Here is a 144,179-nt window from a genome sequence, read left to right on the forward strand (position 1 = left end):
GGAGCCTGTGCTCCGCAACGGGAGAGGCCACAACAGTGAGAGGCCCGCATACTGCAAAATAATAATAATAATAAAAAAATTTACAAACAATAAATGCTGGAGAGGGTGTGGAGAAAAGGGAATCCTCTTGCACTGTTGGTGGGAATGTACATTGATGCAGCCACTATGGAGAACAGTATGGAGGTTCCTTAAAAAGCTAAAAACACAGCTACCATATGACCCAGCAATCCCATTACTGGGCGTAAACTATGAGAAAACCATAATTCAAAAAGAGTCATGTACCACAATGTTCATTGCAGCACTATTTTCAATAGTCAGGACTTGGAAGCAACCTAAGTTTCCACTTCCAGATGAATGGATAAAGAAGGTGTGGCACATATATACAATGGTATATTACTCAGCCATAAAAAGAAAAAAAATGCATTATTTGTAGTGAGCTGGATAGACCTAGAGTCTGTCATACAGAGTGACGTAAGTCAGAAAGAGAAAAACAAATACCGTATGCTAACACATATATATGGAATCTAAAAAAAAAAAAAGTTTCTGATGAACCTAGGGGCAGGACAGGAATAAAGATGCAGACATAGAGAATGGAGTTGAGGACACGGGGAGGGAGAAGGGTAAGCTGAGATGAAGTGAGAGAGTGGAACTGACATATATACAGCACCAAGTGTAAAATAGATAGCTAGTGGGAAGCAGCTGCATAGCACAGGGAGATCAGCTCGGTGCTTTGTGACCACCTAGAGGGATGGGATAGGGAGGGTGGGAAGGAGACACAAGAGGGAGGGGATATGGGGATATATGTGTAAGTATAGTTGATTCACTTTGTTATATAGCAGCAACTAACAGAACAATGTAAAGCAATTATACTCCAATAAAGATGTTTTAAAAAAAAATTCCAATGCCTTCTGATTTAAATGTGAACTTTTTTCCTTCTTTGGAGGCTATTAGGATCTTTGTCCTTGATGTTTTGACTGTTCATGATAATATGACCAGTTATGATTTCTTCTTTTTTTAATCTATAGTTTTGATCTTTTTCAGTCTGGAATATGAAGTCCTTCATTTAGGAAATATTCTTATATTATTTCTTTGATAATTTCTTTCTGTTTTCTTTTTCTAGAACTCATATTAATTGAACCACCCTAGACTGAACTATTAAATTTCTTAACCTCCTTTTTTCTTCCCCCTGTTGTCTCTTTGTTTTTGGTTTAACTCTGGGATACTTCCTCAACTGCTTCATTCTACCCATACACAAGCTTAAAAATTTCCTGTTATATTTTATTTTCTATGAGGTCTTTCTCATTTTCTGAATGCTCCTTTTTTTAGGAAAATCTTTTCTTATTGTGTGGGCTCATTATCTTCTCATATCCTAGACTTTAAGAGTGCTAATTATAGACTTATTTGATATTTTCTTCTCTTTCCTGTATTGGCTCTATGTTTTTCAAGTTCTTTATTTACGTTTGCTTTAGTCTTCAGCATTATATGAGGCTTATTTCAAATGCCTAACCCCCTTGACTATTATTTGATACTGAAAAATGAAGCATTAGGGGCATTTTTTGGAAGCTTCACATACATAGATAGGGCTTCTGATTGGGTGCTTCATTATTGATGATCTGACAAGAGCAGGGTAATCCATTGAGGGTGGGGAGAAGGGGGAGGGCCCCTAAAAGTTTCACTATGAATTTTTTTTTTCTTGTGGTATTCAGTTACTCTAGAGAACAAACTTCTAATCTTCTGCCTGAGAGGTTACACTTGCTTACCCCTGTTCTTGGGGCTGAGCAGAAGAATAGAGTGGGACCTCACTTTTTAAAATTGTAGAATTTCACTTAACCCTTATGTGTACAGCGGCACTTCCTTCTGGTTTTCTGCTCAGCCCAGACCTCCTGCCTCTGCTGCAGATTTTTCATAGAGAACATCTCTAGCTTCCAATGGGTGGGAAAGAGACTGTTGCCTGGCTATTTGGGGCAGAGGAGAGGGATTTAGGTATCTATCTGCTCCCAAAACTGAATTGGAACAAAACTTGTTTACAGCGCCAACTTCATTCTCACTTCCAGAGCTACTGGTTGTCTCTAATTCCTAGGTCCTCCTGAAATTCCATGGCAAGAACTAGCCTATTTTCCACCATAGAGGGACCCTCTTTACTCAGGTCATTTACAACTTGTCCATCTGCTTTTGATCTACTAAAAGTTTGTTGACATCTTTTCTCCATCATATTATCACCCATTTTCTTTGTCCTTTGTGGTTTATATATTGTTTTATCTTCTTCAGTGGTGTTTTAGGAGGAAGCAGAAATAGAATATGTATTTAATCTACATTGTTTAACCAAAAGTCTTAACTTTGATTTTGACCACCTGCTTTTTAAAAACATTTTAATTTTTTATTCATCTGTTACAAACTTTTATTTATACTGTCTAGTTAAATGTAAAAACATTTTTAAATTGATATGCATATTGAGAATTCTGATATTTAACTTGTATTTTCCCAGTGCGATAAGTTATTGGGGAAAACAAAAACAAAACAACTATTTTGTATTCTCTGTCTACTCATCATCCAGTTGTGTGAGCTTGCTCTAAACAGATAAAAGACATTCAATAATAGAGTTACCAAATGGATAAAAATTAATCTGGGCTAACTGCACCAAAGTCTGGTGTCGGACACTACACAGGAACTCGGAGAAAATAACAAGATCAGGTAACAGAACTAATAATGTTGCTAACATCTGACTTATCCACTGTTCCCCACCATAAACTCCATGGAAAGTAGCCCAATTCCTTACTTAAAAACTTTATTGTCCTTCCCTCCTGACTCACATCAATAGGTTGTTCAGTCTATTGCAAAGTTTTATTTCTTCAGCTGGTAAATGAGTGATTATCCTACTTACTGGAATTTTCTTTCTACTCACTTTGATGCTTTACTATGAAGAACTGCTGTCTTTTCAACCACATAATGTTTTGTGTGAATTCAAGACTGCATACTAATTCCTTTAATGTCAGTGGAAGCAGAGAATTCTCAGTAAAGAAAGTAAAAGAGAGTATTAGTAGTCATAATAACGAGTAGCCACAATGAAGATGCTAATCCAATGTTAAACCCATCGGGATGAATTTTTTTGTAGTTAACTTCTGTGGGTTACACTTTTCTGGGTGTCACAAATCTTGATTGCAAATGTCAGTTCTTTCCATGGTTAGTGACATCAATTAATTGAAAACAAGATACAGGAACATGCAGATGCTTGTTTTAATGAGTAAACACAGCATGACCTGTGGTAGGTCTCACTTTGCAAATATTACATATTTTGGGGAAGCCAGACAGAGAACAAGTTTAGACTTGAGGATAGCAAATGTCAGTGAGGCTGAGGAAAAATGTTTGGGTTTTTTTTTCCCCCTGACCTGAGAAAGAATTTTCCCACATCTGTAGAGTAGAAGGGAATAAATGTATATTGGTCCAGTGATTTAGCATTTCATTATCAGTTTCATTCAATACTTAAAATGTACATGGTGTAAATTCCCCATCAATCCCTTCTATTTCCAGATAGGGATACATTCACTATCTATTGACTGATGACATTCAAATGTGCCAATATTATTCTGACTTCTAAATTTCTAACATATTCCAAAGAATTGCCCTGTGTATCTAAAACACAACAAATCCAAAATTAGTCAAATTACCTATCAATCAAGCTGAATGTTTTTTTTTCTAAATTCCTCAACTCAGTTGGTTTACCATCTGTTCAGTCACCTAAACCAAAATTTTTAGTTATACTCCATATAGAACAAGCACAGTTCTATACCAGCAGCCAATAAATATTTCTCAAATAAATAAATGAATGGCTTTTCAGTGCTTTCTATTCCTTTTCCTCTAACTGATGATTTAGCAAGTTCTGGTTACTCTACTTCGAATCCCCTCTCAAAGCATCCCCTTCCCCTGACTGCACTGTTGTTGCTCTAATATGGGCCCTCAAGTCACTTAATTCTTGTGTCTCTACCATTTAAACCATCTGCATTCCTACAGCATAGATTTGGCTATATATTTACTTGGTTCAAAAATATGTAATTTCTCTCTTTTGTCTGCAAAACAAAATTCCAGCTTCTCCTCCTGACTCTCCATAATTATTTCTCTTGCCACTTCCCAGACTTATAAACCCTCTTCTAGAGCCATCCTTTTCCCTTTTTGTTCACATGGTGCCATTTCCTGCCTCCCTGCCTTTGATGATATTATTTCCTATCTGGAATGTTCCCTCCCTCTGTTGTCAAGCCTGCTCAAATCCTGCTCATCATTTAGCTCCTAATTTAAACATCTCCCAGGCCTCCAATCCGAATGAAATTTTTACTCCTCAAAGCTTTGGTGGTACTCTTAATTCATACTTCTGTTCTAGCTCTCAACACAGTCTGAGCTGATTTTAGTCATCTTTTCAGGTGCCTGCTTCTCTCCGAAGTCTCTCTGAAGTTCCCAGCATGTAGAGAGTGCCTGGCCCACAGCACATGCTACAGAAAGTTTTCAGAATCGGCATCAAATTAAAGCCACGTATGCATTATAATGCGAATTACACATATATTTCAGGCACTAAAGGAACAGAGGTCACTGAAAAATAAGATTTCCACTAGAGAATGAGGCCGCACCCCGAACCTCACCCTCACCACCCCTCTTCGTACCGCCGCTCCTTTCCTTTTCCTTCACCCTCTGCAGACCAAAAGCAGCTTGGGCAGTATTTTACGCCTGTGGTGGCATTCGTTTTCTATTCCTTATTCACTGGGTTTGTGTTTCCCCGTCTCCTCTTTCAGGTGTCTTGAGTGTGGCTCTAAGAGGCCCAGTGCTTAAGATGAGATAAGGTGATGGCTGTGGGCAGGAGGGATTCGGGCTGTGCTTTGGGAGCTTTCATTTCATTCCAGTGCCCCCGAGAGAACATGAGCCTGTCCGGAATGCACGGCCCTCTCCCTCCGGTGCCGTGTTCTCCCTTATGAGAGGAGGGGATTGCAGAGGAAGAAGCAGGCTGCTCTGGGTTCCTCGGCGGACTCCGGGGCTCCGCCCGGTATCAGGTCCTGTGACGCCATGGTGTCATATAAAATGTGCCAACGAAGGGGCCAGCAGCCGTGAGAACGTGCTATGACTATATTTTAATTACACATGGTGAAGATTCCTTGCTAGTTCAGAGAAAGCCACTCTTCAGATTTGCTTTCTGTTCGTGGAGGAGCATTTTACCCAATTAGAGAGAAATGATCAGAGAGGAAAGAGGCCAAGTACCTATCTCGATCTCACTGCAGACCTGCCATAGAAGAAGGTACTGATTAACCTAACAGAGCAGAGTGGTAATAGACGCTGCTCCAGCAGAGTAATATTTTTAAAATTCTTTATTATAAAAATGTTCTATGCTAACTAGAGAGAATTGTAAAGACCCCCACATGTAACCATATCCAGCTTCAACAATTATTAACTTACAGCCAACCTTATTTCATCTATACACTGCTCCCACACTCCCAGCTTCTTTTGAAGCAATTCAGACAACATATTAGTTCATTCATAAGTTTTTTTTTTTTTTTTTTTTTTACGGTACACGGGCCTCTCACTGTTGTGGCTTCTCCCGTTGCAGAGCACAGGCTCTGGATGCACAGGCTCAGCGGCCATGGCTCACGGGCCCAGCCGCTCCGCGGCATGTGGGATCTTCCCGGACCGGGGCACGAACCCGTGTCCCCTGCCTCGGCAGGCGGACTCTCAACCACTGCGCCACCAGGGAAGCCCCATAAGTATTTTTGAGTTTCATATAGTTATTAGCAGTATTATTAAAAGAGTTCACCTTTGATTAATATACTCCTCATCCTACCACAGAATCCATATTTTGTTGCCTCAAAACTTGAAAAGTATATGAGGCTTCCACAGTACATCGAAAGTGTAAAACTTACATGGAAAGTGGGATTGTGTTGAGGTAACTCCATCCCTGTGGTTAATCTATTCTGTACACAGTGGCACCCATGGTGCAGGAACGCCCCTCCTTTGGTCACCTAGTAACTTTTCACTGGTCAACAAGAAGCTGAATAAACTATTATGTTGCAGGAAAGTGCTTGGCTAGCTGACTTGGATCATCTCCTAGATTTTAGAAGAAAAAAAACCACAGCCAAGCTTGAATTTGCTAAACCTTTAGGCTTTGCTGTTAGAAAACATCCCACCTGTGGAGCATAAAATGGATACAGAAGACATAGGCTCAGGTAAACTAGGCCAAATATTGAAGCAGATTTGGAGACAAAACCTGATGCTAAAGCAGGAGCTCCTGGGTGAAGACCATTGTGAAGGGGCTGGCGGGGCCACTTGGATAGCCACAGTGGTCTTTCTGGGTCAAGAACTCAGTGAGGCCCTTCACCAACTCTTGGAACATACTACAGGGACTCTGTGCTCCACCTAACAGCAGCTGTATGTACTGCTTGACAAAGAGAATTATTGTACCTGGAGACAAGGCAAGTATTTCCTTTATTCTTTCTCTAAGAAATATTGATTGAGTAGCCACTGTGAGAGCGCTAAGGAGCGTACAAAAACCAGGATAGAGTCTCTGTCCACAAGGGACTAACAATTTAACATGGGAAATCAGTTAAGGCAATTGCACAATAATGCAAGGGACATTGAAGCTAATTCCATTAGAGACATAAAAATGAAATGCGTTAAGTCTTCAGAAATAGGTGAGATTCCATTTTTAGAGTGGGGAATTTCACTAGCACAAATGCAGTAACTAACCTGAAGCTTAAGGAATGAATTGGATTTATGCAGCCAGAAACTGGGTACCTTAAAGAGCATTCCAGCAGAGATGTTATTAGTAGGACCCAACACTTAGAAGTAGGAAAACATAGGATTAGTGTGAGGCAGGACAAGCAGTTTTTTCATATTGGAGTATGATACTCTATTTTTAGACTTATTTGAACTTGAACCTGTTAATTGAAAAAACACTGGGAAGAATGGGATGGGATGGGATATGAAATTAGACCCCCCCACACACACGAAGTGGGGTGCAGGTTCTTGGGAATAGGGCCAGTTATGGATGCGAAATACAGCATGGCAGGAAGAACATGGTATCTGATGTCTATGATCTCAGACAACAACAAGTTACTCTAGATAAGAAGATAGGTGGCATCATCAAATCTAACTCTAAATAATGTAGTGTCAAGGCAAGCAGGCAGGTCTCATCAATCAGGAATCCAGATAACGTTAAGAAATTCAGTCTAGAGGGCAGACTGTGGACATGAGGGAAATCTGTCCAAAGGCAGCATGACCTAGAGACCATCAGCTGGATCTCATAGCCAGGAATGGAATCTCTGGAGAGAACTGAATGTGGTCCTAGGCAAAACAAATGATCATTCATGGAAAATGATGATGACTCAGCTACCAGAATAGGAGTTCAAAATAAAGCATGAGTCTCAGATACAAGATAAAAAACAAGTTGTCAGAACTGGAGCCCAATGATAAGGCTAGACTAGTTAAAGGATGATTTACTGATGATTTTGAAAACACTGAGCTATAGGGCCTTAAATTACATATTCTTGAGTTCAGAATTGAATTCTAAAGATTGCAGAGTTGCTAAGCCTGTAAGAAGCCATCAAGTGACCCCAGCTGTGAGGAGAGGAGGAATGAACAAACAGGAAAATAATAAGAAATGGGGATGGAGTGAGAGATTATATCAGATCAGATCATGGTGACGGTTTACACCAGAGCAAAGAGGCTTCACTTGGTTTATTAGTCCTTGAGTAGCCAGGTTCTAATCAGAGAATTGATATAATTAGAGCTATTTTTGAAAGATTCATTTGAAAATTTCCAGTCATCACAAGTCCAGCAGAAGAAGTAGTATAAACCTAATCCAATCATAATAGCAAACAAAGTACCCAATAAAATACAGCATCTGCATCAGCAGAAATAATGTAGCTTTGGTATGCCTGCTACCCAAGTCTCATCTGGAGAGCTCTGCTAAACTTTAGGTGAATAATTATATGTGGATCATTGATAAACTGCATAGTACATCCAAAGAAGTAAAACAATTCTCAGAATCATACCAAATGAGGAATGACTGAGGGAGATATTGGCTTCAGTTGAATGGCATCTTATGGATGGGGGTCATGATACCTTTCTGCAAATACTCAAAGCATTTTCACAAGCAAGAGGGATTAGATTTAGTCTTTTCTACTATGTTAAAAAGCAATTTATCCCCAACTTCTAGATGTGTTAAAAGAATTACAGTTGTGCAAATGACTTCTTCAGAAGGGAGGTAGGCTTAAAAGCCTAGTAAGGGTCTTTGTAGATTTCTAGGGTAATTTCTCCATATTTCATTACATATCAGTGGAGAAACATAATTTGGTTTAGTTTTGTATTTACTCTTTTTAATGTGTCTCTGTGTGTATGTAGAAATCATTGCATTCATAGATTGCCTCATGAAAAGAAGTAATATTTGGGGAGCACTGCTACATTTCTAAAGAAAGAAGAAAAGGAGATGTGTAATTTATGCGGCATGCATGATGAATGTACTCCACTGCAGACAATGTCCACCATTCAAGATATCAAAGCAACAGACATTGCTGCAAGAGGGGAACAAAATGTCATAGAAACAGCTTCTTGTTTCTCCCACAAATGGAGAGGAAAGTCATTACACAAACCAGGTTCAGTTAAAAAAAAAAAATACATAGGAGTTCAGAACTAGTGGGAAAATAAAACAATACATCATTGAAGGGAGATGTAACAGGGCAAGAAGAGTCACAGAACAAAATGTTCCCAGATAATGCAGAAAATGAAGATGATAAACAAATAGAACACATGACTGTTGAGAACATAAATAGCAACAGGGAAGAGATGCATGACATAATCCAGACAAGAGAAAGAGAAATTCAAGAGACCTCAGAAAGCCAAAGTAAGAGATTACCACATCCTCAACAACATGTGATATCTCCAGTAAATATGTGAATAGTCCTCTTCCCAGTGATTCAGAGAGTCTAAAGCAAAAGCATAACATCATGGAAAAGGAGTGAGTAAATACAATGTGAGAGGTGCTTGTATATTCCTGCTTATATGTGTTTCTACTTGTATATAAAACAATATTTATACATGAATAAAATTTTATATATACATTTCAGATCACCAAAAGATATTACAAATCAATAATTCAGTTTAAATTACTCCCATAAAAATGTTTATGGCTGCTATTAATAATATTGTTTGTTTCTTATAGTTTCAGGAAAAATATTAAAGGTTTCTTTAAAGAAAGAAAGAATTGACTGTATAAGAAAGTAGTTAAAATGGACAATTGTCGAGAACATGGACACATTCCTAAATCACTACTCTTTAGATTATCATAAGAAAAAACTAGGAGACTGCAGAGTTCAAATATTAGAAGAGAATTTCCAAGCCTCAGATTTATTTTATTTATATCCTCAAATGAATTCTCACATTTATCTGATTTATAAATCATCATAAATTCTTAACCCGTGGGTTAAGAACTCTGGGAGGGCTCATGGATAAGCTTCGGGAGGTTCCTAAAATTGAATGTATATTTTCACACCTATTTTATCTCCTTGGAGATGGTCCAGAGCTTTCACCAGATTCTCAAAGAGCCCATGACTTCGAAAAAATATGTTGAAACTGACTGATCTATTTTGTGAATTATCTCCCCTATACAAGGGGATAATAATCCATAATTGTCCAAATAAAATAAAATATTCACAAGCCATATTTTCACAGTAAAATTAAGACCCTTAGAAGGTAATGGGGAATAAAAAAAAAAATCATTGGTTTGGAAGACAGACTTAAATTTATCTCCTGTTTTATTACTTACTAGTTCTGTGACCCTGGGCAACTTGTTTCATTTCTTAGCCCCATTTTCTTATTTATAGAAATTATTGCTGGGATTATTTGGTAAGGTCAAATGAGAAAATCACCTGAAGGGCCTAGCGCCTTGTTGTTTGGCAGATGTTCACTCTCAGCTAAATATTAGTATGTTGATTTATTTCACCCCCAACAACCCTCACGTTCTCCACTCCCACACACCGCCAAACTTCACTTATCCCATGTCTGCTCTTTCAGAATACAATACCATTTCCAGGACAACAGAATGAATGAGTCTATGATCTCAGGCACGTCATTTTGCACGCTTTGACCTTAGTTGTCTCATCTATAAAATGAAGAGGTTGAGCTGGTTTAGCTGTAAGGTTTCCTGCATGTCTGAAAATCTAATGAATTCTATAGGTGTCACAGGAGTAATATTTAACCCGTGAAAGACCCCCCCCCGGTGTGAAAGGCTTACTGCCCCTGCAAAACAACTATAAAAGTAGTCAATATGCGGTTGCCCATTTCGCTTGAGAAAAACATTAACACTTCATATCCTCACATTCAGAAATGACTCAAAGCATCAACTAATGAGTCATTGCTGAACCACTCCCTCTAACACCTCCTTTAGGTGTTTCCTAGTTAGTGATTTCCTCTTTGTGGCATGAAAACCAATTTTGCTTGGCTTGCATGTTTCAGAAGATGACTACTCATTGCAATTCCTCAGGCTAGGAAGCCATCATGCCACAAGAAAGATGAGAGTCATAAATAAAACCTAGCTCACAATCTGCCGTGATTCCTCCCGGGAGAGTGTTTTGAAAAAAGCCTATCTCTTCCAGGGTAGTTGTCTTAGTGTATACAAAGGGAAACGACACTAGAATAAACCAATGTGATTATTTTAGTGGCTGGACTAGATCTATTTGATTAGGTCTAGGGGAAATGGAAGCATTTACAGGGCCCCTTGCCCTACTTCATCTGTCAGTCTTTTGCAAGAAGAGTGTATTGAGTTGGGTTTCCAGGGCATAAAAGAGAGTCGTTTTTGAAGTTATACAAGACTGGATCTGTAGTATTCCCCCAGCCTGAGAGCAAGAGACCAAGAGAGTGAGAGTAAGACCAAAAGGAAGGAAGGAAGGGAGGGAGAGAGGGAGGGAGGAAGGAGGAAAGGAGGGAGGAAGGAAGGACAGAAGAAATTGAGGGGAAACATATATAATGCAAAAGACGTAAACACACATCCTACTGACTGCAATTTGTGGCTTTTATTTGGATTCAGATAAAAGAAACTAATTAAAAACAACAATGGGAAATTTGAACACTGTCTATTTTATGATATTAAAGATTTAAATTAATTTATGAATAAAGTAATGCTATGATGATTTAGAAAAAGACTGGATCATTGTATCCTATATTAAACAATGTATCTAATTTTCTGAAATACCTTTATCACCATGATCAGAGAAGACTCAAACAGACCCATGTGCTGGATAATTTTCTATTCCTTTTAACTTTATGGGTTCAGAATTGTAAATATAAATAAATAACCCTCCCTGAAATTTCAACATATTTTCTAGATTTCTGCGTTAAGGGGCACTATAGCATTCAATTTACTAATTGAAAAATAATTAAAAGCTGATTATTCTAGAACTTGATATTAATGCTGCATTTTATAAAGATCCTCTTATTTCTCTTTGACATTGTTTATATTTCAATCATTTCACTGGTATGAAATGAGAAATAGCGAGAAGAGAGGAAATGCAAGCTGGTAGTTTTAACATAGAGAGCTAACATTTATTGAACACTCATTTATGTTAACCCACTACTGTAAGAGGTTGAAATATTTTATCTCATTCAATCCTCACATTATTGTGAATCTGGTATTCATTTCAGTTTGTAATGGATAAAGAAACCAGTGTTTTGGAATGATTTGAGGAAGTATGATATTATATTAGAAAGTTTGGGCTTTTGTGTTAAAGATAGATGGACTCATTTATTGATTCTACAACTTACCATCTGTGTGATCCTCAGCAAGTTAAAATTTCTAAACTTCAGTTTCTTTATCTGTAAAATAGTAATGATAGTAGTACCTGCCCATGGGTGAGTAGTACCTCATACCCATGGTGTGAGGATTTGAATGAAATAATGTATAGCCTAAAACCTGGTACATAGAAAGAGCTAAAATATTAGCTATTTTAATAATAATAGTTGATGTTAAAGGTCAAACAAATAGTAAGTGACTGATCTCAAAACTGAATTCAAATCTATAAGACTCTAAAATATTAGGCAAAGGTGATGGTACAAAAAGCAAGAGTAAAACCAATTGTCAAAATCAGTTTTTGGATTCATTCTTTGAAGACTGTAAATATTCTGTTTCTATTTACTTTGATTAAACATACATTCACAGTACTTTTGTACCTTTCTCTATTTTTCTTAAAAATGTAATAAACAATTCCAGTACCATATCTATACCTTTCCTCAAAATTTAGAAGACTATTCAGGCACTAGTACTTGGTTTATCAAGAAGCTTCAGCAATCTTCAGATTTATATTTGAAGTGAACAAAACAGGAATGAATCGTCTGCTTAAATAATAATAGTAGTAACAATAGTAACAATAGCTTAATATATATAGTACTTTCTAAGTGCCAGGCACGGCTTTTTAATTACTTACTGTATAATAGTTCATTTAATTCTCAGTCTTCCTATGAGATAGGTATTATTTTATCATTATTTTACAGTTGAGGAAACTGAGGCATAGAGAGGTTAAGTGTCTTGCCCAAGGTCACAGAGTTACTAAGTGGGAGAGCAGGGATTCATACCATGACAACGTGTCTCTAGAGCTTGTGCTCTTAGGCATTTCACTATACAGTCTATAAATCAAATATTTGAAAAAATGATGTCCTTTTTTTCCCCTGCAGGTATCTTGATGTGCTGAGTGATGATACTGTCACCCAAGTGTCTTGTTATATTACAGCACCATCCTATGTTCTACAACATCTAGAATGCCGGATAATTAATAACATGAGTTCTTTAATAGTGAGTGATAATGAAGAATTGGTCAGCAATGTTATCACTGTAGAGTGCTCAGATATGGAAAAGAGAATTCCATTTCCAATATGCATTGCAATTCCATTTACTGAACATTACAGGGGAAATTACAGAGACATCATGGTGAAAGTGTCTGATGTAGACCTTCAATCAAGTTACCTGACTCCAAATTCACTGGAAGGAATGAGAGGAAGTTACAAGGTTGGTAAATCCTTGACTACACATACATTTGCTGTTTGACTTCTAACTATTACTCAGACTACCAGATCATAGTACAGATACAATTACTCCGTTGGTATAAAATGGAAGGGTTGATAAGATTTATGCCGGTGAATTCATGTGTTTTTGTTTTGTTTTGTTTTGTTTTGCTATCCATAAAGATAAAAGAGCAGAGCTTATTGGTCAAATTTGGGAGTGAAGAACTTGAGTCTAGGACCCAGCAAGTGTCATATTTTTGCCTGGGAAACAAAGCCAACATCATGGTTTAATTAGCTTTACACCTTAGACTAGCTTTAGACTAACATTTCTAATGGGATGGACCTCTGTCTAAATTTAAGAATTCTAGGATCCCCAGATGACGTTAGCTTTATTTTTATCATTCATGGGTTGGAAAAATATGTAAAAACAACAATTTGTGTGTGTGTGTGTGTGTGTGTGTATGCCTTGAGACAGTTATTAAGTCTAGTTATTAGTCTGTACATGGAAAACAGTATATGTGGTAGTTAGGATGTGGGTTGTCGCGGAAGATTGGCTGGGTCTGAAGTTTGGTTCCTACACTTTCCTGATATGTGAACTTGAGTAAATTATGTAACCTTGATATGACTCAATTATTTTCATCTAAAAAATGAATACAATAATAGTGTCTACCTGATAGGGTAATAAGAATTAAATGAGAAAAAACACTTAAGAAGATAAAAGGATGTCTATAAACACATGTTAGTAGTTAATAAATTATCTTTTTCATGGTAAACTTTCTTATAATAACTCTCAAGCCATCCATGGTGACAAGTTCATATGTTTTGAAGAAAGAATATATACATAATTATCAAACTTAGCATAGAGTTGATGGGAGTTAAAGTTTAAGGTTCTTCTGTGGATCACTGAACTTATTTTTAAATAATTAAAATATTTGTCTTTTCAGCTTTATATAAGTTTTCATCTTTATATCATTATTTGAAGAAGAGGGCAGGGAATAAATATTAAAAAAAAAAGCCACACATGCAAACAATTCTTTTTAATTTATCTCTTCTGATTTGGGTCTTTTCTGAGTTACAAACAATGTTATACAGTTGAATATGAAAACTAACCCTGTTCTAATTATGCCAATTCATGCAACGAAAACATTTTATATTTAGTCTAGGAAGTCTGTAAGTATAATAGTCTAGTTATCATTGCCCTTACGTGTGGCTTTTTAATCTTGACCCATCTGTGTGACTATCATAATAAAAACAAAAACAGTTCATAGCACATATGCTTTTCACCAAATGGGTATACAAGATGATTAGCAAATAGAAAATGCAAAAGAAAAAAATAAGAGAGCCAAAGTCTACTGAAAAAAATAAAAGCATATACTTTTCTTTCATAGTTTTCTAATGGTTGTTATCCCTATATTTAGCTCAAGAAAATTTAAACTCTAGGTTCCTTCCAAATTTTTATGTGGTTCATACAACATTTAAGAATTCTAATTCTGGAGTCAGACAAACCATCATCAGAGTTCTGCTCTTGACACTCCCCTGCTTAAAAACCCTTCCATTTCCCCAGAACCTACCAAATGTACTCTAACTGCATGGCAACCATAATGAGTTCCCAGAAAACCTTTCTTTCTTACCTCTCACCATTTTCCCTCTGGCCAATTAAGAACATCCATCATGCCCTGAATTTTCCCAACAATGGATTCATGACAAGATATTGTGAAATCTCTTCCTTAATCAGTTTTCAAATGATAGATTATTTTCCATTGTTACTGTCCCTGAAATGTTTGTGTGTGTGTCTTCATGAATATCCTCTCATGCCTGGGTGGAGCCCAGCTGATGTTTAGGGAAGCATGAATAGACCAGATTACTTCTAAGTCTTCCTCTTCATTTTAAGCTTTGGTGATTATATGAGTAGATAATTTTGTTTTCATTTATGTACTCAATTCCTTTTTTGTGATAAAAAAGCTTGAATATGTCCCTGCATATATGCATTCCAAATTTAAATGTCACTATATAAAAAAGAAACACAAATGTGTCTCTTTGCAATCATCTGCTCCCCCTGCATGGAAGAGAGAAATAGAGAAAATGACTTTATCAAGAGATTGTGAATTGTCAGCAGGAAGAATTTGCTGATACTATAAGTGCTGTAGGATTTGTGTAAACTACCCAAATGATGAAATTTTTCAGTCCTTGGAATTCCTAAAACATTGTTAAATCTTCTGGATAAAGGGCAATATTTAAAGTCCAAGTCCAGGATAGGATTCCAAATATAATTAATATTTGTGAAAACACTAAATGTGATTACCCATTATCCATTTACCTTTTGTGGGGAATAATTTAAATTTAAAAATACATTTATTTCTCTCTTTTCTATCATGTAGTTCAAATTTGAGAAACTCCTAGTATCTACTTCTACTTGATCTCATGAAAGGACCATCCATTTGGGGTTAATGAAGTAATTCTCAAATGTGGGAGATTACAGGGACAGCATATAGTTGTTGTTTTTTCCCATAGCCAGAGAATATGTACAGCATGTACTTCCAGAGCAATGCACTATTAATGTCCTTTAATGTCATTGTCTTAATGTCCTTAAATCCACACAGGTGACCTGTGCTGAAGTGAAAGTTTATAAGTTGGGTATCTTTTCTGTTGTGTCTTGTTTAAAGAAAGAGTCCTTGACAGTAACAAAGAAAGGCCTTACTCTTAAGCCAAGCATGGATTCTCAAATATCCTTAAATTACCCTCCAGGAGTTTTCAGCTCACCAGTACTTGTACAATTAAAGGTAAATATTAAAAACTGGTGAGTTTCTTCTCCTAGATTTTGTGGGTCATCTAACGTCATCCAAACAGGATTGAGAAGATACAAATATTTAATATAACAGTAAATGAATTCTTATACTTTTAATAACCTAACTTACAGTGTCATCATTGATATAGTGATGATTTGGAGCATATTAAATCTCATTCCAAAATAAATCCCTGCCTTATTTTAAAGCTTTTTATAGCTAATTTTTTGTGTTGTTTTATTTATGATATTTGTTGACAAAAACAAATGTTGAGTATCTATGATAGAATTAATGCCAGACATTGGGACTTTCGTATGATTCAAGCTTTCCACCTGAGAGGATGGTTAAAAGAAAGGTTAATCAATTAAAATACTTATGATTGTAAATATTTGGTTATATTTAATTATTAAACAGTACGTTTCTGGGAAGAGAATTTAATACATACAAACATTATTTACAAGGTGTACAATGACATATCAATGTACATTTTAGAAGACATATTTCCTCAATATTTCCTTCTAGCCTAACTCTCCCTCATGCTCTCCTAGTTTCTCCCAGTTGTTACCATAAGTGGTAAGCAAAGAAGAAAAGTTAGGAAGAAATCATATTATGTACAATTTATTCAAGAATATTTTCCATAAACTTTGAAATTTTGGAATCATGTTAGCTATTTTTATCAGCCATTCTTATGTGAGAGGAAACAAATAAATATAGTCTTGTTTTTCTAGTTTCTGAAGATCACTTGATCTAACAATAGTTCTAATTAGAAATTATATAAAATGTCTATTTTGTTTTCTAGGTCATTTTTTTGCCTACAGTTAAGAGTGTTTCTCAGTTATTTATAACATAGAGCAAGGAACCTAGATTTCAGAAAGACTTTGCAAAAAGAAGACCAAATCCTGTGATCTTTTATAAATTAATATAGTGTAGATTCCAGCTAACAATGTAGAGAAAAATGTATAAAAGTATGTTCTATTAAATTTTCAGGAAATTGACTTAGAAATGTGCTGATACTTTGTATCTTCTGCTATTAAAATATAGGAATATATATCTATTTTTTCTTTGTATAGGTCCAACCAATTGACCCATCTCTGGTGGCATATTTAAAAACTCAGCAAGATACTTCCTACTCAGTACTATCCACAAGCCCTCTGATTCATGTTCAGCACCCATCAACACATCTTTTCCAGAAGCCAATCACTGTACTCCTACCTTGCTCTACACACCCTGATAAAAAAAATCTTGGGTCTGAGATAGATCATAAAAGAACAGCTAGTGCCACAACAAACAGAATCATACCTTTATACCTCAACTGGTGAGTTAGACCCTAATGTCTCTAGTTGACTTGATGGTAAACAAAGAAACTTAAATGATTTAAAGTATAATCAGATGTATTTAAATATCGGTATTGAAATATGATGAAATATTTTTAATATGGAAATAAAATGTTGTGTATCCAGAAGGGTAATGATTTTAGCTGTAACAGGTTCACAAGTATGCTATGTGAAAAGACTGACACAAAAGAGATAAAATCAATCCTTATTTTCAAAAAATTTATGATATGGTTAATTACAAAGATGTGATATGATGATTGTAATTTCTATGTTTAAGAGCATTCCGTTGATGTGGGAAAAGATTAACCTGATCTTTTAAAAAATAAATTAAATTTGAGTCTCTCTCTCTCTCTATATATATATATTTATTTATTTATTTATTTATTTATTTATTTACTTTTGGTATGCGGGCCTCTCACTGTTGTGGCCTCTCCCATTGCGGAGCACAGGCTCCAGACGCTCAGGCTCAGGGGCCGTGGCTCATGGGCCCAGCCGCTCCACGCATGTGGGATTTTCCCAGACCGGGGCATGAACCCGTGTCCCCTGCATCGGCAGGCAGTAAATTTGAGTCTATATTTGCCATATAGGCAGTTTCCTTTCTCTCCCAATTTTTATAATTCAAAAAAATCCCCACAAATAAGACTAATATACATATTGAGTTACCAGCCAGAAATGAAATCAGAAATGAGATGTTAACAACAAATAGGATACACTGAATAATAGTAACCCTGATCTTATTTTCTGCCCTTTCATTTAATACTTACTTTTTTTTCCTAATAAGAAATGTAGAAGGGGACCTTTCTATTCTTTGGTACTGAAGGGAATTTTTTTTTCTTTGAAAAAACATCAGAGGGAGAAACAAGTTCAGAAAGAAATAAAAATTATTATTAATTGAGAAGTTACTATTTGCCAGGTTCCTTATGTACATTATCTCATCCAATCTCCCCACCACCCTACCTTCATTTTATCAGTGAGAAGTCTGAAACTCAATGAGATTAAGAACTTGTACAGTTATCCCCAGGTTCCACATCTGAGGATTCAACCTACTGTGGGTTGATAATATTTTTTAAAAATTCTAGCAAGTTCCCGACAGCAAAACTTGAATTTGCCATGCACTGGCAACTATTTACATACCATTTACATTGTATTAAGTATTGTAAGTAATCTTGAGATGATTAAAGTATATGGGAAGATGTGCGTAGGTTATATGCAAAGACTACGCCATTTTACATAAGAGACTTGAGCATCCACAGATTTTGGTACCTCTGGGGGTCCTAGAATCAATCTCTTGCATCTGGATACCAGGGAAGGACTGTACGTGAGAAGTGTGCAAGCTTGGTCTGGACTCAACATATCTCTATTCCTAATCATGACTCTATGTAGCCATCATCTATTTAGTTTGAGGCTGCAAGACTAGAAATAGAGAAGTGGATTATTTGCTCTTTACCACTGTTTCTGATTTAGGAAGCTGACAATAGTAGAACATTGGGTTGTGGCTAGGAGATGAAGTTAAACTTTCCCTAGTATTAGGTAAGTGAGAGAGAACATAGAAATATAGACATGATCCATTTGTACCTGCTTTTGCTACTTGGGATATATATATATATCTCCCAATTGGCACTGAGTTAATCCATGTTCCTGTATATCATGGTAAGGTAAGATTTAAAACCGGAAATATCCTGGAGCTTCCTATTTAAATGTATTAGTCTAACAGATTAAGACATTCTCTTTCAAAAGCCCCTAAAATATATAGAAATATGTACTTCATATACACATACATTTTATATGTATATATACATATATATATTAAAGATGAGAGCTTTACTCTAAAAATTTATTCTGACTGGTCACCTATTGCTAGAATCTAGTATTTCTACTGTCTATAGAGTAGATTGCAAAGGATTAATAAAAATAATTTGTGCCTGACATGTACTTTACATCATAAAACAAATCAGTTCTATTTCACAGAAAGATAATAGAAAACCAATTTGCCTGTCCCTGATTGTTGATCCCATAGTCTATATATACCAATGAGAATAAAAATGTATCCCTGTAATACACAGATATCATTTGTGGAAGTGACTAGATCAGTGTTTCTTTGCCTCTCCTTTGCTGTATTTCCATATCCCTCAGAAACAACAGGGCAGAATGTGGAAAGAAATTAGAGGCAGTGTATTGCATTGTCAAAAATGTAATTGCCAAAAGTATAGGGATAATGATAGAGGCAATAAGATCTCTAAAAGATATGCATGCTGAGTGTGGCACATTTTCATACACTTAGTCGACTCAAAGCATTGTAAATCCAATCAGCACAGATAGGAGAAGGTTACACCTTCATCCAGAGAAATTATACTCAGTAAAAATGACTAGACACTGAAAATTGGTTTAGAAATTATGCACATGGATCTGCCCTCTAGATCTAAGAAAGAGATTCAAACAGCAACCAAATTGAAAGTGGGCAGAAAAATATTTTCAAGGATAAGAAAAAACCCAAGTCCTCCATGATGTCTTAAGGAAAAAAAAAAATCAATACCAATCAGTACCAAGACTTCAAAAGAAGAACAAAAATAACAAAAAACAAACTATAGAAATAAGGAAAGAGAATGTCATCCTGACATTTCACAGTAATTTGAATAATGAGAATTACAGTTACCTGGAGGATTTTATAGAAATCTATTTGTAAGTTTAAGTAGTATTCAATAAGCAAAATTTCTAAGAAACAGAAAGCCATCAGGATAGACCAGGAAAAGAATGAAGAACAACAGGATGAGATACAAAGATAAAAAGCTCAGATGAAAAGTCACCAAGGTATGATAAGGACTCATCTGAAGTGATGTAACCTAATAATTATAAGTACCATTGAAAGAGACCAAAACAATCATACAAGAAGCAACAATCAAAGGCATGAAAATGTGATTTTCTGATGTTGGTTAAAACCTTGAGTTAGAAAGTGTTGATTTCAAAATTTAGGAAAAAAAACCCTATACTTAGATAAAACATGGCAAATTGAAATGTACATTTAATAAAACGTAATTCTATAAGCATCCATTCAGCACAAACAGATTAAGAAGGAATAAAATCAGTCTAGACCTAGGCTCATTCTTTGCAGCATGAAATATCAAGGAAAAATGGACTAAAGCCTTCAAAGATTTGAAGGGAAGATGTTGTGGAATTAGGGTTTTCACCTAACAAACAAGTTTTTTTGTTTTTTAATACAAGGGCTCACAAAATGTACTACTCACTTGTTCTTAATAAAATAAATAAATAGATAAAATTAATGAGCTAAGGATAAAATAAAATTTAAGAAATCAAGAATAGGAGAGTAATTCTTATTTTCAAATATCTGGTATTGAATATAAATAATATAAAAGCAAAAGAAAAAGTAAAAATTCATACGGCAAAGTGGCAACAGAAAGTAAACAAGAAAACAGCATGGTGACATCAAAGAGAAAATACCATATAAATAAAATCATCAGTTATATTAAATAAATATAAATGGGTTAAACAATTTATTCTGTTGTCCATTTTAATGTTAAATATTTTTTAATACTTTATATGTTGTATTTGCAGATTTCCTTAGATTTATTATATATTTTACCAATTTTACTGTCAATTGTTTAAGCTATTCATTTTATTAATTAAAATTCTCATTTCTAAAAGGCTATTGCTATATTTTAAAGGTCTTAAGAAAACTTTTCCCAAGGTACTATGTTTTTACATTATGCTTCCTATTTCTTCTTTTATTCCTTTAATCATTGTAAACACTTTTTTTTTTTAAGTTTCATTCAGATTATTCTATCATCTACGAGCATGATGTTAACTATGTTATCTATTACCATGGTTAATCTAGTAGACTATCATACTAATTCCATTCTATGACTCTTAGCCTTAGAAATTCATTTCTGAGTATTGATTATAATTTTTGATCAGATCAGCTTTTCTTCTCCCCTTCCCTTCCACCCAGAGCAGCTTCTGTGTGCTTCTTTGTTGCTTTCTTGAGCTAGTGTTCAAAGGGATTTTGGTTGTTTTTGTTGTTTCTCATTTCATAGCCAGTGCTGCCCTTTGGGGATTCCAGTTTTTTGACTGAGTTAGTTCCAGCTGACAGCTGGAGGCTGTATCTAATGTGCCTGAGTACATGTTAGACTCTAGACTGCACACATCTGGTGTGTGTGCATGGTTGGTGGCGGGGAGCAGGCTGATGAGGGTGGGAGGATTCATAGATTCAGTCCTTCATGTTCCCAAGAGAGGAAAGAGGATTCTAGCTTTTTGAGATTTTTTTTTCCCAAATCTAGGAGATTTTCTTTCCAGCTTTTGAGTTCCTCCATCTTGTGTGTGTGTGTGTGTGTGTGTGTGTGTGTGTGTGTGTGTGTGACATTTCATCCAGCATTCTAAGATTGCCATTTGTCACCAATTCAACTAGCCAGTGTCAATTTCTTTTTTCTTCTCCATTTCTTTGCCTTAGTACATGATCTCTTCGCTTTTTCTACCATGTTTAGCTGAAGAACTCTCATTTATTCTATAAGCTGAAGCTCAGCTCTTTCCTTGTCTGTCAAGACAGTCTCTGATCTCCAGGAGGGATTGAACACTCCTCTCTTTGTGCCAGCCCTATTCTTTTGTACATCCTAAATCACACCATAGTGTTATTAAATTCCCTTTTCCATTTATCATCCCTCAGCATAATTATAACATAGTCAGTGCTATGTTGAATTAGGTGAATTAAATAAATTAATGAGTAAATTTGTGGAAAAGTAAATTGTGTCATTAATTTTCTATACTTTCTGACAATACTAAATTGATAAGTTATAATATGCTCTGTTGCTATTAGAGCTAGACATGGGTGGTGCATTTTCCCCATCCAGTGTAGCATAAAACAATAAAATGAGAACCTATATGAACTATTTATTTAACATTCTTTCATCAAAGAGTGAAAGCCAGTTGAACATTTTCTGTGGAAGTAGAAACACAATGAAGCAATCCATACCTCAGAAGATAAAAAAGATAAAAACGATTTGAGGCCAAAACATAGTTTGAATATAAAGAATAAAAGGTCTTTGTTGCAGTTCATTCTTTCATGTGTAAATGATTTCTGGGGAAAAGATGAGAGTTATTTAATTATCAGCCAGAAAAGATTTCTTGACAGTAATGAAAGGAGAAATTAATTTCTTAAATGGAAACTTATTCCATATTATTCAAGAAATATTTTAGAGAGTTAGATGGGAAATTTTTTGCATGAAAAATGCCATTTCTATATAATGCTATTGGTTTTAAGATCATCTTATTAAAATGTAATATGTGAGTCATACACAAGAATATTTGTACAATATATGCATCGTATCACAAAAAATAATAAAATGGAGAAACTGGTAAAGCTACCACATAACTTAAGAAATTAGATATTATCAATACAATTACATCTCCTTACTTATCTCTCCCCATCCCATCCCTTACTTCACTACCCTAATTGCTCTTCATCTTCACCAAAGTTAACCACTACTAGGAAATTATGAATCATTCCTTTGCTTTTACTTTTTAGTTTTATCAATATATCTCTCTCTATATATATATATATATATATTTTTTTTTTTTTTTTTTTTGTGGTACGCGGGCCTCTCACTGTTGTGGCCTCTCCCGTTGCGGAGCACAGGCTCCGGACACACAGGCTCAGTGGCCATGGCTCACGGGCCCAGCCACTCTGCGGCATGTGGGATCTTCCCAGACCGGGGCACGAACCCGTGTCCCCTGCATCGGCAGGCAGACTCTCAACCACTGCGCCACCTGGGAAGCCCCAATATATTTGTATTCATCACTATACAATACCTTGTTTGGTTTTGTTTGTGCTTACTGTTTGTAAAAGTGGTACCCTACTGTGTATAGTCTTATAGTCTTGCTTTTCCATTTATAAAAAAGTTCATTTTCACTTCTATATAATATTCTATTGAATAACTTTGTATTTTATTTACCAGTGTTCTTACTGATGGACATTTGGGTAATTTCAACTTTTTTGCTAAAATGAATAGTACTATTATGATTATTCTTCACTCAAAGTGTATTTGTGTAAGCATTTCTTTAGAGTATCTACCTAGAAGTCATGTTCAGTCATAGGGTATGCACATGTACAATTTTACAAGTTTTACGAACTGGTAGAACTAAATTTCATGCTCCCACTATTGCTTTTTATCTTTTCTAGCCTTGCATATTGTCAGATTTTGTAATTTGGAAAATTTAATAGATGTAAAATGGATCTCATGTGGTTTTAATCTGCAATGCTCTGATTACAATGAAGGTGACATCGTTCATAATTGCTTTTGTTAGACATTGTGTTTTCTTATATGTGAGGTATCTTAATTTCTTCGCTCATTTTTGAAGTTTTTACATTGATTTGTAGGATTGTTTATGGTCTCAGTGTTAATCCTTTGCCAGTTTGTGGTCTGTATTTTTATATTTATGTGACAGATTTATCATGTTTTTCTTTTATGATCACTGCTTTTTGCCCGGTCCTAAATACTTATATCTCCTAAATTATAAAAATGGTCCTTTTTTTATCTTATAATTTTAAAGGTTTGAATTTCAAGGAAGTCTTTGATCCATCTGATATTGAATTTTATATACAGTGTGAGGTAGGAATTCTTTTTTTCCATGTGGATAACATTTTACCAGCATGATTTATTGAACGATTCTTTCTTTCCCTAACAATCTGCAAAGCCTCCTCTGTCACACAACAAGTTTTCTTCTTCTGAGCTGTCCCATTGGTCAGTCTTTTTACATAGTTCTGAGCCAATCTAACACCGTCATAGTTATTAAGGCTTTATAATTAAAAAGTCGATATCTGATAGGTAAGCCATATCATATTCTTTTTATTCAGGAGAATTTTTGTTTCTGTTTATCTTGAAACTTTCCCATTCATATAAAATAGAATCAGTTTGTTAAGGTCCGCAAGAACGAACTCTGTTAGGATTTTGCTAGTAATTTCCTCTGACGTATGGGTCAATTTGGAGAAAAATGACATCTTTAGCATATTAAGCCTTTAAATCTGTTACCTATAATATATGCTTCAATTTGTGTAGTTTTATAATGTCTTTCAATGAAGTGTTATCAAAGTCTCACATATGTATTACACACGCTTTGCTAGGCTTATTCCTAGATACCTTATAGTTTTAACTGCTATTATAAATGGTATGCAAAATTTTTGTTTTCTCATAAAATATATATACATATATATATATGTATATATATATATATATATATATATATATGAATGCATTAGATTTTTCTGCAGTAGTATTGAAGCCAGCCGCCTTTCTAAACCTTCTCATTATTTCTAATATTTGTTTTCGAGAATTCCTTCAAGTTTTCTATGTAAACTCTTACATCAACTTTAAGCAATGAAAGTTTTGTTTTTCCTTCCAGTCAGCATGTTTATGTATTTAATCCATTTTGAGTTAATTTTTGCATGTGGTGTGAGATAAGTCCAATTTCATTCTGCATATGAATATCCAGTTTTCCCCAAACCATTTATTGAATAGGGTAGCCTTTCCCCATTGTGTGTTCCTGGTATTCTTGTAGAAGATCAGTTGGCTATAGATGTGTGGATTTATTTCTAGGCTTTCTACTCTGTTCCATTGGTCTTTATGTTTGTTTTTATGCCAGTTCCATACTGTTGTTACTGTAGCTTTGTGATATATTTTGAAATCAGGACATATGATGCCCCCAACTTTGTTCTTACTCAAGATTGCTTACTCAGGGTCTTTTTTGGTCCTATATGAATTTTAGAAAAATTTTTTCTATTTCTATAAAGAGTACCATTGGGATTTTGATAGGGATTGTATTGAATCTATAGATCACCTTGGGTAGTATGGAATATTAATTCTTCCAATCCATGAGCATTTGTTTGTATATTGTTTTTCTTGAAATAGAATTTTGCTGTGTGTTTCAGTTATCTATTTCTTCATATCAAACTATTCCAAACAACAGCCATTTTACTAGTTCTCCTGATTCTGTGGGTTGTTTGGGGTCTCAGTTGGACTGTTCTTTGGTTTATCTTGCCTAGGGTCTGTTATGCATTGCAGTAAGATGGTGCTGAGTCTGGAAAGTCCAAGATGGGTTTATTCACATGTCTGGAGCCCTGGCAGTGGTAGCTGCAAGCCTGGACTCCGCTGGTATGCTGAAATGGCTGGGCCTCGTTCTCTCTCCAGGTGGTCTCAAGGTCTCTTTCTTTCCACCTGACTTCTCCTTATGGCCTCTTTCTGTCGTGGGCTCTTTCCAGAAGAATAGCTGGACTAATGACATGGAGGATCAGGGCTTTCAAAAGTACAAAAGCAGACATTGCCAGACTTTCTTAATTTTTAAGCCCGGAGTTATCAGATCACCATTTCTGAAATATTCTATTGATTGAAGCCAGTCTCGGAACTGTCTCTAGTCCATCGTGGGAGAGTGCTACACAGTGACATGAATATTGAGAGGTATGGTTAGTATCTCTGGAGACCAGCTACTGATCTGGCTTAAGATCCTTGATTTATATTGAGTTTTTCCTCATTTCTTTGGGGATATTATGCCACTGTTCATGGACTTAATTATTGATGCCGGGAAGATCTCAGTGAATTTTATTTTCATAACTTTTTGGGTGATCTGCTTTATCTTGCTGGCTGCTTTTAATATCTTTTCTTTGTACTTGGATTTCTGAATTTTTCTATGATGTATCTAGATGTAAATTTTAAACACTTTTTCTGAATACAATACATTATGCTTTCTGAATAAGTGGATTTACATTTTTTTAGATTTAAAAAATAAATTTTATTGCTTTTAGACCTTCTTGTAACTACTTATTCATTTGTGTTTTTGAAGGACTTTATGTACTTATTTAAATGAAAGATTTTTAAAAATTCTATAGTGCTTTACAATTTTAAAAAGTTTCACACACATGATTTCATATAATCCCATAATTACCCTTTCTTCCCCTACCCCTGCTTTGTCCCTCCCCACTTCCCTCTCCCCACTGGTTTCTTCTCTATATCTGTTAGTCTGCTTCTTTTTTGTTTTATTCACTAGTTTGTTGTATTGTTTAGATTCCACATATAAATGCTATCATACAGCATTTTCACATTTCTGAAAAATTCTTATATGTTTTCTAATCAAATATTGCCTCACCTTCATTTTATGTACTCCATACTTCTGAATTTCCAATGAGATGTATATTAGGCCATATCTTTCTAAATTCCATATTTCTTTTCTTCTCTTTTACATTTTCCAACTTCCTGTCTCTGTATGCTATATTCTGTGTAATTTTTTCACATTTCAGTTCAATTGCCACAAATATTGTATACTTTAAAATATACTTTTAATCTATCATCGACTTTTTGTTTCCAGCAATTATATTTTTTATATCTTAAGGTTCTATTTAGTTCATATTCAGATTTCCCTCATCATTCTCGATAGTCTCTTGCTGACTGCTTATTTTTATGATACTGCCCTTTATCTTATTAAACTTTTCATATATAGTTGTTTTTTCATACTGTAACTAGTAATTCTGATACCTGCAGTTTTTGAGGGTGTTGCCTGTTATTTCTGCTGGCTGTCATTCATGGTATTTATCTCTTTATATGTTTGGGGACTTTTGTTTGTGATTATGTATATATGAGATTTCTGCAGTTGTAAATGGAGCTGCTTTCCTCCAGATGGCATATATTTCTGTCTATGCTGAGAACCAGGTGCTACTTACCTGGGACTACTTCAACCTCTTTGAGAGTCTTGGTCAAGTTCTCAAGTTCACCTTTTATGGTGAAGATCTCAAGGATCACAGCTCCTTGTTTTGCTCACTTGATTATCACTTAAAGCTTTAGTCTCCTGTATCTAAGTTATTGGAAAGGAATTTGTCCTCATAGTAATCCCATAATTCCTGGCTGTTTGCCCCCTGATTTGACCCTGGCTTCATAGATGTTTTGGAGGGGAATTTGGGACATTCCTTTAAGATTCCTTCTGCTTATTGCAAGCCAAAAAAAAACACATTAGAAAGCATATTTATCAGGATTTAGTTGTTTAGCCTTAGGGAGATAGAGAACTTAGATTACTTAGTGTCAATTTGTTATTTATAATCTTGTGTCTTGTATATTTAATTTATAATAGTTAAAAGATTCCACGTAAAAAAGTCATTTTATTTATTTAATTTTTAGTTTTACTGAGGTATAATTAACAAAGAAAATTGTAAAATATTTAAAGCATACATCATGGAGATTTTATATATGGATACACTGTGAAGATTCCTCCCATCTAGCTAATTTACACATTCATCATCTCACATATCAACCTTTTAAAAAAATTTTTGGTGAGAACATTTAAATTCTACTCTCTTCTCTTAGCAAATTTCAACTATATAACAGTGTTATCAACTATAAGCACCATGTTTTACATTAAGAAATGGTAATTTTATAAAAAGTAAAACCACACATGCCATATTTTTCTTTGTACTGATCAGTCAGTACAATGTTGTTGACACAGGTTAATCTCACTTAATAGAATGAAATTATTTCAGCAAAATTTTGAGGTAAGTGCTTACTGAGCAAATATGATTTTTCACATTTATTAAATTTGGAGGTAGTATACTAGAAATATTTTTACTTTATTATATACTTTTATACTTAAGAACGTATAATGTTACCTGTGGATTGGAAAGCGAAGTGAGGAAGAATTTAATTTAATTTCCAAATCAAAAAGAAACTATTACTCAGAATAGCCAACAGAATATTGAAGGAGAAGACCAACATTGGAGGACTACCTGACTTTATGACTTACTATAAAGCTACGGTAATCAAGACAGTGTGGTATTGATGACAAAAGAATAGACACATAGATCAATGGAACAGAATAAATAGTCCATAAATAGATCCACATAATATAGTCAACTGATCTTTGACAAAGGAGAAAAGGCAATACGATGGAGCAAAGACAGTGGAACAAGTGAACATCCACATGCAGAAAAAAAAAAAAAGAATCTATACACAAATCTTATACCCTTCACAAAAGTTGACTCAAAGTAGAATGTAGACATAAATGTAAAACAGAAAACTATAAAACTCCTAGAAGATAACATAGGTGAAAATCTAAATGATCTTGGGTATGGCAATGACTTTTTAGATACAACATCAAAGGTGTAGTCCATGAAATAAATGATTGATATGCTGGACTTCATAAAATTAGAAACTTCTGCTCCGGGGAAGACAATGTCAAGAGAATGAGAAGGTGAGCCACAAACTGGGAGAAAATATTTGCAAAAGACACATCTGATAAAGGACTCTTATCCAAACTTTACAAAGAACTCCTAAGACTTGACAATAAAAAAACAAAGACCTGATTCAAATAGGTCAAAAACCTTAACAGATACCTCACCAAAGAAGATGTACAGTTGGCAGATAAACATCTGAAAAGATGATCCACATCATACGTCATCAGTGAGATGGATTAGTGGTTTAGACTATTTTTAGTGCAGTTTTAGGTTCACAGCAAAATTGAGAGGAAGGTACAGAGATCCTATTTACAAAGCAGAAATAGACACAGATGTAGAGCACAAATGTATGGATACCAAGGGGGAAGGGGGTGTGGGATGAAATGGGAGATTTGGATTGACATGTATACACTACTGATACCATGTATAAAATAGATAACTAATGAGAGCCTACTCTATAGCACAGGGATCTCTACTGAGTGCTCTGTGGTGACCTAAATGGGAAGGAAATCCAAAAAAGAGGGGATATATGTATATGTACAGCTGATTCACTTTGCTGTACAGTAGAAAATAACATAACATTATAAAGCAACTATATACTCCAATAAAAATTTTAATAATATATAGTCTAAAAAACAAGAAAAGAAACTACCCTTGAAAAGTTCCCTGTAATGTCTATTTCTACTTGCAGAGACAAAATATTGAGGTACCTTGGAACAACCTTTTTTATCTCAGGGAAAAATCTTAATTGTGTGGCACTATGGCCTGTACCTGGGAATGATGCATCAGGACACTCTTAGACTTGAAAAAGGCAGCCTGGGGAAGACACTTGATGGTTTGTCTACACTACTATTTTATTTCTGGGTAATTATACCAGAAATTCTGGAAATTATATTTTCTATCCTAGTGTATCTAAAGGAGCTTCCATGTTCTTTAATGTTCCTGTTCATTATATTTGAATATTTGACCCCAAATGGGCCAATCATAATTCCCTTAATGCCTGGAATTTTGGACATTGAAAGAGCCTTGAACTCAAGAAATAGCAAAGTCAGTTATTCTTGAATAAACAAGTTGATTTAATAAAGGTTGATTATGTTTTATGAAACTATTAGTATATCAAACTGTCATCTTTTGTGGAGTATAATCAAGGGCTATTCACTGCCTGGCAATACTAGTTGTCAAAGTTTGCTAATAGTATGTATTAAAAAAAAGTGTTTAGTTGCAGTGCTGTTAAGAACAGCTGGGATAAATAAGGATGCCACCAAATTATTTAATTTCAGTATAAGTTGTATCTATTATCATATTAAAGTCTAAATTTTAGGTGATAGATGTGCTAACTCACCTAACTGTGGTAATAATTTTCAATATATACAAGGATCAAATCATCACATTGTATATACAAGTATCAAATCATCACATTGTACATATTAAACTTGCACAAAGTTACATGTCAATTATATCTCAACTGGAAAAAAAAATAGTTTAAATTTGACCTTAATATCATTAAGGACTTTTTTGATTTTAAGTGACAGAAAAACAAACCCAAAGTGCTTAAGAAAAAAGGAATTCTTTGGTCCACATAAATTACAAATCTGGGGATATTTTTATTTTAATATTTTTCTTGGACCAGGAAAAACCCAGTCTCTCTTCTCTTTCTGCTTCCTCTGTGTCACTTCCATCCTCCAACATGCTTATTCCTCATGCTGGTAATATTACTATGTCTTCAAAACTCCAAGTTCAGCAGAAAAGAGGAAACTTCTTTTCCGCATGAGTATACATAAAAGCCCTGGCTCTTATTCTTACTCCAAATCTGTCACAAACCCATCACTGAACAGATCACTAAAACCAAAAGGAAGATGTGCTGTACAAGGCAGGCTAGCCTAGTTTATGGCATGGTAACACAAACCTGATTCATCAAAGACAGGCTTGGTCGTCTCACTCCTAGACTAAGCTGAAGGGCGGCCACTGTTTGGTTGCTGTCATGGTGGCAGAAGAAAGACCTTTGGATAGACCCACACTAATAATTAAATGCTTAGCCTGGAAATGACAGAATGACATTGTTCACTATTCATTAACCAGAACAAGTCACATGGCCCCACTCAACCATAGGGGACAAGGAAGTGAAACTCTTATCATGAGCTCAGAATGGTAGGGGGAAATTGGGTATTTTGAAAACAACACTGATGAATGCCAAATGTACTAATTGGCTCAGGTCATATACCCACCTAGACCTGGGAGTAGGGTCAGCTCCACTGCAGCTGAAAACATGTAGGTTTTCACAGAAAACAGACTATTATTAGGAAAAAAGTAGGAGTTATTATCAGAAAAAAATATATATTACATATAATTAAGTCAATTTCTAGTAAATGACCAAAGTTCTGGATTCAGTATGAGTATATCTTCCTGTGTTAATAGATTATTACCTTCCAAGTGTTAAAAATTTTACCATATTTGTATAAACCAAAAGCCAAAAACTGTTATATTTTCCCCATCATCTTGATTTTAATCTGGTTGATCAACAGAGTCTAAAGTTTTCAAAGTAGACATTTTAAATCTAGTTCAGTTCCTAATTTACGATTTATAGGACAGCTAAACCTGTGAAACTAAAGTGGTTTTAAACCCGTAACTAACTCTATTCACAAATAAAGATGTGGGATTCACACTTACGTCTTCATTCTTTAGTACCTAGCTAGAAAGGTTCTGTCCCCCTTGTGGGTTTTAGCAGCATTAGACCAGGTTTTGTTTTCCTTTTTCCAGCAAGATGTTCAGTATCAAGTATTTTTCTTTCTGTAGCTTTTAAGTGAATACCCATTTAAGATACCCATTTAAGTGAATTTAAGAAGAGTTTATTGTAAGGCTACAATAGGTACTCTCTGCTTTCTCCATCTCTAAAATTACCCTAATTCTTTCACCTTGTTTTTTTTCCTTTTCTCTCTTAGCATCTGCTCTGTTTTTCCTTTCTTAATAATCTCTCTGCTTATTCATATTCATAGCCCAGGGCACTACAGCCAAAGGACAATAAGTTACAATCTCTGGGCCTTTTTCTTAGTCAAATTTCAAAGAAAGAAATCAAATTGGCTGGGTATTGGAAGTTGATCTAGTGTTAGCGAAATCAGCTCTGGTTGGGAGAAAGTATCACATAGTATATACAGCTGTCTCTTTTAAGGCTTTGGGGTGGGGCAAGTTAGCAAGGAGAATTGTACAGGAAAGCTAATTGGCCATGTCTGCTGTAGGAATTAGGGTGAGACTATCAATACCATTTATCCTTACTACCATTTTAAGTGCTTTACAAATTTTAACTCATTTAATCCCATGAGGTGGATAGTATTATTACACTCATATTACAGATAAGAAGATGGAAATATAGGGAGGTCAAATAACTTGTTCATGGTCATACAGTTAATAAGAGGCAGAGCCACTCAGAATTTGGAAGTAGGCAGTATTGCTCCAGAGTCTATGGTTGCTATACCACAAGACTTGGCTATCCTAAAGCATCAGTTTACATCAGTGAATTTATTGACTTGGGATATTCCCTTAACTCTTTTGCCAGTAGTAAAATGTTTCTCATTCTCCAAAGCTCATCTTCAATACTAGCATTTTCACTTTGCAAGCTTTCCTGAACACCTTCCTTCTGCTGTTAAACCACCCTGTACATTCTCTTCATTACCACACAGATCACCTTGTCCTGTGATTGTTTAATATTGTAATACTGTGAGCTTCTGTCGAGCAAGGGCAATATATACCTTATCTTTATGTTCCTGGTGCACAGCATAATTACTGGCACATAACATATACTTAATGAATTGTCATTGGATTATTCACTTAATGAAAGAATGAATGCATTAAATATGATTTATGCTACACAAATTTTACCAGTTTCTCTTCTGCTTCCGGATTATAGGACAAAAAGCACTTCCATAAGAAAACCTGGGAGCAATGCTTGTGAATCTTTGAAATTATTGGGATTCAGAAGCCAAGACAGTGGTTGGTTTGTGCTTGATGGTTTCGCGGTGAGGACCATGCAAAGTGGCTTGATATCATTTGAATTGTGTGAACATTTAGAGAAGTAATACAACAGTAAACAAAAAATATTGATGATATTATATCCTGATGGTTCGTAATTGATATTTACAGAAGTAGAATCATAGGATTAGACCTTTTATTCCTCAAATAGAAATATGAATAGTCCTTTAGGGGGTGCTTAAAATGCAAACTAGGCCTGACATGAATATACTATCAGTAATTTCACTCACGATAGTTTAATAGGTGCTGTTGGAAACCACTCCTAACTTAAATTTATTTTTACAGCTTTCTTCTAACTCCAAAATAGTTTTAAAATAGCACCTTCATTTCTGAAATTTCATGGAGATAGTAATTAACCATTCATATTATGCTTATCTCCTATGTATATATAAGCTGAATTTGTTATTCCAGTGTCCTCATTTTGCTTTCTCATTTCCATGTTTTCTAGACAGCTCATTATGAGAAGAGTTAGACATGTTAAGGTTCCTGAGAAGTAGACACTCATAAAGAGAGGGCAATCACATGTCCAAAGATAGCCTTTATCTCATAAAGGAAGAACTTACATCTATAATTGTCTTGGGTCAGTTCCCTAGAAAAAGAGTCTAAGATGAGAATGCAAGTGACTCTTTGAGAGAGGGCTCTCAGGAGACTCCTGTAGAGTGATGAAAGAAAGCAGGGAGGATAAGGGAAGAAATGGGAGAAATTATGGCTTGAGCTGAAGTTTTACCTCAGCCTGATACCTCAGGGGAGCTCTGAAGTGTGAGTTCCAAGGAGGCTGGCTTTACACTCTTGCATCAGTTAGTCTTTGTCTGTGGATGTGATGCTGTTCTGGGGGAGGGGGCTCTTATAGAGCAATTTTCTGGAGAACAGTTGGGCAACAGGTGGGCCAGACCAGGAAGAGGGATTTGAATTAGTTTGCTAGGCTGCCATCATAAAGTATCACAAACTCAGTGGCTTAAACAACAGAAATGTATTGTCTTATATTTCTGGATGCTAGAAGTCCAAAATCAAGGTGTTGGCAAGGTTTATTCCTTCTGAGGACTCTGAGGGATCTGTCCCAGGCCTCTTTCCTTGGCTTATAGATGGCTCATTTCATGTTCACATGGCATTCTCTCTGTATGCATATTTGTGTCCAAATTTATTTTTTATGACACCAGTCATACTGGATTAGGGTGTACTCTAATGACCTCACACTGATTTGATTACCTCTGTAAAGACCATATCTTCAAATAAGGTTGCATTCCGAGGTACTGGGAATTTGGCCTCCAACACAGGATTTGGGTGGAGGGGACACAATTCAACTCATACAGGGTCCACCATAACAACTCTTATCACACAGTGACAGAGATGAATATTTCAATCTCCACTTAATAATGACATATATTTTGTGTCCTATTGATAGTAAACAGATTATCTGGATCATCTTTCTCTTTTTGAAGTAATACTCTTTGGTAATGTTAGTTAAAATATAATTTAAAATATGCTGCCATATTTAGAGCTAAGCTGAGGCTGGATGACTTCTTTGTTTATGGGCATCTGTTTTAGAACTTGATTTAAGCTGGTTTCCTGACTGCCAAGAGTTTCATTCAAGTCATTCATGAATTTAATCAATTAGTCATCAGAATGCTTGATTTTTAAAGGAGGTTTGGTTAATAATGGCTTTTTGGGGGTGTTATTAGTTATTCTTGATATTTTTGAAACTGGCTGTTTCCCTCAGGTTACTCCTTCTGTCTTCCATGCAGGTTTATAGTGCTTCACCCGTCTTCCATTGTGGACAATAGCCATTTGGTTTCTTTTGTGAAGTCTTTGGAGGAAGCCACGCTCAGCATCACTGTTTGCATTGTACTTTATCACCAGAAAGACAACCCACATAGAACTGTCATTTTAGTGGTGCCTTCTAAAGATTTACATCAGGTGCTTAGGAACTTGCGCTTGGAAGCGTCTAGTGGTCCTCCAGAGCCATCTCGCCATTTCCAAGTGAAAGAAGGAGAACAACTCCTTTTAAGGTTTACTGGAAACATATTTGCTTCAAGTAAGTATCAAGAAATCTTTTTGCATGTTCTATGGGCTATCAGCCACAAGCTTCAGAAGGAGTCCACTAAACATGTTTTGCTAAGGAAATCTTCAAAGAACTGAGGGGAAGCTTTGGAAAAGTAGGAAGAGAAAAAGGACTTATTTACTTCTTTCTTTCCAGTCTGCTTCTTCTCTTTTTAGAGCATGCACATTCCTTAATGGGAAGACCCTAAGTGACACTTTTAGAAATAATCTTCTCCATAATTTGTATAGCTGCGTTCAAGCTAGGATCATCTCTTTCCTACACCAGTGTCGTTGCCTCGTAAATATTCCTCTGTTTTCACTATTAGCCATGTGAAATGGAATGTATCAATATTTCCATAGAGTAATAACAGTGATCTTTTAAAAATGAGTCATACTTTATTACTTCCCTGATTAAAACTTTGTAATTACCTCCTATTCCACTTTAAATAATGCCCAAACTCTATGTTGTCCTACAAAGAATCTAACGTGAGGTCAGTGGACTCCCAAGAGATGTGTGGATAGACTATATTCCAGCATAACTGTACTATTTATAATTCCAGTTATTGTATTTTATATATTTAAAAGACTATGCCGGGAAGGAATCAATAAGCTTCACCAAAGTCCAAAAGGGACCATGGCACAAAAGTGGTTAAGAACCTCAGATCCAGATGACATACCCCTGCTTACCTCTTATCTTTATATTTATCTAGTGATCTTTTATTTCCATTATAAATCTTACCACAACTTGAAATTACTTTACTTATTTATTTGTTTATATACTTTTCATTCTTATATTTATGTTCTTCACTGGAATGTAAATTCCATTAGGGCAGTGACTGTGTCTTTCTTGCTGTGTACCCTTGAGCCTAGAATAGTGCCTGATATATCAAGGGCTTTCAATAAATATGTAGTGAATCAATGAATATATGATGATGCTGAGGAAGACAAACAGGGTGAGTGACTATGAGAGGTGGAAGGAGATGTGGCAGAAGTGAGGGAATGGGTGAGACAGAAGAGATAAAAGGAGGGAAAGAGAAAAGGAAGAAAAAGAAGAACAGAGAAAACAGCTGTGTGAGAGAAGAGAGAAAAAAAGCTTTGGGGGGGTTGCCCTCACAGCCATTTCTTTTTTATTGATTCAACCCCTTTTCCTTTCTAACTCCTTTCCTTGAGGCAGAATAATATCAAACAGCATGCATGTAAAGATGAGGTGTGGGGGAAATTCAGGAATGGGTTCTGTGGGAATTTCTGGCCCCGGAGTCCTGTGATAGACTTGACTTGAAGTAAGAGTCTCTGTTTACTTATAAATTAATATAGATCTCATTGATTTTTAAATGGTGCCTATTTTCTCTCTAATTCTGGAAATTACTCTAAGCTCCGCTGGCTCTTTGCTCTCTGTGGCTTCAAAAACGATGTGGCTTAAAGCTGAGGCTGCCCTGTTTTTGGTATCTCAGAAATAAGTGAGATTCAAAATGTCCCAATTTGAAGTATGTCTTCCACTTTCGCATGCAGAGTCTCAGCCATCTGAGCCAGCTGATGGGACCTATGGAGTGAGTGACAGAATGTCACAAAAAGGGGAAGGGGGAGGAGAGGAAGGAAGGGTGGAAGATATCCTTTCCTACTTGGCTTCTGGAATAGAAACTATGCTAGGATAATCCCTCTAAGAAGAGAGAGTCAAAACCTGGAAGTGTCCCACCCAAACTAGTGATGCAAATGACTTCCTGTAGTACTTGGGACAGCAGGTGTGTTTACCTCCTGCTCCAAACAGGAGAGAGTTACTGTGCTTCTCATAGGCAACGGTTGAGTGTACTATTGTCTATAATGGGGAATAGGGAGTATATGCTAAAATAAGAGTGCCTGGAGACAGGCAGCATGTGTGCGGTCCCTCCATATAGGAATGAAGAACTCCTCTTCACTCAAAGAAAATGAGTCAGTCAGGATGCCAGGATCCTTTCTCCTTTGCCTTTTCTAGAGACTTATGGCCAGATCTGGAGCTTCACTGGATTTTCTCCATCTAAGAGGAGCAAGACCCTCAGTAAAGAATTGACACCTGATCCTTCCATCAGGGCCTGTGGTAGCCTCTGTGAATCTCAGATACAAACTGCCAGAGGTTGTCTGCCTGGAGGTCCTCCCCTCAATCCATCCCCACCATCTTCTCTAGTCATCTCCTACTGTATTTTCCTATGTCACTTATAATGATCACGTGTGGAGAAGCTTTTTCTATCTTTCCTGATTACCTCTGTTCTTATTTCACTTATTCAGATCCTTATGTAATTCTCTTAGTGGACATGGTCGTAGATATAATCTTCTATTTATTTTTTAATTGTTTGATCAATGTCAGTGTCTCTGACTACAGTGCCATGAAAGGAGGGCCTGTTTTATTGGTGGGCCTGCTTTATTTTAGGGAGGTGCCTAAAAGCTAGAAGAAGTATTTGTTTGAAGAATGAAGACAAAAGCTTTGGAACAACCTTAACATTATAGTATTATGTGATTAAAAGTATTTAAAACTTTAATTAATAAATTTAGATGACTGCCCTCTGAGAAATATCAAAATCTCTATATTCCTTATATAGAATACAGATGGTTCTTTTGACTGAGGACCTTGGGACATAGAGATAATTTCCACTTCTAAGAGAAAATAAGATAGGTGTTCCTTTGGTTTTTATATTGGCCTTTGGCATTCTTCTGGACACAGCTAGAATCTTCTTTCTCTCTCTAGGTTAGAGCTGTTGATTCAGCACTTAAGCTTTCTATTGCATCACATCTAAGCCCCCAGTGCTCAGAAAATTCATAAAGTGCTAGGAAACGGGCAGACAGAATTTTATATAATGACACCTTAGCACCACTCATAACATCGAGTAATGCCCCAAAGAGGTCTGTGTGTGTCCAAGTTGCCCCAAATGCCCTTTGGCCCAGAGAAATAGTTTTCCCAGACACACGTGTTAGAATGTTAGAATGACCTTCCTTTTACTCATTTAACAAAGATTCCCTGTCCTTATGTACATTATATTTTACTGGAGAGACACAGAGAAGAAGCAAATAAATAATAAAATGTACAGCTTAATGAGGTGGAAAATTCCTTACAGAAGAATAAAGGAAAGGGAATAGAAAGTCTCAGAGAGAGTGGCAGATTTGCAATTTTAAATAGACTCGTCAGAGAAAGTGCCATTTCAGCAGAGACTTGAAGATGAGAGAGCAAGCCATAATCCTATCCCAGGAGAATTTGTCCCAGGCAGGGCAAGGAGGCTGGGATGGCTGGATGAGAGGGAGGGAGAGGAGAGTTGGAGGAGATGAGGTAGGTACTGGTCATGCCTTGAAGGCCATTTCAAGGACTTTGCCTTTTATTCTAAATGAAGTGGGAAGCCAAGAAGGGTTTTCAACAGGGCCATCACATGATCTGGGTCAGATTATATCTGTGTTGAGATTAGATGGTATAAGGCAAGTGTAGCAGCAGGGAGACAGGTTAATGAGCCATTGCAATGAATCAAGCAAGGGTTGATGGAGGCTTAGAGGCAAAGGTATTAGAAATTGTTTCTGGTATTTTCGCCATAAGCATCTTTGCCATAGACATCTTTGCCGCAAGTATTTTTACTGCATAACTAATTAGCCATAAGGCAATTTTGCCATAAAAGGTATAATGGCAAAAAATAAAAGGGGGACATTTAAAAGCACATAATGAAACATGAAAAATGAATAACAAAATTATAAAGACTTTACTGCGACACAAAATATTTAAATACAGTTAAAATGTGTGTAGATTCATGACAATGCTGCACAGATAACTGATTTTATTTTGCGGGTTGTACCTAAGCACTTGTCTTCCAAGTCTTTTGTTCATAGTATTTTATACATTTTTTAAAACTTGTTTATTCATCTTTCTGTTTGGCATCGCACATTTTCTTATTCACTAAAACTTCATCCTTCACTGAGAGAGGTATCAGTTTCCATATACCAGGATGCATATTTGTAACTGAGCTTTGTGTCGCATTGCAAAACCTTCTACACTGTTTGTCCTTTGCATATTGTCACATGTCTCTTGACAGATGTTCCAAAGTTCTATGGAAAATGTGAGTTCAACTCTGGGCCTGCCAGGCTCTCAGTCTCAGCCTCTTTCTCCCCCAGTGTAGTGTGTTTCGAAATAAGAAACCAATTCGTGGGGTAAAACATCGTCATCTGTCATGATTTTTTTGTTGTATATGTCAAACCAAACTGTTAACCAGTTATTTTATCTTTTACAGCAAAATTGCCTTATGGCCAGATAGTTATATGGCAAAAATGTGGTGGAAAAAAGGTTTGTGGCAAAGATGTCTACAGCAAAGATGCTTATGGTGAAAGTACCTAGAACTGGTGGAGATGTGTTAGGACACAGAAATATCCTGAGCCAGTGGTTCTCATGAGAGTATTCTGGTTCTCTGTGTTGGTAGCATGTCACTTCTTCATGTGACTTTTCTAAGCAAAAGCATATAGGTCTACGTTTGTACTTCCTATGTCTTCAATGAAAAATATTCCAATATGCATTATTGAGAAGAAAATACATTGCTATAAAAAATATCTAGTAACTCACAAAATATAAATAAGTTATTTAGTTCTTTAAATGACAAATATTTATTGTATAGCTCCTACCCTACTATCCCTGCTAGGAACTATGTACATAATACATTGACGAGAAAGAGGTTTTCAAAATGTCAACTAATGATTGCTTTCGTAATTTTGGTATTTAATGAGTGACTTTTGGTTTTACTTCTCTAAATATGCCAGAGTGGGAGAAAAAAATAAAATAATGCAATTTCTTTGTGCTATTTGTTCTTTTTTTGGTTCTGCTTTTTTCTGTGACAAAGGGTCTTCAAAATATAGTGTTACATCTTAGCAACAATGAAACTCCAACTTAAGTCTACATAATACTTTCTTTGATAACACTAAGATCATGCTATTTATTACTAGTAAATCCTCAATAATTTCATCCTTATTTCATATATAAATGTGATTCTTAGAGATTTACATTACAAATCTTTATTTTTTTAAATTAACTGGCAATTCGAGGTAGATAAGTTCTAGAAATAGGTAGAACCAATGTGACTACGCCTCATCCTCCAATCTTCATATACTTATATACATTATCCTTTATGAGTAATTGTATACCTGGCAGGGAGTATCATTCAAGGGGTGGAAGGAGAAATTTACTAAATTATATTCTGTTGGGACATAAGTAGCAACATTTTTCTTGGTAGTACTCTAGTGGCATAGAAGTAGAAGTTTGCTAAGTATTCCCACAGTGATCTAGAAACTCTAATTCACTATTTACTAGATGCTATTTCAGTGACTCCAAATAATTTATCTTTTTTTTCTTTTTCCCTTTCTTTCTTACCAGAATGAAACTTTTAAAGCAAACCCTGGATAGTCATGCCTGTCCTAGGATGTCCTAGGAATCTGTTTTGTTCAAGGAGCCAGGTCGCCCCTAAAATGTAGACTTAAGCAAAGGGACATACTCCTATACCTTCCATAACCTGGAGTTATTCTAATTCTAGATTTAATTGTGCTTTAGAAATTCACCAAAATGACCTCTAGCAGTCAAAACAAGGAGAAAAGTATTAGTGTCATTTACATCTCTCACAGAATGCAAGAGGGAAAGCTTCCCATAAGAGAAAGAGAGAGAAAGAGAAAGCTCTGGGCAGTCAACTTTCAGGCCTCTGAGAGCAGCAGAAAGTTGCAACTTAGATATAAAAGCTTCATATTGACAGTCTTTTAAAAAATTTAAGTGGGTTGGTTTTTGTCATACAAATTCAAAACAATGTGAGAATCCGTCTTCGTTCTTCTCATTTGCTGTCATTGCTATTATTTACTGAGCCTTTATTATGTGCCAGGCCCTGTGCCAATCATTCTATCCATACTCCCTCATTTCATTCCCAGAACAATCCTAGGACGTTAGTTTTATTTCTCGTTTTAAAGGTAAGGAAGTTAAGGCTCCAAGAAGTTCAGAGATGTGCAAGAACTGGATAAATATTACGGCGTAGGTAAATATTAGAGGCTGAACATGGATCTAGATCTTTATGTCAGAAACATATTATAACTGCTACGTTACAGCTTACTTTTAAATTTTGCTAAGGGTAATGCACACTTGCCTTACGAATACCGCAGTGTCTGTTTTACTGTTGCAATGAGAAGGTGAAATATCCTGACTGTCATGGTAAAACCCCCAAGAGTGAAATGTTATATTCACTAAAGCTCCATTATTTTCAGTGGACAGTTGAGAAGACTTTTACATATGCTTGTTTGGGGAGAATTCACCAGGTTTTAATAGAAATTTTAGTAGCTATTAAATCTAGAAACTATTCCATTTGGAAGTTCTAGAACAGCACTGTATTTCTGCATGGTGAAAATGTTTTATATGTGTACTCTCCCATATGGTAGCTACTAGACAGACGTGGCTATTGAACATTCGAAATGTGGCTAGAGCACCTAAGGAATTGAATTTTTGATCTTAATTAGTTTTAACTTTAATTTTAAAAGCCACATTTTGCTAGTGGCTACCGTATAGGAGAGCACAGTTCTAGAATGTCTGTTGTGAGGTCGTGATAGCGTGCAACGTGATATGAATAGTTAAGTGAAAGGAAAAATATCATTCTTAAAAAGTGAAAATAATTTTCTAAGTAGAGAAAGAGATGAGTATTTCCAATGGCTTCTTGTTGTAGCAAAATGGAATAGAAAAAGAAAATCAGATCAATGATGACTCCCACAAATGCATAAAAAAAGAAAAAGAAAATCAAAGATTATTAGACCTAGAAGCAGCCAGAGAGCACCTGGTCCAAGTATAGATGAGAATCATTTTAGTAATTTATACAGTCTCAGCTTAGTGCTGGTTTATTAGGTTATGTTTTGACAAGAGGTATTGACACAAAAAAGACAAATTTTTTAAAATGAATGATTATTTGGATTTTTAAAAAATAAGTAAAAAAAGTGGTATATATTAATAGTAACAAATGCATTTTACTTCTATTTAGGCAATGGGAAGGATTATGGAAAAGACTACAAGCTTATTTTTCATTTACAAAGGAAACCTAGACTGGAACTCCAAATCAAAGAGGTGGATGAATTGGGAAACTATAGCTGCCCTCATTATAAGGGTACCATTGTAGTTTATAAAGTACCTAAAGAAAAGATAGTCCACAACTTGGATCAATCTCTTATACTTAACGAAAACAATTATCAGTTGCCAATTTGCAAATTACCATTGAAATTGCCAAAGGTGAATCATTTTACTTCCCTAATTACTGTATTTTGTTAATTCTCTATAATTCTCTACCAAATTCAATACTGCATAAATACGGATACTTATGGTTGAAAGGAAAGATAGGAATAATGTTGATAAAGAAGGATAAGCTACAAGAGTGATAGAATGCATGTCAGGATTTCTACTTTCTTCCATATCAACTTTGTAATAGGAACAATTCAAATTGGTCTGGTCCTGACAGTATATTGTTAATGACTATTGAAAAAATGTCATTCATTTTCTGTAACTGATTCTGAGTAACTAAAAAAAATCATTTATAAAAACATAGAATACCGTTCAGAACACAACAATTTTTGAAAAATCATGTGGTGACAAGGAAAATGACATAAAAATATTTTCAGTGAGACTTACCAAATCCTGCACGTTTGTTTTAAGAGTTAATTACTCTTTCATTTCTGATTTTGTTTATTTGAGTTCTTTTTTTTTTCTTTTTGGTTAGTCTAGTTAAAGTTTTGTTAATTTTGTTTATCTTTTCAAAGAACCAACTGTTAGTTTCATTGATCATTTATACTGTCTTTTCAGACTCTATTTCATTTATTTCCATTCTAATCTTTATTATTTCCTTCCTCGATTAAATTTGGACTTTTTTGTTCTTCTTTTTCTAGTTCTTTCAGGTGTAAAGTTAGCTTATTTGCAATTTTTCTTGTTTCTTGAAGTAAGCCTGTATCGTCATGAACTTTCCTCTTAGAACTGCTTTAGCATAGATGTTGGTATGTCCTGTTTCTGTTTTCATTTGTCTATGTAGTTTTTGATTTTGTCTTCAAATTCCTAATGACTCATTGGTTATTCAGTAGCATGTTGATTAATCTCCACATTTTTGTGAATTTCTCAGTTTCTTCTATTAGTTGATTACTAGTTTCATGTCACTGTTGTTTGGAGAAGATGCTTGACAGGATTACAATCTCCTTGAGTTTATGGAGACTTATTTTGTGACCTAACATGTGACCTATTTGGAGAATGGTCCACATGCACTTGAGAAAAATGTGTATTCTGCTGCTTTTAGATGGAATGTTCTTTCTCTATATATGTATCTATTAGGTTCATTTGGTTTAATGTGTTGTTTAAAGTTGATGTTTGCTTATTAATTTTCTGTATGGATGATCTATCTTTGAAATAAGTGGAATATTAAAGTCCCTTATTATTACTGTATTGTTGTCAATTTCTCCCTTTAGGTCAGTTAATATTTGCTTTATTTATTTTGGTGCTCCTATACTGTCTGCATATATATTTATAAATGTTACATCTAGAGGAGAAATTACAACTGATACCACAAAAATAAAAAAAGATAATAAGAAACTACTACAAACAATTATATACCAACAAATTAGGCAACCTACAAGAAATGGATAAATTCCTAGAAACAAAAAAATCTTCTAAGATTCAGTCATGAAGAAATAGAAAATCTGAATAGACTGATTTCTTGTTAGGAGATTGAAACAATGATCAAAAACTTCCCAGCAAACAAAAGTCCAGGACCAGACAGCTTCATGGATGAATTCTAACAAACATTCAAAAGAATATTTACTATCTATCCTCTCAAACTCTTCCAAAATATTGAAAAGGAGGGAATGCTTCCAAAATTTTTTTATGAAGCCAATATTACCCTGATACCAAAACCAAACAAGGATGCCACAAAAAAGAGAAAATTACAGACCAATATCCTTGATGAATGTAGATGCAAAAATCCTCAACAAGATGTTAGCAAAGTGAATCCAACAATACATGAAAAGAATCATACACCGGGATCAAGTGGGATTTATCCCAAGGATGCAAGGATAGTTCAACATCTGCAAATCAATCAATGTGTTATACCACATTAACAAAATAAAGGATGAGTCATATGATCATCTCAATAGAAGCAGAAAAAAATTTTGACAAAATTCAACATCCATTTATAATAAAAATTATCAACAAAGCAGGTATAGAGAAAAGTTACCTCAACATAATAAATGCCATACATGACAAACCTACAGCAAACATCATACTCAATGGTGAAAAGCTGAAAGCATTTACACTAAGATCAGGAACATGACAAGTATGCCCACTCTTGACACCCTTATTTAACTTAGTACTAAAGGTCCTATCTACAGTAGTTAGACAAGAAACATAAGTAAAAGGAATCCAAATTTTAAAATTGTCACTATTTGCAGATGGTATAATAATATATATAGAAAACCCTAAAGACACTACCAAAAGCTGTGGGAACTAATTCATCAATTCAGTAAAGTTGCAGGATACAAAATCAATATATAAATAAACCTGTGGCACTTCTATACACTAATAATGAACTATCAGAAAGAGAATTTAAGAAAACAATGCCATTTACAATTGTATAAAGAAAAGCCAGTAATAAATTTAACCAAGGAGGTGAAAGGCCTATACACTAAAAATTGTAAGACATTGATAAAAGAATTTGGAGAAGATACAAATAAATGGAAAAATACCCTGTGCTCATGGATTGGAAGAATTAATATAGTCAAAATGTTCATACTAACTAAAGCAATCTACAGGTTTAATGCAATCCCTATCAAAATTCCAAAGGCATTTTTCACAGACCTGGAACAAATAATTTTAAAATTTGTGTGGAAACACAAAAGATCCCAAATAGCCAAAGCAATCTTGAGAATGAAAACAAAGCTGGAGGGATCAAGCACTGTGATTCAAACTATATTACAAGGCTATAGTAATCAAAACAGTATGGCATTGGTATAAGGACAGACACACAGATCAATAGAACAGAACTGAGAAGCCAGAAATAAACCCATACATATAGACAATTAAATTATGACATTGGAGCCAAGAACATACTACAAAGAAAGGATAGTCTCCTCCATAAATCATGTTGGGAAAACTGGACATACACATGCAAAAGACCGAAACTAGACCAGTATCTTACACAATGCATAACAATTAACTCACAATGGATTAAAGACTTGTGTGTAAGACCAAGAAAATCCTAGAGGAAAACATAGGCATAACCTCCTTGACATTGGTCTTAGCAATGTCTTTGTAGATCTGACTCCAAAGGCACAGGACACAAAAATGAAAATAAACAAATTCAACACCTCAAACTAATATGCTTCTTCATAGTGAATGAAATCATCATCCAAATAAAAGTTGAACCTACTGAATGAGAAAAAATATTTACAAATCATATATCTGAGAAGGGGTTAATATCCAAAATATATAAAGAATGCATATAATACCACAACAAATACAGAAGCAACTCAATTAGACAGTGGGCAGAGAAACCAGATAGACACTTTTCCAAAAAAGACATACAGGTGGTTGATAGGCATATGAAAAGATATTCAACATCACTAGTTATTAGGGAAATGAGAATCAGCACCAAAATGAGATATCATCTCAAACCTCTTGTATAGAATAGCTATTATCAAAAAGATAAGAAATAGCAAGTATTGGAGAGGATGTGGAGAAAAGGGAACCCTATACACTTTGGGGTTGGTGGGAATGTAAATTGGTGGGAAGGTAAATTGATCCAGCCACTATTAAAAACAGTATGAAGATTCTTCAAAAATTAAAACTACAACTACCATATGATTCAGCTCTTCCCCTTCTGGGTATTTATCCAAAGAATATAAAAATAATAATTTGAAAAGATATATGCACCCTATCTTCATTGCGGTATTATTTACAATAGCCAAGCTATGGAAACAACCTAAGTGTCCATTGATGGACGAATGGATAAGGAAGATATGGTATGTATACACAATGGCATACTATGCAGCAATAGAAAGAATTAAATCTTGCGATGTGCAATAACATGGCTGAACTTTTATGGTACAATGCTAAGTGAAATAAGTCAGACAGAGAAAGACAAACACCATGTGGTTTCACTCATCTGTGGAATCTAAAATACAAAAAAATGATCAAACAAACCAAAACAAAAGCAAACTCATAGATACAGATAACAGATTGGTGATTACCAACCAGAGAGGAGGGGGGTTTGGGGGACAAAATGGTTGAAGATGTCAGTTGTATGGTGATGATTGGTAACTAGGTTTTTGGTGTTGTTCACTTTGTAGTGTATACAGATATCAAATTGTAATGTACACCTGAATCGTATATAATGTATTGATAACATACCAATTTTACCTCAATTTTTAAAAAGAGTTAATTACTTTTTTCTAAAATTCTTATTCTTATCAGGAGTGTAGGAATGAATTCTCTCAACACGTGAAACAAAAAGTAAATAATTTTATTGTTGTATGTACTATTTCTTTCAGTGATCCAGGACTTGTACTTCTAAACTACATTCTAATGAGAAATATAACTGAAAAATTTATCACTCCAGAGGAAGAACAAACTTTTTGTCATTTAAAGAAAGCCAGAAGTAGTTTTACATGGTTTTACTTGTGTTATGAATAGCAGAAACATGTTTTCTATGGGATTAGATCTTGTACTGATTTTGAATAAATTAGTAAAGTAAGTCATTAATTTGACAAATATTAATTGAACTTCTGAAATAGGAAATGTGTTATGCTAAGCATTCTGATAAATACAGAGATATATAGGATAATACATGCCCTAAAGCTATGTTGTCCTGGATGCAGCCACTATCCACATGTGTCTATGGAGCACTTGAAATATGGCTAGTCCAAATTTAGATGTACCGTAAGTGTCAAATACACATTGGATTTCAAAAAGTTAGTACAAAAAGATAGAAAATATTTCGTTATTTTGCTCATAATGATTTCATAGTAAGTTATAATATTTTGGTTATGGAGTTAAACAAAAATATATTATTAAAATTAATCTCATATGCTTTAAAAGTATTTAGATGGCTAACTAGAATAGTTGAAATTATGTGTTTCAAACTATATTTCTATAGGACATCATTGCTCAAAATTGTTTACAATCTAGCAGAGTATGCAAAACATGTATACAAAATCACCTTGTAAGATTGTGAATAATTAGACTAATGGTATAAACAGTGTACAAATAGTTATTCAGAGGAGGGAAATTGTTTTTCTGGAAGCTAAAATCAAGAAGTTTCATGGTGGTTGTGGCATTTTATCTGAGCTTTGTAAGTTTGTAGAAATTTGGCCATTGGGAATGAAGAAAAATATATGTTAGGCTGAGGAAATGGAATGAATTTGACCGGGGATGGTAGGCAGGAATTCAGAATTCGTATAACCACCATTAAAATAATTTCTAATGTGCCAAAGATCTTTCAAATGCTTTCCATGCACTGTATCATTAAATCCTCACAAAAATCATATGAAGCATTATCACTGTTCTCATTTTATAGGAAACTGAGGCATAGAAATTTTAGGCAACTTGCCCATGGACCCATAACTAAGTAAGTGTCAGAAGTGGGATTCATACCCAGAAAATCTGCTTCACACATAGGCAACCACTGTGTGCTATTTCCTCTTTAGCAGATACCACTAGGATTCTTAGTCAAGGATACAGGATGGATTTTAGCACATTCGGGTTCTCCCAGGAAGTTGTATGACAATTTCATGTATACCATGCTTTAGTGTAGAGGTGATATTAAAATTATTTCACAAATGATAGGACATGGGTTCTCGTCATTCACATTGAAAGTAGCCATTTGAGCAGGGTCCTAGAGACATCAACCCTTTACTTGCTGGTTTTGGGGAGATCCTGGAGTTCTTGGGAGGCATGTGTAGGGTAGCATAGTCTAGTAAGCCACTGATAGTGAAAATTATATTTTAAGAATTGTATACCTAGGGCAGTGTATACCCACTATCGGTTTTTTCTCTGAGAGTTTTCACTTCCATTTAGGGCCTTTGCCCTTGCTGTTCCCTATGTTTGGGGGTCTCTTCCCTTAGATAGTCATGTAACTGGTTCTCATTAGTCAGGTCTCAGCTCAACTATCACCTCCTTATCCTTATTCCTCCATCTCCTTATTTCAAGTCACTCTTTAACTCCTGACCCTTTTAAAACTTCATAATGCTTATCATCAATTGAAACTATTAGATTTATTTATTTGTTTATTTAATTTCGACTTGACTTTCCTCCTTGAGAGAGCAAGTCCCATGAGCTAAGGACCTTGTCTACCCTATTCCAGCTCTAGCATCAGTAATTAGAACAGTGTTGGGCATATTGTAGGCACTCTAAATATTTGTGACTGGATGAATGCGGGGAGGACTATAGAGTTCATTAGATTCTAAAAGTTTAGGAACTGTTGACTTAAAGGAATACTTGAGTTCTCTCACATCAGTGGTTTAGAGCCTGGCTATTCAAACACTTAGCTGGCAGGCCAAGGAGCTGATTTGGATCAACATGAATATTTGAGAGCAGAGAAAGGATACATCAGGGGTGACCTCTTGGTAACTTGATTTAGCACTTTACTTCCTAAGATCGCTGTGTTGTTCTGATGTATGGGGTGAGCAGAGGGAAACAAGTAAGGGGGGCTGTTGGAACTCTCTGGCAGGAAGTGGTGAAAGTCTAACTGTGATGATGGTGGATGATGGAAAGGAAGACTCCTATGTGAGAGAGGACACACTTGAGGTATAAAATGTGACCCAAATTCAACTTTCAGTTTACAGTGTTTCTTCTGTGGCCTATCTGACATTGTGAGTTAATTAGCCAACTTAGCCAAGCTATATAATTAAGGGGTCTATATAGATTTTCCTCAAGGAAAGTCTGTGCTAGTGATCGTCCATATCTTTTGCATGAGCTCTTCCTCTGCTTTGATTCTAGAACAACACTCTCCACCTGCTTGCCTGAGCAGTCCCTACTGGTCATCCCATACAGCTCTGCTGAAGTGTGACTTCTCCCTGGAAGCCTTTCCCGACCTCCCCTTCAAACCAAGTTAGGTGTTCCTGGTGTGTGTTTCCACAACATTCTACACTTTTCCTACCAGTGCAGTTATCTTATTTTATCATAATCCCTAGCTTTCCAATAGACAAGTGTTTCTCAACCTTTTTTTGTTTGTTTTTGGCTTCCGAAGGGATCTTTAGACTGTATGTCTGTTTATGCATTGTATGTATATCTATGTTTTATATGTTAAAAGTTTAAACTTTTTTGTCTTGCCCAAGAGCAAATTTTCTCTCCTTGAGAGTGATGTTACCTTGGTTGGGGATTAGTGCAATCAACCATACAAACGCATCCACTGTTGTGCTCAATTTGTATTGTCGGTGCCAAGCATAGTACACGTTGGATAATTATTTGTAAATTATGAGATAAATGAGACAATTTTTCAAACCTTAAAATTGTCCAACCTTGAAATTTATCATCTTGGAACTATACTGGCATTTTTAAAAAACATTACATTTTAAATGTAAGCTGCCTTTCATATATTAATCTATAGCCAGTATGCCACCTGTTTTTTTTTTTTTTTTTTCCTCCAAATTGGTTTGTATGGGGATTTCCGGATTCACTCTTTTGGCCCTTTCTCATGCCTAAAGTAAGTTTTCACAAGTAACATTTTGGCATTGAGAAAGAATCTGTGGCTGGAGAAATTTTTTTCCTCATTTAAAACTAACTTACCTAAATGGGAATTGAAACCATGAAACATGGTTTCAATTGAAACCATGACCTCTGTTTTTATGAGAACAGACTTCTTCCATAATTAAAAAAAAAAGCATCTCAGCTAGGCAGTATTAGAATGTGTTATTTTTCAGGAAATGGAAGTAGTCACATTATATGGAGCTTGGCATTACTGAAAAATACATTATGCGTACATTTATGGACGTGGCATAAATTAGGTGAAGGCATCTGTCAAAACTCAAAGTGTTTTCCACAGAGAAGGCAAGCAGTACATATTCATATATATGTATATAGATATAAACACGCACATATTCACATACAAATAATTATAAGATGTGACCTTAATGTACTATGTCTGTTTCCCAAAGATGTGAAGATATCGCCCATTACTTCATGCTTGTGAGGATCTCTTATTTTTCAGCCTCCATATTCCATTCATTCATATATTAATTCATTCAACAAACACTTCTTGTCTTCATGGGCCAGGCATACAGTGGTGTTCCTATGTATATGGTCTCATTCTTCCCTTGCCTCGCTACAGACTACTCTCAACTCAGAAGGCAGAGTGAGCCTTTAAACACATCAGCCAACTCCTGCCTCTGCTCCAAACCCTGCAATGACTTGGTTTCAGATATCTGCATGGCTAACACCTTCATCTTCTTCACTTTGATCAAATTTCATCTTCTCTCTGAGGCCCACCTTGATTCTATTTCTTATTGCAATCAGCTGCAACACACACAGCCTGACACTCCTTATCCTCCTTAAATTGCTCTGATTTTTTTTTTTTTTTTTTTTTTTTGCGGTACGCAGGCCTCTCACTGTCGTGGCCTCTCCCGTGGCGGAGCACAAGCTCCGGACGCGCAGGCTCAGCGGCCATGGCTCACGGGCCCAGCTGCTCCGCGGCATGTGGGATCTTCCCGGACCGGAGCACGAACCCGTGTCCCCTGCATCGGCAGGCGGACTCTCAACCACTGCGCCACCAGGGAAGCCCCTGCTCTGATTTTTTTCTTTCTTCAAAAGCATTTTTATCTTTGAACATGTATTTCCTCATTCATTATGTTTATCATAGGAGCACCTCCACTCCACAACCAGGACATAAGTTCCTTGAGGGCAGGGACCTTTATCTGTTTTGTTCAGCGATGAATCACAAGGACCTAGAATAATGTCTGGCATACGTTAGGTGCTCAACACATGTTTGTTGCATGAGTGAATTCATAAATAGAGCTTGCATGTTAAATACCAAAAGTTTAAAGAGGGACATAAGGCGCATCAAGAAGAAAAGTAAATTAGCATCAGCGGATAGACAGAATTCGCAGTGGACACTTACAGACGGGATGGCCAGTAAGGGCTGCACTGTGGAGGTGTCTTCTGGGCTGAGGAGTTACAGTGACAAGAGGCCTGTGTGCTCGTGCAGCCAGGAGAGCACCCAGGGAGGCAAATGGCAAGCACCCAGACTGCAATGGGCATAAGCTTCTCATCGAGGACTCGAAGGAAGACTATCATAGTGAATGCACACATGAGGAACAGAGAAAAGGGATGAGGTTTGAGAGACAAAGAGGGTCCTGGTGATAGTTCACATTTCAATATGATCTTCTGAAAACGATCACATAGTCAATACATGTGAAAATGTATGGCTGAAAAGAAGGATGATTTATCTCTAAATTTTTCCTAAGTTATGCTTCAAACTTCCTCATTTTACAGAATATTCAAGTCACTTCAGTTCACATTATGTCTATTTGTGCTTTGGCAGAAACAAGGCAAGTTTCAGAGAACTGTCAAAGATTATTTTAGGTGGCAGGAAGTGGCATGCGTGTGTGCTTTTGAAATCAAGTCACATAGGTGACTGTCTGTGCTGTTCCGTTATTTGCACCAGCTTGCGTTGTGGCTGCGTTTGAATGCTGACTCTTCCTGTCTGCTCAGAGGCTTTGCTTTGAAGGAGAGAAGGGCTCCAGGTGGCTGCTTCTGTGGACTCTGTTTGAGGCTGCAGCATCCCAGTCATACATAACCTTCACATTTACGTAAGCCAGCTGTTGACCCAAGTTTTGCTTAGCCTGAACTTCCTCTTTTTTTTTTTTTTTAAAACTGAACTCCTGACATGTGATTTCTAGTAAAGAATGATACTGCTTCAACACTTACTTTCTCACCACATTAAATAACTTGCTGTGTCAAAGGGAGGAAGCATGCAGAGGCTGATGCGACATGCAGTTCTTCAGAATCACCACTTTCTTACCACTTTGGACTTTCATTGCCATATCCCTGCCCTGCCAGGGTTGACTTTCTTTTTTCTCTTTCTTTTGGCCGCACTGCGCAGCATGCAGGATCTTAGTTCCCCGACCAGGAATTAAACCCACGCCCCCTGCAGTGGAAGCATGGAGTCTTAACCTTAACCACTGGACCTCCAGGGAAGTCCCTTGACTTTCTTTTCTAACTAATTATTTTTTTTTCCCCTAATGATATTAACTACTAGAGAACAACCTTGATTGAATAAATGAGAAGTTTCCCACTACTGAAAATTTTTACACTCACAGGCACTTCAATTCTACCCAGGCTTTTTAGTTGTAATAGTTTACGAAATTATATTAAGGTTCAACAATGAAATGGAGCTTTTAACGCTATTGGTAACTATTAAGAAAGCAGATTAGGAAAAGCATGGATCTTAAAAAACCTGTAAGAGAAATCAGGGTTGTGTGTGTTGGGGGGAATGATGAATTTAAAATAACAATAGTGAATTTAAAATAGTAATTTAAAATTTTTTAATAAGTTAGTTTCATGCTTTCTATACAAGAGTTAATTACAATACTATGTTGCTTCATACTCCACCCCCTACCAATTATAGAAGAAAGTCACTAGAATCTTGGTAAGTAGAGTTATCATGTCAATTTCTTTAACCTGTGAGAGTTTTAAAAGCCTCCTCACTCTTCCCAGTGTTTCAATGCTGGCGCCCCTGGCGCTGCCTAGACATGCCCTTCCTACCTGTAGTCTAAACTTCCTCTAAGCCATCAGAATGATCTTCAAAGACACAGTTTTGACCATGTCAGTGAAAAATAGACTTTATATTGTACATGACATGTGAAAGGAAGAAAATGAGCAAAACTGGTTTAGTCAGCAAGAGGATACTGCATTCTTTTCTGGAAAGTGCTTTGCCCACTGATTTAATCAGAAGAGAACCTTTCCCTTCTATTTTCCTTCTCCTTCCTCTTCTGCTTCCCCCTCCCTTTCCTTGTCCTTCTCCCCCCATCTCTTTCCCTCCCTCTTCCCCTTTCTCCATCTCTGTCCCTCCTCCTTAATCCTCTGTCCATAAAAGGGAAGGTTTTCTCTGCTCAGTGGGCGGTATAACTAAACCAAGAACTGTGCACTGTTTTGTCATATGACTTTCAATAATTCTTTTTTTTTTTTTTTTTTTTTTTTTTGCGGTACGCGGGCCTCTCACTGTTGTGGCCTCTCCCGTTGCGGAGCACAGGCTCCGGACGCGCAGGCTCAGCGGCCATGGCTCACGGGCCCAGCCGCTCCGCGGCATGTGGGATCTTCCCGGACCGGGGCACGAACCTGCGTCTCCTGCATTGGCAGGCAGACTCTCAACCACTGCGCTACCAGGGAAGCCCTCAATAATTCTTTCATAAAGGAAGCACATACATTCTTTCCTGTCTGGGAAAATGTAACAAAAATAGGTAATTGATGTAGTTGGATATATTCTGTTAAAATTGTAACATTTAATAAGTAAAAAATGATGTTCATTAATTCAAACAATTTTCTAGTTCATGAACTACAAATCTTTTTTCTCCTGTAGCTATATCAGCCATGTCAATGAACAATTACTAATTAATTGTTAATTACTAATTAAGGGCCAACTATATACATATTATTCATGTATTATTTCTTTTTAGGCCCTCCTAAAAAGAAGGCACTTTTATATATAATATATATTTTTTATATATATATATATATAAAGTAATACATGTTAAAGTCTTAGCTTTCAAGGAAATTACACTCTGGTGCAGGAAATAAAGCATAAACTTTTTAAAAGTTATAAAACAATGCAAGAGATAAATAATTGAATACAACAATACAGTAATATTACAAGACAGGAACTGATGATAAATTGCAAATAAGTGGCCGAGATGGCAGGTACAGAAAAGAGAGTGGTTCCGGTGGGCTGAGGTGACCTGGGGACACTTCACAGAGCAAGACACATGTAGAGAATATCTACGTTCTGGAGAGGAAGAGAGAAAGAGGCAGTGGGTTCCACATAAGAGGGATGCCATGAGCTGAAACTTAGAAGTAGCAAAGCACCAGGTGTGTTTCAAGAAAGGACAATGAATAGACCTATGTGGCTTGAGTGAAAGATTTGGAAAAATCATATTGGAAAAAAGATGGGTAAAGATTATGGAGGGCCTTGAATGTCTTATTTAGGTCATCCAAATGTCTCTGTGAAATTGTTATAGGGGGATCCTTTAGTCAAAATTTGTCAAAAGAATGTGATTGATTTCATGACATAGAGATCATGTGCAAAGAAGAGATTCAAACCAGAGATCCTTAGCATATGAGTAAACAACAAAATCTCTCAGCCACTGGTATTCTTGGAATGACTCTGGCCATAACTGAGGATGAAGAAGTAGGTATCTAGTTTTCGTTGAGCTCATATTTTGTCCTATAGGTAGAGGTAAGTGTTTGGAAAATTTTAACCAGGAGGGTGACATGATCAAATTTTGTTAGTATATCACTGTGATGCCTGTAAGGATAAATTAGAAAGCGATAAGCTTAACAACAGTGAAATAATGGGCTAATGAGGTAGTCTTTGGAAGAGGTGGTGATGGCCTGATGTTCAGACCATAGCAGTAAGGATGGCAAGTAGAGAGCAGAATTGGAGAGAGATTTAGGACTTGGGATCAAATGGACTTGGTGATAGAGTAAACACATATGCGGGTTGGTGCATAGAGGGCACTGGGAGATGGAGGAAGTTGTGGAGTGGGTGCTTCCTAGGGTGGCTCCCAGGACACTGGTTTGTGCTGCTGTCCTATGATACAACTTCATGTTTCACTGACTTTAGTTTGGGAGTATGTTCAAACTTGCATTTCATCTCTATTCCCCCTAATGTTGCCCCATCCAGTAGATGATTGCAACTTTCTCCTTGAAGGCCTATCACCAGTTCCCTTTTCTACTCTAGGCTATACAAGTGATAGAGTCGTTTTTCTCAAAAACAAATATAATTTTCACTCTTCTTCTAAAACTTCTCAATTAGCATTTTCTATCTCTTGATCAAAGTCCAAGCCACTTACCCTGGCCTATAAGGCCCTTCACAAAGCCCCACAACTCACCCTTACAAACCCTTCATATTACATTTACCCAACTAACATCTTTTGCTCTCGTTCCACTTAAGGTCTCATTTCTTTTACATATTGTGGTCTTAACTGCCTCGTGGCTCTTCCCACTGGTGCCCTTGTGACAGCACTGCCTCCATACTTAGCTCTATTATCATCTCTTTAGAAGAAGCCCTTAAATTTCCCAGGCAGAATAAGGTACTACACTGTATCTGCAACCAAAGCACTTTGAATATGTACTAACTTATGGTCTGTTATAATTTTAATTCATGTAATAAGAAAAGTAATGAAAGAAAAGTAATGATAATAATAACTAATATTTATTGTTATTCCCTGATAGTAACTTGATAAAGCATTTACGCCTATTAAGCCATTTACTAAAAAGGTCAGTGGTTGAAGAAACTGAGGTACAGAGAGGTTTGCTCCAGAGGAAATAAGTAGAGAATGGCAAAGCTACTGTTTGAACCCAAGTTTGTCTGATTCCAATGGTGGCACTCCCGGCCACTATACCCAGTGTCTTCTTTTGTGATAGAGTTCCTCAGGGCTGGAAGCATAGCTCATTAAATTTTGTAATCCCATCTCTAGTACACATTCAATGATGTTTTGTTGAACTATTAAAGAATAAATGAATGCATGCTGGGGAAATTGATAAAATAATTAAAGGTGGAGTCTTAATAGCTGACAAAAGCTTTATGTGTTTCCTTTCCCAGCTAACAGTTACATTTAGGAGTAGCTTTTCATGCCTACAAAGGAATGATTAATGTGGGGGTTTCACATACTCTGGCCAGATATGGGAGGAAGATGTTTGTAGCTATCCAGGCCTTTCCTGGCACATTCACATCACCCTTTCTGTCAGAAAGGCTATTCCTATCTAGAAGAAAAAACAAAAAAATCAGGAAATTTTAAAAAATCTGTTAGAATATTCTAGAAAGAATTTTGCTCAGAGTTGAGCAGGAAACTTGACAGGTCTTCATGACTGACAAAAACTTGTTGGGATTATAATTTATAAATGAAACAATAAAGAGAGAAGGTAGAAACTTATGCAAGTTTTAATAGTGCTGTGTATCTTTGATTTGTTGAATTGCTTTTAAAATCAATATGGTCTCCCACATAGCTGCATTTATGCATCAAAAGCATCTGCTTTGGCCAGAACTGCTTGGAATAGTGAGCAAAATTTTAACCATACTCACCATAGTTAACACTGACAGAGTGCTTGGTAAGTGCCAGGCGTGTTTGAAGTATTCTCTATGCATTATGTCATTTAATCTTCACTGCAACCCCACGTGGTATGTCTACTGCTTCACCCTTTGGTAGATTAAAAAATGAATCTGGAGACATTAATTTAGAAATTAGGTTTACCTATTCCAGACTGCTTTTGACAACTTTCTTTTACTGGTTCCATGTGTATTACGTATATATTTCCTGAATTATCCAGACCTTGCTTACTTTATACTTGCACCCATCCCTAGGGCCCCTTCCTTCTATCTCTGCCAGCTCTTTAGATCATTTGGGGTGTCTTGAATTGGTCTATCTGGTTTCCTGGGTTTCCTAAAGCTGTCTTCTTCTGTGACTGACTCCTTCAAAGGCTGAGAGATACTTAATCCCTTCCTCTTGATAAAGTCATAATCAAACTGAAGCCTTAAAAATAGTCATTTTCTAAGGAGCAATTGAAAAAATAATGAAGAAACAAAATGTAAGTTTGGCTGCAGTAAAAGGTGTACAGTTTTAGGGCTTCCCTGGTGGCGCAGAGTGGTTGAGAGTCCGCCTGCCGATGCAGGGGACACAGGTTTGTGGCCCGGTCCAGGAAGATCCCACATGCCACGGAGTGGCTGGGCCCGTGAGCCATGGCCGCTGAGCCTGCGCATCCGGAGCCTGTGCTCCGCACCTGGAGAGGCCACAACAGTGAGAGGCCCGTGTACAGCAAAAAAAAAAAAAAAAAGGTGTACAGTTTTAAAACTAAGAAAGATCTGAGCTAAAGAAAGATATGGATGGACATTTCTTCTGGGATTGGTAACAGCCTGATTTCACTTCTAAAAATCTTAATTCCTATATTTATTTCCAAGTGAGACCACTCTAGGTCAGTTCTTCTTGCTCTAAACTCAGTTTTTACTTTTTTTCCACAGTAGTCTTGCTTCTCCATGGGCTTATTCTGGTCTTTAGATCTTTCTATGTAGAAGCCCTTCCTTTTATTGTGTGGACCAAACCTGCAGGAAGTCTGCACTGAGTGTGTAGTTAAAATAATGTCTGTGATGAAAACAATAACAGGATATTTATTAACTGATGCTGGTGTCTTTTAATCTCTATATATTTATTTTAAAAGGTGTGTGTGTGTGTGTGTGTGTGTGTAAATTTTCAGAGGCACACAAAAATAGAGGAACTATGCAATGAACCTATGTGGACCCATCACTCGTCATTTTTCTGCCATTCTTGTTTCATCTAATAGGGTTTTTTGTTTGTTTGAGTATTTTAAAGCAAATCACAGCTATTCTATAACTTTATTTGTAAATAATTCTATAAGTTTCTTTAAAAGGTAAGGACTTTTAAAACAAACAAACAACCACAAAACCATTGCAAAACCCAATAAAATTAGTAGTTATTACTTAATAACGTCTACTACCCAGCCCTATATTCACCTACTGATTTACTTTTCTCTTTTTACTGTTAATTTGTTCAAAAACAACATCTAAATATTGTCCACACATTGCATTTGGTTTGTGGGTCTCCTCCACCACTTGCTGAATTCTCAGTGTAGGTGACGTCCTTTACAGACATCATCTTAATCTAGCCTCGTAGTGTACTTCAGAGGTAGGAACCATCATCTTTGTTTCACCAGTCTGAGACTTTAGCAAGAGCATTTAGATGGTTTGCCTCGACTTGTATAACCTCACAGGGACAGAGGCTGTGTGAGGACCCAGTATTCAGTCATTCTTCTCTCATGCTTTTCCACTTCCCCCATTCCTTGTGCAAGCCGGGTCTTTTGTTTCCTTATGTCTGCCACTTTTGTCACTATGTCATATAGCCTCACATATCATTTGTCCCCCTTCAGTGTGTTTGACAAATCCAGATCTTCCAGAGAGCCAGAGTGCTTGTACCTTTTGATGAAACTAATAGAGCAACCATAGCCTCAGATGGTGGCTTCCTTTGTTATCTGGAATTTTTAGCTATTGAGGCAGATCTCTATCATCTTGGTTTTAAATGCATTGTCACTTCTAAACAGCCCAATAAGTTCCTCTGTTCTTTCCACATAGTGACATCAGCTCATAGCTCCTCATTTTCAGAGCAGAGATAATGGCCATCCCTTTAACATGATGAAGGCTCCAGCTTTCTCTGGCTTAGGTTGTGAGTTCACATTCCTTGCTTTTTTTGATGATCTATCACTCAGATGCCCTCAAAATGTTCTCTATGGTTTTAAAAGAACACAAATACTTTCCATGCATGTTTACAGTAAAAGAGAGTAAAAGATACGATTCCTGGCAAATAAAAGTCAATGCTCAGTCATGTTTTTCCTAAATTTTGGAATTGTGATTTTTTTTTTTAGGACAATAACATACCAGCTTTGAATAAAATAGATTCACATGTAAGGCAGTTATTTTATTTTTAATCCTTTTTAATCCATGATCTTCTGAGTAGATCTCAGATTGGTTTTTGCATGTTTTTATCTCTCTCTAACACTTGCAAAACTTCCCTGTTAACAAACAGGGAACAACTCTCAGGCTCAGAGATCTTGACTGGCAAGAGAATATAATAGAGTTTTGCTTTAACTGTGTTTTTAAGGTTTCCGTGTGTTTATACATGTTATATAGTATTTCCGCCTAAGACTGAAATATGGTTTCTTTTAAAAATGTAGCTGTGTAGGTAAAAAAGTAATTCTAAAGAAAAATGTTAAGTAATAGCAGCTATTATTTTGAGTACTTATTACATATGGTGCCCTGCTCTGAGTTACATGATATGGCTAAAGGTTTCCTTTAATGGCACTATGAAGCAGATACTATTATCATGGCCATTTTATGAATGAGGCAAGCAAGGCACAAACTTATAAAATCACGAGGTTAAAGGTAATGTGATTAGGAGTTGAGCTCTTTCCCTCCATCTAATACTGCTTCTAAGTCCAGAGCAGTGATGATGATATTTGTGAATGGTGAGCATAATGCAAGAGGTACTAGAATGGCCTAGGGGAAGACTTACCTCACATCCTTCACTTTATGTATGTTTTAACTTATAGGTTATAAATAAAGGATCCATAGTCTTATAAATGTTAGCTTAAATATTATATCTGCCACTTAGTGTGTATGTTTTTAGTCAAACTATTTTATCTCTCTAAACCTCAGTTTTCTAGGGAACCTTCCTACTCTGTTGGTGGTAGTGTAAGTTGGTGCAGCCGCTATGAAAAACAGTATGGAGGTTCCTCAGAAAACTAAAAATAGAATTACCATATGATCCAGCAATCCCACTCCTGGGCATATAACCAGACAAAACTATAATTCAAAAAGATACATGCACTCTTTTGTTCATAGCAGCACTATTCACAATAGCAAAGACATGGAAACAATCTAAAGGTTCATCGACAGATGAATGCATAAAGTAGATATGGTACATGTATATACTGGAATACTACTCAGCCATAAAAGAGATTGAAATAATGCCATTTGCAGCAACATGGATGCAACTAAAGGTGATCATACTAAGTGAAGTAACTCAGAAAGAGAAAGACAAATATCATATGATATCACTTATATGTGGAACCCAAAATATGACACAAAACAGAACCAGACTTATGGACATAGAGAACAGACCAGGGGTTGCCAAGGGGGATGGGGTTGGGAGAGGGTTGGATTGGGAGTTTGGGATTAGCAGGTGAAAACTATTATATATAGAATGGATAAACAACAAGATCCTACTATATAGCACTGGGAACTATATTCAACATTCTATGATAAACCATAATGGAAAAAAATATGAAAAAAGAATGTGTATATATATATATATATATGTATAACTGAGTCACTTGGCTGTACAGCATAAATTAACACAACATTGAAAATCAACTATACTTCAAGTAAAAAAAATAAACTTCAGTTTCCTCAGTTGTAAAGTAGGTATAACAACTACCTCACAAGGTTATAGATATACTAGACTCTACCAAGATTATATATTTTCAGTTATTAGAATAATTACTGGTACATGGTAAGTAGTTAAAATAGCAGCTGATATCATTATCTGGAGGCAATAATATTTATGATTTAAGTCAGGGCTTTAGACAGACCTGGATTTCAAGATTAGTTCCATGTTACCTTGGAGAAGTTACATCTGTGAAATGGGGATGACAATTCTTCAGGCTACTGTTAAGGGTTTGGAATGAAATAATACAGTTACACATTTAGCTCATTTGTTGGCATCTACCCTGCCTGGTATTCTCTGAGCTTCTTGGCTCTGTGGTTTGGTGTCTGACATTAATTTGGGGGAAACCCTCACTCATTATTGCTTCAAATACTTCCGTTTCTTTCTCTTTTTCTTCTTCTGGAATTCCTATTATCCATATGTTTTCATAGTTGTTTCACAGTTTTTGTATGTTGTGTTTTTCTCTTTGCTTTTCAGTTTTGGGGTTTCTGTTGAGATATCCTCAAGCTCAAATTCTTTCCTCAGCTATGTACATGTACTAATAATCCTTTTAAAGACAGTCTTCATGTCTCTTACAGTGCTTTTGATCTCTACTATATCTCTTTGGTTCTTTCTTAGAATTTCCATCTCTCTGCTTACATTGCACATCTGTTCTTGTATGCTGTCCACTTTTTCCACTAGAGCTCTTAGCATATTAATGATAGTTTTAAAAAATTCTTATCTGATAATTCTAACATCCTTGCTATATCTGAGACTGGTTTTTATACTTGCTCTGTCTCTTCAAACTGTGTTTTTTGCCATTTGGTATGTCTTGTAATTGTTTTTCTTGATAGCTGAATGTGATGTACCGGGTAAAAGAAACTGCTGTAAATAGCCCTTCTGTGATGTGGTGGTAAGTGTGAAGGCAGGGAAGTGTTCTATAGGCCTGTAACTAGGTCTCAGTCTTCAGTGAGCCTGTGAACTTCAGTCTCCCTGATTCTCAGTCTCGGTCTCCTCCCCACCCCCAGCTTTGGAGGGACAGGATGGCTAGAGGGGCCTGAAGTTGGGTATTTCCCTTCCCCAGGTCAGTTAGGCTCTGATAAAACACCAAAAGATTAGGCTTTGGTTAAATAGCTTCTTCAGAGGGCAGGCCTGGCTCAGAACAGAGTGTTTGGGGATATTTCAGAATGCTTCCTCTCCCCTCTCCCTGCAGAAAGCACAACGGGATTTTTTTCAGGTGTTCACTATGAGAACCCGATTGAGCTCCTGGAGGTAAAATTCACAAAAGTGTGGAAACTCCCCCCCATGACGGGGTCCCCCTGGAGTTTACAACTCTTGGACTTATCCGTACTGAGCCTCTAGCAATTTATCAATGTTGGTTCAGGTTTCCTTACCCTGGCCCTAGTTCCCATGGTGGTTTGTGCTTGTGGGTTTCTGCTCTGGTAAGTTGGGATTCTCTGTATTTGCCTGTCAGTCTCTTCGAATTTGGCACAGAGGTTTGCCCTGTGACCTTACTTCTCTGATTTAAAGAGAGTTGTTGATTTTTCAGTTTGTTCTGCTTTTTTACTCTTTAGGACAGAGTGGCAACTTTTAACCTCTCACATGTTAGTCTGGAAACCGAAAGTCTAGCCCACTTCTTCATGCCAGTATGTCCTCACCCAACACTGATATAAGTTCTTATTTGATTTGTATTATGTTGGACCCATAACTGAAGCACAGAGTTTTTATGCTGTCATTAATCTTTTGTATCAGATAACTTCTTTGATCAATATTCTAATGTATTTACAATGTAAAACCACTAAGAATCTTATAGGAGTCATACATTATAAATTTGAGACTATACAATTTATTATTATGATTCAATAAATGAACTCAAGCAAATGTCAACTATTACTTAGTTGAAGAGGTCTCTATATGAAATAAATACAGAGCAGAGTAAGCAGTGAAAACTGATACTTGGTTGGCTATGGTATTGTGAAGTCTGGTAAAATCTGTGGTAAAGATACATGGAAATATACTAATTATGCACATTCCCTTGGTTTATTATTCATACCACTCTCACTTCTATATCTTCTAACTACAAAATAAATGACCTATTTATCAGAAAAATCTATAATAAGTGTGTGGAGGTGGGAGGAGTATGGGGGTTAAGGCTGGATGGAAGAGTTGTTGCCACACGATATTAGAGTAATCACCTGTGAAAATCTCTTCATGGATAAGTGCCTTAGGGCAGATGATAAAAATGCTAATGCCAGCATCACATTTTTTTGTTGTTGGATGTGTTACAATGACATTTAGCTGTAAGGTTGGGAAGCATCCATGTTAGGTGGTGCTTCAAGTATCAGAAAGTTCTTAGCATGTTACCTTACACAAAAACTGGTTCTTCAGTAGAGACTCCAAGAGCCAGTAGGCAGGTAGAAATTAAAGAAGAAAACTCTACCACTTGTTATTTCTATATCCATCAAATAGCAATAGTATATTCTTGTAGGTGCCCCTGAAATTAGTGACCACCCAAGTTACAATTTAAAATAGGATATTGCCATTGACCTGTAGATGGACATTTAGGTTGCTTGCATGTCTTGGCTATTGTAAATAGTGCTGCAATGAACATTGGGGTGCATGTATCTTTTAAAATTATTATTTTCTACAAATATATGCCCAAATGGAATATTACTTAGCCATAAAAAAGAATGAAATAATGCCATTTGCAGCAACATGAATGGCCCTAGAGATTATCATACTAAGTGAAGTAAGCCTGACAGAGAAAGACAAATATCATATGATATCGCTTATATGTGGAATTAAAAAAAATACAAATGAACTTATTTTATAAAACAGAAATAGACCCACAAACCTAAAAAACAAACTTATAGTTACCAAAGGGAAAGGTGGGGGGAGGGATAAATTAGGAGGTTGGGATTAACATATACACATTACTATATATAAAATATATTAACAACAAGGACCTATTGTATAGGACAGGGAACTCTTCTCTCTCTCTCTCTCTCTCTCTCTCTCTCTCTCTCTCTATATATATATATATATATATATATGTGTGTATATATATATATATATATATATATATATATATATATATAAAACTGAATAACTATGCTGTACACCTGAAATTAACACCATATTGTAAATCAACTATACTTCAGTAAAAGAAAAAAAGAGATAGGATATTTCTCTAGGTGTCAAGAATATCATTGTTTCCCACTATCCATTGGGAAACAATGATATCACACATATTATGAAGCGCAGAATGGGAAACCACTGCCCTGGTGGTGCAGTGGTTAAGAATCTGCCTGCCAACGCGGGGGACATGGGTTTGAGCCCTGATCCAGGAAGATTCCACATGCCATGGAGCAACTAAGCCCATGTGCCACAGCTACCGAGCCTGCACTCTAGAGCCTGTGAGCCACAACTACTGAGCCTGCGTTCCACAACTACTGAAGACCACATACCTAGAGCCTGTGCTCCACAACAAGAGAAGCCACCACAATGTGAAGCCCACACACCGCAACTAAAAGTAGCCCCTGCTCAAGGTAAAGAGAGAAAAGCCCGCACACAGCAACGAAGACCCAATGCAGCCAAAAATAAATAAATAAATTTACTAAAAAAAAAAAAACCAAACAAAAAAACTTCCTTCATTCTATCACACTTTACCATACAACTTACATACCAAGAGGGCTTAGGGTGGCCACTAATGGAGAATTGCTTTGCTTGGGAGAAAAGTAGGAGAGATCATGGGCTCCATATAGAGTAGGTCAGAACGGTATCACTACTGGAAGGATCCAGCAGAACGGTGCTGGGACTGCAGCAGAACAAACCTGTGGTGACCACTGATGTGGAACAACTGTGCTTATGTGCTACCTTGGGAGCAAAAGTGTAGTATGGGTAGAAACCAACATGGTGCACTACGTGGTAGTGCACATGATAGACTCCATGATAGACACAGGAAGGAAACTGTTGTGCCCACAAAAAGAGCGTGGATGGCTATATTTCCTGGCTGAGCATTGTGGTGTATCTGGTAGAACATGTGGATACCAAGAGAGTAAAGCCCATAGGACTGCCAGAAATACCTGGAGAGGACTTTGCCAGAGTTGGAGTTCCTGCGTGAGGAGGAATGCACCAGAACTAGGTCATCTGTGTGACACCTATGGGGCAATTTATAAATCAGAAATTATTTTTATTACTGTATCTCTATAGCATCAGGACTAAAGTGAAATCAGAATTTCACTTTGGTCCTGACATGATATTGAAAATCTTCATAACTTCTTGGATAAATATATTTCTTTCATTCTTCCATGCATTTGCTGGGATACCTTTGGAATGCAAGTTGATAATTGATGTAATTCCTACTTGATTGTGCTTTTCTAAGTGGAGCCACCCTACTTCGCTATCAGAAACACCTGTGTTATAAATGTGGCCTTATCTGAGACCAATTCTATCAAAGTGTGGGCTTACTTTTTTGCCTTTTTCTCAAGATTCATTTTTATGAATACTAAGCTTTGAGAATACTGCCTTATTTTCTCAGTGAGTAGAAGACCAAATTCCTTGGTGGGAGTGGTAGCCAAGGGTGAGGTAGAGATCTTGCAAAGAGTAGTAAAGAGTTGCAATGTCTTCTGTAGGGAATGGTGGAAGAAATCTCCAGTGATACATAAAAATATTGCTGAGCAGCCCTGGTGCCCAGCTGAAACTACAGACTTTAAATTTGTGGTGATAATAGTCTTCATAATTGTCCACAGAGAGTCCTTGAAGTTATCAGGAATTGATTGAGGGTATGGTGTGGTAACCCTGTGGTAAATAGAAGTGCTGATATAAAAGAAAACACAGAAAATGATACAATAGGTTCTACCAGTGGCATGACTGTAAGAGGTGCTAAAATGATTAAAGAAGACAATTTACATCATACAAATAAACTTTATTTAAGACTTCATGAAGTGGACAGTCTCCTTTCAGAGAACTACAAAATGGGGCGGAAGTCAAGAAACTTTCATAAGATAAAGAAAAAGAAAAAGGATGAGACAAATAGAAAATATCTGATTGGCTGGGGTCACATAGTCACTCTTGTTGGGGGTGAGAAGGCCCAGAGCTGGCTTGGCCTTTGGGGACTGGCTGACCGGATACACTGCCTTTCTGGTCAAGCAGAGCATTTACAGGGACATGAATGTTTGCTGATGTGGCACCTTGGAAAGGAGCTTTGTGTCAGTAGAGGCACAGTGTTGTGGTGAAAGGGGCCATGGCACTCAGAGCTCTGGTTGACCTCTAGGTCAACTGCTTGTCCACCGCTCTGTGCTCAGGTCCACACTGTGATTCTAAAGTAGCAGGGTAAATGCAGCTCTTGGACATCGTGGAACTGGTGGAACCAGGGAAAGTGAAAGTGCTGGGGTCTGAGGAATATTTTGAGCAGTTCCCGTTTCCAGTCATCAGCAAGATGCAGGAGACTATTGTGTCTTGCACCGGAGTGCACAGGAGAGCATATAGGCAGAATAGGAGCAAGTTGTAAGAGAGGGACCATATATTCATCCAAATAAAAACCCAGGTGGAAGCCTTGGAGAAAAGCACTCTGAGTCATCTTCAGAATCCAGATGATGGAATTGAGGGCAGATTGACTGAAAGGTGTGAAAAGGTGGAGGAGAAGGCGAAGGAAACTGCAAAGATAGCAGAGATAGATGTTGGCTGACCTAGTCCAGTGGATAAAGAAAAGCAATTGTCTTGAAAGAGGGTCAGCCGTTTATAGATAATGGATTCTGGTCAAGCAATGGAGATTGGCTGACAACCTAAAGAAGCTGAAGCAAGAGAGTCTTTTTTCTCTTTTTCTCTCTGTTTACACACTGTCCTCACTTACACTAAGGTTCTGCTATGGTCTGTGGTTAATGACCTCAATATGAGTTGTAAGTGTCAAAAATTTTTGTTTGGGGAAGTAACTTTTATTTGGGAAATGCCCTTACATATGAGAATTAGTGCCTAAGCCTCTTGCAGTGGTAAGAGAAGCTGCAAGCTTCTTGTAAGGAATCTTGTAATCACATTTGTTCCTGGGCTTTGGGTTATTTCTAAATTTTGAGGTACTTTGCTCTTTCTTGTGCGACCAGATAGCTCCCTGGAATGTTGGGTCTGTGTGTGTGGCTCATGAGACTCACAGATGGAGTTCTCTAGCTCTGGAGGTGCTAAAGGAGCTGCATTATTATTGGAAGATGATTTCATGCAGCAACTGCTAAAGAAGCTGAACAGGGGACCAGACTCCTACTGGGAGTGTGAATGGGGCTGACTTGGCTAAGATTGATGAATCAGAAGAAGGGGTGGAGGATGGTATTGTCTGTATTTTGGGACTTTAGTTTCTGTGTGAGACCAAAGAAGGAAAGATGTATTTTGTTGAAAATTTATATTTTGTGTGATACACTATCTGATATAATCTGTCTGGCCAGTTTGTTTGGATAGCCTAACTCAGCTTTTTTGACAAGGAAACTAGAATAGGAGATGAGATCTTGGTATTCTGTACAAGTTGATGTTATACTCTGATACATTTCAGGGGATTCTGGGCATAAAATGAAAGAGATATTTGCAAAGGCCCTTGAGGGGCTGGAGAAGGAAAGTGAGAACTATCTGCAATGGACACTAACCTGGACTGGGAACAGGTATCTTCAGGCTTCCATAAATTGTCCAGCTATAAATTCATTTGAGTAGCAGACCTGACAGTTATTTGAGATCAAAACTTTACGATGAGAAAAAAAATTATGATGTTAATAAAATTATTTATTTGATTGAAAATAAAAGGATATAAAAATTACTGAAAGTCTAATTCGGGAGGGAAAACAAACATATGCGAATAAGGATATATGAATGGCATAGATGACAACACAAGACAACATTGAGTTAAGAGATAAATTGAGTGGCAGTGCATAAATTCACAAATAAGAAACCAGGGACTAGTGTAGTTGATAAAAGAGGTGGAATTTGACCAATGGCTTTGTAAATACGGTAGGATTTGAAGGAGGAGATCATTCAAGTCAAGAGAAGGTATCATATAAACAGTTTTTACTATCCTATGTGTATATGTCAATACCATGTAAAGCATGGTGAAGAATTAATATAGGAACAAGATACCTTATTGGCCCTCAAAGAGATGGCAGTCTAACAAGTACAGCCAAGACTGATCATGGCTGGTTCTTGGAGTGGTGTAAAGATACAATGAAAGGAAACTTTAAGATGTGCCATGGAAAACAATGTTGGGTAAAATAAAGGTTGTGCCCAAGTCTAATTTATTGGGTTGCACACAAAAGATCAAGGTGGTACATGTATGATCTGAACTAAAAAACGGTTTGCTTAGTTTTAAGAATTCAATAACAGGGTTGTACTTAAGAAGGATGGAAAGAATAGTCAGTAATTGAAGGAGTCTTAAAAAACAGTGACCTGTAAACTTCAAGACACATACCCCTTCCAGGTGTGAGTGGCTGTCTTTGGTTCCAATCTTTTAAAAACACTTCTAAGTCAATGAGATCTCTGTTGTGCTTTGCAGCATAAATAAGACATATCTGTACATATCCGAGTTATTTATACTTTTATACTGATGCCCTTGAAAGACTTATAGTGAAAGAAAAACTGCCACATAAGCCCCACTACACCCTTTTACAAGGTATATGTATATTACTGAGAACTTGAGAGCCAGGTTTAAATTTGCCAGACAATCTTCCTGAGCAGTAACACGTTGACAGTGACATTTTAGAAACTGCATTAAGCAAAATAAAATATACAATATTAACATAAAATCAGGTTACCTGAGAGGAATAATAAAAATTCCTTTAGCAAATAGTAGATCCTGAGAAGATGCAATAGAATAGCACTTTTTGATTGGAAGAAGGGAAGAGAGGAAAGTAGGGAAAAGTTAAAGCCAGTCCTGCCAATGAAGGCATCCAAGGAAACACATGTAGATACAGAATCTGTGGGAGGGGACACTCCAGGACAAACAGAGGCTTCCCTGTTTGGCTTGGAGCTGACCCTGAGTACCAGTGAAATTTAAAAGGTGGTATGCAAGGCAAAAATAGTGCACAGAAAAAAACCATGGGGGAAAAGAAAAAAGAAAAGGGAAGGGAAGGAATAGGAAGGGGGCACTGAAAATCCCTGAATAACGAGGCTATATGGGAGACCAGCACAGTGCCTGGAAGTGTAAAAGAGCCCAAGATTTCCTGTGCATCCACAATCCACTGCTTCTGTGGTTGGGCACCAGATAAAGAATGTGGCTTGAATTTTCACGTATGTGAAAAAATACATAAACACTAGAATCACTCTCAGTGCATCAAGGTGCTATGAGGCATCTGCGAAGAAAGAATGACTGAGGGGGTAAATTGTTTACACAAAGAAAAGAAAAAATCCAATGTGCACCTCTTGTCCTAGACTCAGTTCAGGTCATATGCCTGTTGATGGGAATGATAGAATCTGCTGCACTATTTAAATTGGCATTTCTCAATTTTTTGAGAGGATTAAGTACATAGTTCATATCTCAAAAATTCTATTCACTTATTTTACAGTGCTACAGTATCAATATACTTAAATTTACATTGTTCTTATGTTGATTCTTAACCTCCTCCCATTAAAACTTCTTAATGTAAGTTTTTTAAAAATTATATAAATTTCAGGTGTACAGCATTATAATTCAACATGTGTATACACTACACAGTGATCACCACTACAAGTCTTGTTACCATCCATCACCATACAGTTTACCCTGTTCACCCATTTCACTAACCCTCCAACCCCCTTCTTCTATGGAAACCACAATTCTGATATCTGTATCTATGAGTTTGTTTTGGGTTTATTTTATTTGTTCCTTTGTTTTGTTTTTTGAGATTAGACATATGAATGAAATCATGTGGTATTTGTCTTTCTCTGCCTGAATTATTTCACTTAGCATAATACCTTCAAGGTCCATCCATGTTGTCACAAATGGCAGGATTTCATTCTTTTTTATGGCTGAGTAATATTTCATTGTGTATATATATACCACACCTTCTTTATCCATTCATCCATCAATAGACACTTATGCTGTTTCTATGCTGCAATGAACATAGGGGTGCATCCATCTTTTCAATTTAGTGTTTTTGTGTTCTTTGGATAAATATCAAGAAGTGGAAATATGGTAATTCTATTCTTAATTTTCTGAGGAACCTCCATACTGTTTTCCATAATGGCTGCACCAATTTACAGTGCCATAACAATTAGGGTTCTCTTTTCTCTGTATCCTCTCTAACATTTGTTATTTCTTCTCTTTTCAATAATAGCCATTCTGATGGGTGTGAGGTAATATCTCATTGTCATTTTGATTTGCATTTCCCTAAAAATGTTGAACATCTTTTCATGTGTCTGTTAGCCATCTCTGTCTTTGTAAAACTGTCTGTTCAGATTCTCTGCCCATTTTTTAAATCATTTGTTTGCTTGTTATTGAGTTGTATGAGTTTTTTAAATGTATGTTAGATATTAACACCTTATTAGATATATGATTTGCAAATATCTTCTCCAATTCAGTAGGTTGCCTTTTCATTTTGATGATGCTTTCCTTCACGTTGCAGAAGTTTTTTAGTTTATATAGTCCCATTTGTTTATTTTTTCTTTTGTTTCCTTTGTTTTTGGGTCAGAGCCACAAAAACATAAATAAGAATGATGTCAGGGAGGTTACTGCCTATGTTTTTCTCTAGGATTATTATGGTTTCAGGTCTTACATTCAAGTCTTTAATCTATTTTTAGCTCAATTTTGTGTATGATGTAAGATAGTGGTCTAGTTTCTTTCTTTCTTGTTTTTTTTTGCATGTGGCTCTCCAGTTTTATCAACACCATTTATTGAATACACTATCCTTTCACCGTTGTATGTTCTTTGCTCCTTTGTCATAAATTAATTGTCCATATTTATGTGGGTTTATTTCTAGGCTCTCAGTTCTGTTTCATTTATCTGTGTGTCTGTTTTTATGGCCATACTATACTCTTTTGATTAGCTTTGTAGTATAGTTTGAAATCAGGGAGCATGACACCTCCAGCTTTGCTCTTTTTTTTCAAGATTGTTTTGGCTATTTGAAATCTTTTGAGGTTCCATACAGTTTTTGGTATTATTTGTTCCAGTTCTGTAAAATGTGCCATTGGAATTTTGATAGAGATTGCACTGAATCTGTATATTGCTTTGAATTGTATGGACATTTTAATAATATTAATTGTTCCAATCCATGGACATGGAATATCTTTCCCTTTGTTTGTGTCTTCAATTTCTTTCATCAGTGTTTAATAGTTTTCAATATATAGGTCTTTCACCTTGGTTAAATTTATCCCTAGATATTTTATTCTTTTTGATGCAATTGTAAAGAGGATTTTTTTTTCTAATTTCTCTTTCTGATAGTTTGTTATTAATGTACAGAAATGCCACACATTTCTGTATATTGATTTAGTATTCTGCAACTTTTCTGAATTCATTTATTAGTTCTCACGGTTTTTTGGTGGAATCTTTTGGGTTTTCTATATACAGCATCATATCATCTTCAAATATGATAGTTTTAGTTCTTCCTTTTTTGGTTTGGATGTCTTTTATTTCTTTTTCTTGCCTAATTGCTATGGTTAGGACTACAATAATATGTTGAATAACAGTGGTGATCATGAGCATTCTTGTATTATTCCTGTTCTTCAAGGAAAAGCTTTCAACTTTTCACCAGTGAGTATGATGTTAGCTGTGGGTTTGTCATATATGGCTTTTATTATGTTGAGGTATGTTACCTCTATACCTACTTTGTTAAGAGTTTTTTTTATCATAAATTGATGCTGAATTTTGTCAAATGCTTTTTCCACATCTATTGAAATGATCAAATGATTTCTATCCTTCATTTGTTAATGTGATTCTTCACATTAATTAATTTGTGGCTATCAATTCATTGAATCATCCTTGCATTCCTGGAATAAATCCCACTTGGTTGTGGTATATGATTATTTTAGTAAATTGTTGGATTCAGTTTGATAATATTTTGTTGAGGATTTTTGCATCTACATTCATCAAGGGATTTGGTCTGGATTTTGTGTGTGTGTGTGTGTGTGTGTGTGTGTGTGTGTGTGAGTGTGGTGTCCTTGACTGGTTTTGATATCAGAGTAATGCTGGCTTTGTAAAACAAGTTTGGGAGTGTTCCCAACTCTTCAATTTTTTGATAGAGCTTGAGAAGGATAGGTATTAAATCTTCTTGAATATTTGGTAGAATTCATCTGTGCGGCCATCTGGTCCTGGACTTTTGTTCATTGGGAACTTTTTGATTACTGCTTCAATCTCCTTGCTTGTAATTTGTCTATTGAGATTTATTTCTTCATAATTCATCCCTGAGAGATTGTATGTTTCTAGGAATTTATCCATTTCTTCCAGATTGCCCATTTTTGGTCATATATTTGTTTAGAATAGTCTCTTGTGATCTGTTTTATTACTGTGGTATCAGTTGTAACTTATCTTTCATTACTGAATTCACTTATTTGAGTGCTCTCTCTTTTTCTCTTGGTTAGTCTAGTTAAAGATGTGTTGATTTTGTTTATCTTTCAAAAAAACAGCTTTTAGTTTCATTGTTTCTATTTTTTGTCTCTATTTCATTTTTTTCTGCATTGATGTTTATTATTTCCTTCCTTCTACTAATTTCCTTCCTTCTACTTGTTTATTCTTCTTTTACTAGTTCCTTTAGGTATAAAGTTAAATTGTTTATTTGGGATTTTTCTTGTTCTGTTTATTTGGGATTTTTCTTGTTCTGGAAGTAGGACTGCATTTCTAAGAATTTCCCTCTTAGAACCACTTTTGCTGGTGGTTTTCCATAGATTTTAGTATGTCTTATTTCTTCTTTGATTTCCTAATAATCCATTGTTTGTTTGGTAGCATGTTGTTTAATCTTTACATTTTTGTGGGTTTTCCAGTTTCTTTCTTGTAGTTGATTTCCAGTTTTATGCCATTGTGGTCAGAGAAGATGCTTTGATAATATTTCAGTCTTCTTGAATTTATCAAGACTTGTTTTGTGGCCTAGCATATGATCTATCCTGGAGATTGTTCCATGTGCACTTGAAAAGAATGTGTATGCCGCTGCTCTTGGATAGAATGTTCTGTGTATATCTAGTAAGTTCATCTGGTCTAATGTGTCATTTAAGTCCAATATTTCCTTATTGATTTTCTATCTGGATGATTTATCCATTGTTGTAAGTGAGGTGTTAAAATCCCCTAGTATTGTTGTATTGCTTAAATTTCTCACTTTAAGTTCATTATTATTTGTTTTATATATTTTGGTGCTTCTCTGTAGGGTACATATATATTTATAAATGTTATATCTTCTTACTGGATTGATCCTGTTATCATTATGTAATGCCCTTCTTTGTCTTTTATTACAGTCTTTGTTTTAAAGTCTATTTTGTCTGATATGGCTATAGCTACTCCACTTTCTTTTCATTTCAATTTGCATGGAATATCTTTTTCTGCTCCTTCCTTTTCTGTCTGTGTGTCCTTTCTTCTGAAATGAGTCTTTCATAGGCAATGTATAGATGGGTCTTTTTTTTTAATCCATTCTGCCACTCTATATCTTTTGATTGGAACATTAGGTCTATTTGTATTTAAAGTAATTATTGATAGGTATGTACTTATTGCCATTTTGTTAATTGTTTTCTGGCTATTTTTATAGTTTTTTTTTTTTGTTGTTGTTCTTATTTTTCTCTCTTCCCTTGTGTTTTGGTAGTTTTCTTTAGTGTTTTGTTTAGATTTCTTTCTCATTTTCTTTTGTGTATTCACTATTATTTTTTTTCCTGTGGTTATTGTGAGGCTCACATAGAACATCCAATGTAAATAGTACCCTGTTTTAAGTTGGTACCTACTTAAATCTGAACACATTCCAAATCTTTATCTTTTACTTCCCACCCCCATTTTCTATCTTTGATGACACATTTTACATCTTTTTATTTTATGTACTCCTTAACTAATTATTGTAATTTTAATTTTCTACCTTTGTCATTTACCCTTCATACTTGCTTTACAAGTGATTGATCCACTACCCCTATTATATATTTACATTTTCCAATGAGATTTTTACTTTTGTATGTTTTCTTACTATTAATTAGTGCCATTTCTTTTCAGCTTAAGGAAGTCCCTTTAATATTTGTTGCAGGGCTGGTTTACTGGTGATGGACTTTAGCTTTTGCTTATCTGGAAACTATTGATGTTTCCTTCAACTTTGAATGCTAAGCTTGCTGGATAGAGAATTATTGGTTGGAAAAAAAATTTTTTTCAGCACTTTGAATATATCATGCCTTTCCCTTCAGACCTGTAAAATTTCTGCTGAAAAGTCTGCTGATAGACTTATGGGGGGTTATTTTGCATGTAACAAGTTGTTTTTCTCTTGCTACTTTTAGGATTCTCTCTTTATCCTTAACTTTTACCATTTTAATTGTAATGTGTTTTGGTGTATGTCTCTTTGGGTTCATCTTATTTGTAAATTTCTGAGCTTCTTGGACCTTGATGTCTCTTTTCTTACTCAGATTAGGGACGTTTTCAGCCACTGTTTCTTTAAAGAATTCTTCTGGCTCTTTCTCTCTTCCTTCTCTTTCTGGGACCCTGATAATGTGAAAGTTATTCCATTTAATGTTTTCCTAAAGGTATATTTACTTTTTAAAATTCCTTTTCTTTCTTTTTTTTTTTTTCTTTTTTTTCATTTTGCTGCTCAGTCTTGGTTTTCTATTGCTTTGTGTTCCAGGTCAGTGATTTGTTCTTCTACCTTATCCAGTCTGCTGTTGAATCCCTCAAGTGTATTTTTAAGTTCAATTATAACTTATGTTTAGTATTTTATTATATTTTCTGTCTCTGTTGAAGTTCTCACTGTGTTCATCCATTCTTCTTCCAAGTTTGGTGAGCATCTTTATGGCAATTACGCAGAACCCTTTATTAAGGCAGTTGGTGAATTCACTGAGGGGAGGGGACAGAAATAGAAAGGGCCTGAGATAGGAAGCAGTAATTCAGCACAATCAGGAGGAAGACAGTCAGCAAAGGGAAAAGAGAGGGAAGAGGAAGAGCAGGGCAGGCCATGGAACCCAAGGGAAGGAGTAAAATGCTCTGTGGAAGTCGGAGAAGATGTAGACTGACAATCAGTTGCTATAAGTAGTATTTAGGAGGGCTCTAGAAAGATTGGAAAATAAGGCTTTAATAGAGTTTTAAAAGAGGATATCAATATCTTGTGATGAACCATAATGGAAAAGAATATGAAAAAGAATATATATATATATATATATATATATATATATATATCTTAATCACTTTGCAGTACAGTAGAAATGAACACAACATTGTAAATCAACTATACTTCAATAAAATAATTTTTTTAAAAAGAGGCTATATAACCTCTAAAGCAAGGGCTTAAGGAGTGAGTTGATAGTGATGGACTTAAGGCATCAGATTTACAATAGGCATGAAAAGATTTTATGGTAAAAGGACGGGGAGAGATAGCCTGAGAGCTTGAAACAGCAGCAGAAGCAAGGAAAGGGGAGGCTTGAGAGTGCCTGTGGGAAGAATGGAAAGAACCTGATGAGGAGGTTAAGGAACAGGTGTGAAGGGAAATTATTAGATGAAAAACACTGTGGGGATGGCACCCAGAAAACATGGAGGAGTGAGATTCTGTAAGAAAGTGATTTTGAAATGAAAATGAGGTTATGAGAACTCTGGTCAAATGGCTTTGGGGAAAGTTAGGAGAGACTGACACTGGCCTAGTGAAACAGAATAAGAGTGAGATTGGGGCTTAAGGATGGTAGGAAAGTATTATGTCATTGCTCTGGAAAATTTTAAATTGAATTCAAGAAACAGAGTTTTTAATGGATTTGTAAGCTGCTAAAGGCTTAAATTGTGTACAAAGCTTAGAGCTTGTTGATCACATTCAGTATCATTTCATAACCCTGGGCATCCCTGTAGTTGACTGCAATGTGAGTAAGACAGAATTGGAGATTGACAAATTGAGAACATTGAAAGCTAAAGAGGACAACAGATTTTAAGGTGGATGCAAGACCATTATTGACCTACACAGCTGATCATTAGGGCAGTATGGGTACGGAGGCAGAGATGATGGAATGACTGCGGGCGTCAAAGGACTTGCTGTATTAGTGATGGGGCAAGAAACATATTAAGCAGGAACAAAGGAACAGAAGCTGTGGAAGTTTAGGGGGTAGTGGTGAGCAGTAATATTGAGCAGCTGAAGCCATGGAAGTGGAATAGTTCTAGCTAATGATGAAACATAAGGATTGGCCATGTAAGTCAGTTTTTAATATGGAGACACCACACAGGTCAGTGATGCTGACAAGATTAAGAAATCATGTGTTCAGAGGTATGACTGACTATCAACAGGGTTGCTGTTGCTGCTGCCTGCCAATGGCAGGAGACAGTTGATGTGGATGGAGAGAGGAAAGCCTACCCTTGTAGCATGGACAATAAAATGAATATACTGCAAGGGGGAAGCAGAATGTTGGTTTGAAAGTGGCAATGGAGGGGAAGGATGTGTCGGCTCCATTTCCTGAGTAGCTTTCACAGAAAAGTGGCATGATTTATAGTGTAAAAGCAGATGCAATTTATGTGAGTAGGTAGATGGAAAGAACAGAGTAAAAGGTGGCAGACATAGAGTTCTTTTCTGACACCAAACCAGGGAAACTGGAGCAGAGTTTTGCATGAGTGGGAGAAAATCACTGATGCAAGTTAGGGCTGATGTGTGCAAGGAGAGAGAAGGGCTTGAGGGGTTTCCTGAGAGTGATGGATTTGAGCTACACAATAAAATAAATAACAACCAAACAACAGAAAATTGGAATCTTGAGTTTAGGTGGTAGCCAGGAGTCACAGGGTAAGGGAAGGGGTATGCTGAACTTACAGGATATATTCAGAGATGTGTGTAGTTCTAAATAGTCCAGAAGCCAGGGGGAATGTTGGTGAAATGGACCTTCTACAGAATTGCTCTTTGGATATTGAATTTTGGTGAGTTTGTGTGTGTGTGTGTGTGTGTGTGTGTGTGTGTGTGTGTGTGTGTGTAGTTGGGGGGTTGGGGCATGAGGATTGCCTAGCTGCTGCTATAATTTATGCATCAGGTTAGTACAAATTAAGGGAAGTAGTTTTTGAATCTAAAAATGTCTTCTAATATAGTGCTACTCAAAGTGTGGTTGAGGACCTCAGCGTCAGCATCATCTGGGAACTTGTTAAAAATGCCAAGATTTGCCCCTATCCTAGTTTTACTTAATTAGACTATCTGGGGTGGGGGCCTAAACACCATTTTAATGAGCCCTACTGGATCTCAGGGAAGTTAAAATTTGAGAAGCATTTCTAACCCTTTGCAATAGGTGGTTCCCTCAGAGGAAGACCCCAGAAAGGGCAGAGATTCAAAGACTCTCAACTCTTCATCTGGCTGGTCCCAAATCTTTCTGCTTCTCAGAGGCCAAACCAGAGATTAAGTTTCCTGTGAACAGTTGGAGGGTTAGATGAGCACACCCTCCATGAAAGGGTCCTAACACTGAGTGTCCCACGTGTGCCTGGCAGAAGCCCTGTGGGACAACTTGCTCTACTGGCTAGCAGACGAGCTCTCAGAAGAAAACGCCCTGTGTCTCTTCTCATCCCTCCCCCTTCGCCACAGCACCATTCAGCTCATCAAACTGAAGAACCCTGATGATCTCACATACCAGACCCACGACCTTCTTTGCTTTTGGAAAAGATCACTCCCAAATTCCACAGACAAACTTCGTCTTCTGGCTCGCCATCTCCGCAAGATCAGCAGGAGTGACCTTGCAGAAGAGCTCAAATTCAAATGGGAAAATAAAGTGTTCACTGAACCCCAGCAGTGGTCTGATGTGGTGGAGTTCAGCCCCGTTGCTCTTTCTTTTGCCCTAGGAAAAGTGTCACAGTCGGTTTGAAGACCGTTTCTGTCAACATTTTACTAGCAGTTTCCAAGTAATGTTGTTTGAAGTGAATCTCTTTGATAGATGTGTTATTGAGACAAGTGAAGAAGCACTAATCAGACAATAAAAAGCATCTGTGGGTCTGAATTCTCACTCATGGTTCAGTGATACATGTTCTGCAGCCAAACTTAATAGCATTTGTAATAGAGTTTGCCCTGTGTGTATTTTAATAGCTGGGGTTGCTTTTTAAGTGTAAAGGAAAGGTATGGTATACAGAATCCCTTTTTTTTTTTTTTATTGTTATCTACATAAAAGTAAACTAGTTACCCAGGACTCCAAGCAACTGATTCACATTATGTGTATACCATGGAGCCCACAGATAACAGTACAAAATAAATTGGGCTGCAGACGCCTGATGTTGATGATAGCATATCACTTTAAGAAAACATCTAAGGTTGAAATAAATTAAAAATAGAAGAACACTTCAGCCATTTACTCCCACAAACTATTAATAAGATTTAGCCTAGAATCGGGAAAACCTCGTATGTTATTATTAGTAAAATGGGGCAGCGCAGAGATCATGGAGCGTAAGTGAAAGAACTCAGGGCCTTTTGCACTGACTTAGGAAAGCAACCTGCTACTAAATCAGTTTGACAGAAACCTTACTACATAAGCCCTATAGGAGCATTATTTTTTTTAAAAAACCACCTGTAAAAAAAAAAAACTAAAAGAAAAAGACAATAATTACCTAAGCCCCTCCATCATCGATAATTCCTGTTAATGTTTATGTTTTGAGGCTTTGGAAACCCTAAAGCACTTTAGCTTCCTGTAACAGCATGACATGAGTGGGCCTTATATTAGTTACATGAAAAATTAAACATGTACATGGTTCTCAGATTTAAAGGCAGGATTTCCTTCTATTAAATTAACCAGAGACTTAGAGATCTATTTCGTTATATGTTAAAAAAGAGAATTCCAATTTTCAAACACGTTCCTATCAAGAAACCTTTCAGCAGTCAAGATTTTTATCATTTTTACATGTTTCCAGAAAGGTACAATATTTGTCACATATTCTTGGAATGAAGCAAACAGACTGAAATGTTCATTGTCTTTCTGACTACGAAGTAAAAAAGAAGTCACGAAAATAAAATTTGCCTCTTATTCCGCCACTAGAGACTACTATTATGAAAATATTTTCTTCCAGTTTTTCTTTTTTCCTGGAAGGAAAGGTTTCTACTTCTGTGTATGCAGATGTATATAAACACACCTATGTGCACACACACACACTTACACACAAATACATGCAAATCTCTTCAGATGTACCACCTCACTCACTCACACATCTCCTCACACCCCCTCTCTGTGTCCTCATACCCCCCAAGCACGCTCACTCATATAGACACACGCATAGCCTCCCACACACCTGTTACGGACACTCCTGCCCCTTTCAGGGACAGACTCTCATCCACCTGTACCTTCTCACCTGCATTCATACACTCTCACATACACACACCGCACTCCCGCCGCCTCACACAGACACACTTCTTCATATACGTCTCCCCCGCACAGACACCCTTACACAACATACAGTCTCAGATTCACGTGTACACCCTCACATATGCCTTCACCCATGCATACACACCACCCTCCTGCAGCACATGCACACATATACTCGTCAACATGCATACCCCCCGACACACACACACACACACACACACATGCTCCCTCACGTTCCCTGTACACCTTCACATACAAACACATCCTCATGCACCTGCACTCTCTCTCTCTCTCACACACACACACATAAACTCATTTACATCCATACCCTCACGGGCACATATCCCTTCACACACACATCCTGACACACATTTTTCCCCAGAATTTTAAAAAATGTATGTATTATGGCAGCAGTAAAATAATATAAAGGTATATAAAGAAAAAAAATTGATCATCTCTGCAGCACCTCCTCTCCCTTGGGTAACCAAAGGAATTATCAGTCCCATATGTGGCATGTGTGCCACATCCATGCCCTCCCCTTGTGCATCCTGCTCTCTGTCTGGTGGGCTGAACTGTAGGGACCACATTGGCAATGCTCTGGCTTCTGGGTGGCCTTGGTTAATGGGAAGCCCCAGCAGGAGGCTGGGAGGAGGGAGAAGAGTGAGTTAGATGATCCCCTTTCTTCCTCCCTTGAATTCACTGAAGCCGGGATGCATCCCTCACCCAAAGGCCACTGCCCCTCTCCTCTATGGGCAGCTCTCTCCTGGGATTGGGAACCACTCCTGTTCACGTCCCATCCGGTCTGGGGTAGTGACAGCCGTATGGCTGCACTGTTCCCTGTGGTCCTCCATACCCTGCCCGCCCTTTTAAGACAAAGCCTCCTCTAATTATCCTAATTTGAGTGTATCATGTGTTTCCTATTGAGACCCTGACTGGTACTTCTAATAGCAACTTACATATTTTTTTTTTTCCAGAATGGGGGTCATATATTATATATACAGTTTTAAATTTAAATTTTAAATTAAATTTTAAATTTTATTAAATTATGGGCATTTTCCAATGTCTTTAAATGTTTTAATAGCTGTATAATATCTCACTTCATAGCCATAGCATAATTAATTTTAGTATTACCTACTTTTGAAAATTTAAGAAGTGAAATAATGCAGTATATATTCTTTTATGTCTGGCTTTCGAATTCAAATTTATGTTGTTGAAATCCATCCATGTTGTTTATGTGGCAATAGTTTGCTCCTTCTCATTAATAAATAATATTCCATTATATGTAGATACTATATATTGTACATCCATTTCACTGTAAATAGGTATTTCAGCAGACTCCAGTTTGGAGTTATCACACACGGGGTTTATATGAACTTTCTGTAGACACATTTTAGTGAACATATATATTAATTTCTTCCAAACATATACTTAAAGAGTACTACAATTGGTTACCATAGTTCATTTAGCCTTTCCCCTCTTGTTGTATATTCAGATGACTTCCTTCTTCTCATAAGAATAACGATGCAATGATCATCTTTCTACATATGTATATAAATTATTATTTCATTAGGATACATTTTTAGAAATGGGACTACTTACTAGGAACATTTTTAAGGCTCCTGATACACATTGCCAAATTGCCATTTTATATTCTAATCATCAGGTTATGCAGATTCTTAGGAAAACAGTATATTTAAGTACATTTATTACATAAATTAATCAACTTGAGGCACGTAACATGAAATTCTACATCCTAGGTAAGCCTGGATTGTCTTCAATTGCTCTATTGGAAAAAAAGATATTGGTTTAAATCTTTTACAGTATTTCTTCTACTAATGAATAGAGCATATTCTAGTGGCATTGTCATCTTTAAAAAGAATCAAAAGGAGGAGTAATATAGCATATGGACAGATTCCGGGATGTCAGAGAACTTAGAAAATATAGCTAATTTCCAAAAAAGGGAATGTTAAATTCATTTATTCAACAGATATTTACTGAACACAAACCCTGGGTCAAGCAATCGGCAATCTGTTCAATGCCAGAAGTACAAAAATGAGTAAGAGACAGTCCCCTGGGTTACGCTTTCTGCGTAAAGGGAGATCGAATGAATGAGATCATCATATTGTTCATTGCCTGTAATGAACCAAGCTCTTTCGGCTTAGCCCTTTACAAGTATTCACTTATTTAATTCTCCCAGTGTCCTATGAGGCAGGTACACAACCCAGTTTTACAAGACAGGAAACTGGAGATTAGAAAGATTGAGTGCGTTGTTTAAGGTCACAAGTGAGCGACACAGGATTCAAAGTTAGGTTGTTGGCTTGGCTCCCACCATATCATGTTGCCTAAACTTTATTCCTACTTCTCATTTTGCAAAACAGTATTTCTAATTCATATCAGCAGTACAAATAGATATTAGTTTTGAGGATGGGGATGGGGGAAGGGTCAGGAGGTGGGAAGGGGTTGTGATCATTGATAGTTGTCCCAACTCAATTAGTTAAATGCTCTCTTAGACTTGCTTAAGAGACTGACTGATTAGGATCATATTGCATATTGACCTAACACAAACTGGTGATGTACAAATATTGTGCTATTTGCAGTAGATATCAGTAATCACCAATAAGTAGAGCCACATTACCACAACTTGGCTATTCAGGCACATCAAGAGCGCTTCAAAATAGCGGCTGCAAAACAGGACCATTTAGCAATAAAGCCTTAGGCATCATTACGGACATGCCTGTTTTATACCATAAAGGGGTAAGAATGTTTCTACCATTTAGAGCTGATCTACATATCTCTATTAATATCAATTTCACTAATGAAAACCCATTACAACCATCATTTTGCTAATCATTAAGTACCATATTTTATAAATTAAAATACTTCTAACATTTATTATTCTAAGGAACAAAACCTGTGATATTACATCATAGTTATCTTGATCAGATGCTTGCCGTATCTGGGGTATAAATTCATGACTAGAACAATTGATTATTCCTAAAAAATGTAACCTAAATGAATGCATACACAACATCACATTGTATATTCTGAAGTATTTTAGAGTAAAATAGAAATACCTTAATAAGCAAGTGAGGTAGACTTTGAGGGCATCATGATGCAACTTTTGAAAGAGCTAAATTTTGCAAGGAAAGTTCTATTTTCCTAACCCAGTGTTTATCAGTGGGGGTGTTACTGGCATTTTGAATGGAATTTTTTTTTTTTTTTGGCGGTACGCAGGCCTCTCACTGTTGTGGCCTCACCCACTGTGGAGCACAGGCTCCTGACGCGCAGGCTCAGCGGCCATGGCTCACGGGCCCAGCCGCTCCGCGGCATGTGGGATCTTCCCGGATCGGGGTGCGAACCCGCGTCCCCCGCATCGGCAGGCGAACTCTCAACCACTGCGCCACCAGGGAAGCCCCATGAATGGAATAGTTTTTAAGTGACCTGAACTGGCTCATGCATCGTAAGCCATTCAGCACCCTGAGCTCTGCCCACCAAATACACAGAGCTCTGCCTGACCCTAGTAACTATGAGAAACAAAATTTCTTCCACATACATCCAGGCATGAGGGAGGGGGGTCGGGAGAGTACAAGTACTGTCACTGGACTTAAAAATAGGGTGTCATGAACCTTGAAGGAGGGTGCTGAGAACCACTGTCTTAATCAACTTTTGGCTTGAAGCAGGGCATAAAAGAAAGGGGGAAGAATAAGTTAAAGGAAATTTAGAAATTTATGAGCAAAAGAGGGTCCTAGCTTAAACTCTCACTGCTATCAGTGTTTGCAAGAAATGTCAACTGCTGTCTGATGACATGCCCAGAAATATCCCCAATGAGGGTTCCCCCTGGGGTATAGCCCAGAGCTGTGCTTTAGAATGAGAAGTTCATCTAAGGTACATAGTCAGGCTCCCTGAATTTAGAAGAATTTGTAACAGTAGTAGGTCAGAAGAAAAGAGAAATGTTGAGTGAGGTCGAAAAAGCGGCTGACGCAGGTCTCGGGTTTCCCCTGTATCTTGGCTAAGCCGGCTTCTGGGCCCTAACCTCATCAGAATGCCCCTGTGCTACGTCAAGGTGTTTTGACAGACGTCACATCCTTTATCCTCAACTCGCCCCTTCTCCCTGGTGTCCTCCACTGGCACTTTCAATTTTTATCACTCTGCACTTATTATCTAACATACTAAATAGCATATTTCAATTACAGTTATTTATTTTTGTAAATCACCACATTAGTGTATGTCATGCAAGGGTCAAGGAGCTTGTCCCTTTTGTTCATTGATGTAATCCTATTACTTAGAACTCTGTCTGGCACTCATTGAATGTTTCTCTGTTTTGTTATTCTCATTTTACAGATGAGAAAATTGCAGCTCAGAGTTACAGTGATACCCAGTCAGTGGTAGAGCCTGGATCAGAGCCCAGATGATTCTGTTTACAAAGTCCTTTTTCCTCTGCTTCCAACACTCTGCCCCTGGCTCCCTCGCCCCTCTCCCATCCATAGCCCTCTCTCTTCCATAACCTCGGGTAACGTTTTTCCAGTTTTTTGAATAACCAAGACTCGGTTAATTGTCCTTGGCACCCTATTCTTAAGTCTAGTTATAGCACTGCTATTACCCTGTTGTAGTTGCCTATTTTTCTGTGTTTTTCTCCAACCAGTCTGTAAGATGGCAGAGACTGAGTTTTGTTCATCACTGAATTTCCATTACCCTGTCATGTCACAGCATATTGTAAGTACTCAATAAGTCTTTGTTGAATTAACGCATGAATGACATCTCTATACTGACATGCTTGGACCCTCTTCTCCTGTTCCATCTTCCTTCTGGAAGCAACACGGTGTGGGCAGATATTCTGTCTGAAAAGGTAAAATTTAGCTTGGACTCTAAACATCTGCTCTGTCATTCATCAGGCTGGAATAACAGACACAGATGAAACCTGCTGCAAAGTTACCAGGATCCGATTTTTCTCCCCCAAACACACCACAGCTGTAAAGTGTCCCTTTCTTTGAGTGACTGCTGCTTTCTTACATGCTGAGAAACTTTGTTCTCCAAAATCACAGACTATCAGAAACTTTGCTGTTTGAAATCATATCCATAAGAAAGAAATATCCCTCTCTTGGCTGGAGGATTTAAGTCACTTTGACAAAGAAAAGCAGTCTTGATCGACAACCTGGATGCAGAGCATCAAATAAAGGATTTCTGGATACAACACTGCACATCTGTCTTAATGTTAGTGTTTCCAAGGAAACACAACACTAGGCCCACTTTGCAGTGCAGACCTGATGTTGATCCCTTTACACAAGCTCTGCTTTGCTTTGAGCCGGTCAAAACACTCAGCTCCACTCTATGCCTATGACCTAAAATAACTCTGTCTTTGCCTTTGTTCAGTGAGACACCACTGTTCCTTTGGTGTGTAATCTCCTTCATTGCAATGAGTCAATCAACCCAACTTTGTTGAACTTTAAGTATGTGCTTGGTAGTCCTAGGCTGTTTGGGCTCCGACATCCATGCTTCTGTTCTCTAATCCAGTAGTTTTCAATGTCTGCATGTTAGAATCAGCAGGAGGTTCCTGGACCCATCCTGAGAAATCCTGATTGAAGTAATCTTGAGTGAGTCCTGGAAATCAGAATCTTTTTTTTTTTTTTTTTTGCGGTACGCGGGCCTCTCACTGTTGTGGCCTCTCCCATTGCGGAGTACAGGCTCTGGACGCGCAGGTTTAGCGGCCATGGCTCACGGGCCCAGCCGCTCTGCGGCATGTGGGATCTTCCCAGACCGGGGCACGAACCCCCGTCCCCTGCATCGGCAGGCGGACTGTCAATCACTGCACCACCAGGGAAGCCCAGAAATCAGAATCTTACAGCACGCCCCCCCACCGCTCCATCCCCCACAGTTGATTCTGCAGCCAAAGCTAAGAATTATTCTTCTGGCCAAATGGACCTAGAAAAATCTGGAATGAGTGCTAAAATTCAGTTTCACAGGACACAGCTCAGCCCCTTAAGTCAGCAACTTTGTCAGTAGACCTGAGGAATCTGTATTCTCAGTCAATACCTCAAGTGATGTTTACATACATACAAATTGAAGGATGTTGCCTACTCTATTTACTTCCTGCCCAAAGCAATTTATTGTTATTTTTCATGGTTAGCATGGACCCAAGAGTAACACAGGAGGGAAAGCAAAAAAAAAAAAAAAACAGAGCAGGTTCTGTGCTGTGCTGAATATAAAATATTTTTTTTCTCTTAGTTTATAGTCTTCTTTTGAGACAATTCATTTGTTCACAAGACTAGGCAGGGCAGCGTCAAGAGCTGAGGCAGGGAACTGGGATAATTGGGAAGGAGGAACATCTGACCCAGAGGAGCTAAATACAGAGTTTTAGTAATCTGTCTTAATGAGAACAGTAGTGCCAAAATCACAGAGATGAACTGACTCCCCTGGAAGCTGATTATTCTATGCCTTTAAATTTGGTCCCATTAATAGATTACATGCCCAACTGTACACTGTGAATTAGTATTTTTGAACTTTTGTCTAATTTTAAAGAGCAAATTTATATTTCATTGTATTAGGTGTGCTAAAAATTGTAAATGCACTATATTATATTCTTTGTAGACATCTTTTTGTCCATTTTTATATATGTTGAGGGCCTCAAAAATTGAAAGTGACCCAGACCTTGCTCCACCTGAAAGGCCATGTCTGTGCCAGACAAGTTGAAACTTAAAAAAATAGTCACTGCAAATGCCTAGATGCCACCACAAGAGGGCCTCTGTGTCTCAGATAAAATTAAGGAAACATTCAGCACTACAGAGAAATCACTTTATGTTGTCAAAGGATTGTTTTGCATGATGCTTACAAATTTTTTTATAAGTTATTTTGGGGCATAACCTCACTTATGGCCAATATATTGTTAGTGTAATCGTACATCATTTTGTGGCTAAATTCTGCTCTAATGTTCTGAAATGTCTAATTCTCATTTGATATAAAGAAATGAAGTATACAGAAACTCCTGCATTTTTAGAGGCCTTTATATTACATGATATCTTATGTTTCTTCAGTCAAAGCAATGGAAATAAGACTGCAGTCTATTACTGACCATAGGAAATGATGTGTACAATTTCCCTGAAATTATCTCGAAATAAAAATTAAAAGTATAAACTATTGAATGTATCATGGAATAAATGTATTTTTGACTCACTTCACTATCTAAGAAAGTACACTGATTTAACTGATTTGATTTCTAAATAATTACCTTCTAGCTTTTAAAATGTTCTGAATACAGTGTTGTTATGGTTTGCCAGTAAGTAAAATTGGCTTACATACATTCAAAGTGGATTTCTGAATTAAGATTATTATTTAAAAATAATCAAATGATATTTTTCAGGATATTTTTAGTTGTGATTTTAAAATAGTGTATTTCTGAGATTAAATTCTAAACAAAAGAAGTGAATATTACCCCTCCACAAAGCATCACAAAACACACAAACCAACAACAGTGTGATGGCAATAGAGCAGCCCCTGAACATAAAGCAAAAATAAGCAGGGCTGAAAACAGTCAATATACAAGGATAACTACTAAAATGTGATTGATTGTATTAAAATATTTGCCACTTCTCTTTGTGGGAAGGCAATGCATTCCTGCCCCATGGTTGTTACTCTTGGTCATGTGATTTAGAGCACCCAGTGAAATATGAGTATTATATTTGAGCAGAAGCTACATGAGCCATCGAGTGGTTCCATCATGTTTCTTTTCTCTCTGCTTTGAGATCAGCAATGTCTCAATTAAGAATGTTCTATCAGCCTGGATCCTGGAGTATGGAAGAGATTCATAGCCTATTTGTGACTATGAAAGCATGAAAGAAATTCAAGATAAGGAAGGTTCTCAATTCCTGAGATATAGAGGGCCACATGGCAAAATCTAAGTGTAGCTTCTAGGAGAAGAAAGCAGTCCCTGATGACAGCTAGCAAGACAATGGGACATCAGTCCTATAACCACAAGGAAATGAATTCTATCAACAGCCTGATGAAGCTTAGAAGTGTATCTTTCCCTAGTCATACCTCCAAATGAGGACACAGCTGCCCAACATCTTGAATTCAGGCTTCTGAGACCAAGCTTGAGTGAAGGACTAGCTAAACTATGCCAGACCCATGGAAACTATAAACATATAAACAGGTATTTTTCAAGTCATTAAGTTTGTGATAATTTGCTACACAGCAAGAGAAAACTAATGAATTCTCCTTTAGGCTAATAACTTTGAGTCATCATTAATCAAACTATAATTTATGTTCAGAATTATTTGCTTGAAAAGGTAGGAAAGTATGACAGTAGGTTTAGAAATATGTTCAACAAAGAACAAGGCAAAATAAGGAAAAAGAAAAAGCAATGATAAATGAATATAATAGAGGATCTCTAAGCTGTCCTCTAAATCAGAGCTTATGATTTTATTTTCTATGATTTCATGACCTCTCAAGTCCCTTCTTTTCAAAGTTATTCTATGAATTTTATTAATTTTTCCAGATACACTGAGTTATTCGTTGACTCTGGTAAAAGTTTGTGGCAGTACTGGTCCACCTGTAATATATAACTTTGAATGTGAGATATTTTTCAGGGCTGTGAAAATTTAATTTAGACATTTCCATTTTTAAAACTTTCTTATGACTACACGTCTCTGCAGCAGTTGGACTAGAATTCTTCATTATTTCCTTATGTGAGACTCAGGAGTCTCACATAAGCAAAAGCTTTTCCCCTGAGAACAGTATGAACAAGTATAAGGGCACTTTCATTACTATTGTCTTTTACGTCAACATATGTATTTTCTACCATAACCTTGACTTCTCTTCAGTTATGTTTTTTCCTCTCTTCTTATTTATCTAGCATGGGTTAAATATTCACTGGCAATTTGAAATTTTTTGGACAAATCCCTGTAATTTTTGTTCAAGATCCTTTCTTATTTAACCTTACTATTCTTCTGTAACAAAAGCTTCATGAATAGTTTCAATTTTCCCTATTCATAATATGTATCTATAATGAAATATCATTTAACTAAAATATGTGGAAAATAAATGACCTTTATTTTAAGAGACTCCCTTCCCCATTCCAAGATCTATGTAAAATATTACTCCAAATACAAAAATAAGGCGTAAAAGCAGCAAACTGGTTTTCCATCCTACAGTTTTATGAAAGGAGATCTTGCCATGAGAAAGTAGTCTAAGCTTCCTAAGTAATGGATCTTCTTTGTGTCTCTCTTGAAGTATGCTCCATTATTCATTAGTATTTGCTGTCAGGATGCCCTTCATCCAGGTTCAATTTCCTTTTCTTTCATTTTTAACTCATTACACTGAATTATGTATCTCTATTCAAGAAAACAATCCCCATCTTCTTCGTTCTTCTTATGTATTTGGGAATGTAATTACCTTTAGATTCAGTAACATTGTTTCAATTAATGTCTCAAGTTGTCTTTCTAGAAGAGAATAGTTCATGCATGTCTTGTCTGTTTAGGCCTTGCACTGTTTTGAATAACATGTAAAGAAGTTAAATTGCCACTTCTAGTCACTGAATAGAATACAATAAGGAGCTATATTTACCTAGTTTATAAAATCTTGCAGAGGAGCAACTTGCCTTTTGGAGAACAGTCTGGGTTAGAGTATGTAAAAATTGCACAGTATGGGTTGTCAATCTACTGCCTTATGACATATGTGAAAGTAACAGTATTAGATTATGGGTCAGATGTCCTGAATCTCTAGTTCAGGCTCTGAAATTCACTCACTGTTGACTTTTGGCAAATGCCTTATTATCTTTGTCTCATTTATTTCATTTAAAGTTGAAAGGATTGGATATATTTGAGATAGCATATTTACTACTTGAGGGTTGTTATTCTCTCATCTCTACATGTATCCATAACACATAGTTTATCGTGACACAATTCATACAATCATTCATTCAAGTTCAACCAAAATCCTCACTCTTAAACTCAGTGGCTTTCAATATACTTACTAACATTGAGTTATCATTCAACATGAAACAATATACCACTCCTGGAATACATGGTTCCCAAATCTTCTTCTATTTTTCCAGTGTTCTATGTTTCTTGTTGCACCTTCTGTTACAAGGAAGTTTGCATGACCTCAAAGAGGGTCCCATTTCGCTCCAATTCTTGATTACGTGCCTTGCTTGCCTGCCCTTTCCTTAAGGCAGGACATACTTTGTTCCTGAGTAGAAAGGACTGCTAGGACAGTGGTTCCCAAACACTGGTGTGCATCAGCATCTGCTGAAACGCAGATTGCTGAGCCCCGACCCTGGTAAATGATTCAATACGTCTGGGGTAGGACACATGAATCTGTATTTCTAATAAGTTTCCAGGTAATTGTGATTTGCTGGTCTGAGGATCACATTTTGAGAAACACTGCTCCCTAGAAGAATATTCATTATCCTAGAGTTCATAGATCTCAAAGGTATCTATGGATAGAATTCAGAGAGTTCATGAAAAAAGATGCGTTAAAAATTATATTTGAAAAAAAATTATATTTGTGTTTTTACTAACCAATGCTGAATGTAGGCAATAAATCACAGAAATAGTAGTAGCACCTGGCCTTGTCACAATAGAAATCAGGGATATTTTATTATCACCTTCCAATTATTTCAAATTGTTTCAGATTTCAGTTTCTTAAGATAGGGTTTACGCACATTGCTATTTTGACATGACATTGGTTATTTTTACTTCATTAGATTTTGTTATTTTATGAGTTATTAAAAGACCAGAGACTATTGTATCTCAATTAAAAATATATTGATGCCTTTACTTCAATATAATTTCTCCTTTGTAATTTTATGTATTTAATTTTGAACTGGAAAACACCAGTCTGAATAGAAGTCATAGGCTTCCTCTATCTGCCCGAGGCTTCATGACAGGAGACGTGACCTCCCTTCCTAAAGGATGGGTATAATAAAGACTTTGAAATCAAGTCATATTTCACTGACCAGGACCATTCTGGTTGTACCAACACCATTCAAAGATCTGGTAGCAATAGAATAGAAGGTGCTGGAGGAAGCCTCTCTCTCATCTTTGAACCCGAGCAGGTAAACATCAAGCTACATGACCGGACAAGTGAAACTATACATTAAATTTAACCTTTCCCACATTATTTTTACTTCTGTAGATGGCACTACAGTGAGATGCCACTGATATTTCTTTTATCTTAACTATTGCTTAGGGCAACAGTTCTCAAAATGTGGTGGTAGTGGTGGGGTCCCTGAAACTCTGTCAGGGGATCTCAGAAGATGAGGTCAAAACTCTCAGCAATATAACTAACATGTTATTTGCCCTTTTCATTCTCATTCTTTTATTAATATACAGTGGAGTTTCCCAGAGACTACATAATGTAAATTGTTTAAATTGCAAAAATTTAAACCATGCCACTCTTCTCTATTGTTTTTCTGTTTTGGAAAATATAGTATTTTTAAAGAAAATATGTTATTTCTGTTAACAAATAATGGACTTATAATTGTTATTTTAAAATGTATTAATAAATATTTCACGAATTTTGTTTTAATTATAATATGGTAACTATAGCCAGATATAACCAACAAGAAAAAAACACTTTGATGTCTTCCATTTTAAAAAGTGGAATGGGATCATGAACCAAAAGGTTTTTTGTCTTAGAGAATTTATAGCCTGTAGAATATAATTATTAAAATATCAGGGACTTCCCTGGTGGTGCAGTGGTTAAGAATCCGCCTGCCAATGCAGGGGACACCGGTTCGATCCCTGGTCCGGGAAGATCCCACATGCCGCAGAGCAACTAAGCCCGGGCGCCACAACTACTGAGCCTAAGTGCCACAACTACTGAAGCCCGTGTGACTAGAGCCTGTGCTCCACCACAAGAAAAGCCACCGCAATGAGAAGCCCGCGCATTGCAACGAAGAGTAGCCCCCACTCGCCGCAACTAGAGAAAGCCCGTGCGCAGCAACAGAGACCCAACGCAGCCAAAAATAGATAAATTTATTTTTTAAAAAAATGTAGATGTGCAAAGCTCTCATGGTGTTGGAGAATATGAGAGTGTCAGCTAGACTGGACTTCATTCAGATGCTGACCAAGCCAAAGAGGCCTTGGCTACAGGCTTCCCCCGGGGCAACATGTATTTATAAGCCTTCCCTTAGAGGGAGCTTTGATAGAAAGTAGAGAGAAAGATGACCTAATGGGGGCCTGAAGGAAATGCCAGCCAGTGGAAAAAGAGTAGCATTTAATATAACATATATCCCGTTCAAAATCATGTTTTGGGTAAACATCAGCAAATCTAACTCATGGCTGAGAGTGAAAATAATGTCTGTTCTCTTATACACAGCAGGCAATCTTCCGTAGGAAGTTGAAATATGTAAACCTCTTCATTCTCATTTTAAGTTCCTCCTGGAAGCAGAGGCGTTTGAACTGTGTTAAAATAGTCTATTATCTAGGAAAGAAAGCTCATTACCCAAAAAATACATTAATATGGTTATAGATTAATTACTATGATTAATTCATAGGGCTTCCATAAATCATTACTGAATGAATGATCACATTAATCGAAGAACTAGATTTATTGGCTAGGTGCAAACACTATAGCAGCCCCACCACCAAAGAAGCAACTAGTTATTTCCAGTTAATAGTAACTTGTGGTACACGTGGGCAATTGGTCACCAAAATGCAGACAGGTTCTTTATTTTGTTCTTTAATATTTCCCAAGTGCTGAGAATAATATGTAACACAAAATTGGTGCTCAGTAAATATTTAATAAATAAACTGGTTAAGTTGGTTTAGGGTACAAGAAAGGCAAAATTTAACTCAAAGTAGTTAAGATAATAGAATGAATATGTCAGTTCACATACTGATAAGTGTACAAGTTGGGAAAAATTTAGAGCATCCTCTCCTATAAAGGGAGGGCTTTGGAGCTTTTACACTAATTCTCAGTGATTCTCTCAAACCCATTGTTGTCAACGAGTTGTCCTGTACACAGGCTGGCTTCACCCATGATTGTAGCATAGAGTCATCCCTCAGTGTTCCTGAGGGATTTGTTCCAGGATACCAGTTGGTTCATGGATACCAAAACTCACTGAGGTCCTTTTATAAAATGGTGTAGTATTTGCGTATAACCTATAAACATCTTCCCATATACTTCAAATTATCTCTAGATTACTTATAATACCGAATACAACGTAAATGTTATGTAAATAGTTGTAAATACAATGTACATGCATAAATAGTTGCCCATGCATGGTAAATTCAAGTTTTGCTTTCTGAAACTCTCTGGAATTTTTTTTTCTGAATATTTTTGAGTCACTGTTAGTTGAATGCATGAATGTGGAACTGGAGGATACAGAGCGCTGACTGTCCAAGATTCTTTCACATGTTTCTGAAGAGAAGGATTCTCACCCAAAATGAATGATAAAACCTCCACGTCATAGTATTTGGACCATCCTCAATATAGCGTCATGACCAGGAGGGTACCAGGTTCTGGAACACTCATGGTGACAAGGAACAGAGTGATCAACACACCCCTCCATCTTTATGCTGAACATCATCGCTTTTCCCTTGAAGTCTGGTGCCATCAGCCCCAGCCTTGGGTGAGAGCCTTACCTTCTTTCTACACTTAAGCATTAATTAAGGTATTTCACTCAATACCAATGTGCTTATTTTACCAGAAGAAAAAAATTGGTTAAACAAAATGTTCCTCACTTTGCTGAACTCTAAAAGAGTGGCTGCCAATCCTGGCTGACTATCAGAGTCATTGTTGAGTTTTCTAAAAATTCAGATTCCTGGGACCAAAGCTGGTGGTCCTGATTCTGTCCCTTATGTCATTCTGACTATCAGTTAGGTTTTAGAATCATCGCTATGAAGCACTGTAAAAATATATGGTATGATATTTGAAACTAAAGAGCTTTCTTGTATTGGGTTTGACACTCATCCTTGCAGTATTGGGTACTGTCTTCCTTTGTTTTCCTTGACGCTGTAAGCATATTAAAAGGAGAAACTGTCTCACTTATATTTAAGGCTCACTATATCATCACTTTTGATATTTTGCACATAGCGTGCACTCAACAAATGTGACTGGGTTTGACACGACACCACAAAGGAGAATGGTAGGGATTTGGGACCAGCACATCTGGGAGTTTCACCTAGAATCTGAGTTTTGCTTTCAGACACTGAGGGAACTGTGCCTCACATTTCACCTGGAAACCATCATGCAGGTCAATCAGGAGCACTGCTCTCTCACAAGAATCAGGAAATACTCAGTATGATAGGTCAGTGGGATGGTCAGATTACAACCTGTATTTTAGTTACATAATAAAAATATTTCTAATGTAATATTAGACATTCACATAAATTCTATGCCAACATTTATCAGATAAAGTTTGAGAATAAGAAGAGACTCAATGTAGATTAAAAATTCAATATTGCTTTGATTTTCAAATCAAAACAACAGTGAAGTATCACCTCACACCAATCAGAATAGCCATCACTAAACAAATCTACAAATAATAAATGCTGGAGAGGGTGTGGAGAAAAGCGAACCCTCCTACACTGTTGGTGGGAATGTAAATTAGTGCAGCCACTATGGAGAACAGTATGGAGGTTCCTTTAAAAAACTAAAAATAGAGCTACCATATGATACCACAATCCCACTCATGGGCACATATCCACATAAAACTATAATTTGAAAATATACATGCACCCCAATGTTCACAGCAGCACTATTTACAATAGCTAAGACATGCAAGCAACCTAACTGTCCATCGATAGAAGATGTGTATGTGAAGATACACACACACACACACACACACACACGCACACACACATATACAATGGAATACTACTCAGCCATAAAAAATAAAGAATGAAATAATGCCATTTGTAGCAACATGGATGGACATAGAGATTATCATACTAAGTGAAGTAAGTCAGAGAAAGACAAATATAATATGATATCACTTATATGTGGAATCTAAAAAAATTATAAAAATGAACTTTACAAAATAGAAATAGACTCACAGACATAGAAAGCAAACTTATGGTTACCAAAGGGGAAAGTGGTGGGGAGCGATAAATTAGGAGTTTGGGATTAAAATATATACACTACTATATATAAAATAGATAAGCAACAAGGCCCTACTGTATAGCACAGGGAAGTGTCTTCAATATCTTATAATAACCTATAATGGAAAGTAATCTAAAAACTAATATATATATGTCTATATATATCTATCTAGATATATAGATATATATATATCTGTACCACTTTGCTATACACCTGAAACCAACTCAACGTTGTAAATCAACTATATTTCAATTAAAAAAAAGAAAAAATTCAATATTGCTACTGGAGACAACCAAAGAATAAATATGCTAGCATATATTTTCCTCTATTATAAATTATATTAAATCTTGTGGTTTTCTACTGTAGTAAATATTCAACAAGTAATTCTTATTTACATCTTAAGTCAAGACAAATAGAAATCTTGACAGATAAACAAAACACAAGTTTTTTTTTGGATAGTTGGAAGTAGTATTTATTTGGATACTTCATTTAGGATAAAATGATGAATACTAAAGTGAACACAAATACATATAACATTTTATGAAAATATTAAGATTCTTGATAATTTAATCTTTCAAGTGAATTATAAGCTCTTAGAAATCTGGGGTACAATTCTATGGGAGTTATTTAGAGAAAACTCACTTTTATATAATTTTTCAATTTGTGGAGTTATTTTTGTCTACATTTTGCCAATAATTAGTCAATTTTTTAAATTAATGGTCTCAGCTAGTAAAGCAGAGGAACTTTTTGTGGGCTATTTAATATCTTCACTTATTAAAGTAACAATTAACATTCGGTGTAATTTATCAAGTATCCAACTTGCTGCCAGGAAGTAGTTTGCTCCTAGGGAAAATTTGTCTCTCTGAGTTCTAATTTCAGTTCTCTATTCAATAAACAATGTGCAACAATTAAAAACAAGTGAAAAATATAAGTTTACTTACAAAAATATGAAATATAACAGAAGCTGGAATTGGAAAGGCTCTTAGGGATCTACGTGACACCTTCATTTTGCAAATGACAAGATTAAAGTTTAGGGTATTTAAATAACTTTCCATAGGCTATGTACCTAATTATTGGCAAAGCAGGAGTAGAATCCAAGTTTCTTGATATCCAGTCCATTTACCCATCAGTATAGTAGCATATTTCAAATTCTGATACTTAACAATGCTGGCAGTAAACTAGATGATTCCAGGTGGATTTGGATGAACACTAAAAATTATTATGCATTCATTTTAAAATGCATTGGGAACTTCTGGCTTCTGCTCAGGACATAAAAGTCTGAGAAAGGCATTGCTTATACCCTAACAACCAGAAACAGAAAGATTAACTACATTTTCTTGAATCCATCAGAGACGAAGTTGCAAGTCCACCAACTAGCCTGAATGCAAAGGAAAGACAGGTACTTTCAAGGAGATACAGGCCTTATGCACTGACTCATAGGAAAGATCACATGTGGAAGGTGGGGCTTCCATGCATGTTGGTAGGAGAAATTCAGCTAAAAATTTTAGTGAAAAGTTGCTAAAAGTGTAGTATGGGCAAGTATGAGAGTATAGAACCTCTCAGAGCTGAAGATGCAAGGGCAATTTGCACCCACCCAGAGGCTCTTCTCCACAGCTCTCCACTGGATGCCCACAGAAAGATTGGGAAGAGGTAAAAACAGAGAGGAAGCTTCCCTCATGGTCCAGGTGTGGAAAAGGGGAAGGGCCACGACCAGGGGAAAGACAGAAAGTCCACCTGGATGCTTCTCCCCATGGGAAAAAAAAAAGCCTTGAGCTACTGAGGGATAGGCAGCAAATCCTGCCACATCCAGGTCACAGGTCAAGACCCACTGTGGCTTGGAAAATGGAAAAGGAAAAAACTCTCTACATCTTGGTAGGGGCAGGAAATATCCAGGGCCCAGGCCATAAGATATCTTTTACCACTGAGGGAGGGGAAGGATCACTAAAAGACCTGAGATGCAGTGATACGGAGCCTACCTAAGACTGAATCTGAATCAAGGCAATGGTGGACCCTGCTTCCTTCTACCATCAGACTAGCAACAATGTAGTAACAAGCAGAATGGGTACTTTACCACTGTGGTCTTCCTCACAAAAATCTATAACTCCTTCTCATAAGAGAAACATCAGACGAATCTAAGTTGAGATACACTCTACAAAATATCTGACCCACATTCCTCTGAAATGTCACTGTTATCAAAACAGTGGAAGTTAAGGGGATATGATGACTAAACATAATGTGGTAACCTGGATGGGATCCTGGAACATGAAGGAGAAATTAAGTTAAAACTAAGGAATTCCAAATAAACCATGGCCTTTAGTTAATATTAATGTAACAGTATTGGTTCATTAATTGGAACAAATACATCATACTAATGTATGATGTTAAAAACAGGGGAAATTGGATGTGGGTTATATGGGAACTCTTTGTACTATCTTCACAATTTTCTTATAAATATAAAACTCTTCTAAAATAAAATGTATATTTAAACATTTTAATTTTAAATCTCATTTAAACAATTATACAAGTAGTATGCAGAAATGATTAAAAATAATTGATGATCATACGGAAATAACAGGTTTGGGAAATGCTGCATTTAAAACAGTTAAGTGACTATACTATGCCATGTTATTTGTCAATTTATTTATTTATTTACTTAATTTTTATTTTTTCGCTTTTTTTAACATCTTTACTGGGGTATAATTGTTTTACATTGTTGTGTTAGTTGCTGCTGTATAACAAAGTGAATCAGCTATACGTATACATATATCCCCATATACCCTCCCTCTTGCATCTCCTTCCCATCCTCCCTACCCCACCCCTCTAGGTGGCAGGTGGTCACAAACCACGAGCTGATCTCCCTGTTCTATGCGGCTGCTTCCCACTAGCTATTTATTTTACATTTGGTAGCGTATATATGTCAGTGCTATTCTCTCACTTCGTCCCAGCTTACCCTTCCCCCTCCCCGTGTCCTCAAGTACATTCTCTACATCTATGTATTTATTCCTGTTCTGCCCCTAGGTTCTTCAGAACCAAAATTTTTTTTTTTTAGATTCCATATATGTGTTAGCATACAGCATTTGGTTTTCTCTTTATGACTTACTTCACTCTGTATGACAGACTCTAGGTCCATCCACCTCACTACAAATAACTCAGTTTTGTTCCTTCTTATGGCTGAGTAACATTCCATTGTATATATGTGCCACACATATATACATTCATCTGTCGATGGACACTTAGGTTGCTTCCAAGACCTGGCTATTGAAAATAGTGCTGCAATGAACATTGTGGTACATGACTCTTTCTGAATTATGGTTCTCTCAGGGTACATGCTCCATAGTGGGATTGCTGGGTTGTATGGTAGTTTTACTTTTAGTTTTTTAAGGAACCTCCATAATGTTCTCTATAGTGGCTGTATCAACTTACATTCCCACCAACAGTGCAAGAGGGTTCCCATTTCTCCACACCCTCTCCAGCATTTATTGTTTGTAGATTTTTTGATGATGGCCATTCTGACTGCTGTGAGGTTATACCTCATTGTAGTTTTGATTTGCATTTCTCCAATAATTAGTGATGTTGAGCATCCTTTCATGTGTTTGTTGGCAATCTGTATATCTTCTTTGGACAAATGTCTATTTAGGTCTTCTGCCCATTATTGGATTGGGTTGTTTGTTTTTTTGATATTGAGCTGCATGAGCTGCTTATATATTTTGGAGATTAATCCTTTGTCCGTTGCTTCATTTGCAAATATTTTCTCCCATTCTGAGGGTTGTCTTTTCGTCTTGTTTATGGTTTCCTTTGCTGTGCAAAACCTTTTAAGTTACATTAGGTCCCATTTGTTTTTTTTGTTTGTTTGTTTTTATTTCCATTTCTCTAGGAGGTGGGTCAAAAAGATCTTGCTGTGATTGATGTCATGCAGTGTTCTGCCTATGTTTTCCTCTAAGAGTTTGATAGTGTCTAGCCTTACATTTAGGTCTTTAATCCATTTGGAATTTATTTTTCTGTATGGTGTTAGGGACTGTTCTAATTTCATTCTTTTACATGTAGCTGTCCAGTTTTCCCAGCACCACTTATTGAAGAGGCTGTCTTTTCTCCATTGTATATTCTTGCCTCCTTTATCAAAAATAAGGTGACCATCTGTACGTGGGTTTATCTCTGGGCTTTCTATCCTATTCCATTGATCCATATTTCTGTTTTTGTGACAGTACCGTATTTTCTTGATTATTGTAGCTTTGTAGTATAGTCTGAAGTCAGGGAGCCTGATTCCTCCAGCTCTGTTTTTCTTTCTCAAGATTGCTCTGGCTATTCGGGGTCTTTTGTGTTTCCATACAAATTGTGAAATTTTTTGTTCTACTTCTGTGAAAAATGCCGTTGGTAGTTTGACAGGGATTGCTTTGAATCTGTAGATTGCTTTTTCAAGTTATTTTTTAAAATTCTGAATTTCTCAGTCCTGGGTTTATATTTTTACTCAGTTCCTTAATGGTGTTTTATGGTTTCACAGCTCAACAATATAACTTTCCTTCTGATTGGAAACTTCATTAGGGCAAAACATATATGCTTATTCAATTCCCTTGGGGTCCTCTATGACAATGTTCAAAATGGATATGGAGCATTTATTCATACAATCAATTTGTACGAAGATGAATGCTTCCTTGTGCTTTTCTTTAATTTTACATCGCTAATTTATCTCAAGTGTTCAGAAGCCCAGATTATTGCTATATTTTCCTTTGGAGTGACTAACATTTTGATAATTGATAATGACAAAATTGTCGGGATTTTTTTCTGTGATCACTTGTATGCTTTATACTGAGATCAAGGCAGGTGAATCTCTTAATCTCTGCCAGCTCTCGGTAGATCTGTTTAGAGCTGGGAGAGCAAATATGTATCATTTTGTAGTTCAGTTCTAATCCCTTGGCATGGCTGCCTAGAAGTCTGTTCTGAGGATTCTACCACCATGAATGCTGGGACCAATTTAAAAGTGAAGGAGAGAGTGATTATGTCATGAAGGCTCATGTATCACATAACTGGCAAATTCAACTTAAAGACTATTTGATACTAATAACTGCTATCACTCTCATAAGGGGCCTCTGAAAGCCTGAAACACTTAAATAGTAATATATATAGATTTCAATGGGCAAATTCAGACATTTCAGCCAGTGGTAGAGTGGGTGAGAGCTTTCTTGGCCTCCTTCAGTTCTTGCCACAAAGAAGGTTACTAAATTTGCCTAATTGTGAGGCTGCTCTTTTGGGGTATTATTTTTCATACATTTCCACCAAAATCTTTTATGAAACATACATGAAACTTAATTTTTAGACAAAAATTTTAAGTAAAAAATATTACCATCATTATCATTACTGATGAAAAAAGACAATAAATTCACACGAACATAAAGAGGTAAAAAGTTCCATGTAATAGTACAGAATATTTTCTACTGGAAGAAGAGAGACCAAATGGCATGCTCTCAAATTTAAAAAATGTTTCCCAGTTAGCCTGGCAATGATCTCAGCCCTGGTTTCTGGGAAGGCTCTGAATCACCTCTCACTTACCATATATTCTAATTTAAGTATGATTCGTCCCAACTGAGGCCAAAGGCAGTCAATTACCTCTCTAGAGTACCTCACCTGCCACCCCGCTCATTCTTGACTGAGAAAGATACTGCTGTGATCACCTACCTGATACCACTTCTCCAAAAGTGTTTTAGAATTTCCATTTAAAGGAACTGTTTGCAAAAGACTAGTTAGTGAGCAAACTCTCCATCACTTGCATCACTTATCAGATAGATTGTAAGCTCTTTGAGCACTGGGAAGATGTTTTATTTAGCATTACATGTCTGGGACCAAGGGCAAATAAATGAGATGATTCCTCCTCACACTCTTTCCATGTTGAGGGCTGCTTGGTTTTGGTATATGCAGGTCCGTCCCATCTGTCCATCTGTCTCTCCATCCATTCATCAAACTGACCAGCAAACATTTATTGAGCATCTATACTATCCGGCATACAGAGATGAATACATCAGTTTTTTTTCCCCAAGAAGATCCCACTCTAGTGTGGAAGAATTATAATATAATACCTCTACTTCAATTTTCTGTAGATACATCAGAAGTGCAATTAGTGTCTGCTCATCATTCAGGAAATTTTTTTTTGAATAATAAAATACCTAAATGTCCATCCTTTTAAAAGAAACATTACTTCTGGGATGGTTTTTCCTGTAAATTGGGAGTCAAAGTAGAGGGAACTTCTGGCTGACTATAAAGGGCTCTACAATTGAATAGCAAGCACCTGGATCAACACTGAGGCCAAGTAGGTAAGAATAGGAGTGCATCTCACTCCTGAGCTCTGGCAGAAGCATGAGACTGATGGATGTGGTCCTTGCTTTGGAGGAAAACACCCACTCTATCATTTTTTTTTCCTTAGTAGAAATATCTATTCCATTCATTAATCTGACAACTGAACACCAGAAATATCCTTGAAAACACATCCATCTTTCCTTGGACTCTGCAAAGATACTTTTCTTGGCAGCTGAGAAGTCAGCAAGTACACCTGTGGTGACACTGGCACCATGAGCAATAGAAACAGATGCAGAGCCAAAGCTGCCCTGCACAGATTGGAAGGATCAATGCGAAAGTACTTCCCCATTAATCAGTTTGCAGTCTTGGGGCTTCCATAGTACTCTGCTCACCAGACAAACAGGGACTGTATTCGTTTGACTATATTAGGATGATAGAGTCAGCAGACAGATTACAATTTTTGAATATCTCTCCTAATAGAGAAAAGCAAATGTGAGGTAGTATCCACCCCTATTGAACACCTGTGCATTTTTCAAAGAAGATCATTTCTTGCATTCATTCATTCATGATTGTTTTCTCATCAAATTAATTACTGAATACCAATCAGCTAGAGTTGGGTAGAGTGTTAGATGCTGTGACTTCAACAACTTGAAAACATTTTTTTTTCTAGAGAAGATTTCATTCAGTAATTCTTTCATACAGCATATATTATTTGAATGTCTACTATGTGCCATATACTATGTTAGGTTCTGAGGATATAAAAGTAAACAAGGGCTTCCCTGGTGGCACAGTGGTTGAGAATCCGCCTGCCGATGCAGGGGACACGGGTTCGTGCCCCGGTCCGGGAGGATCTCACATGCCGCGGAGCGGCTGGGCCCGTGAGCCATGGCCGCTGAGCCTGCGCGTCCGGAGCCTGTGCTCCGCAACAGGAGAGGCCACAACAGTGAGAGGCCCGCATACCACAAAAAAAAATAAATAAATAAATAAATAAATAAAAGTTAACAAAACCAGACATGGCCAGGTGTCTGCCATCATTATTTTGGACTTTTCCTTTTAATACTTTGCCGAGAATACTAATAAAATCTAATGGATTCTCTGTGGCTTGTAGGTGGAGCTGTAGGCTAAATGCTCCCAGCAGGGCAACCTATTCTTTCAGAACTAAAGAATCAGGGAGACAAAGAAGGAAGAAGCTTGTTTCCTACATGGAGGAGTACTGGAAATGAAGGATGTTAAATAAACTGATTAATCTTATATATATTTACCATATCAGTATATTATGCTGAAACGTATATCAGGTTCATTGCAAAATAAATTTTGAAAAGTAGAGTTATAGATATAAAACTGATAAAAATGTGGAGAAACAGTAACAAATATGTCCCTTTTTATCAGTATATTGTTTTCAGGACACTTTGTTTTTCACATTGAAATGACTGAAACAGTACAAAAAGAGCCTAAAAGGAATAGAAATGTGACACAGCTGGACTTCTTGTCATGGAAACTGCCCTCTAGCAGACAGTCTTGTTCTTTGACATTTGGCATCCCTAAATATCAGGGCAGGAAGTTAGAATTAGATATCCTGAGACAACTTCAAGATAGTGAAGGTGTAAGACGTGGAGATCACCTTCCTCCCCACAAATACATCAGAAATACATATACATTTGGAACAACTCCTACAGAACACCTATTGAACACTGGCAGAAGACCTCAGATGTCCCAAAAGATATATATGTTTTTTCGCCTTTCTTTCTTTTTGTGAGTGTGTATGTGTATGCTTCTTTGTGTGATTTTGTCTCTGTAGCTTTGCTTTCACCATTTGTCCTAGGGTTCTGTCTGTCTGTTATTTTATTTATTTATTTTTTGTATAGTTTTTAGTACTTGTTATCATTGGTAGATTTATTTTTTGCTTTGGATGCTCTCTTATTTCCTTCTTTCTTTTTTTTAGTACTTTTAAATATTTTATTTTTAATAATTAAAAAATTATTTCAATAAATTTATTAAATTTTATTTTTTCTTATTTATTTCTTTTTTTCTCACTTTTCTTCTGAGCCCTGTGGCTGACAGGGTCTTATTGCTCTGGCCAGGTATCAGGCCTGTGCCTCTGAGGTGGGAGAGCTGAGTTCAGGACATTGGTCCATCAGAGACCTCCCACCCCCATGTACTGTTAAACAACAAAATATCACCCAGAGATCTCCATCTTAATGTTAAGACCCAGCTCCACTCAACGAGCAGCAAGCTACAGTGCTGGACACCCTATGCCAAACAACTAGCAAGACAGGAACACAACCCCACACATTATCAGAAAGGCTGCCTAAAATCATAATAAGTTCACAGACACCCCAAAACACACCACCGGATGTGGTCCTGCCCAGCAGAAAGAAAAAATCCAGCCTCATCCACCAGAAGAGAGGGACCATTCCCCTCCACCAGGAAGCCTACACAACCCACTGAACCAAACTTAGCCACTTGGGGAAGACACCAAAAACAACGGAAACTACGAACAAGCAGCCTACGACAAGAAGACCCAAAAACAGTAAGTTAAGCAAAATAAGAAGACAGAGAAACACAAAGCAGATGAAGGAGCAAGGTAAAAACCCACCAGACCAAACAAATGAAGAGGAAATAGGCAGTCTACCTGAAGAAAAATTCAGAGTAATTATAGTGAAGATGATCCAAAATCTTGGAAATAAAATGGAGAAAATACAAGAAACATTTAACAAGGACCTAGAAGAGCTAAAGAGCAAACAAACAATGATGAACAACACAATAAATGAAATTTAAAATTCTCTAAAAGGAATCAATAGCAGAATAACTGAGGCAGAAGAACACATAAGTGAACTGGATGATAAAATAGTGGAAAAATCTACACAGAGCAGAACAAAGAAAAAAGAATGAAAAGAATGGAGGACAGGCTCAGACAACTCTGGGACAACACTAAATGCACCAACATTCGAATTATAGGGGTCCCAGAACAAGAAGAGAAAAAGAAAGGGACTGAGAAAATATTTGAATTGATTATAGTTGAAAACATCCCTAATATGGGAAAGGAAATAGTCAAGTCCAGGAAGTGCATAGGCCCATACAGGATAAATCCAGGGAGAAACATGCCAAGACACATATTAATCAAGCTTTCAAAAATTAAATACAAAGAAAAAATATTAAAAGCAGCAAGGGAAAAACAACAAATAACATACAAGGGTATCCCCATAAGGTTAACAGCTGATCCTTCAGCAGAAACGCTGCAAGCCAGAAGGAAGTGGCAGGACATATTTAAGGTGATGAAAGGGAAAAACCTACAACCAAGATTATACTACCCAGCAAGGATCTCATTCAGATTCAATGGAGAAATTAAAACCTTACAGACAAGCAAAAACTAAGAGAATTCAGCATCACCAAACCAGCTTTACAACAAATGCTAAAGATACTACTCTAGGCAGGAAACACAAGAGAAGGAAAAGACCTACAATAAAAATTGAAAACAATTAAGAAAATGGTAACAGGAACATACATATCGATAATGACCTTAAATGTAAATGGATTAATGCTCCAACCAAAAGACATAGACTGGCTGAATGGATACAAAAAGAAGACCCATATATATGCTGTCTACAAGAGACCCACTTTAGACCTAGGGACACATACAGACTGAAAGTGAGGGCAGGATGGAAAAAGGTGGAAAAAGAATGGAAAAAGAATGATTTCCATTCCATGCAAATGGAAATCAAAAGAAAGCTGGAGTAGCAATTCTCATATCAGATAAAATAGACTTTAAAATAAAGACTACTACAAGAGACAAAGAAGGACACTACATAATGGTCAAGGGATCAATTCAAGAAGAACATATAACAATTGTAAATAAATATTTATGCACCCAACATAGGAACAACTCAATACATAAGGCAAATGCTAACACCCATAAAAGGGGAAATCGACCATAACACAATCATAGCAGGGGATTTTAACACCCCATTTTCACCAATGGACAGATCATCCAAAATGAAACACAAGCTTTCAATGACACATTAAACAAGATAGACTTAACTGATACTGATAGGACATTCCATCCAAAAGCAACAGAATGCACTTTCTTCTCAGGTGCTCAAGGAACATTCTCCAGGATAGATCACATCTTGGGTCACAAATCAGGCCTTGGTAAATTTAAGAAAATTCAAACTATATCAAGTATCTTTTCCGACCACAACACTATGAGACTAGGTATCAATTATAGGAAAAAAATCTGTAAAAATACAAACACATGGAGGCTAAGCAATGCACTAATAAATAACCAAGAGATGACTGAAGAAATCAAAGGGAAAATAAAAAATACCTAGAAACAAATGACAATGAAAACACGACGACCCAAAACCAATAGAATGCAGCAAAAGCAGTTCTAAGAGGGAAGTTCATAGTAATACAATCCTACCTCAAGATAAGAAACAACTCAAATAAACAACCTAACTTTACACCTAAAGCAATTAGAGAAAGAACTAAAAAAACCCAAAGTTAGCAGAAGGAAAGAAATCATAAAGATCAGATCAGAAATAAATGAAAAATAAATGAAGGAAATGATAGCAAAGTTCAATAAAACTAAAAGCTGGTTCTTTGAGAAGATAAACAAAATTGATAAACCATTAGCCAGACTCATCAAGAAAAAGAGGGAGAAGACTCAAATCAATAGAATTAGAAATGAAAAAAGAGAAGTAACAACTGACACTGCAGAAATACAAAAGATCATGAGAGATTATTAAAAGCAACTATATGCCAATAAAATGGATGACCTGGAAGAAATGGACAAATGCTTAGAAAAGTACAACCTTCTGAGACTGAACCAGGAAGAAATAGAAAATATGAACAGACCAATCACAAGCACTGATATTGAAACTGTGATTAAAAATCTTCCAACAAACAAAAGCCCAGGACCAGATTGGGCTTCGCAGGTGAATTCTATCAAACATTTAGAAAAGAGCTAACACCTATCTTTCTCAAACTCTTCCAATATATAGCAGAGGGAGGAACACTTCCCAACTCATTCTACGAGGCCACCATCACCCTGATGCCAAAAGCAGACAAAGATGTCACAGAAAAGAAAACTACAGGCCAATATCACTGATGAACATAGATGCAAAAATCCTCAACAAAATACTAGCAAACAGAATCCAACAGCACATTAAAAGAATCATACACCATGATCAAGTGGGGTTTATCCCAGGAATGCAAGGATTATTCAATATATGCAAATCAATCAATGTGATACACCATATTAAAAAATTGAAGGATAAAAACCAAATTATCATCTCAATAGATGCAGAAAAATCTTTTGACAAATTCAGCACCAATTTATGATAAAAACCCTCTAGGAAGTAGGTGTAGAGGGAACTTACCTCAGCATAATAAAGGCCATATATGACAAACCCACAGCCAACATCATTCGCAATGGTGAGAAGCTGAAATCATTTCCTCTAAGATCAGGAAAAAGACAAGGTTGTCCACTCTCACCACTCTTATTCAACATAGTTTTGGAAGTTTTAGCCACAGTAATCTGAGAAGAAAAAGAAATAAAAGAATCCAAATCATAAAAGAAGAAGTAAAACTGTCACTGTTTGCAGACGACGTGATACTATACATAGAGAATCCTAAAGATGCTATCAGGAAACTACCAGAACTATCAAAGAATTTGGTAAAGTAGCAGGATACAAAATTAATGTACAGAAATCTCTTGCATTCCTACACACTAATGATGGAAAATATGAAAGAGAAATTAAGGAAACACTCCCATTTTCCACTGCAGGAAAAAGAATAAAATACCTAGGAAGAAACCTACCTAAGGGGACAAAAGACCTGTATGCAGAAAACTAAAAGACACTGATGAAAGAAATAAAAGATGATACAAACCCATAGAGAGGTATACCATATTTTGGGATTGGAAGAATTAACATTGTGAAAATGACTATACAACCCAGAGAAATCTACAGATTAAATGCAATCCCTATCAAACCACCAATGGCATTTTTCAAAGAATTAGAACAAAAAATTTCACAATTTGTATTGAAACATAAAAGACCCCAAATAGCCAAAGCAATCTTGAGAACAAAAAACGGAGCTGGAGGAATCAGGCTCCCTGACTTCAGACTATACTACAAAGCTACAGTAATCAAGACAGTATGGTACTGGCACAAAGACAGAATATAGATCAATTGTACAGGTTAGAAAGCACAGAGATGAACCCACGCACATATGGTCACCTTATTTTAGATAAAGGAGGCAAGAATATACAATGGAGAAAAGACAGTCTCTTCAATAAGTGGTGCTGGGAAAACTGGACAGCTACATGTAAAAGAATGAAATTAGAACAGTCCCTAACACCATACACAAAAATAAACTCCAAATGGATTAAAGACCTAAATGTAAGGCCAGACACTGTAAAACTCTTAGAGGAAAACATAGGCAGAACACTCTGTGACATCAATCACAGCAAGATCCTTTTTGACCCACCTCCTAGAGAAATAGAAATGAAAACAAAAATAAACAAATTGGACCTAATGAAACTTAAAACGTTTAGCACAGCGAAGGAAACCATAAACAAGACAAAAAGACAACCCTCAGAATGGGAGAAAATATTTGCAAATGAAGCAACTGACAAAAAATTAATCTCCAAAATATACAAGCAGTTCATGAAGCTTGATATCAAAAAAAAATAAACAATCCAACCCAATAATGGGCAGAAAACCTACATAAACATTTCTCCAAAGAAGATATACAGATTGCCAACAAACACATGCAAGGATGCTCAATGTCACTAATCATTAGAGAAATGCAAATCAAAACTACAATGAGGTATCACCTCACACCAGTCAGAATGGCCATCATCAAAAAATCTACAAACAGTAAATGCTGGAGAGGGTGTGGATAAAAGGAAACCCTCTTGCACTGTTGGTGGGAATGTACATTGATACAGCCACTATGGAGAATAGTATGGAGGGTCCAAAAAAACTAAAAATAGAACTACCATATGACACAGAAATCCCACTACTGGGCATATACCCAGAGAAAACCATAATTCAAAAAGACACATGCACCCCAATGTTCATTGTAGCACTTTTTACAATAGCCAGGTCACGGAAGCAACCTAAATGCCCATCGACAGACGAATGGATAAAGAAGATGTGGTACATACATACAATGGAATATTACTCAGCCATAAAAAGAAAGAAATTTGGGTGATTTGTAGAGACGTGGATGGATCTAGAGATTGTCATGCAGAGTGCAGTAAGTCAGAAAAACAAATATCGTATATTAATGCATAGATGTGGAACTTAGAAAAATGGTACAGATGAACTGGTTTGCAGGGCAGAAATTGAGACACAGATGTAGAGAACAAATGTATGGACACCAAGCAGGGAAAGCGGCAGGGGGGTGGTGGTGGTGGTGTGATGAATTGGGCGATTGGGATTGATATGTATACACTGATGTGTATAAAATGGATGACTAATAAGAACCTGCTATATATATATATATATATATATATATATATATATATATATATATATATATTATTCAAGTAATCCAATGATGGAATGACCCAGTCAATAAAAACAAAACAAAACAAAACTGTTTGTTATAATGCATGTTTTTAATCTTTGCAATAACTGGGAAGTTTAATTTTTTTATTGCTGTACAGTGTATTTATGTTAAATGTAATTAAGTAGAATCCTTTGCTATCAGAGCATATCATTTCAGCATCCCTTATTTTTTCTGATTGCACCTTAGTTAGTATATATCACTGTGTCTCCAAGAAATAATCAGGATAGGATCCAAGGATATGTAGGCTATTTAAAGAAAATGAATCAGGGAATGACTATTTATCTATCCATCCATTAATTTATGTATTCCAACAATAATCCAGTTACTACTCCAATTTAACAAATACTTATTGTTGAGTTACTATATGCTCAGTTTTAGGTATTTGGTTATTGTAGACAAAACAGTCAAAAAGAAACAACACAAAACCAAAAACTACTCTGCTCTCATAGAGCCTAAGTTCTAATAGAGTAATAAACAAAAATCACCCCCAAACACAGAATATTAATTTGTACAGTAGGGGCTATCACATACCTAGGTGTTGTCATTTTGGGAAAGTCTGTCCCAAATAAAGTGTGAAGCCCACCCTTGTAGCCTCCTGACCTTTCATCACCCTTCCTCCTTCTTCTATTATCCCTCCTCTCCTTTTGTTTCTTCCCCTTTATATAAAGTGGGTCTCCCATAGAAAGTTATCATTAAAGGTCCTGGTAAATAAGAATAGGGTTCAAATGAAGAGCCATTATTGAAGCCACTACTTAAAGAGGCATGATCAAAGCTACGGGAATGACAAAGGATGGTGGGGACACTCAGAAACTAACAATGGCAAGTTCCTGAACCCAGAAGGAAGAACCCTAGATAGGAGTTATGCTCATGGAGAGACACAGCCCCTGCCAAAGGCACAGCACCCAAGCAGGGAAGGAGTAAAGTAAAACACTGTGATCTCTCACTCCTCCTGCCACCTGTTCTCCTGCTGCTGCCTCGCACTGGCCAACCCACCCAGAAGCCAGAGAGCAAGGGAGCCTGGGTGATGCAGTCTGCTGTGGTCAAGACCTGGGGTTGCAGAGGTCAGAGACTGGATCCAGATGAGAGGCAAATGGAGAGTTAGGAGTACAAAAGTAATTCTAATTACGCTGCAAATGGATAAACTATATTATTGCATATTAATAAGGGATATACCTTAAACTAAAGATATAATCTTCAAATACTGTAACTTAAGGTAATGATAAGAAATACCTTGGGCTGGTGAGGGCTACCTCTTGACCCTCAGATTATACTGATCTCTTACAAGGTGCCATCCCTATCACACACCTTCTGTGTTACTAGAACTCACTGCTGCTTTCAGTCATTCACCAACTTTTAAGTTAGCTGCAGTTGCTGATTTGCCAAGTTAATGTGTTTTCAGAGGAAATGCCATGGCATGCAAGAAAATAGTCAGATACAGGAGATGAGGAGGTTAGGATGTCCCAATCAGACTGTCTTTTGGCCTCTATTTTATTAGTGTTTACTTATGTAAAGTGAAATCCTGCCCTTTAAAGAATGGATCTATGGAACACTTTGGGTGAAAGGAAGCCTTCTGGTCCTGCGGGCATTGTCCTTACATGGGCAGCCTTGAGAAGTTACTCACTGATGTGTTTGGAGAAACATAAGCTCTTGTATCATGTACACTCTTAACCAGCAGATGTCATGCAAAGTCCTGTGCATGTATTTTTCTGCTTATTGCTGTCAGTAGGACAGCAGTGTATGAAATCAAGGAAAAATTCTCATAGGCTTGAAATACCAAGAATTATCTCTGTTTTCTTTGAGAATAAATAGCAAGTTTAATAAAAATAGTTTATATTTTAATATATTTGGGGGAAGAACAGCAATATATTAAGATATTTAATATATTTGGTGAGAAGAGAAACTATCAGGAAAAGAAGTAATCAGATAGTCCCAGATTTGAATCTTAAAGTACAATTATTCTAATTATTCTCCACTGGCATTCTAGCCTTCATAGTTTAGAACTATGGTGTTCCAAAATGTATGGAGGACAGGGTAAGTTTAGAGTGCCTTTCGCCTGCACTGATTCTGTTCCTTTGATTAATAGTCTGGGGTATTTTAAAATCTAAATCATATAGGTTTATGACACAGTGCTCTAGACTGAAAACATGCTATTATCCCCACCAAACGTGCTTGTTAACACACAGAGAAGCTTCCCCACAGTCACACAGAAAAGGACAATCATACCCTGTTCTCAAACAGCTCGCATCTTACTGGAATATTTTTCTCACTTCATACCACATTGATTGGGATATTTTTCCATATTCAATCCCACTTTGTTCATTCTGTGTACATAAAATCCCCTGAAAGTAATACTTACTCCATTTTTTCCCTTTCTGTTAGTTGTATCATTTATAATCTTTGCATCACCCACATATCTTATACATTTGCTATTACCTTTCTCTCTTCCAGATCTAACAATGTCTAATGTCTAACAATTTGTTAGACATCACTGGGCTAAACGCTGGGTTTTGTGGTGCCCTAATGGCCATCTCCTAATTACTTGGGAAAAAATACAGTGTATCATTATACTCTAATATATGTGATTATGTTTTCATTCAAGTGAATGTGAAACATAATTTATACCCAGTGGATCAATAAACCAAGTATAGAAGAACAAATGATCCATGCTAAGCACACAGTGATTGTTGATGACAAATACTTAGGAAGATAAGTTTTCATTTTTTTCTTACATTTTACTTCAGAGTTACACACCATATATGAGTCAGGATTCTCCAGAGAAACGGAACCAATATACATAGAAAAAGATTTACTATAAAAATGAGATCATGCAAATATGGAGGCTGACAAATTCCAAAATCTGCTACACACTACTATATATAAAATATATAAACAAAAAGAACCTACTGTATAGCATAGGGAACTATATTCAATGTCTTCTAATAACCAACAATGGAAAAGAATCTGAAAATATATATATATGTACATGTATACAACTGAATCACTTTGCTCTACATTTGAAACATTGTAAATCAACTATACTTCAGTTAAAAAAAAAAACACCTTAAACAAACAAACAAAAAAATTCCAAGATCTGCATTTAACAAGCTGGAGACCTAGGAGAGCCAATGGTGTAGATTTAGTTCAAAGCCCTCAGCCTTGAAATCTGGGAAGAGCCAATGTTTCAGTTCCAGTTTGAAGACAGGAAAAAGCCAATGTCCCAGCTCAAAGACAGTCAGGGAGGAGGAATTCTCTCTTAATCAGGGAGGCGTCAGCCTTTTTATTCTATGCAGGCCTGAATAGAACAACTGATTGGATGAGGCACATCCAGATCATTGAGGGCAAACTGCTCTACCCAGTCCACCAATTTCAATGTTAAACTCACTCCAAAACACAGAAACACCCAGAATAACGTTTGACTAAGATAGCTGGGCACCCCATGGCCCAGGCTAATTGACACATAAAAATAAGCCATCATAGACCATAAGACACTTCTCTTTGTTCAGTTTCCTTACTAGAGAATGAAGGGTTTATTCCAGGTCAGGGTTTCCAAATCTAGCTGAATTTCAGAATCACCTGGATACCTTAAAAACACCAATTTGGGGGGAACTTCCCTGGCGGAAAGACAGTGGTTAGGACTCTGTGCTTCCATTGCAGGAGGGCACGATCCCTGGTCAAGGAACTAAGATTCCTGCATGCCGTGCAGCCAAAAACAACAACAGCAACACCGATTTTTGGAGTTTTTGGTACTCACTTAACATCTACTGAGTCAGACTTTCTCTCTATGAATAGAGCCCAGGAATCAAGTCATTGTGATTCTATATTCTGCAGGTTGATGGTTGGCGCTCTATAAGTTGTATTTCTCTATTGTCAGCTGGTTTCTTACCATTTCTCCCAACAGAGTTCACTAAGAAGAGACTGGAATGCAGGAAAAGGAAGGAAGGGATTTCTTCATTCCTAGTTGCTTTCTATTCCTGTCAGCATCACTGTAGAAGTGGCACCTTCTGGAAGAGAGTTGATTCTATTTTTCCATTTTTGTTGGCACTTTCAGAACCAGTCTCATTCTGACCCCTGAGAACATCCAATTCACAGTTCTAGGTCTCAGTTCTCCAGTGCCCTCATTTGCTCCTCTGAGGCATCAGTGCAAATGGGCAATGGTTCTTCCTCTGCGATACGGGACAAAATCTTCTGGGTTCCTCCTCTGAGCTCCTGAGGTCCCAGCACCAGATGATCAGCACGCCAGCCTCAGGTGTCTGAGCCACATCTCCATGGCCACTCTTCTGAGCTGCTGGGTTCTGATAGCCCCAAACCCTTCCATTTGCTTCTCCTACTTATAGAGGTGGTAGCTGCTTCCTGCCTTTACTATCTGGTGTTAACCTTACTGTTGCTTTTGGCTGTTCCCGTCCTTCACCCGATTCACCAATTCCATATCAAATCTTCTCTGTTGAAAGACTTCATTTGGTTTGTGTTTCCAGGCTGATCACTATCTGCTGAAAGTTAGTGAACCACCCATGTGAATGTCTAGGTGAAGGATTGTCCAGGCAGTGGAAGGAGCAAGTTCAAAGCTCATAAAGCAGAAGCATGCCTGGAATGTTTGAGAAATGGCCAGGAAGTCACTGTGGTTGGAGCAGAGTAAATGAGAAGCAAGTATTTAGAGATGTCAAAAAGGGCCAGATCATGTACACCCTCATAACTTACAGACAAAAAAGATCTTTAGTTTTTATTTTGAGTGGGAAGGGACACCACTGAATCTACCAAAACTACTCCTCTTTAAATCGAGGAGTGATATGACGAGAAATTTGTTTGAAAAGTATCACTGTGGCTGCTATAGTAAGAATATATTTAGGGGAACAAAAATAAAAACAGAGGTAACATTTAGGAGCCAATTGCAAGCATCTACACAAGAGATAACAGTGGTTTTTTCAAGGATAGCAACAGTGGAGGTAAAAATAACTAGAGAGCTTATGAATATATTTTGATAGTGGAACCAACCAGGTTTGACAATAAAGTGGATAAAAGAAGCTTTAAGAATGGCTTCAAGGTTTTGGCCTGTGCAGTTGGAACAATGAAACTACCATGAACAGAACGGAGCCATTTCTTTTTGTGCAGGTGGGGGACAGGCAGCAGGAGCTACGTTTTAAACAAGGGGTCCCCAACCCCCCCAGGGCGCGGACCTGTACTGGGCTGCAGCCTGTTAGGAACCCGGCCGCACAGCAGGAGGTGAGCAGTGGTGAGCGAGCACAGCTTCATCGGCCGCTCCCCACCGCTCCCCATCGCTCGCGTTACTGCCTGAACTGTCTCCCCGTCCACCCCGGCCGTGGAAACATCGTCTTCCACAAAACGGTCCCTGCCAAAAAGGTTGGGGACCGCTGCTTTAACATGTTCTGTTAGACATCCAAGGTGTTAAGTAGACAGTTAAATATGTGGGTCTGAAGTTCAGAGTAGGGGTTCAAGATGGAGCTCTAAATGTGAGAGACTTCAGAAATATAAATGATATTTAAAAGGTACAGGAATGGATAAAGTAATCTAGGGAATACAGATAGAATAGTGGTGCAGGAGATGCCAACATTTAGAGACTGAGGAGACAAGAAGAAACCAAAAGTGACTGAGGATCCAAAAGAGTCGGAGGGATGTTAGGAGAACGTGTTATCCTGAAAGCCAGTGATGGAAGGAGGAGGTAGTATGAACAGTGGCAACAGTTGCTGATAGGTCACCTGAGATAAAACACTGAGAACAGACAAGGTGGCTTTAGTAACATGAAGGTCACTGATAACCATGATAAAGGGCAGTTTCTGTGGAGTGGGGTGCAAGTCTATTTAGAATGTGATTAAAAGAGAATGGAATTAGATACCTTGCAGTAAGAGAGTACAGACAACTTTTTCAAGTCATTTTCTCTCTTCCTTCCTTCCTTCTTCCCTCCCTCCCTTCCTTCCCTCCTTCCTCTCTCTCTCCCTTCCTTTCCTTTTCTTTCCTCCCTCCCTCCCTTCCTTCTTCCTTCCTTCCTTCTTCCTTCCTTCCCTCCTTCCTCCTTCTCTCCCTTCCTTTCTTTCCTCCCTCTCTCTCCCTTCCTTTCCTTCCTTCCTCTCTCTCCCTTCCTTTCCTTCCTTCCTCTCTCTCTCCCTTCCTTTCCTTTCCTTCCTTCCTTCCCTCCTTCCTTCTTTCTAATGTAAAGGAAATGAGAGCAATAAGATGGTAAATAAAGTGGGAATGGGGATTGAGAACATTTTTTAAAAGATGGTAGAAAAAAGAGCATATTTGAGTGTTACTGGGAAAAATCCACTAGAAAGGACAATTTGATGTCCTTGATCTTGGGCATCAGTGGAGAGATCTGCTTTAGAAACATGGAAATTCATCTATGGTATTTTTAAGTTATAAAATATATTATTTCACCCCCCACCCCACTTAAAACCTATGAATGGTTTTTCCTTGTTTTAGAAGAAAATCCACAATCCTCACCCTTGTCTTCAAGGTTGAGCGTGACCTGGGTTCTACCTCTCTTGCCTGCACCATCTCTTACTGCTTTCCCTGCTGCACAAAACTCCAGCCAGTCTGGCCTCCTTTTTGTGTCTTGAACACATCAAGATTTTTCTTGCTCCAGAACACTTGCACTTGGCTTTCCCTCTACCTGGTAAACTATTCTCTTGGCTTTTTAGGCTCCGTCTTTCACATATTTTATGTTTCAGCCTAAATACTTCTTTTTCAGAGAATCCTTTCCTGATAACCTTATGGAAAGTATGTGCTTAGAAATTACTCTCTATCATTATGCCCTGCTTAATAGCATTTATCGCCATCCATAATTATCTTGTATGTATTTGTTTACTAGCTCATTATTTTTCTCCCCAACCAAAATGTAAGTTCCAGCTGTATCTCTAACACCTAGAAAGTGTTATGCTCACACAGTGACCAATAAATTGTCTGTGACATATGTAAATATTTATTAAAATAATAATCAAAACCTCAGTGTCCTGAAGTTCTTCAGCCCTCTAGGATGTTTATTACTTTTAATATATGTGCAACAATAATCTGAGCTCCCATACTGCATAACTGCAAGAAGTCTAATTCTCTTCCTAAGTATTTCTGAAATCACTCCTTGTGTGTCCTAGAAATCCATTTTGTCTTGCATATCACTTCTTTTCTGTCTTACAGGTTGCCTCCAGCTGTCTCATCACCACTTTCTCATTCCTGAACATACTGCATCCCAAAACATGGACACAGGCCCCTAAACATAGCCAGAGCGATACTCTTATCTTTACTATTTTAGTAACTCTTGGGGATAATCATAATGTTGGTAATAATAACAATAATACATTCAGCACTTGCTAGGACTAGACACTGTATATATATTCACTTATTTATCCCACCAATCCTATGATAAAGGTATTATTATTATCCCTGCTTTCTAGATAAGACAATGAAACATGGGGAAGATATATAAATTTCCCAAAGACATTTAACTAATAAGTGATCAACCCAGGATTCATTCCCAGGCAATTTGTCTGTAGAGTCCATTCTCTTAAATGGAAAGGAATTATAATCTAGATAAGGAAAGGTTAAAACTGGCTCTCTGATAATTTTCTTCCTCTAATGTGTTGCCTCATTATCTTTGATCTAAATTTTCCCACTAGACACATCTTTGTCAGCTGATGGCTTATTTCCATATTAATGGGGCTTGATTCTCTTTCTTTGGAATAAATTCATCTTTTCTCAGCTCTTAATTCACCCTCCCTACTTGTTCTTAGCCAGAGAAAACAATGTATCCTAACAACGTAATAATCTTTGCAAAGACTAACTCAACTCAAAATAAGCAGTCTTTTATATGATTAAATATTAGCAACAGCTTGGTCTGAAGCATGAGTGTTTTCACTTTCTCATGTCCTTATATATGCAACGCTAAAAGAGTCATCAAAAGAGGTCCTTAAAAGAGCAAAGGGAGGATGTTGGCATTCACCCTAGAATTTAGAAATGGCTGTAGCCTTTAAAAGGGCACACTTTTGTCCCCACTTTATATGCTGGACACTGCAAGGGTTAGGTGAAACAACAATGGCATTTGCTACACCCAGGAAACTAACAGGAAGAGAGGAGAAAGCATGACACATGACTTCAAGTGTTATAAAGTATTACACGTAGACTCTGAGAGCTGGGAAATAACAGAAGTTTGTTCAGCAAAGGTTATGCTACAATGCCTAAGGAGAGAAGTAAAAATCAAAAGTGACTACCACAAGCCTTTAAGAGTGCATTCATGTGATGAATTGGGAGATGGGGGGCAGGGGTAAATGCTGTTGAATAATTAGGATATTAGAAAAGACTGATTCTCAAAGTCTAAGAAGGTAGAAACACCTGATATATTGGAAACTCAACAGCACACCTGTCTTACCTAAATATTTTAAGGATGGGCCCTGCCTAGGTGGGTTGGAGATTAAAAAGAAATCATGATATCACTTTTCATGAACGTCATAAACCACGTGACCTTACATTAACAACAAATACAAAAATAGCAATATAAGAAGCTGCTATTAATCAATTAATTATATAAAATGTAACTAAGCAGGGCTAGGAGCTGAGGTTCCAGCAATGAACAAATCAGATAAAAAAATCCCTGCCTTCATGGATCTTATGTTTATGGAGTACTTACCGTGTGCCAGACATTGTGTGCTGAGTTTTCATAGACATTCATTATTATTCCTCACAGCAACTTTTGAGGTTGTTCCTCTTTGGCTCCTGGCCATGCTGACCAACAGTGACCTCAGGTTCTCCCCCGGTCACTTGGCTGTGGACTCACTGATTCAGCAGCTACTCAGAAGCAATGGTTTCTCATAGTCTTCTCCACAAACTCTCCTTTCATGGTTCTACATCTATCGCTGGTAGGACATGGCTTCTCTAATTGACTGGTTGGTGACTCAACCTCTGATCTAAAACCTCTTCTGGACCTGTATTTTTCAACAATTCTGTAAGGTCTACTTCCTATAATAACTCAAAAACACTCAGACTGACACTTCTCCACTCATTGAAACTGGGATGATTCACCATTCAATTGAATTAGCATTCAATTAGACGAATGCTAATTATTAGTAACATGAGAAGCAAGATGGAAATTATTTATTTCCAGACATATACTTCTCAATAAAATGTTTCTAATCTATTCTTAAGAAGTGTTGTCTCTAAAGACACCACCAGAAAACTAGAGCTCATCAATGAATTCAGTAAAGTTGCAGGATACAAAATTAATATACAGAAATCTGTTGCATTTCTATACACTAACCACAAACTATCAGAAAGAGAAATTAAGGAAACAATCTCATTTACCATTGCATCAAAAAGAATAAATTACTTAGGAATAAACCTACCTAAGGAGGTAAAAGACCTGTACTCAGAAAACTATAAAACACTGATGAAAGAAACTGACGATGATGCTGTGTTCGTGGATGGGAAGAATCAATATTGTTAAAATGACCATACTACCCAAGGCAATCTACAGAGTCAATGCAATCTCTATTGAAATACCAATGGCATTTTTCACAGAACTAGAACAAATAAATTTAAAATTTTGTATGGAAACAAAAAGACCCCAAATAGCCAAAACAATCTTGAAAAAGAAAAATGGAGCTAGAGAAAACATGCTCCCTGACTTCAGACTACACTACAAAACTACAATAACCAAAACAGTATGGTAGGGCTTCCCTGGTGGCGCAGTGGTTTAGAGTCCGCCTGCCGATGCAGGGGACACGGGTTTATGCCCCAGTCTGGGAAGATCCCACATGTCGCGGAGCAGCTGGGCCCGTGAGCCATGGCCACTGAGCCTGCGCATCTGGAGCCTGTGCTCTGCAACGGGAGAGGCCACAACAGTGAGAGGCCCGCGTACCGCAAAAAAAAATAAATAAAATAAAATATAATAAACAGTACGGTACTGGTACAGAAACAGATACATAGATCAATGGAACAGAATAGAGAACCCAGAAATAAACCCACATACTTATGGTCAGTTAGTCTACAACAAAGGAGGCAAAAATATACAATGAGGAAAAAACAGTATCTTCGATAAGTGGTGCTGGGAAAACTGGACAGCTATGTGTAGATGAATGAATTTAGAACACCCTCTAACACCATATACAAAAATAAACTCAGAATGCATTAAAGACCTAAATGTAAGACAGATATCTAAAACTCCTAGAAGAAAACATAGGAAGAATACTCTTTGACATAAATTAAAGCAATAATTTTTGGGCCTATCACCTAAAGCAAAGAAAATAAAGGCAAAAATAAATAAATGGGACCTAATTAGACTTAAAAGGTTTTGCACAGCAAAGGAAACCACTGACAAAACAAAAACACAATCTACTGAATGGGAGAAAATATTTGCAAATGATATGACTGATAATTATATTTCTTTTTAATTTTTAATTTAAGGACTTAATATCCAAAATATATAAACAGCTCATAAAACTCAACACCAAAAAAACAAACAACCCAATTGAAAAATGGGCAGAAGACCAGAACAGACATTTTTTCAAAGAAGACATACAGATGGCCAACAGGCCCATGAAAAGATGCTCAACATCATTAATCATCAGAGAAAGGCAAATTAAAACCATGAGATACCACCTCACACCTGTCAAAATGGCAATCAACAAAAAGACCACCAAAAACTATTGTTGGCAAGGATGTGGAGAAAAGGGGACCCTCATACACTGTTGGTGGGAATGTAAGTTGGTTCAGCCACTGTGGAAAACAGTATGACAGTGTCTCATAAAACTAAAAATAGAACTATCATATGACTCAGCAATTCCACTCCTGGGTGTATATCCAAAAAAAAAAAAAAATCCCACTAATTCAAAAAGATACATTATCCCAATGTTCACAGCAGCATTATTTACAATATCCAAGATACAGAACCAAAGTGTTCCGTATGGACAACCAAAGTGTCCATCAACAGATGAATGGATACAAAAGATATGGTATACATACATACATACATACATAAAATGGAACATTACTTAGTCATAAAAAAGAATGAAATTTTGCCATTTGTAACAACATGAATGGACATGGAGGGTATTATGCTAAGTGAAATAAGTCAGACATAGAAAGATAAAGACTGTATGATATCACTTTTATGTAGAATCTAAAAAAATACAACAAACTAGTGAATATAACAAAATGGAGACAGACTCACAGATATGGGGAACTAGTGGTTACCAGTGGGGAAAGGGAAGGGAGGAGAGGCAAGGTAGAGGTATTGGATTAAGAGGTACAAACTATTATGTATACAATAAATAAGCTACAAGGATATATTGTACAACACAGGGAATATAGTTAATATTTTCTAATAACTATAAATGGAGTATAACCTTTAAAAATTGTGAATCATTATGTTCTACACCTGTAATTTATATAATATTGTACATCAACTATATCTCAATTTTTAAAAAGTTTTTCCTATCTTGAAAAGATATCTCCACCCCCGTGTTTATTGTAGCATCATTCACAATAGCCAAGACATGGGAACAACCTGTGTCCATCAATAGATGAATGAATAATACACACACACACACACACACACACACACACACACACACACACACACGGAAGATTACTCAGTAGTAAAAAGAAGGAAATCACGCAATTTGTGACAACATGGATGGACCTTGAGGGCATTATGCTAAGTGAAATGAGTCAGACAGAGAAAGGCAAATTCCCTTTGAACTCAATTATATTTGGAATCCAAAAATGCTGAACTCATAGAGAGTATAAAACTCATAAAAACAGAGTTGAATGGTGGTTGCCAGGGGCTGGGAGCTGGGGGAAATGGAGAGATGTTGGTCAAAGTGTACGAACTTCCAGTTATAAGACAAATTCTGGGGATCTAATATGTAGCATAATGACTATAGTGAAAAATACTGTATTATATACTTGAAAGCTATGCTAAGAGAGTAGATTTTAAATGTTGCCCCCCCATACACACACACAAAATAATTATGGAAAATATTTGTCCTGTTGGGAAAGTTAATATAATACACATGACTTGGTAGTTTAGTGGTTCAGATGCTTTTTAAAATTGTCCACCTTGCCTTCTGTTGATTTTAAAAAGCAATAGCCTGAAATTGACAAGTCTGTCCCAAATCCCAAAACAGGCTTGATTTTGCATGTAATACACAGGATTAAAAAATACTGATAAATATTTGACTCTGCTTTTTTTAAGTCTTTACTGTAGAACATAAAAAATTATTCAACTGAAATGAAATGAACCACAAGTTGTTTATGTAACTGTCTGAGGATAATATGTCAAAGAATATTATGATAGTAAACTGACAGGGAAAAACGATTTACTAGTCTCAATTTTGAAAGGATAAAAAAACTGTTGGGGGCTTCCCTGGTGGCGCAGTGGTTGAGAGTCTGCCTGCGAATGCAGGGGACGCGGGTTCGAGCTCTGGTCCGGGAAGATCCCACATGCCGCGGAGCGGCTGGGCCCGTGAGCCATGGCCGCTGAGCCTGCGCGGAAAAAAAACTGTTGGAGATCATGTTTGAAATGTCATTCTGCCTCACTGAACTGCATAATTTGTATTAATAATTTATGATCACACTATTTTTTATTTAATGTACACATTGGCTTTTATGAGCATGTTGGGAATTACTGCAAACTGAATTTCACATAAAATATACCTGTATTTCACAATACTTTGCTTTACGTATTTTAAGTACAGTACCAGATGTGTAGCTGATCCAATTTTTTTCACTTACTTTTTAAAATAAACAATTTTTGAGAAGTTTTGGATTAACATAAAAGTTGAGAATACAGAGAATTCCTATATAACCCAGGCCCAGTTTCTTATTCTTTAATAAGTAATATTACTAACATCTTATATTGTTTGATACCTTTATTATAATTAATTAACCAATATTGACATATTATTAACTGTAGTTTATAATTTATTCACATTTTCTTACTTTTATCCTGATGCCTATTTTCTGTTCTTGGATCCCATCCAGAAAGCACATTATCTTTAGTCATCAGGTCTCCTTAGACTCCTCTAGGCTGTGACAGTCCCTCAGGCTTTCCTTGATTTTGATGACCTTGACAGTTTTGGGGAGTACCAGTCATGTATTTCATAGACTGTCCCTCAGTTGGGATTTGTCTGATATTGTTCTTATGACTAGACTGGGGTTATGGGTTTTTGTGAGGAAGACCACAGAGGGAAAGTGCCCTTTTCATCACATTACATTAAGGATAAATAAATGTGACTCATCACTATTGATGTTAACCTCTATCACCTGGCTGAGATGGTGTTTGTCAGGTTTCTCCACTGTAAAGTTACTCTTTTTTCTTTCCATATTCTACTCTTTGAAAGGAAGTCGCTTCAGTTTAGTTTCCTGGGGCTACCGTAACAAAGTACCACTATCTGGCTGGCTTACGTATCAGACATTTATTGTCTCACAGTTCTGGAGGCGAGAAAATCTGAGGTCAAGCAGTCGGCTTGTTCTGAGTGTGGTGAGGGAGAATCTGTTCCATGCCTTTCTCCCAGCTTCTGGCGGTTCGCTGGCATCTTTCAAGTTCTTTGATTTGTACACACATCACCTCGATCTCTACCTTCATTTCACTTGGTGTTGTCCCTATGCTTGTGACTCTGTCCAAATTTCCGCATTTTAAAAGGACTCTAGTCATATTAGATTAGGAGCCCCCCCCACTCCAGTATGGCTTAATTTTGACTAATTACATCTGCAATGGCCCTATTCCCAAAAAAGTCAAATTCCAAGGTACTAGGAGCTTGTACTTCAACACATGTAGTTTTGGGGGACATAATTCAACCCATAACAGTTGCTCTAGGCAATACACACCGAAAGAGTGGGGAGTTATAGTCTAACGCATTTATTTATATTAGGATGGACTCATTGGTACTTGCTTTATACTTTGGGTTATAATCCAATGATACTTTATTTTGTTGCTTAACTTTGGCATTTGGAGCTCTTTCATTAGGCCCTATAGTGCTTTGAACATACTCCCATCAACATAGTTTTTATATTTATTTTTAAAAATTTTAGCACTTCCTAACTTTCTGACACCACAAAATGCTCCAGTCTCATCTTGTATATTTCCTGCCCATATTACTGTCAACCCTTTCTCTAAGGATCCGAGGAGCCCTGGTGTCTTTTATTGGAGAATGGTATCAGCAACCAAGATCAGGGCACTAGGTGTGCTTGTTGCTACCAAGTTGTTTCTAGACCTTCTCAGCTGACAAAGCAAGGAGATGTATGTGCATATACTAGCCTATGTATATACACATATCTCTATATATTTCCACATGTAACCATTTGAACCTACATTAAGCTAAATGAGTCATACTGATGTCTCCAACTATAATCCACTACCATGTAGATCATTATAGCCTCTTGGCTTTGCTTATCTGTAACCTCCCACTATAACACTGAGAAACCTGGCACCTACCACCCACCATCCATTCACATAATTGTTCAGTTCTAGTATGTATTTATAGCAGGTTTTCATTTACTTTTAATCTACAGAATTATTAAAGTATAAAATATTTATAAACCAATCATAAATATTTAAATGTGCAAAATTCCACACAGTAATAGCTTACATTTCCTAGGAATAGCTGCAGACTAAATTGAAATGTAATTTCTTCTCTGGATCATTGTTAATCAGGACAGTGCCATTACTGAAGTGCAACTGGCCTTCTGTTTAATGTAATTTGTTAAAATGCACATTAGACCAATTAGAATAAATGATACAAACATCAACTTCATGTTTTCATCAGAGTAGCACATAATAAAGTGTATGTAATCTCCCCAATTCCTCCTCTCTCTCTCCATATACATATATATGTATATATATGTTATTTGTATTTATGTCATTTAGCACATACAACATACTCTACATATCCTTACACACATATAATAAAAACTTAATTATGGACATTTCAGAAGTTATGAAATAATTATTGAGTTTCTAAGATAGAAATAGCATATAAAGGTAAAAGCCAAAAGGCATTTTCAATATATTAAACGTCTTTTGCTATAAGAGGGAAAAGAAGTTTCTGATACCAGAGGTTTGTACTGGTAGAATTCCAACTATCTCAAATGTAACAAAATGTCAGATTTTCTCTTTGTTCATCGTATACAACATTGAATTTTACCAGCCATAAACTGCACATAGTATAGTCTTTGGCCACAGTGGGGTTTAGTTGCTGTTGTTACAAATTTGGTTACAGGTGCAAAATCCTGCTTGCTTCAAGGCAAAGAAAAATAAATGGAGTAAGTTTGGGTAAAGGTCTGAAAAATTAGAAATTTAATTTAAAACAACTGGAGTTAATATACACAATGCATGGCATATGTTCTCTGCATTCATTGGCTACAAACTTGGATCTAAGTTTTCCATCAGTCCCCATGTAGCAAACACCTCTTTTGCACGGCTTCAGTGTCTCTCAGTCTCATTCCTCTCTTGTCCCAGCTGTCACTGTGGTGACCAGCTCAGCCTGGAACTGGACTGACTTCACACAGCTGCAACATGACAGCCCCAGGCTCTGGACCCAAGCCACACGCTCACCTCCCATCCTGTCATTTCTCTATTGATATTGTTTTGGGAGCTTCATTCTGAAATCTCATCCCTGTCATCAGTAAAGGAACATGATAATCTTTTCCCTTTCAAAATGCAATTCCTGATGCCATTTTTCGTTCTACTGCTCTTGTCTTAGCAAACTCTCATGCATCTGTATGTTTATAGCGTTATGGAGAAAGCATCAGACACGAAATGGGAGCCTATCATGTGTGAGCCTCTGGGTCTTTCAGGGAAAGAATACTGTAATTCATTACAACATTAGTAGAGTTGATAATAGCATTTTTAACCTTCTGTATTTGTCTTAAAAGTTGAATATGAAGCTGTGAAGGGCTACCTGTACATGAGGAGAAAAGGCTGGCTACCCTTAGGTGGTCAAAGAATAAGGGATTTAATATTTAGTTTAGGCTCACTGAGATTTTTCAGAGAGAAAAATTTGTAGATGGCATTTAAATGCAAATGCTAGCCCAGCATTACCTGGGCAGGTGTCCTTGAGGGAATGAATTCCCTTTATCAAGGCATCTGCCTCAGATCTCAAATCACATGGAACTCATTCACCTGGTTGCCTTTGACTGTTTTTAAAATAAAGCTTATGTTCTGCTAGTCCTTCTGATAATATTTTGAGATTCTTAATTCAAACTGGAGAACAAAATAAGAAAAAAGATAACTTTAAGTCTTCCTCCCAAACCACCCAAAGTGAAATTCAGGCTGTGAAACAAGGATGCTTCCCCTCCAGTGGGGACTTTATAACCTTTTATTCATGGGAAATTCAATTGAAATGTGCATCTCTGCTGTTTCCTGAAAAATTTAATTTGCATCTTAACTTGCTACTGCTGTGCCCAAGGTTTTCAAATCAAATATTAAAAATGAACTTGTCAACTCCAGCAGCCTTATGCTGGGAGCTAAACATTTCATACATTCTCTTTCATTTTGTGGTCTATTAAGATACACTTATAAGTGAATGTGTAGTGGACTAAGTTGTTAATAGGTAAATTTTACAATGAGTTTTAAATTAGATTCTCTCCACACACTCAATAATCCACCTAATTTCCTGTATGTATTTTTACCTTCATGCCAGATTCACAATCTTAAAATCCAACACAAGCCATCGTGTTGTTTGACTAATCTCAGCAGTCCTGTAGTCTAATATCTCATAAACTTGCTTTTAAACTTGCTTTTCTCTTTTATGTTTCTGAACTGTTTTAGATATACCTAATCAACAATGCAAAAAAAAATCAGAATTCATTAGACATGTCCGCCTTTGAATGGAAAAATTATGACCTTATAATTCCTTAATGAAATATTCAAGATTGAAATTCAAGATAGTTTTTCTTTTAAAAAAAAACGTATATACTAGTTGACTGTAGTATAGTGATGTCCACTGTGTAAGTCAGAATTATTTTTACTTGCAAGTGGGAGGAAAAAAATCTCATGCTAAATTTCTTGGATGTGATGAGGTATGGTCAATTTTAGGCATGGCTAGGTCCTGGGGCTCCTTCAGATTCTGTATCTCTTGTTATCTCTGCTGTTGCAGTGATTCACAAAATGGCTGCCAGAAGCCCTACACTTATATCTTTCAAGCTTACTGACCTCAGTGGAAGGATAATTTTTCCCAATAGTCCTTAAAGAAAAGTCCACAAAAAGACATATTTGTCTGGCATGTAGCACATGATCATTACTGAACTAGTCATTCTGACCAGAGCTCTACAGAGCCCTGTTTGGCTAGACTGGGGTCATAAGAAATATTCCAATGGCTTTACAGAACCACATGAAATGTTTTTTCTCTGAAAAGAAGAGTTCTGTCATCTGAGAAAGGAGGGGGAATAAATACCAAAAAGGCAAAAATAATGGTAGTTAACTATTCTCACAGCTGACCTTGGATTGTATTCCGGATTACAGAATTTATCATATTGCTTTGTGATTATTTTTATATTTCTTGCCCTGATCAAACTCAGAAAATCCTAAAGATAAGATGCAAACATTACCAAAAAATACTGCCATTATTTCATTTCCAGAGTCTAATCCAGTTTTTGGCACTTAGTGGGTCTTCAACAGATGATTACTAATTATAGTAAATAATTACATGTACTACTATCCTTTTTTCCCTATCTCTGTTTTGGCATTCTTTTATCTTCTTATTCAGCCCTTGTGAGTCTTTTTTTAAAGAATTTTCTTTTAATGTTTAATTTCGGCCCGTTTTCAAATCACGTTCCTAGGAAGCCAAAAGAAAAAAAATTATGTAAGCTTAATAATATATATTATTTGCAAAAGACAATTTCACTTTTCAAAAAAGAGTGATTTCTTGGGTCTATTTTTAAAAAGCAGAAATATAACAAACTTAGTTATTTCATTCGTGAAGCTAACTAAATATACCTAAAATCTCTAATCCCTCATTCCCTCAGATTCATGAGAGTACCTTGATTTCTTATTGGTCCTCCTCTATCTCTAGTACCTTTGAGATACTAACTGCCATTCTTACTTAAAATGGAACTGATTTTGATTGTGTAGTGCTGTCTTGCATTTTTGTCCTGGATCTAGGCATGTTTTGTATCATTGGCTGTTTATGAGTCATGTGTATTGTTATTTAACTTATTATAGGTCGAAAGTCAGTCTCACACTAATTAAACTCAGTGAGTTTTACTTTTCTTGACAAGCAACATCCATGGCTCTGGATTGGTCATGGGGCTGTTTTAAGGCTGAGGTTACTCTGGATTAGGTGCCAGATTAACAGCTATGTCCCAGAACACCACAAAGAAAAGAAAATTAGAAGAGCTTCCTAAGCAGCCACTTTTCTATGCCAAACCCTCTTTGTGCTTAGTTCTTCCTTCATTCTCATATCATGCTATGGTTAACTGAGTTCTTTTCAGTTACTTCTCTCTAGAATGTCTTCCTGGAAAATTTTTTGCAGGTTATTTCTACTCATCCTTATGTTCGCCTTCTTCAGAAAAGTGTTTGCTACACTCTAAAAAGTTACCCTATTGTGTATTGTGGCATCACCTTGCCATTTATTTACCATCTTATCACTGGTCATAATTGGACATTTAAAAATTAATTTTGTGTCCCCTACTATGTTGTAAATTCAATAACTAAGACAACCTTGTCTTGTTCACTGTTGAATACCCAGTCTAAATACAATGGCATACAGTAGTCTCCCCTGCCCCAGCATTTCATCATTTTTGTTTTATTTTATTGTTATAAGACTTGACTTGAGATCTACACTCTTAAAAAATTTTTAAAGTGTACAAAACATTATTGTTGACTATAAGTACAATGTTGTACAGATTTCCAGAGCACATTCATCTTGTTTGACTAGAAGTTTATGCCTATTAATTAGCAACTCTCCATTTCTCCCTCCCTCCCTCCAATCCCTGGCAACCAACATTCTACTCTTTGACTCTGTAGGTTTGATTATTTTAGATACTTCTTATAAGTGGAATCATGTCGTATGCGTCTTTCTGTGACTGATTTATTTCACTTTGCATAATTTCCTCAAGGTTTATCCATATTGTTACATATTGCAGAGTTTTGTTTTTTCAAGGCTGCATAGCATTCCATTGTATATGTATACAACATTTTCTTTACTCATTCATCTGCTGATGGACATTTAGGTTTTTTCCACATCTTGGCTACTGTGAACAGTGCTGCAATGAACACAGAAGTGCTAATATCTCTTGAGATTCTGATTTCAATTATGTTACATAAATGTCAAGAAGTGAGATTGCTGGATCATATGATAGTTCTATTTTTAAGTTTTGAGGGACCTCCATACTGTTTTTGATAACAGCTGTACCATTTTGCATTCCCACAAACAGTGTGAAAGGGTTCCAATTACTCTGCATTCTTGCCAGTATTTGCTATCTTTTGTTTTTTTGATAGCAGCCTTCCAGAGAGGTGTGAGGTGATATGGTATTGTGGTTTTGATTTGCGTTTCCCTGATGATTACAGATGGTGAACATCTTTTCATGTACCTGCTACACATCTGTATGTCTTCTTTGGAGAAGTATCTATTCAACTTCTTAGTGCATTTTAAAATTGAGCTACCAGTGGTTTTGTTTTTTTTCGCTATTGAGTTGTAGGAGTTCCTTATATATTTTGGAAATTAGTTTTCTCAGTACCATTTTTGGAAGAGACTGTCATTTCCACACTGTGTATTTCAGATACTGTTGTCAAAGATCAGTTGTGGGTTTCTTCTTTCTCAAGTTTGATTTGGCTATCCCTTGTCCTTTGTGGTTCCATATGAATTTTAAAATTGGTTTTTCTATTTCTGTAAAAAAAAATGTCATTGGAATTTTGATTGGTGTTACATTAAATCTGTTGATTGCTTTGGGTAGTATAGGCATTTTAACAATATAAAGTCTTCCATTCCATGAGTGTGGGATTTCTTTCCATTTGTTTGTGTCTTAATTCTAACTAGTTTAGGCTGCTCAAACCATCATTTCTGAGTGAAACCTAAACAAGATCAGTAATAAAGACCTTATTTCTCATATTCGCTGCTGTATCCCCCCAGGACCTAGAACATATTTTGTGCTCAGTAACTGCTTTTTTGAATAAATGAAGGAATCTTAATTATGCACCAGATAATAAAATATCTCTGCATTATAGAACCAGTGGCTGAGCCAGTGGTGCTCTCTGGTGATTAAAAGTCATCACTGTAGCCTTTTTCTTAAACCAAGTGACTGGCCCTTAGACTTCTCTTTTATGTCTAAGACTTCATAGTATTACGTAACCAGGGGTTGTCTCGATGAGATACTTTTTTTTTAAAAAAAATTATTTATTTATTTTGGCTGCACCGGGTCTTAGTTGTGGCATGTGGTACCTTTAGTTGTGGCATGCAGACTTCTTAGTTGCAACATGCGGACTTCTTAGTTGCAGCATGCATGCTGGATCTAGTTCCCCAACCAGAGATCAAACCTGGGCCCCCTGCATTGGGAACATGGAATCTTACCCACTGGACCACCAGGGAAGTCCCTAGATGAGATATTTTTAAGAAACCCTAGTAATACAATCCTAGCAGTATAAGAACAATGTCTTATATATGTATATCACTAAAGTCTTGGGGCACACATAGATGTATTAGTCAGGGTTCTCCAGAAAAACAGAACCAATTATAAATATAAATGTATATTAGAATGCCATTGGTATATTCAAAGAAGAAATTTAGTGAAAGTTAGTGGGGCTAAGAACAGAGTAAGTGATGAAGAAAGATTGTTGAGATGTTGTCAGGAGACTTGAGCTTTATTTATCTCTAATCAACAGAAGGGGTTATTTACCTAGCATCACAGATGTTACAAGAAAGACTTCATTAATGAAGTGAGTAATGGTCAAGACTATATTCGTTAGAAACACCATAGAGACACTGGCCCTCACACAAAGAGTGAACCCAGCAATCGGATTTTTATTCCCAAGGTGGCTGGTATTCAGTAGCTACTTTGAAAGAATCTAATTGTACATTGCTTACAAATAGATAAGCAGACTCCTGTCTCTAGCATATTGTCACATTTTTTCTCAGAGAAGCTTTCATGCCAAGCATAGTCAAAGCATTTAACCATGGACTGAAAGCTGGGATTTCATTGAGCTTAAGGGGACAGGTTGCATGGCTGTCTTAGTTTCTGTTTGCTAATAAACATTTGTATGTGTACAAAATTTATTCTAATGATTGCTTTGATACCTGGCTATAGGTGTCCGGAGGAGAGCTCTTAGCACTCACCTAACAATAAAGACTGGATGCTATCATGCCAAACTTAAGCAGCAACTATGAGGGCCCACATTGCCTTAGATCAATTTACAATTTAGGTCAATTTCACTGGTGTCCTTGGAAGTCCCTTCCAAATTGATGAGTTTGCATCTACTTTCTGCTTTGTGTGTGGAACTTTATATGAACAATAACATCATAAGACATGAATTGTTTAATGGAAAGGGTAGTGCTATGAAAATTAAAGACAGAGTTCTAGTCCCAATTCTACTATTACTAGATCGTTTATATTAATAGGTTATTTTTCTTTCTGGGCCTCTATTTTACTTTAAAATGAATTTCCTTCAGACTGTAAAAATCTTTGAGTCTATATGAAGCACACAGATTCTCGTCTCTCTGTAAGGAAGCTGTTATGGACAGAATCGTGTACCCCCAAATTTATATGTTAAACCCTAACTCCCAATATAATTGTATTTGGAAATAGAGCTTACAAAGGCAGGAGGAGGTAATAAAGGTTAAGTGAGGTAATATGACTAGGGCCTTCATCCTGTAGGACTGGTGTCCTTATAAGAAGAAGAGGTGAGAAAGTTCTCTTTCCACAAGTTCACAGAGAAGAAAGGTCACGTGAGAACAACAAGAAGCCAGCTGTCTACAAACCAGAGAGAGAATCTTCATCAGAAACTAACCCTGTTGGCACCTTGATCTTGGACTTCCAACCTCCAGAACTGTGTGAAAGTAAATTTCTGTTGTTTAAGGCACCCAGTCTGCGGCATTTCGTTATGACAACCCTAGCAGACTAACACAGAAGCATTGCATAAGCTATCTCATCTGAGAGAAAAGGTCATTCTAACAGAAAAATCTATGAGATTGAGAGTTAGAAATGAGCTAAATGCTATGTGAAGTTGGGCAAGGGACTCTGTCAAAGGTTCAAATACTTCTTTTTAAAAAGATAGGCAATAGTGTCTAATTTATTGAATTACCGTGAGGATTAAATGATTAAATAAGATACTTTAAGGAAATGCTTTGTAAACTGTAAAGAATTATATACATATCCTGGTTCACCCCGCCCAGCCTGGGAATCTTCTGTTTCAGGGAGACGAAAATAACATCTTACAGACATTACCTCAGATTGCATCAGATCATTCTTGGGCAGGAAGCTCCACCCATGTCTTTCAGACAGAGAAGACAAATACACCAATTGAATATAAACAATTTCCTTCCACAACTGCTTGGAGGTCAAGTTGTATGAAAAGACTTCCCTTTCAAACCAATAATTCTTAGGAAGCAATTCTATATAGGACAGCTTTCCCGTTCAGTTTCTTTTTCTGACTTTATTGATGAATATTTGACAAATATCAAATAATTGTATATATTTAAAGTCTACAATGAGATGAATATATGTATACACATACACACACATACACACACGGAATAAAATGGAATAATTACCAAGATCAAAATAATTAACACATCCATTACCTCACATAGTTAACTCCTTTTTTTTTCATCTTTTTGTGGTGATAATTCTTAAGTTCTACTTTCAGCAACTTTCAAGTATACAATACTGTATTATTAACTATAGTCACCATGCTGTACATTTGATCCTCAGAACTTATTCTCAGTTTTTGATGAAGATGATAAAGGAAAAAGTACAGGAAGAGACTAAAAAGTTTTAAGGGTAAAAACAAGTTACCTATTTAATAATTCACAAATAACAAATAGGTGGATTCCCTGTGTTAATTCCTATGCAACATCTTCCTCCTATTTTAAAATTATGCATTCTTTTAAGTGTGATTTGTTTCTCATTATACTTTTAACAGGTTTCTGTCCAGGGTGATTCAATTAGTAGAATGGCATTTTTTTTTCCTTTAAAAATATTGAGAAAAATGTTTTCAGAACACAAATGACTTTCTCTAGGGTCTTTATTGAAAAGAAGTCACCCTGTTTTGTTGCCAAGGACACCAAAAATTGCTGGTTGACTGGTTAGTCATTTCTTTTCTAATGAAAAGAGACAGCATTGAGATTTCCTGGAAAATGAATCAATGTGAATGTGGATACTTGTTTGAAATCTTGCTGCTGAACTATTTAGAACATGACAGAGGACAAACAAGATTACAGAGCAAAGTTAAATGATATAAAATGTGTTAAAAAGACTTTGCATCATGCCTTTAGCATAATTGAATCTACCATGGAAATAAGCCCATGCCAATGAAGAGTCTGAATATCAAACTGTGTAGAACTGGGTTATCCCTCTGTTGTTACAGAAACTAGGGCAAAGTGCCTCCCCCTTTATTTTTTAAATTAATGTGTCTTTTGTTTCATTAACCAATAGTCACTGTGCACTATTTATTCACCTAAAGTTCAGAATATTATACAGAATATTATAAAGAATGCCTTGTGGCTTTGATGGAGCTGCTGGGACTTAAAGGTAAAATTATCTCAGGGTATAACCTATCATTTTAGGAAAAGCAATCTATCTTTGAAAGCTGTATTAATTTGGAACCACCATCCAAGAACTGTTAAGTGTGCTACATCACCTGTCTTTGATAGTTCAAACACAGGGAAAATGGGCCAAATGTGAAAGAAAGGTCAATCAGGGAAGAAAAAGGGATCCAATTATGTTATTGCCTAAGTAAAGTACAAAGAAGAAAACAAACTTCAGTCTAAACATGTCTGCTGTCATTTAAACAGAGAAGCTTTCAGTCATATAGTTATTATTTTTAATTACAAAAGTAGTACATGCTCTACACTAAAAAAAAACCCAAAGAAGCATATAATGGTCTTTTAAGTTGACTTTAAGTAAAGGAAATTATTCTAGATAAATGAGTGGGTTTGATTCAATCTGTTGAAATGTCTTAAAAGCAGAGCTGAAGTTTCCCTGAAGACGATTGCAACTTCAGTATGTGCCTAAGAGTTCCAGGCTGCCCTTCTTGACATCCTGTCCAACAGATTTTGGACTTGCCTTGTCAGTTCTGACAATCACATAAACCAATTTCTTACAATAAATCTATGATTATATACCTCCTACTGGTTCTGTTTCTTTTGTTGAACACTGACTAATACAAATTTTGGTGAGGTTAGAGGAACAGAATATGAAAGATGAGTTTTCTGAATTGGTTCTGGGTTTTCTGGAACTGGTTCTCTAGTTGATAGATTTAAGGCACTAATGACTCCATTTCCAGTAGTAAAGAGAGCACCTAATCCATGGCTTGATGTGGCAACAGAAATATGCAAAGTATTGCATTGGACATTACTAATCAAATATCTATAGAAGGAAAAGTTCTGGATGAGCATGTATTTGCTATTATAGGGCATTTCAGTCAAACTAAGTAGCATAATGAAATTGATTGTCAGCCCCTAACTGAGCTATAGAAAGTGGAGAAAGAAAAGGATAATCTCCAGACTTCAAATTCCCAGCACAAGCTTTGTATAAATAACTTTAAAGCTTCTATATCTTCCCTAAAAGAAACTTTTGTCTACTGTAGTTTCAGGGCTAAGATTTCTGAAAACCAAACCCAGAGTCTCATCCTGTGACTGACTGAATTACAATACAAATTGAATTCCCAACCTCCCAGGGTGTCTTCTGTTAAAGTGAGGGCATTGACTGGAAAGTAATAAAATCCTAAACTTCGGAATAGGGTCATTTAGGTAGGTCCCAATAATTTAGGGGCTACTGAACCCCTAAATTCTGCCAAGGCTTCTTTGCCAGGAAAAGCAGCCCTTTCATCTTTGCCTAAAGAAACCATAATGGCCTCCTAGAAGCAGTTGCCTGACAAGGTACCTACTAATTCCTCTCAGGACAAGCCCCTTACTACCCACCCCTCTTTGATGCTAAGCCTATTATTATTAGACTCAATTCACAGTAGGCTCCAAAGGCTAAGGTAGAGATGGTAACCCAAGAAGAGGTTCACTGTATATCAAAAGAACTGTATGGGTTTTTTTTCAATTCATATAGACAAAAATCTTGGGAATGTGTGTGAGAATGGATCTTAAAGGTTTAGGATCATGGTGGGAGAATATACAATGGGATCAAGCTAAATTTATTGATATGAGCCCAATATAAGAGATTCTGGATTCAAAGTTTTAGCATGAGGGGTTGGAGAAAGCTCTAGTTGTTTGGTTGGTTAACTGAAACATGGACTCAAACATGGCCTACACTAAAGGAAATTGAAATGCCAAGACTGTCTTGGTATACTTTAGAGGAGGGTGTTCATCGTCTTAAGGAGACTGGAAAGTTAGTATTTTTATCACGTTAAGATGTGCTCACCCACCTTGGGAGGGGCCAGAGGATGCACCTTCCTCCACAACTGAATAAGATGAAATTGTGAGGGAGCCCCGTATCCTTGCAGAACTCTGTGGTCTCTTTTCTCTGCAGGTTAGAAATGCCAGTGCCATCATCAAACTGGGATCTCTAAGTTCAATGGGGATAATGGGATCCTGGGGTGGCAGGGGACAAGTGGTGGCACCGAAGACATAGTGAGTGTGGTTACCACGATGGACTGTGGACCCAGAGCAGTAATCAGAATAGTCTGACCTGTAAAAACCAACACTGAATCCCCAATGTGGCACCATTCCCCAGCGTTCTAAGTGCTAGTGCTCTTTTTCTCCTAGTATAAGTTATGTTACAATTATAAGTCAATTAAATATAGGAACAAAATCATTTTTGTTATCAAATTATAGACACAGTGTCAGTCTTTTAAGCGAGCACGAGTATGCCTCTTTTCAGTCTGAAAAGTAATGTCTTAATAACACATTACTTATATATCATTAACTCAGGAGGAATGATCTCTCTTTTGATTTGTGAATGTATTTTTGAATCCTGTATTTGGCAACCAAAAGAGATTTCAAATTGTTTTGAGTTAACAAAACAAAAATAAATAAAATTCGTAGAGTATGTCACTTATGAACTCCTCTGTCCTACCTTTTATGAACTAGTATTTATGGTTGGTCACTGGCCACCTGAGAAAATCTAGTAATAGTTTAGGTTTAAAAGATACCATAACAATTTCATTTTTTAAACATCTGGGGCCAGAATTAGGAAAGACATTATTAAAAATCATTGTCAGAACGTTTTGCTCAAAACACAAAGAATTTTTGGTGTGTTGCCCCCTTTGTTAGTCAGAATAACATGTAATATTTCAAACAAACATGCATAGTTTAACATAATACATATTGAAAATTCTAGTTTTTCTTAGAGTGAATAATTCTTATTGCTCTATTTAAAACAAACTAGGCATGTGGTAAAAGACAGCATGAAAGCACAAAATTAGACTCATGAGACTTGAAAGTCTACATTAAAAAAAAAAAAGCTTTGATTTACTGAGTAAAATATTTACATAAGTGCCAAACAGTTCTTATTTTTCCCCCTCATATTAAAAGCTAAAAGTATAATCTAAGGACACATTTTTCATTTACCTATCAGTTCTCTCCTTTTTATTATAATTAAGACTTTATTCTTTTTTTTTGATATGGCATAATATATTTAAACATAAAGCATAGTCATATTGCACAATGTTAGATGACAATATTATTTAAAGTTTCTCTCTTTTTTTTGGCCTTAAAATATAATTAAACTTATTTATATATAAGACAGTGTCTATATACAACTGATTTTAGCATTGTGGTTTAACCTTTATAAGATACAAATGCATAGATGTATGTTGACGCTTGAACAACTCAGGGGTTAAGGATGCCAACACACTCCCCCGCAAAATCCACATATAACCTCCCAATCTGAGGTTCCAGGACTGCAGATTCAACCAACCATGGACGGTGTAATGCTTTAGTATGGACATAGTGAAAAAAACTCACATTTAAGTAGACCCATGCAGTTCAAACTCATGTTGTTCAGGGGTCAACTGTATATGCAAGAATATTCTTGCAAGATTGTAAGTAAATACTATATGACAAGTCTGTATATTTGTTCTCTCTGATTTAGGGATATATTTGTTCTCTCTGATTTAGGGAGACTGATTTCTATAGGAATTTTAATTTTTTGTAATAAAAAATTATTCACTAATGACTTTCAAGTACTCAAATTCAGTTGCAGGCCTTAGAGAGTAAATTAGAGTTATTCTTTTTTTTTGTATATAAAGATATTTGTTTTTTATTTATTTATCTTTGGCTGCATCGGGTCTTCATTGCTCTGTGTGGGCTTTCTCTAGTTGCAGTGAGCGGGGGCTACTCTTCCTTGCGGTGCGTGGGCTTATCATCGTGGTGGCTTCTCTTGCTGTGGAGCACAGGCTCTATGGTGTGCAGGATTTAGTAGTTGCAGCATGTGGGCTCAGTAGTTGTGGTGCACGGGCTTAGTTACCCCGTGGTATGTGGGATCTTCCCAGACCAGGACTCAAACCCGTGTCCCCTGCATTGGCAGGAGGATTCTTAACAACTGCGCCACCAGGGAAGCCCTAGAGTCATTCTTTAAAAAACAATATGGTCACTGTTGACATTACAAAGTTCTATAAAAATAAAGTGCTTTTTAGAATTTATCTAAATTATTTGAGTAGGATAGCTCTCTAGATTCACATAAGTTACAGCACTATCGGAAGTTGTAATAATCAATCTGTTTTATAAAAACTTTAGTTATTATGTATAAATTAGGTTAAAAACATGCTTTTATTTTCATAATTGGAAATATATATAACATCAGTGTTAGTGCATTTGACCAGTAAAGCCAGAATAGGAAGCTTAGAAAGTTCCAATTATTTAGGCTTTCTATTGAAAAAGTAAGAAAAGTCTTGCATAAATTAGAATATTAATATTTTCTAGCATTGTTTTACATTTTATTATTTTTATGTTCTGATAAAATCAGAGGGAAAGCATATTATCAAACCAGTATAATTTACAATAATTCATCTTGATTAAATATATTAATTGAATGTGCCCCTTTTTAGAGCTATATACCAATTATTGAAACTTGTTAAATCACTTAAAAACAATGAATGCCCCACAGCCCATAGTTTAATGGCTTTATGAGGTTTCAAAATAACTCAAAAGGGGGCTTCCCTGGTGGCGCAGTGGTTGAGGGTCCGCCTGCTGATGCAGGGGACACGGGCTCGTACCCCGGTTGGGGAAGATCCTACATGCCGTGGAGCGGCTGGGCCCGTGAGCCATGGCCGCTGAGCCTGTGTATCCGGAGCCTGTGCTCCGCAACGGGAGAGGCCACAACAGCGAGAGGCCCATGTACCACCAAAACAAAAAACAAAAAACAAAAAAACCCTCAAAAGGCCACTATTATTATTGCATAACTTTTTTTCCCCTTAAATAATGAGCAAATTTAAAGCATTAAAGTTATTTTTCCTTTGGAAATTTGTCAGTTCTCATATCTTAAATTTATATAAGCCCTTTTAAATCTTCATAAGCCAATTAGCACAGGTACACCTACAAGTTTTAAAAGATCTAAGAAGCTGATTTGTTAATTTCCACCTCTTTTATGTTAGATTATCTGTGCGAGATAGTTCCATAGTGTACTGCAAGACAGATTTTATAACCAAATGGATAGGCTGACCATTGTAAGATATAACATGGTATCCCATTTTGTCCTAGAACTCCACAGAGCTGGAAAACTTGGTTAGAATAAAAACTTCTAAACTATCTTTAATGAAGCACTACCATTTAACCAGTGAGACACAGGACTTGGCTTATAATGTAAGAGCAATAAAAAAATAGTAGTCTTTTCAGGAGGTGGTTGGGATTTAGATGTGGATAAACACATACAGACAAGGGGAAGAAAGTACCATGATCAAGTTCTGTACTTTAAATGAGCAGAGCTGATTCACACACACATAGCCTCCCCATTACCAACATCTCCCACCAGAGTGGTACATTTATTACAATTGATGAACCTACATTGACACATCATAATCACCCAAAGTTCAAAGTTTATATTAGGGTTCACTCTTGTTGTTGTACGTTCTATGGATTTGGACAAATGTATAATGACATGTATCCATCCTTATGGTATAATACAGAGTATTTTCACTGCCCTAAAAATCCTCTGTGCTCCACTCATTCACCCCTCCCCAGAGGAGTCTTTTTAATTCTGGAATGATTAGATGAATTTTTAAAATACAAAAATAGAAATTATAATGAGTTAGCCTTTTTTCCAGTATCAGTTTGGCAAATACTAGAGTGTTTCCAGACTTACTCATTTGGTCCTAGGGTGAACTGAACAACATTTTAGTATCTGTTCATTCTGAAATGTTCAGTCTGAAAGCAGGGTCTTGTTCCCTCTTCACTATAACCAATATGAACTTCTGATTTTTATCTCTAATATTTGTCCCTTTACCATCCAAGTATTAATTGAAAAATCTCCCTCTTGTATTGCTTAGGTCAAAAACTTAGAGGGTTTTTTTTTTAATTTATTTATTTGGTTGTGTGGGGTATTAGTTGCAGCAGGCAGCCTCTTTAGTTGTGGCCTGAAAACTCTTAATTGCGGCATGCATGTGGGATCTAGTTCCCTGACCAGGGATCGAACCCCGGCCCCCTGCATTGGAAGCATGGAGTTTTAACCACTGTGCCACCAGGGAAGTCCCTAGAGTTATTTTCGACTTTTTCTCTTTTCCTCATACCAAACATTTCAATCCATCAGTGAAACCTCTTGGGTTTACCTTAAAAATATATTAATCTAACCATATTTCTCCACTCCATTGTTATCACCTTAGCCCAACTCTTCATCATATTATATGTAGATTATTACAATGGATTCCTGAATGGGATCTCAGTTTTCAAATCACTTCCCAATCTATTCTAAGTACAGAAGATAGGATAGAGGTAATTTTGCCTAAAAACATAAGTAAATTCATGTGAACCTTTTGCTCAAAACTATCTAGTGACATTCTACTTCATTTAGATTAAAAACCTTAAAAGAAAGAAATCCTTAAAACTTTACCTGATTTAGTCCTAAATCTCTTTGTGGTCTCATTTCCTGCTGGTCTCAGCTGTGCTCACCCCCTGTATTCATACAAGCTTCAAATCACGGCACATGACCTTGCCTTTTTTCTTTTCTCCCTTTTCCCCCAATTCTCAAAGGGCTCATAAAAAATAATAAACAAATAGACTTATATACTCAGAACAGATGATTTCGCTTCAGAAAAGAAGTGAGATAATGATCTTTTCAAAAAAACAGAAACTCTGAGTATTCACCACCTGGAGAACCTGACTAAAGAGACCCTCAGAAGGAAAATGATCCTGGACAGAAGAAGGTCAGAGATGCAGGAAGGAATGACTAGCAATGGAAAGCACAAACACTCATGGAAATCTAAATAAATACCAAATTTCTACTGTACAAAACAACAGAAAATAGTCTTTTGAAATTTAAAATACATAGAAAATTAAAATACCTAACGTCTACATAATATTAGCTGGAAGAGGCTTAAAGCAGTTGAAACAGTCAAAGTTTCTTGCGTTACCCAGAAAGTGATAAAAGAATAAATTTATGTAAGAGATTTTTAAAGAGAACAGCAGATTAACTCAAGGAAACTGTAAAGAAAAAAATAATAGATATAAGAAAAGAAAAAATGAGAGAAGGTACAAATAACCAAAATTAGAGTTTACAAACAGAATATCCTACAGAACTTAAAATGCCAATAAATTTGAAAATTTAGATTAAAATGGACAAAATCCTATGAAAAAATTATCAAAACTGATATAAGAAATAGAAAATATGGAAATTCCAATAATATAAAGGGGAAAATTATAGAATAACCTCAATAGATGAAGAATAGGCATTCGATAAAAGGCAACATCTATCCATAACAAAAAATTAGAAAATTAGTAACCAAAGGGAACTTCATTAGTCTAAGGTTTATATTTAAAATACCTAGTTTCCATCCTTTTTGTCACCTTGCCTCAATATGGTTATTTTCTTATATCTATTTTCTAGTTCTCAGTCAAAATCTCAACTGTGTTCCACAGTTGTTTAAGTGGAATTTTAAATATTTTTTAAAATAAGTATAATTATTTTAAAATCTATGCTTGGTAACTATGGCTCTTTGGCTATTTTTTTCTTTTAATTATCAATCCATGACCTGTCTCTTGTATATAAAACAAAGCAGGGATAATTGTTGGGATCTGTTTGACATTATCTTGTTACAGAAAAGATTTACCTTTCTTTCTGACAAATGGTCAGGTTACAGACACCAGCCTAATCCAATCAGAGTTGGAGATTGAGAGCTGGACTTTCACCATTGTGAGGACTGGCATATTTCTAGTTCACTTTTGGGGCCCAAACCAAAAGCCTGCTTATTTACTAGCCTCCCTCCTTGTCAAGTCCTGAAATTCTCTTTTTGCCCCCTCTTTAGAAGTGCAGCTATTCTGAAAGCTTTGCTTGGCTCTGAAGCATCTAAGAACAAGTACTTGTAGGAAAAAAGTGGCTGTAAATGCAAGAATCAACCCTCTGGTTTCCTATATTCTCCCAGATCTTGCCTTTTAAATTCTTGCAAGTCTTGGTAGACTTTCAACACGCTGAAACAAACTTTACAAAATATCTTGTTTAGCTTTTCCTATTGGTGTTAGTAGAAGGATTTGTCCTAATTACCTACTATGCCATTAGCTAAGCTCAATTCCCATTACATTTATTATTAAGTACAATTTGCGTATTTGAAACATAATGCTAAATTTTCTCTTTACAGTTATGATATAAAGTTTCCATTAAAATAAATATAGTGAGTACAATGTGAGTTCATCTAAATAAAAATATCAAGCAAATAGCATGTATAAAAGTTAGGCTAATATGGCAAAAGCATTAAAAAATATGCCAATGATTGAAGTCTAGGAAAGACAAAAATGGGATAATCTATATTAAATAAATAGTACAGTGGCTTCCAAGTTTTTGGTACTCAGAGATATCTGCCTTACTTAAAATGAAGTCATCCTCATTGGTAGGCTCTCTGTTCATAGATTCAATTTCCACAAACATGAATTTCTGCTTAGTTTCTATTCCCAAGCCCCTGTGTAGTTACAGTTCTTTTCTTTTACTCTTTCAGCAAACATTTATTTAGAATCCACTGTGTGTCAGAATGTTGATAAAATGTTGGTGATTCAGTGTCTGATATCAAGGAGCTCACAGCCCGCCTGATGAGATAGAAAAATGAGCAAATTGCATTAGTGGCATAAGAGCAACAACAGAATCATGGACAAGAAACAGAAGTTACAGAGTATTGGTGTGATTAACTTTCTCTTGTGGTGGGAAGTTATGAAAAGTTTCTTGGGGAATCTGGAGATCAATAAATTAATAATAATCTGCTAGGTGTGGCAGAAGGAGGGTGAAGAGGGTCCGCTGAGAGTCAGAGGGGGAAGTCTTCCGAGAGAAAAGTGCTTGAGTAAATGCAAAGAGGCATGAAGCATCGTGGTTTGGTTGGGTAACTGGAAAGAGTCCATTGTTGCTGATATAATAATTGAGAAGGAGTAGCAGAATAATCTGGTTAGAGAGAAAAATAGGAGGGAGATCATGAAGGAATACAAAGAGCTCTGGCAATTCTCTAGAGTCAACAGAGAACCCCTGATGTACTATAGTTTAAACACAGCAGTGATATCATCATGTTTGTGCTTATCCAAAGTTGTGGTAGTGAAACAAGAAAAGATGATTTGGGCATCAGGGTAAGGACTGGGGCCTACGCAAGGGGATCATTACACAACAAAGTGTGTCATGAAATTACAAGACTCATTTTTCAACAAAATTATATATTTGATCAGAATTGCAACAATCAACAATTCTTTAAGAGTTCAACATATGTGTTTCTTGTTTGTATCAATATTTGGGGGGATACGTTCATAGGACGAGAAATGAGATTTCTGTATTGATGGCTACAAGTAGTATTTTATGAAATGTACATTTAAAACATATTATTGAACTTTTGTTTAGAACAAAAAAGCTCTTAATTTTTTTTTCATAGGAACACAGAACAACTCAGTTTACTGGATGGCAATTATTCCTATATTCAACAGGTAGAAAGCACACTCCAAGTCAAGCTGGTTTTTGAATATCTACTGAAATTGGTGGGGGAAGGGGTAGGAACTGTCAGCAGCTTGTCGTCACTGTACCGCATGCCTGTGTCTAATGCAGTATTGGTAAATTAATATAAGAACTCTTAAAACTCATTTTTGTTAAACATTGTCAATAACAGCACAGACCTTGACCCCAATTTGCTGAATATCATTTTGTTTCAACTTTTGTGTAATAATTATAAATTAACTGGGAACAGGGAGCAGAAAAGAGATAAGAATTTGTTTTCTTCACATTGTTGTAACAAAAAAACTATACTTGATTCTCAATTCTTGCTATGTAAATTTAAAACTAATTATTCATTATTTTGATAAAATGAGAAGTTTTAAAGCAGAATCTCTCACAGGATATGTACTCTGAATTCTCACCATTAAATAACTAGGCCTCCTTTTCTTCAGGAGTAAAATCTGAATAAATTTAATTAGTACTGAGAATTCTAGCTCAAAGTTATGTTACTTCTATTTATACCAATGACAATGAACTATGAAAAGGGACATAAAAGTACTAATTTACTAAAAAATATATTCATAACTTTTATTATTAGAAATAACGTTAGCCTACCAACAAAGAATTTAATTTTTAATGTATTCATACTAACCTGGGTTTTGAATTTTTAAAAAATATTTGAAAAGAAATCAAAATAGTTTCTAATGAAGACATAAGCAAATACACTAAGATTGGCTAGCTTTTTAAAAATGTACTAGGAACCAACAATTTTAATTCAATCATATATTATTCTTTTAATTATTTCAAATAGTGTTCACCAAAATGAATACCTGGAACATTAAGTATTGACGGCTACTGAAAAGATATTATTTAGGCCTATTACCATTCATGGATTTCTAGAGCTCTGAAATGTTTATTTTTAAATTTTCTATCTAGTTTTATAGTTGTTTTCTGGGGAAAGAATGTGCCAGCCTCCTCACTCTGCCATACTGGAAGTCCCACCTCTCCACACTTTTTTGTAAAGGCCAAAAGGACAGATTTGTTTTAGGACAGTCTTCTAACAGTAAATACTGGGTCAGACTGGACCAGTTAGGGGCCATTGCCAAAGACCAAAGAAGAGATTACTTACACCTAAACCTAGGCAGCAAAATGGAAATGGTCTGGATTCAAGTGAAGTTTCAGAAGTAGGATCGATGGAACTGGATGATTGGATGCTGGCTGTGAAGAAGAGATGAATGAATGTTGCCTTCAGATTTTCAGCTTATGTGACTGCATAATCATAGTTTTATTATCTCAAAAAAATATTTACTTTCTGTTTTGTGCCAAGCACTAAGCTAAGCATTAGGGATGCAGGGATAAACAAAATGACGCTGTCCGTATTTTCAGTTGGCATCTTCAGTGGTGTCATCAAATAAATTGAGAAGCTGATAAATCATAATTTTTTTGACATGATTAATTGGGCAGCTTTCATCAGAAATCTTCATAAATCTCAAAGTACCAGGTATGAAATAAACAAATGGAACAAAATCGAAAGAGGCAGTAATGATTGCTTATTTCCACATGGGGGCACTCATAAACTTTTAGTTCTCTGCATGTGTCCAAACTTCAATGCTGTTATTTGGGAACAAAATGACGGTGGATGTTTAATTAATTTTTAGTATTTTTTAATGTCTTCTTTTTGAGAAAGACAAACAATAAGCATCTTTTCTTCAAAATAACTGGCGGAGATGTTATCTTTTGAAAATACAGTCTCTTTCTCCCCTATTTTTCTTCCTATGATTCTAGAAGTATTGCACAAAGAACAAACTTGGCATGTGTTCAGTTTTTCCCTTTGCTCTTCAATTATTTAGAAAATCTTGAAGGGTAACTGAGAGTTGGCATTCACATAAGAGCTTGAATTTCCCCCATGACCTACAAAAATGTTTGTAGTTAATAGACAACTTTTGAGGAAAATGTGCAAAATTTGAGTACATTCTTGACACATGCAAGGAATCCTCTAACCTTGAATTCTGACTTTGGTAAAGGAATAGTATCCTTAGACTCTGGCAAAATTGTGGGCTATTACTCTAAAAAGAATTTCATCATTAAGTAGTAACTTTTCAAATGTGTTTATGTACTCATTTCTAGCTATAACATGGAGGAAAAAAGTTATCACCTACCTTACTGATACAAAAAACTTCATCATCATCTTATCTGTTTTAGAGGGAAAGGGTATCTTAATTATTATTTTGCAGTCATTCTTATTTGGTAAATGTGATATGAAATTCTTTTTCATTGGAAATTGATATATAATTACTTGGAGAAATACATACTGTGATTTCTATAATTTAGTGATCTGTTCTGCCCTGTAGTTAATTTTTTAAATGTAAAATATGTATATTTTAGTTTTTATGAGATTTAGTTACACCCTCATCCCTCTCTTCTCCTGAATGGAGGCAGAGGAACAGAAAAAGTGGGAGAATTTTTGTTTCAGTTGAGGCTCTGACATGTGCCTTCCTCAGAGTTTTAAGTGAAATGTACAAGAAAAGTGATTGTATCAAGTTCATAAAATGAGGAAATTAATCTACTACATCTTGGCTCTAAAATTCTGTGGTTTCATTATTTGTATATGATTTATTATAAGTTAGTGAGAAAATTTCTTAAACAAACATACTTGTCCTAATCTAACCTGATACTTTCTCCTCATTTGAATAGTCTTCTATACCTTTTTCCTAATAGTACTAATACTGCCCAAAGCACACTTGGCACTCTTTTGGAATATCTTCAAAGACCACAGAAAATTATTTTGGAAATCTTCAGCCACAGAAAAACTCAGAGAATGAATGGAACTTTTGGAAGACATCATATTCTTTCAGAGTCAAATATAGCAAACAGGGTATATGAGTTCTTCCATATCTAATTTATTGTCCCATTTTTTCTCTATCCCCATGTTATTTTTATCATTTGTTTTTATTACATTTATCATGTTTTATCATGATACTATATATTAAAATTATTTTTAATCTTTAATCTGGCTACTCTACTTCACTATTAGACAGTAAATACATTGCTGTCAGGGCCATCATCCTGATTTATTAGAAATTCCCTGGAGTTTACCAAAACTTTTTCGATATTCAGATGCATCAGATAGTTTTTAGATTTTATGTCATTTTGAAAACACAACTGGAGACTACTGACTCGCATTCATCTGCACTGATAGACTTCCATGCATGAAGCACAATTATCAACATGGGATCTCTCATTCATCACCATTACCCTGAAAATGTCCTTTGCTTCTCTGGTGTATCCCCTCATTTCCATATCTCCTGTCTTCCACTTACTCGATTTCCTCCTTCGTTTTGGCAGGGCTTTCTCAAGGAGCTTCCCAAGAAATTGTACATGGGAGGTAAACTTTTCTAGAATTTGCATGTCTTATTTAAAATGTCTGTACTTTGTCTTCAGGGTGTTTAAGGTTTCTCTCTAGTTTGTCTTCCTTTGCATCCAACTTTTAAAATTAAATTATTAATTTTTAAAAAATTTATTGAGGTAACACTGGTTTATAACATTATGCAACTTTCATGTGTGTACAACATTATATTTCAACTTCTGTATATTCTATAGTGTGCTCACCACCAAAAGTTTAGCTTCCATTCGTCACCATACAGCTCACCCCCTTTACTCATTTTGCCCTCCCCAACCCGTTTCCCTCTAGTAACCACCAGTCTGTTCTTTGTACTATGTGTTTGTTTTTGTTTGGTTTGTTCATTTATTTTGTTTTTTTGTTTGCTTTTTATATTCCACATATGAGTGAAATCATAACATACAGTATGTCTTTCTTCATCTGACTTACTTCACTTAGCATAATACTCTCTAGGTCTATCCATGTTGTCACAAATAGTAAGATTTCACTTTTTTATGGCTGAGTAGTATTCCATTGCATATATGTATATATACTTACATAAAGAAGATGTGGGAGATATATATATATATATATATATACATATATACATATATATACACATATATATATGGACACAGGTTCTTTCCATATCTTGGTTATTATAAATAATGCTGCTATGAACATAGGTAGGCAAATATCTTTTT

At 36.5% G+C, this 144,179-nt stretch overlaps 1 protein-coding gene and 1 long non-coding RNA gene across 2 annotated transcripts in view; one reads left to right on the forward strand and one right to left on the reverse strand.

Moving 5' to 3' along the window:
* Positions 1–6,172: 6,172 nt before the first annotated feature.
* On the forward strand, positions 6,173–76,508 carry DTHD1 (death domain containing 1; the record flags this gene model as incomplete). The annotated part of the gene is given in 16 exon segments (XM_079919806.1): positions 6,173–6,388; positions 6,392–6,443; positions 8,374–8,409; positions 8,412–8,581; positions 8,583–8,638; positions 8,640–8,673; positions 8,677–8,872; positions 8,875–8,986; positions 12,694–13,024; positions 15,621–15,800; positions 16,874–17,118; positions 32,254–32,418; positions 34,118–34,407; positions 41,408–41,652; positions 76,085–76,132; positions 76,134–76,508. Coding segments are annotated over 16 exon segments (2,751 nt in total).
* Positions 76,509–104,742: 28,234 nt separating this feature from the next.
* Positions 104,743–144,179, reverse strand: part of LOC307186006 — a 424,126-nt gene continuing 384,689 nt past the window's right edge. The window contains exon 8 of the long non-coding RNA XR_013828233.1: positions 104,743–104,850. This is a non-coding gene — a long non-coding RNA (uncharacterized lncRNA). The remainder of the gene's footprint in view (positions 104,851–144,179) is intronic.

The sequence above is a fragment of the Stenella coeruleoalba genome (assembly GCF_951394435.1).
Source record: "Stenella coeruleoalba genome assembly, chromosome: 4".
NCBI lineage: Eukaryota > Metazoa > Chordata > Mammalia > Artiodactyla > Delphinidae > Stenella > Stenella coeruleoalba.